At 37.2% G+C, this 144,179-nt stretch overlaps 3 protein-coding genes and 1 long non-coding RNA gene across 5 annotated transcripts in view; all 4 read right to left on the reverse strand.

The window, feature by feature from the left end:
- chico overlaps positions 1-553 on the reverse strand; it is a 15,425-nt gene extending 14,872 nt beyond the window's left edge. Inside the window, exon 1 of one of the 2 annotated variants that reach the window (XM_079876853.1) lies at positions 1-553. This exon is cut by the window's left edge and continues 78 nt beyond it. The gene's annotated coding sequence lies outside the window, so the exon portion shown is untranslated. The other variant, XM_079876852.1, reaches the window with a different exon arrangement.
- A 6,421-nt stretch (positions 554-6,974) lies between these two features.
- On the reverse strand, positions 6,975-62,542 carry gna11b (guanine nucleotide binding protein (G protein), alpha 11b (Gq class)). The gene is made up of 7 exons (XM_079876844.1): positions 61,592-62,542; positions 26,116-26,300; positions 21,366-21,520; positions 13,675-13,803; positions 10,406-10,535; positions 10,117-10,270; positions 6,975-8,751 (listed from the first exon to the last, which is right to left on the reverse strand). The coding sequence occupies exons 1-7, from the start codon at positions 61,725-61,727 to the stop codon at positions 8,561-8,563; spliced, it is 1,080 nt and encodes a 359-aa protein (XP_079732970.1). The 5' UTR covers positions 61,728-62,542; the 3' UTR covers positions 6,975-8,560.
- Positions 62,543-128,437: 65,895 nt separating this feature from the next.
- LOC307161906 overlaps positions 128,438-144,179 on the reverse strand; it is a 642,191-nt gene continuing 626,449 nt past the window's right edge. The window contains exon 3 of the long non-coding RNA XR_013821814.1: positions 128,438-128,541. This is a non-coding gene — a long non-coding RNA (uncharacterized lncRNA). The remainder of the gene's footprint in view (positions 128,542-144,179) is intronic.
- The window catches only part of LOC307161039 (C2 calcium-dependent domain-containing protein 4C), a 4,709-nt gene continuing 4,619 nt past the window's right edge, over positions 144,090-144,179 (reverse strand). Inside the window, exon 2 of the mRNA XM_079875495.1 lies at positions 144,090-144,179. This exon is cut by the window's right edge and continues 2,932 nt beyond it. The gene's annotated coding sequence lies outside the window, so the exon portion shown is untranslated.

Consider the following 144,179-nt stretch of genomic DNA (forward strand, 5'->3'; position numbering starts at 1 on the left):
TATGGATTAAGTTTCTCTTTGTTCGGTCTCGATTAGGTCTAAACTGATCAGTTTGAAGGTAGAAAGGTATTTAGTCTGGTCTCCTGAACAGATTTCCTGGCTATGATCTCCAGTTTTCCTGGATTTTTTGTTCAGCACTGCAAAACCTACATCAACTTCAGACGGCTTTGCCTTTAGAATAACAAAAACAGAAGATTATCTTTACTAAAGTTTGTGACATTGCGGTTTCAAACACGAAAAATGAATCTTCTTTTGGAAAAGGCCAATCTCAGCGATTAATCCACTGCCAGGCTGATCATACTTGCCCAATTTCCAGCTACAAGCTAACTGGCTAAAGCTAACAGATGCGTCTATATTGCAGAAAGTGAGTAGAATGCGTTTGGAAATGAGGTAAAAGCGTCTAAAACTGGTCGTGTGTACACTAGTCTTGCGTATATCTGTCTATAGACGGTGAAATAATAGCCTGTGCTCGAAAAATCATGCCTCTTCCGCCGCTTCTGGACTCGTATGTACGGACTCGTGATGCAAGACGCCAAACAACGGATTCTACTACGGTGAAGGCTTTCCTCATGAATATTAATTACTCCGTGCTCACGTTGCCTGGTAACCTTCCGGGAGCGTATGTTTACATCACCTAATTAATATTCAATGAGTGGTCTGGTTTACTGCTGGGTCTCCGATACAAAATCTAAATCTAATATTTAACCTTCCAGTATTGCAAAAAGTTTCTTTTTTTTTGCAGTTCTATGTTTTATTTTTGTCACAAAAATACAAGTATGATGTGACGTGGTGTTTTACAGTAACTGTACAATAAAAATGTCCTTAAAATGGTTTATATTTTGTAGTATTATTTATTTGAGGAAGGTGTACTTGGAAGATTTTTAAAATCTATTTGTATTCATTATTTTTATACCGAACATTTTAGAAGAACCGAGAACTGTTTGGCACTATTAAAATTTAAATAATAAATTCAAGCGTTCGCTTTCCAGCCAATCCGACAGGCCTACCAGGCGAACGTCATGTTGCGTCATTAATATTCATAAGATAAGCCTTTATCGTAGTAGGATTTGTACCTTGGTGCGTTCGCATGCGGGATTTAAGGTGGCGCTCAGTAGGCCCATTTTAAGATGTCAAATGGATGAAATAACAGTAACACCGGAAGTGTCTGTCGGTGGAAGGTGTTGGAATTGCGCTGCTTTTGTTCCCGGTCAATGCACAGCGACTCCAACCTGTAATACAGGCAACTGCACCCATGGGACCATTTCCACTGTGGTGAACATATTATTTATTAATATCACCAGACATATTCCTGGAGTATTAAAGACGCCATCCTGTGATTTATAATATAATATAATATAATATGCAAATAACAAAATTAGGATGTAAAGTCTATAAAATGCATTTTTGGCTATCATAATTTTGGGTATCATGGGGTTATTACATAGACATTTTCGCCATTGGGTTTATTTTCAGCATTATAAATAACGAATTAGCCTATACTACTGTTTAAAACAATTGTAAATGCATGTAATTCCCCCTAGGCTACAAGGTGATCTTAAAGGGATAGTTCACCCAAAAATGAAAATTCTTTCATCAATTACTCACCCTCAAATCGTTCCAAAACCGTAAGACTTTCGTTCCTCTTCAGAACACAAATGAAGATCTTTTTCTAATGAAATCTGAGAGATTTCTGTCCCTAATTTGACAGCTACACAACTACCACTTTGACGTTTTGATAAAACTAATCCATATGAATTGAGCAGTTCAGTCAGAAATCTCTGAAGAGACGCAATCGCTTTATATGATGAACAGATTGAATTTAGACTTTTATTTATACATTGAAATAATACAGTAAATATAAACAGAAGCTCAACCGAACCTGCTTGATGCACGAGAACAAACCTCTTGCTGAAGCTCAAACGTGCTGTGTAACGCGAGAATGAACCTCATTGGTTCTTGCTGAAGCTCAAACGTGCTGCGTAACACGAGAATGAACCTCATTGGTTCTTGCTGAAGCTCAAACGTGCTGTGTAACGCGAGAATGAACCTCATTGGTTCTTGCTGAAGCTCAAACGTGCTGCGTAACACGAGAATGAACCTCATTGGTTCTTGCTGAAGCTCAAACGTGCTGCGTAACACAAGAATGAACCTCATTGGTTCTTGCTGAAGCTCAAACGTGCTGCGTAACACGAGAATGAACCTCATTGGTTCTTGCTGAAGCTCAAACGTGCTGTGTAACGCGAGAATGAACCTCATTGGTTCTTGCTGAAGCTCAAACGTGCTGTGTAACGCGAGAATGAACCTCATTGGTTCTTGCTGAAGCTCAAACGTGTTGCGTAACGTGAAAATGAACCTCATTGGTTCTTGTTGAAGCTCAAACGTGATGTGTAACACGAGAATGAACCTCATTGGTTCTTGCTGAAGCTCAAACGTGATGCGTAACTCGAGAATGAACCTCATTGGTTCTTGCTGAAGCTCAAACGTGCTGCGAAACACGAGAATGAACCTCATTGGTTCTTGCTGAAGCTCAAACGTGCTGCGTAACGTGAAAATGAACCTCATTGGTTCTTGTTGAAGCTCAAACGTGATGCGTAACGTGAAAATGAACCTCATTGGTTCTTGTTGAAGCTCAAACGTGATGTGTAACACGAGAACGAACCTCATTGGTTCTTGCTGAAGCTCAAACGTGATGCGTAACGTGAAAATGAACCTCATTGGTTCTTGTTGAAGCTCAAACGTGATGTGTAACACGAGAACGAACCTCATTGGTTCTTGCTGAAGCTCAAACGTGCTGCGTAACACGAGAACGAACCTCATTGGTTCTTGCTGAAGCTCAAACGTGATGCGTAACTCGAGAATGAACCTCATTGGTTCTTGCTGAAGCTCAAACGTGCTGCGAAACACGAGAACGAACCTCATTGGTTCTTGCTGAAGCTCAAACGTGCTGCGAAACACGAGAATGAACCTCATTGGTTCTTGCTGAAGCTCAAACGTGCTGCGAAACACGAGAATGAACCTCATTGGTTCTTGCTGAAGCTCAAACGTGCTGCGTAACACGAGAATGAACCTCATTGGTTTTCGCACGTCAAGCGAACATGCTTGAGCTTCCGTTTATATGTTTTATAAATCTAAGTTTAATTTAGCTGGTAGGGAATTTTTATGTGTGCCCCTTCTGGACAAAAAAACACAACCATATTTGGCAAACAATTTAAAATAAAGGCCATAATAGACTTCTGTGCTAAATTTATAATGTAGATAAAACAAAAACAAAATACTTCCACTTCAAACATTTTGAAAAGAAGCAATGTGCAGATTTTTAACACTTCAACATTGCAGGCACTGCAAAGAAAACAAGTTACAAGACAATCAGCAAGTATAGGAACAAATTTATTTAAATTTAAAACAGATACTTTATAATTTTTCTTTTTTTAGAAGGCGGTTATGAAAATCATTTCCATGTTTGAATGAGGTTCAGGCAACAGTGGTTGAAATGAAACAAATACAAATAAAAACAACAACAAAAAAAATATGGCGAGAATGTCGTAAAATAAATTTCCACTATGTTTCCTCGTCTCGAGGATTTCGATGTTTGTCTGAGCCCAAAACTCCCACCTGGACAAAGAGCACATGCTTTAATAATTACAATTCCTTAAAAAGAAGAAAAAGAAAAGAAAAGAGAAAAACAGCAGTTTATCTTCTAACTTAAATACAAAGTAAATCCGTTTACTCTCTTATTTAGTGTTTTACTCATTTTTAAAAAGAGACCGCGTCTTATTTCACGGCCCGCATGTGATTTGGACAACAATTGGCACTTGTTACGAGTCAGTCTCAGAGAAGGGGATTGGCACGCACAATATTATACAACATTTACATTTGGTATAATTACAAAATAAAAGGGTAAAAAGAAGCAGAGAACGAATGAGAGAGAAAACCCAAATAAAATGGACATGATCGTCCTGTCATAATAAGAGAAAATATTAAAGTGGTCCTGGACATAACAGCTTTCAGGTAATGTATTACAATAGAAGAACAGGGGATGAAATCAAATTTGAATGGGTCAGAACTTCAACCATTTGACCATCCATCACACAGATGCATCTAACCGTACCAGTAAACATACTTACATGGAAATAACATAACTGTCTTGTCTGCAAAGGGGCAGCAAATCCAAAAGGAGCATCCGAAAAGATTCATGTTCATTCCATCACAATGAATCATTGAATCAAATTGCAACCATCAAGGATTCATCTTTAGGTGCCTACACACTAGAGAAAGCTCTTACAGGAATGCGGAAGATTCATTTTTGAGTCTCTGAAATGAAGCGAATACTGAGAATTTGGTTTGAACAATAGCAACCAGCCAAATTTCCTTTTCAGGAATAATAACATCTGGTTTAATGGCACAGACATTTGAAGGAAACTCTGGCGCCCTCTTGAGTACTGAGTGTTGCCACTTCCAGAGCAATGCCGTTTCAACAAGACGACATGTTTGCAATGCATTGGTCAAGCATCTGCGTTTCTGTGTTTGTGTACAGTATTGTTGCCCAGATGCCTTTGAGAACAGCCAAAGCCTTCATTACTGATGTTTATTTACCTGTCCACTTCAGAACCGAAATAGCAAGCCGCAGGCGAACAATTATCTTGCCAACAGCGGGACGGATACTATTTTCAATTTACCACTCACTGGACAATTAAGAAGTTGGCCAATGAAAAATATTTGCCCTGAGGAAGGCTGTGATTTACTGCTGTGTTCAATGTACGAAGCATACAAAATATATGCAGGTCATTGGCAAGATCCAATAAACGAACAAAGTTTTGCCTCCAAACCTCATCGACTGTGCCCTACTGACAAAAGAAGTGTGCTTGTCACGTGACTACCAATCCTAAAATGCCCAAAAAACATCACACGGTTCACAGAGGTAGAGGTTCTTGAGGGAACGTCAAAACTGGCACAGTTATAGATATGTGTAGCTCAAACGGTCGCGCTGCGGCTCGAAGCGTTTCTAGGCATTTGCCTTGTGGCACAAAAAAAAAAAAAAAAAAGAAAAAAAGTGCATGAAGAATAATCAAAGCTATGCCGAATAACATGCCCTTCTTACAATCGAAGGCCTTCGAACCGCAGATATAACAAAGCAACACGTTCTCATAGTGAGCAGAGCCATAATTTCGACAGTCGCAGTGAACTAACACCAGATGCGAGCGGTGCGACGTGACAAAAGCAAATAGAACCCATTATAAAAAGTGATGCTGTCTACACTGGATGCGGAACAAGAACATTCCCGACAGTAAACTGGTGCCCCCTTTTATTTCTGACGTTGTGGCAAGCAGGGCGGGGCCGAGAGCTGTGGGAACGGAAGGATAAAAGGAGGCGTGACGACAGAGGAACAGGCCTGGACTATTTATGTTGTGTTTTATTATGTTTACATGCGGCAGTCGTCCATGAGGGGCTGTCGCTTTACTCTCTCTTTGTTGTTAAACTTTACGTTGATCGTACGCTAGTTCCCGCCTACTTCTTCCCTTATCAACAAACTTTGTTACAGACATAGTTCAAGTGCTTGCGCAACTTCTGACACGAAGAACAAATGGATTTGCAACGGTCGCTTTGTCGCGTCTAGTGTAGACAGCCTCAAGCTGTTGCGGCGTGACGACTGTCGCGATCCATTTGACCACTTTAGAGTAAGACATGGTATTTTAGATGATTAAGTGCTCAATGGCCATGATTTGCTTCAGTGTCTTCAAATCTAACTTACTACAACAACACTGCAGGATTTACAAAATGGTGTGACATTTCCAAACCCCACTTAAACACTGACTCACACGGGTCGAGTTCACAAATATCACGTCAGGTTTTATATCCATCAAGAAAGCGCTTGGGAATGCTTCTCTAGTATGACCGTGGTAAGTGATGAACTCAAAAGTGATAAAATAATGAATAATGCATGAGCATTTGGTGGAATGGGTGTAAAACTGTTCACGTACAACAGAAGAGACGTTTCTCTTGGTACCGAATCACACTTTGAGCTGTGACCAATTGCTTCTGGCATGGTTTATCGTAGCCCTTGATGAAAATGAATGAAACATCACCAGTATAAAATATCAACTGTAAAAGAACCATAGAACACTTTTTTTTCTATCTGTGCATCACATACACGATGAAGGAAACAAGCTGTGAATTTAGAAAGAAATTCAAATAAAATCAGAATCGAAAGAAAAAGTCACTACTTGCAAGCGTCGACCAAATAGATCTTCAATCACAAATAAAAAGCTGTCTATTTTCATATGGTACATTTCCTATGTTTGTTTTTAAGCACTTCACCTAAACATCATTTGGAAATTTAACAATAAAAAAAAAAGAAGATCTGTAGGAAAGTGAAAAGTGTGGTAAGGGAAATATATTTATAGTACAATATATTGTGTGCTTCGGGAAAAAAATTAAAATAGAAAAAAAAATAAAATAAAAATTATAATTTTTATCCATAACGGAGGTTTATACAGCAGTACAGACACTAGTCTCCTATTTCTGTCTCATAACATGGGAGTGCTTCAAACAGGAAACAATAGCATTCAAATTATCAACAACTTCAGATCTGGTCCATAAATTATATAAATAAAATGTTCTTTATTTAATTAATCTTTTCTTTTGCTTAAAAATCATATTTTTTATTTTTCATATATCTCATATAACATTCACACCGCAGAGAAGGCCGTTTCGCTATGCCTCTCTGATGTTTCCAAACGCTCTAGGTTTTCTCAGACTATTGCTCATCATAACCGTGCGCGTTGATTTTTAAAACCACATTCGTCCTCCACACGTTACCAGCTATGTGTATATCATTTGACGTATTCATAGTGACCAAAAAAAGAAAAATCTAAAATTAAAACGAAGAATCACAGTATCAATAATATTGTAATTCATAAGAAAACCAACAGAACCATATACAATTACGAAAAAGTGATTTTTTTTCTCTTTTTTTTGCCAAAGATAGTGTACCACAGACGTTTTGTACATAAGCAATAATGTGTATACGTATTTACAAATATAAATATACACAATCAATTAAGATCAGCGCATAAATGCTTTCCTGTCCCCCCCACCCTCGTCCTCCCACGTTCCCACCGGAATTTCGTTCAGAAATTCTTGAAATTGTTGAGCGAAAAAATGTATGTTATGACAATAAAAAAAACAAAAACTGCATAAACAAATAATGGATTGTGTGCATCTGGGCCGCTGGATGACGACTATACCCGCGAGTCTACGGCCCGGATTCTGAATTGATAAAGTATCTGTTCATGAGCGAAAAAAAAACAAAAAAAACAAAAAGATAACCGCGCACTAATTTATTAGATCGCGAAGTTAAAACGAAACCGGGAAGAAAGATAAAAGATAACAACCATGGGGGAAGGAAGCAATGCAATAATTTTCAACTCTAAATGTGGAAATCTGCAGAACAATACCTATCGTATGTGTATAATCCTGTTTCGCGCACATTTAAAAATCCTTAACGCTGTCTCTTACCCATCATTAATTCGACTGCTCTTATAATTTACTTTATATTCTGTTGCAGTAGAAGAAGCTATAGTTACTTATCATTAAAACGTTTTTAAAATGATCATCTCAGCAATATACACAGATTTATTTATTTTCATCTCTCCCTCACGTGCTTTTTGCTTATATAGGCATTCTTACACTATTTTCGTTCATTATCATTTTTTTTCTGATTTTTTGTTGATTTTTTTTTTTGCATTTGCGATGCTCTCACATGAAGTTTACATTCATCGATGCGAGTTGAAGACTAGCCTCGTCGAGAGAATCATCTCTGCGAGTGAAAAGGTTCTCCACACCATCAGTGGAACCCGCTGGATTTCTAGAATCCGCCGGAATCCTCAGAATTCTAGAAGGATCCAATGGATCCGTTTCGGAACTTCTGGCACCACAGCACTAGTCCTTGTGTCCATGTACAAGTATGTAAATATGTTATTATTATTTTTTTTTTAGTCATTTGTCTTTTTGCAGGGCTGTGAACACCACATTTTTCCATTCATCCAGGCAGAATTCCCGAGAAACACTCGGAGCAGATGACGTGATTGGAGCGAGTGATAGTACAGGAAGAGGAAGGAACGTCACATCCAGTTTTTCAGGCCAGCGCATCACAGATCATTCTCATCGTAGCTCCGCCAATCCAACATTTCCTTGAAATACGCACGGCGAGTCGGAGTCTAACGCCCTTTGTCAAATCCAAGCCACGTTTCGGTGGTCAAATTTGATAAAAGGGAAAGAGGCCTTTGACGAGAGCTGCCGGGGCTGAGAGGACAGACTTTGGCAAACAAATAAAAAAAAAAAACGATGAGCAGGACACGTCCGTTACGATTCCGCTGGACAGAAAGAGAACAACTCTGGAAGCTGGGAAAGAGAAATGAAAAGAACGGTGTGTTTTGAAGGTGTACATGATGCCTGTGTGTGTATGTGTGAGTGTGTGTGTGTTGTGGACGTAGGTGTGTGCACGCTCTGTGGGTGCCTGTTCTATGCTGATTCGTGAGAGCGGTGTCGGACACGCCACGTCTCACACCAGGTTGTACTCCTTCAGGTTTAGCTGCAGGATGGTGTCTTTCACCGCCGCGAACACAAAGCGGATGTTCTCCGTGTCGGTGGCGCAGGTGAAATGCGAGTAGATGATCTTGTCGCTGTCGGGGTTCAGATCCACGAACATCTTCAGGATGAACTCCCGTGCGGCCTGGGCGTCCCTCTGGGGCCCTACAAAACAATGTGGACATGGAGTTAAAGACTTCAGGAGACCTGGAGGAGTTTATTTACCCCACAATTAAGAGTTCTTCACCTTGATCCAAACCAACTGGCAACAAGATGAATGATTAAAAATACGTTATAATGCTTGTTTTGGAGCAAAACAGTATTTATAGAGTGCAAAAGCTAACTGATCAGTGAATTCCCATGCTTTTTCCATCATTTGTGATACTGAAAATGGATGTAAAAAACAACTTTGTAGACTAGAGATATCATTCACAGTCATTTCTTGCTGAAGATACAAAAGTTTGGGGCCAGTACGACTTTTTCATGTTTTTGAAAGTCTTTTTTGCTCACTAAGGCTGCATTTATTTGATCGAAAAATAATAGTATTGTGAAATATTATTAGAATTTAAAATGTTTTCTACATGAATTTACTTGTTTCAAAGCTGAATTACTCCAGTTTTCAGTGTCACATGATCCTTCTGAAACAATTCTAATACGATGATTTGCAGCTCAAGAAACATTTATTAATATTAATGACAATGTTGAAAACAGTTGCTGCTTCTTGTTTTGTTTTTTACATTATTTTTATTGATGATTTTTCAAGAAAATGTCTTCTATAGCATTATGGAGAACAGGAAAAAAGAGGAAAAACAACAACAATAGAACAAGGGGAATACATTCTGTTTTGGGGCAAGTATAGATTCAGATATACAGTCATTGATTTTTTTTACATTACAGTACTCAATCCTGCTTAATATTTTCATGGAAAATGTGTTTCAGGATTCTTTGATGAAAAAAGTAATAAAAAAACAGCTTTTTATTTTAAATACGTTGTTTTATAACATTATAAATGTTTTAATGTCACTTTTGATCAATTCAATGTGTCCTTGCTGAATGAAAGTATTAATTTATTTAAAAACTCTCTGTATAGTTTAGATAATGTGCTGACAATAGAAATTTCCATGACCTTTTAAGATTTACATGATTATTTTTATGCCTGGAAATCTGAAATGTCCTGATGTTTACCCACATAAAAATGATTTCTGTGATTAGCAATTTTGCAAGGTTATAAGTAGTGTAGTATTTCATCCAATATCTGGCTATTAAGAACAATTTTCTTAAAAAAGTTGAAATTACACTGCTTTATTCTGTCAATTAACTCTAAGAACTCATGGCAGATCTGTTTTGAAAGGTTAATTAATTAATTCTGAGATTTTGAATAGCATTTGTACTGCTGTTACGCTCTACACGCCTTCAAACATGTCAACGAAAAGCTAATAATATCATCAGCTACTAAAACACATGCATGCTTTGGTACTGTCTGCATTAAACCAGTCTACGTGAAAAACACTGTACGACGGGAAGACGTACCATCAAACTCTGGGAAATAGTCGACCAGGTGTGAGTAAGAGATCTTCTCCTCCAGCAGGTCCTTCTTGTTGAGGAAGAGGATGACAGAGGAGTTTTGGAACCATGGATATGTGATTATCGTCCTGAACAGAGCCTTGCTCTCCTCCATACGATTCTGAACACAGACACAAAGAATGGATCATAATATATGTCAAAATGCACAGTGAAAAAAACACCCACCCACACACACACACACACACACAACCACAGGTAATGGTAAACACGTCTATAGTCAAATAAAGCTGCTCACCTCATTGTCCGATTCTACCAGAACCTGATCGTACTCGCTCAGAGCCACCAGGAACATGATGGATGTCACATTCTCAAAACAGTGGATCCACTTCCTGCGCTCTGACCTCTGACCCCCTACATCAACCATCCTGAGAAACAAAGAGAGCGAGCGTTTGCATTATTGATTGGTTAAAGACATTACATGCATCAATAATTCATGACTATACTGTGCACAGTATGCAAATATTCTGTATGCATGGAAGGACCTTGTCAGCATGCTAAAATGCACAGCACACAACCAGAACACGCTGCATATGTATCCCAAAATGCAATGCGCTCAACTTGAATTTACAGTTTCAAGTGTGCCGAATTCACCGACAGCGACATCTTAACTCCTTTATCTCCTCCTTGACTTATTTTTATTATTTACAAATGAATACATTTCGGATTTAAAAAGCAAGATTAAGTATATTTTGTTGCTGAAATGACAGCTGGATGTACTGAATCTACAACATAGCATAGAACTGTTGGTTTATCACTGCATAATGCACATTTTTCAGTTTTACATACTCTTTAAAAAAAATTGTAGCCAGTATATAGTATATTAGTTACTTAGTTATATTATATATTAGTATATATAGTATATTCACGCATATACTGCATATATTGTAGTATGTAGTATGCATGCAAAACAACAAAATACCTTATGCATTCCATGTAATATATAGTTTACTAGCACTATTTAAAAAAAAAATAATAATAATTTGAACAAGGAAGTCAAACTGTAGTATGCTACATTGTTGTCACTTGACCCTTATTTTGTTGAATGTTAAATCCAGCAAGTCCAAGGATCATCTTGCAAATAAAAATATTTTTACATAGTAAAAGCATAGTACTGTTGTTTATCACTGCATAATGCACACTTTTCAGTTTTACATACTCTTTAAAAAATAGTAGGCAGTATACAGCATATGTGTGCATATATTGTACTGGATACATTGGAGTATGGAGTATGCAGTATGCATGCAGCAACAAAACACATAACAAAATACCTTATGCATACCATGCAATATATACTGTATAGCTACTATTTAAAGAAAGTCAAACTGTAGTATGCTACATTGTTGTCACTTGACCCTTATTATGTTGCATGTTAAATCCAGCAACATGTGAACATTTGAGTCCAATCGCCTAATTAGTCAATAAAGATAAACATTGTGCATATGCATAATGCACAAACAATAAAAGTAGTATGCTAGCCTGCTATTCCGAACATACCCATAGCCCTAGATTTCAGTAACATGGTAAATGTGTGAAGCCAGCACTGATTTCGGGGTTCACGCGGCGCCCCCTAGTGGAGTCAGAGCTCCAGTCCTGAGCCAGCAGTTCACAGAGGGGCCTTTGATAAATGAAGCCCTCTAGGATTGGCTGCCCAAAATAAAGCTCCTTCAGATAGAAGCGTCCTCATTTCCTTCAGCCAGGGGCTCGGTGACCTACTTCTGAACATACACACGCTCTTTAATGTAGGACGAGTCTCCACATTCACTCCGCACTTAGCGAACTTTGGCAGGAGGACAGACAGAGAGAGAGAGAGATGTGAAAAGATAGAGAGATGGCCGTGCGCACTCGTTTTTTTTCTCTTCCGGGAAGCTCGACATGAGGTGCGTGTGGGTTTAAGACAGTTTTACAGAGATTAACAACCACAGAGCCGATGGTAATCATTTATGGAGTCAATATGGCAAAGAGGGCAGAAATAATCTGGTGTGTGTTTTGATGAATTTTCATATCACGTACATAGGAACGATTCAAAAACACGCTGTGAATCTCATCAGCGTCTTTCATAAGCATGACAGATTTTAAATGTGTGGGTGAACTAGATACGAAAACTTTCCATAAAACTTATAGCAATTTTGTCATGAAAGTTCAATTAATTAGGCCTAAAACGCTGTTGCAAAAACTATGATCAATGAAAGTTACTGTAATTCAGAAAAAAAAAAATTTTTCTTGTTCAAATTTTGGTTCACATTCTTTTGAAAACACTCATTTTGGTTTAAACTGTAGTTTTATTTAGCTAGCTTTTGTCTACATAGGCCACACCCTTGGGTCATGAATATTAATTACATTATATGATGTTAGCCCTCACTAATTTACATTCCTATTATTCATTTAGCAGATGCTTTTATCCAAAGAGATGTACAAATGAGGACAACAACTAAGTGATTCATCCTAAGGAGGAAATAACATGAGAAGTCTACAATACAAAGTTTCAGATGTTGTCTAGAAATTAGATTTGCGGAAGTTGTTAAGTGCTAATCATGGTTGGATTACAATTGACCACTTGTGCATTCGTTTAACCACAGCGACCGGATGGCAGAGTCCTTTTAACTGGCAACACACACTGCGGCCATGCAAAATAAACCTCTTTAAAATATAATGGTCATCTTTCAAAAGCGAAGCGTTGCTACGCCCCTGCATGCACTACCGATCAAATGTTTGTTTTTTATTATTAAAGAAATTAATACTTTAATTCAGCAAGGATGCATTAAATTGATCAAAAGTGACACTGGAGACATTTATAATGTTCCAAAAGATATAAATGCTGTTCTTTTGAACTTTCTATTCATCTAATAAACCTGGAAAAAAAAATGTATCACGGTTTCCACAAAAATATTGAGCAGCACAACTGTTTGCAACATTGATAATAATCAGAAATGTTTCTTGAGCATCAAATCATCATATTAGAGTGATTTCTGAAGGATCATGTGACACTGAAGACTGGAGTAATGATGCTGAAAATCAGCTTTGTATCACAGGAATAAATTACATTTTACAATATATTCAAATAGAAAACAGTTATTTTCATTTGAAATATTATTTCACAATATTACTGTATTTTTGACCAACTAAATGCATGCTTGGTGAGCATAAAAGACTTCCTTTAAAAACATAAAACTAACTTTATAGTACTCATTTAAATTTGAGCTTCAGCCGACGACAGTGTGTCTCTCTCAAGAGAAAACTGGAAATTGTTTCATGGGTTTTGATTGTTTCTCAATAAAGACAAACAAATCAATTGAAAAATACAACCAAGACAACTTTAACTGATGTGGGGTGTGACTGGATCTTTGTAGGTCACACACTAGAAAGTCGTCTTCAGCTCAAGAAAATATTAATAACTCTCCAGCGGTGGATGTATTCTCGATGCTAACCTACATTCAGTGGGACAAAAAAAATCATTTCCTAAATTTCAAAATGAAAGCTGATTAATAATTGCCCTGTTTCCTCTACCTGAAAATGATGCTTTGAAGGTCGAAGGGGTATTCAATAATCCCTGTGGTCGGGATTCGAACCCTCAGAACATCCTGCTGGGTGGGAAGGTAGGAGGACTCGGAGATACGATCCAGATCAGTTAGATAGCTACAGAAAGAGAAGGAGAGAGATAAAAACATCATTAACCCCTTTATATCACAAGCGGGTGGTTTGGTAAAGGATGTTTCCAGACGTCCCAGTCAGCAGATCTCAGAGGATGCTTATTATGGTGTCTTGTGAGACAACCTAAAGAACACGACGGCTAAATAAGGAAGACAAATGTTTTTTTTGTGTGTGTGTGTGTGTGGTCAAACTAAGGTTCTTTTATTTGTCTAATATTCCTGACGAATAGAGATCTCTTTATTGACTTATTTGATTTGAATGAAGAATGAAGAGAATAAAAACACTATTCGCTCCAGAGGAACATTTTCATAGTTTCTATAACTATTGGCGGATGTACCTGATTTTTGTGTGTGTTTGCTCCACGGGAATTGGGAATGATTTTAGTTTATGGGGAACTAAATTAGCTCTGACTTCTAAACCAGCGCTATAGGAACTACCAGTGACGCAAGTGTACATTGATTGGCCGAACGCATGCAATACAAAACAACGGCACCCGACATTTTTAAAAAGCTGTGTAAACACACAGTATACATATACTTACTCCACGGACATGGAAAACAGCGATAAGACATAAACATACAGCGATAAACAAAATCTTTCCTTTTCCTTTAAATCCTTGCTTATCGGGCTTATGCTACTCTGAACAATGCCTGAACTTCGCATTTTGAGCACTTCTTGCGTTGTTTTTTGCCTCTTCACGATGACTCGCTTAATTTAGTCCGAATTTGTAAGTCGCTTTGGACAAAAGCGTCTACTAAATGACTAAATGTAAATGTAAATACAGAAAGCTAATGTTAAAGTCTATTGCGATCTCAAAATTCCGGCCAGTTGATAATCAATATCAAAATCGACTGCTGGCGGTGGATCCTTTTCCTATTTAGCACCAAAACTTTGGAACAGTCTTTCTAAAATTGTCCGGGAAGAAGACACACTCTGTCAGTTCAAATCTAGACTAAGGACACATCTCTTTAACCTGGCATACACATAACACATTATAAACTTCTATAATTCAATGTTAGGCTGCATAGATTAGGTCAGCGGGAACCGGGAACACTTCCCATAAATCCTGATGTACTTGTTACATCATAAGAAGAATGGCATCTATGCTAATATTAGTCTCTCTGTTTATCCCGATGTTTACCGCAGTCCGCCGGATCCAGGCCGTATCCAGATCTGATGAAGGACCTGCGCCTGGACACGACGAGAACGCAGTCCTGAAGTGTCAACTAGTCTCTCCCTATGGAGGATCCCTTTACCACTCTACAGACTAAGCGTTGTCGGGATAATTCCGGTTCGCGTGGCTACGCGGAAGTGATAAAAAATTCTGTATTATACATTTTAAGGCTAGACAAGTAGTTTGTTGAGGGTTGGTTTGTAGGGAAGTACTACATGCCTAAGCACATATATATTCAAACACACATACCTATAGACCTTATGCGCCAGAGAAACGAGGGCGCCGCCATCTTTTGAATATCGTCTTTTAACTTCCGTTTTTGCGGTCGCTCTGTATATTTCTATGGCATTGCTGTCCAGGAGTAATTAGCTTTTGAAGTGGATTTACTTAATGTAAAGTTAACGAAAGTTATCATGAGGACTGTGATGTTTAAAGCAGATGACTTAACAAATGTCAGTCGACCGGGAAGATTTTAAAACGAGCCGTTTATTAATAAACACGCAGAATCGCTGTGAAAATACAGACCGGAAGTCAAAAGACAATGAGCGCAGCGCTGAAAAGGGGCGGGGCTACATAAGGTCTATAGACTGAACTCATAATACGCATGTGCACACCATCGGCGTTCTCACAGGTTTGCGTTTTTAAAATTTGCGTAGAGAGAACTTAAGAGTTTTCTGTTAGAACGTCGTCGTGTTAGCGGCCCCTAAGTTAACAACTAATGATCGTTGCGACGGAAGTGAATCAATCAAAACTAACTTTAGCTGGACAGTAACTTTATTCTAGAGCTGCTGTAAAGCCTAAACAATCTCTGTTACTTTAATTTCCTATTATCACTGTATAGCCCCTTTGGAACAATCTATATAGTTAAAAGCGCTATATAAATGAAGATGAATTGACTTGGCTCGACTTAAAGGCTGTCGCCATTGTCTGCAGCGTTGTGGTCTATTCTCAGCCTTGATAATATGTAGCACTTTACTCTTTAAATCGCATAAAGCCCAGAACACACCGAGCCGACATCAAAGAACTAGAGACGATAAAAGTTGACTGTGTTGTCGCCTCTTGTTGGCTGCGTCTCGGACAAAAAGCTGCGCTTGAACACACCGAAAGGACTAAAGGCGACTGTCAACTAGCATGTGTGTTCTGCGCAGTAAACATCTGTTTATATCGGCAGGCATCAATAGTCTATTTTCGTCATTCAAAAAGGGAAACCGAAACTAGAACTGCAGAAACAAACCGTAAAACAAAGCAGCGCTTGCTTACTATTTTGAATATCAATCACTATCAAAATATCAGAATGTAAATGTATCTCTTTTAATTCCTTTTATAACTGTTTTAATTTCCCTTGCTTTTATTTTGTGCTTATTTTCTATGCAAAGCACTTTGAATTGCCATAGTGTGATATTTTAATTCCTTTCTATGTAAAGCATTTTGAATTGCCATAGTGTATGAAATGTGCTATATAAATAAACTTGCCTTGCCTTGCCAAATGAGATGTAGCCATCTGCATCCCGTTTTACCAATTAAACTACAATGTACTTGTTTTGAAAAATACAGGCCCTTTCCAAAAAATTAGAATATCATGGAAAAGTTTATTTATTTCCATAATTCCATTCAAAACGTTAAACTTCCATAGATTATAGATTCAGGGCCCACAACTTAAACGATTTCAAGTATTTAGTTGTTTATTTGTACATAATTTGGGCTTCCAGCTCATAAAACCCACGAAAACAGGATTTCAAAAAATTAGAATATTACATGAACTCACACAGTAATTACACAGTGATACCATGGTCATTGAACCAGGTTTTGGTTCTTTTGGCAGTGTGGACAGGTGCAAATCCTGCTGGAAAATGAAGTCAGCATCTCCATAAAGCTTGTCTGCTGAAGGAAGCATGAAGTGCTCTGGAAATGTCCTGGTGGACGGCTGCGTTGAGTGGACAGCACAGTGGACCAACACCAGCCGATGACATGGCTCCCCAAACCAACACAGACTGTGGAAACTTCACACTGGACTTCAAGCATCTTGGATTGTGTGCCTCTCCATTCTTCCTCCAGACTCTGGGACCTTGGTTTCCAAATGAGATGCAAAATTTGCTCTCATCAGAAAAGAGGACTTTGGTCCACTGTGCTTTATTAAATCCAGAGTCAACGCAGCCGTCTACCAGGACATTTTCAGAGCACTTCATGCTTCCCTCATTCTCCAGCAGGATTTGCACCTGCCCACACTGCCAAAAGAACCAAAACCTGGTTCAATGACCATGGTATCACTGTGTAATTACTGTGTGATTTCATGTAATATTCTAATTTTTTGAAATCCTGTTTTCGTGGGTTTTATGAGCTGGAAGCCCAAATTAATATGTACAACTAAATACTTGAAATCGTTTAAGTTGTGGGCCCTGAATCTATAATCTATGGAAGTTTAACGTTTTGAATGGAATTATGGGAATAAATAAACTTTTCCATGATATTCTAATTTTTTGGAAAGGGTCTGTAATTGAACTATTAAAGATGATATCAACAGAACTGAAGAAATAAACTATTGAAACTATCAAATCAATGATCAAACATGCTTTCGTAGAACAGGTCTGATTCATTTGTGTGAACTGGTTCATTAAAAAAAAAGATCCACTGATTAATTTTGATTCCTTTGCATTTTGAAGCAAAATATTTAGTAAAACGCTGTAGTTTGTCACGGTTGACGACTCAGAACAAGATCAGAAACGTATTGAAATATTATATAAACGAGTATGTTTCTAGTTTTGTGTAAATACCACATAGTTCTACTGTACTGATGTGACCTGTATTACCCCAACAAACCAGCAGGGGGTGTGATTCACATGATGCCAACGACTCCAAGCTTCATACATTTGTGTGTATTAATGTGGTGAAATATGCACTGCCTCCTTATTTTATTGGGCCAGTAAAAGAAATAGGACAAGACTGACTGCCGCCAAACTGTTCAATTAGATCATCAGAGAGACACGGACACAAACCCATTCAGAAAAAGGACCACGAAACACTGAAGCACGTTCTTTGAGAGATTACTTGATTTGTGTGTGTTGTACAAGCTGGAAGACATGTTATTTCTAAGTACAAATTGATTTGTTCCCCTTCTTTTTCCAGATTTAATAACATCTTGGATATTGGCTAGCATTAAAGAAATAGTTCACCCAAAAATGGCAATCCATTTTTACTTCAACTATCGGTTGTTTCTTTCTTTTACGGAACAACTGAGGAGAATTTTTTTCTTTCGAAACTGTATTGGTCATTTTTCCACACAATTACAATGAATAGGAATGCAGGTTTTCAAGCTCTAAACAGGACACACCATAAAAGTTGTCCATGTGACTCGTGTGCTGTATTGTAAATCTTCTGAAGTCACATGATTGCTTTGCTTTGTGGGAGTTATTTACTAAAAAATCATTCTCATTCATCGGAGTTCATGAGCAATAGCGATGCAAGGAAGTATAATTCAAACTGACCTTTTAAATCAAATCTTTTCACAGAATCAGTTGATTTAGCTCACAAAATCAGTCTGAATCACCGGTTGATGAATCAGACAGATTCTCATAGATTCAGTGATCAGTTCAAGATCATCAGTGATTAAAGATTTCCCCACATAAGAGTTTATGTCCTGAATGATGACAGATTTCCAGATGAACAAACATTTCTCAATGGAATAACATGCACCAATGATCATTTACAATATGACCAGGAATGTGTTAAGAAAGTATGTTGACTTTTTTTTTTAATTGTTAGGGGATTTGACATGGTTTAAACACAAACATGACTATGAATAATTAGGGCTGTCACTTTTGTGAAAAAATCTTGTTCGATTTTTGAGACTTAAAGGAGAACTCCGGTCAGTTTTAACATTGAGCTAATTTTTTTGTACATTTGGAGTGCTGTCAGTACAGAGAACAAGGACAAAAATCGGTGTTGCCTACACCGTGTTATCCTCTTTTTAAAATTTGCACCCTGTTGACTTCAATGGGGCAAGTTTTAAACCTGCTTTTAGCCTCTTAACATCCTTGATGTGTCATTACAAGTGCACAGGTCATGTGAGTGATTCCTTCGGAGTGAACACGGGTGAATCTGACTGCAGTAGATGTGAAAGATATGAATAAAAATGATGTTATTTAAGCCAGCGCACATACCTGTATTTACATCCTGTTTTCGGTTGAAGTCCACAGTAGTCGATTGTCGAGTTCGGGCGCATGATCGTACGTACTAAACCTATGCGCGTGAACTCGACAATCGACTACTGTGGACTTCGACCGAAAACAGGATGTAAATACAGGTATGAGCGCTGGCTGAATAAACATAATTTTTATTCATATCTTTCACATCTACTGCAGTCAGATTCACCCGTGTTCACTCAGAAGGAATCACTCACATGACCTGTGCACTTGCAATGACACATCAAGGATGTTAAGAGGCTAAAAGCAGGTTTAAAACTTGCCCCATTGAAGTCAACAGGGTGCAAATTTTAAAAAGAGGATAACACGGTGTAGGCAACACCGATTTTTGTCGTTGTTCTCTGTACTGACAGCACTCCAAATGTACAAAAAAATGAGCTCAATGTTAAAATTGACCGGAGTTCTCCTTTAAGTGTTCATTGAATCGATTTTCCATGTCTAAAGACGTTTCCATTTTAAACGCCAAATATAGGCAAATCCACGGACAACTAACAGGCATTAGGACGAACGTAAAGAGGGCGCTTGAGCACAATTCAGCAATATTTCTGATGATTTATTGGGGTGAAGTTTCGTGCACAATGACAAATATTTGAGCACAATTCAGCAATATTTGAGCACAAATATTTGAGCACAATTCAGCAATATTTGAGCACAATTCAGCAATATTTGAGCACAATTCAGCAATATTTCTGATGATTTATTGGGGTGAAGTTTCGTGCACAATGACAAACAGGAGTGCAACATTCTCGAACAACAATAAGCAGAGTGGACTGCCATTACATCAATGAAAAACATCACTGCAGTCTTCAACATGTCTGTGTTTCCGATTAGAAATGTCAAACAAATTTCGCCTACGTAGGCGATTGTAGACCGTAGCCTGAATCTGTATCTGTATGCATGAGACTGTCTGAATACCGGCAGAATTCACATTTTTGTATTAAAAAGAGACACATTATGCAGAAGTATAATTTGCCGTTCGCTGCGAGCGTATCGTGACGAGCTGGACGTGCCCTGAGAGAAGGCCGTTAAAATCGATTCCCTATTTTCGTTTGTGAAACTTGTGTTGGTTGGTCCGATCGATTGTGCAATCGATTTTCGAACGTAAAGTGACAGCCCTATGAATAATCATACTGTATTCAATACAGAGATGATACTAGGGCTGTAGTACTCGAGTCCGGTCTTGGACTCGAGACCGGTTTTCTATGGTCTCGGACTCGCTGGTATTCGGACTCGGACTTGTCTCGGTCTCGGCCAATGGTCTTGCCAAATATGGGTTTTGGTCTCGACCGAGTTCAGGTGTCTTTATTATGTTCCCAGTAATCACACATATGTCGCCGCGATATTAAAACAAAATATCAAAATATATGACTCACAAACGGCTCTTTAAAAATTAAATGTTTAAATAAACTCGCTGAAAGTCCACCGCTAGTGCAACGTGAATATTCACATTTTTAATAGTCCATAACACCCCGAAAACTAGGCTGCTTGCCTTGCACATCTAATTAATGGGCAAAGTTTTCCGACTTTTTTTCTTACCTTTCTTTCTTTGCCTATTCCACGAGTGGTAGGCTCCAATGACTGGCTGTTTTAAAATATAGCTAATATCGAAACAAAATAACCCAGCTCATAAACTTGCAGGTTTGCTTAGTGGCAAACTTTTTTCATTTGATTGCTTCAGCCGCCACCCGCCCGAATTAAATTAAAATATTATTTTTCGTCAAGTCATCCGCCCTATCCGCGGTTTATCCGCATCTCTTGTGTGTGTGTGTGTGTGTGTGTGTGTGTCTGTGAGTTGGCTCGGCCCTCCCTCATGCAGTTTAATTGGTTGACATCGCGTGTATGATTGACAGGAACAGAATGTAAGGCTGATCAGACAGTCGAAACGAATGTGTGTGCTCCTTTAGGCCTATATAATTATTTTTATTTTTTTGTTGTTCTTTGAATTAGTCAATTATTTTAAATAAAATAAAAATTATTCATTATTTCATTATTACATAATGATTTAATTTCTATAGGCTAGCCTATATTTTTTTAGCAGACTTTTTTTTCCTGTCCTGGACTCGGTCTTGACTCGGACTCGAACCTCTTTGGACTCGGTCTTGACTTGGACTCGACTAGTCCTGGTCTTGGACTCGACAAAGGTGGTCTTGACTACAACCCTAGATGATACTCACTATTTGGTGGAGTCTGACAGCTGGTACTCTCGGCGTCTGTCGTAGGCCTCTTGAATGCCTGGATCTGACCAGAGCATCTTTATGGCATTAATGTAGGGGTGGTCAAATGACATCACCTTCTCAATGTCCACCTCCTTCACCAGCATAGCGTTCGCCTGCGGTCCAAACAGATCAAAAGTGTAAGACAAAAACAATGGAAGAAAATATAGATAATCAACAGCAATGCAATAGGGCAGTTGACATTCCATGTGAAAATGAAGTGCACTTAATTGTACTGAAAGTGCACTTCAAATATTAGAAGTATATTTAAAAATAAAAATTAAAACGTACTTGAAGATTATAGAATATTAATGAAATAAAAGGCCAATTAAGTGTACTTAAAATGTACACGTTCATGACTGTTTCTCAACTTTTAAAAAGTGCACTTTGTAATAATGTCAAATTAAAAGATTTATTTTAAAGTGCATTTTAAATCATTGTTTAAATCCATAATCCTTTTGTCATACACACTTATTTTGATGTGTTGACTAATATTAAAGCACATGTTAAGTAGATGATAATTTTAACTGTAGTGTGTTACTTCAAATAACATTTGAATTTAATATATTTTCAAAGTACTAAACTGCAACTTCATATATTTAAATACATGACATAGAAGTTTTACCATACAGTTTAACCATATTTCAAAGACAACAGAAGTAATTATGAAATGCAGGGCTCCAGACTGTGACCAAATGTTTGCATTTTGCGACCTTTTTTCTTCAAAGTTACTTTGCAAGTAAATTTTGTTGGAGGTCGCACTGCCATCATCACGTTGCCCAACTGATAAGAGCTGCCATTTCTGTTGCATATGAAAAACAGCAAACGAAACGAAAGCAGAACAAAACCTTCTCTTTGAGCTGCGCTGAGAGTTTATTATCTCGGACCAATATTAGACAGCGCGGCACGAGTTCGATCACGCGACACCGTTACTACACAGCGCCAGGAGATCAAGTGAGAAAGCGTTTGAATTCGCTGGAAAATCACATTATGAAATAAAAGTTTTTCTCTAATTCACGTTGGCTACAATTATTGGTGCCCCTAGAAATTTTAATGAGTAAAAGATATCTGACGCATATTTCCCTTTATATTTACAATTTTCAGCACACCAGGGTGACTAGGAACATGCAATTTCCGGCCATGACTTAAATATGAGGAAACACAAAGGCTAAATTCCCTTAATCATCCATCACAATGAGTAAAACCAAAGAATATTGTTCTGATGTGCAGCAAAAGATTGTTGAGCTTCACAAAATAGAAAGTGGCTGTAAGAAAATTTCCCATTTCCACCATCAGGGCAATAATTAAGAAGATGTTACAAAATTGCCTGAAAGAGAACGTGTGTCTTGATTGTCTTAGCGAGGAGACATCTTTAATGTTGTGGGCCGGTTTTTCTGCTGGAGGTCCTGGACATCTTCACACATACATGGATTCTATCAAATACCAACATACCAACAAAACAAAAAACAACCACACATAAAGCTTCTGCCATGGCCCCCCAGTTCCTCGACCTGAACCCTTTAGAAAACTGAAGAGGAGAGTGTATCAACATGGATCTGGGAAACTGAAGGATCTGGAGAGGTTCTGTATGGAGGAATGATCTCTGATCTCTTGTCAGGTGTTCTCCAAACTCATCCGGCATTATAGGAGAAAACTCTTATCTTGGCAAAAGATTGCAAAAAGTATTAATTGTGGCCAACGTGTATTAGAGAAATTTTTTTATTTCATAATGGGATTTCTCCCCCGTTGTACTTCAATGAAAGGTTAGATTTTTGTGATTTTTTTTAATAAAAGGTCAATAGGATAAACACTGCAGATTTATTTTCACAGGGTGCCATATTTACCAAGGGTGCCAATAATTCTGACTAGGACTGTATATTCTTTTAAAGTATATTATTTTCATAATAATAAGTACTCTTTTTAAAAGCATGTACTTCTTTTACTCAAGGGCTGAAATGCCACAGAAGTCTGACGTGTGCAATACTCCTATAAAAACCTATTTTAAACATGCTCTAATGTTTCTGTAATTATTATAGATAGATCTTCTATTATGCATGACGTCTTATTAATAGTAAGACCACATGGAATATTTGTCGTTTTTTATTTATTTTATTTGCCACACTAAAGCACATTTTAAGAGAATGACAAAAAAATATGAATGGTGAAAAACCAATTCATGGTTGAAATAAGTGGTTAAAAGCAAAAGGTGACCAGTTACAGCAGCTAAAAAATAAACTTCCTCATACATCAGGGTTCGTACACCTTTTCCAAGGTCAAATTCAAGCACTTTCAAGGTCCATTTTAAAGCTTTTTCCAGCACCTTACACCACCGTAAATTACATACCAATGCATAGTCAAAATTATAATTTAGTGTTTTTATCACATTAAAAGAGATAATGCTATAAACAGCCAAAATTGTGTTTCGTAATAGCAGAAGGATCAGATATTTAAGTTTTATTTTTCAAAATGTTTCACTAAGTAGATAATGCCTATGAATAATACTTTTCATTATATTAATGTCCAAATATTGCTTCCCAGATAATGTGATTTTCAGGCTGTAAAACTGAAGTAATTTCAAGGGCTGAAAATATGAAGACATAGGATTTGAACAGAAATATTTTACAGGCCTTGGTTTTGGGACACATTCTTGATATAGACAAGGTTTGAACAAAATCTGAGACAGTGCAATAACAACCTGTAATTCCATTTGAACCCAGAAGACTCTGACAGTGCACAGGCACCTGCCTGATAAATAGCCTATATTAATTGAAAGAAAAAAAAAATGATTTCATTGCCAAGACATATATGTATGACACTCCATCTGACACAATTTCTGTTCAGCAATCAATGATTGTTGTTATGCACTGGGCTGACGTTTGCAGGTTTTAAGTTGCGGGTAGTTAACGTTACAGTTATGGTGCTGTAACTTTGGCTATGTTCACTGCATATTCCACAAATGAACGTGCCATTACGGACATGCAATACTAACATTACATTATCACACCAAGTACTCTCAGTCACTAATGGCCCTTTCAGACAGGATGCGGAATGCGCTGCGCTATGAAACCCATTTATTTCAATGGCTTGCGCCATTATTATTCAGTCAGATAGGTATTTGTTGTGAAAGAAATACAGTTACAACTTCAAGCATTTTATCCAAAATGTAAGCACTTTTCAAACCTTGAAAACACAACATCAAAATTCAAGCATTTTCAAGGATTTCAAGCACCCGTACAAACCCTGATACATACATATACATTTGAACCTAAAATCTTTTTAATGAAAAAGGTTGAAGGTGCTGTTTTTATATTTTCACAAAACTTTTTGCAATTGCATTTGGTGATACTAGTGGAGCATAAAATACACACTTCACCTTTTTGCCTATTTCTGTTAATTTACACCCATTAAAAAAAATCAGTAGATTAACATTATTTCACATTTGAACTGCTGATTATATGAAAATTGCAACACTCTATTTGAGTACAGTAATTCTGGAAATTAAAATGTTGCCCCAGTCAAATAAATGTAAAAATAATATTCTGAATCAAATTGTATTAAATGGTGTATTTTACACAAAAATATTTTCAGCTAGAAACTTTTTATGCGTTTTGGCTGTTCATTTACATGACAATGGTGTTTTGGGGGTCTGAAAACACAAACTTTTGAAAACGGGTTTCAAATTTCACATTTATGAAAACAATACCGTTATCGTCTCTGTGTAAACTACAAAAACACAAATTTATGTAAATGGTGGCATCATGCGCATGCGTATTACGTGTTCAGTCTATAGGCACGTAGTGTTTCTTTACAAAGTGACATTGCCAACTACTGGCCAGGCAGCAGAATACAGCGTTTTTAAAGGGATAGTTCACTTTGAAATTAAATTTTGGTATGTTTTAGCTTACCTGAAGGGCATCCAAGATGTAGGTGTCTTTTTCCGCAGTAGTTTCAATTTTGATATTTTTAGGTCAAACCGTTCTTGTCTGTCAGTCATATAATGCAGGTCTGTGGTCACTGTCTCAAAGAGCATGCACAGAGTCCAAATTAAACAATTCCCCATCGTCCAAATTAAACAATTCCCCATCGTCCAAATTAAACAATTCCCCATCGTCCAAATTAAACAATTCCCCATCGTAAGTACACATTGATGGCCTAAGACACGAAACGAGCGGTTTGTGAGAGAAAACGAACAGTATTTATATCGTTTTTTAACTCTTATACACAGCCACGTCCAAGTGATCTGAGGGCGCTCGCGCATCCTGGTGTGTGACGTGTACGCAGACTGGTGCATAGAAATATACACTAGAATAGATGCCCTTGAGGTAAGCTAAAACATACCAAAATTTAATTTCAAAGTGAACTATCCCTTTAATCATTTTCAAACGGGATCGTTTTGACAATGTCGTCTGTACGTGAAAAATGCAACAACAAAAAAACGCTGTCATGTAAACGTACCCTTATACTACCACATGAACCCTGAAGTTTCTTCTCCCCAATGGCTGGATATGAAAATAAATATTTTTTATTTTCAAAATCAAAAGAAAGAAACAAGAAATTTTATTCTGCATAAAGAATTTGGCAGGAAATGTATAATGCAAAAAAGGCTTTAAAAAAAAAGTCTTGATTCAGGGGTGAAACATGACCTAGATGTTTTAATCAGATTAACCCACAAATGCTTTAAAATGGTCTGAAAATACTCAACGATTCTAACCTTGTTCTGCTCGTACTTGTAGCCGATTTTCAGGTTCTCGGTGGCGCGGATCATGGCCTGCATGGAGGTGAAGATGTTCTGGTACACCAGCTTGGTGAAGCCACGTTTGTCCTCGTCTGTGTATCCAGTGCCATGGATGATACGCATCTGTTTGATGAACGTACTCTTGCCACTCTCACCCGTGCCTAGAGCAGAGAGAAGGGTCAGAGGTCAGGTTTATGTTGAAAGACTAGATAAAGACCACAGGTACGGCATCCTTCATTCATGATCATCCGTTCAGATGGTTTGGTCACAATCTGGCAGCACATCAGGACACTTAATTGTTCAAGTGAGAAAAAAAAAAAAAGTCAATGAGAGCAAATATGTACCTTTGCCATGTTGGCTGCTGCTCCTTACAATAACATCAGTCTATTTTAGAAAAAATAACTGCACGACTCACATTAATGTAATTTATTTTGCCCGTTTAATTGTCCTTTAATTTATATATATTTGTATTTAATATATATACACTGAACAAAATTATAAACGCCAGATACTAACTGGTTTTCAGACCAGAAACTGCACATTTTAGAGTGGCCTTTTATTGTGGCCAGCCTAAGACACACCTGTGCAATAATCACACTGTCTAATCAGCATCTTGATATGCCACACCTGTGAGGTGGATGGATTATCTCGGCAAAGGAGAAGTGCTCACTAACACAGATTTAGACAGATTTGTGAACAATATTTGAGAGAAATAGGCCTTTTGTGTACATAGAAAAAGTCTTAGATCTTTGAGTTCAGCTCATGAAAAATGGTGGAAAAAACAAAAGTGTTTCCTGCATTTCACCATGAACCAACATTACAATATATGCACATGTTGTTAAATTATTGAAATGCTCATGGGGTATTTTACATCTAAGGAATTTGACTAACAAAAACGTTTGGGAGCCTCTAGGTTTCATTAATGCAATGTGTTTTAATCTAAAAAATCTAAAAAATAAAATAAATCTCAACAATGTTGAATGCCTGTGAAGCCCAGTGTACAGTCTGAACTTCAAAAGGGTTGGTATGATCTGTCACACATGTGAACTCGCCCACACACACAGACCCTCATACTCAGACAGAGATTAAAGTCAACATGGAATGACACACACACACTTTAATTCTGCAACATTTCCAAATGAAACAGGGTATTCAATGAGAAAAAGGGAGCTTCTTTTAAAGGAAGTCCCTTAAAATAGCATGCATTAATTAAACGACCTGGAACACAAAGGAAGATATTTTGAAGAATGTTTGTAACCAAAGTATTTTGTATTATGTTTCCCCGATACTACGGAAGTCAATGGTGGCCCACAACTGTTTGGTTACAAACTTTCTTTAAAATATATGTTCCTTTGTGTTCAGCAGAACAAAGAAACTCATACAGGTTTGGAACAACATGAGGGTGAGTAAATTATGACAGAATTTTCATTTTTGGGTGAACTATCCCTTTAAGAGTGTAAAGCATCATCGCTCAAACTGTAGCCACAGTAGAAGGAGGAGAAAACTTTGTGTAGGTTTTGGTTGGAAAACCACAAACCTATTGAGAGACACTGACAATACCAAAAGATACAGTTTTTTTGTTTCTGTTGTCCCCACTCGCCTCGAACAACAAACCTCTCAAACAAAACGTCACCCCTGGCTTCCTCTCTTTTACACACAGTTAAAAGCTCTTTCTCCTTCCCTGTCTCTCGTTACGTAACACTCCTGTTCTGCTTCTCGGTTCAGCTGAGTGAGGATTTCAAATGAAGGCCGCTTTTTCAGAATGAGAAAAATCCTTCATCCCCTCTGTGACTGACAGAAGTGAACCGATCAGCGAAGGGGCACGAGCATATCTGCACAAATAAAGCCAAATCCTACTCAGTTTTTGAAAAATTGTTGAGAGTTGAAAAATTGTCAACTCTACATGCAGCACAAAATCTACCGCACACTTTCATTGTCCATAAGGTGTTACAATATCATAATACAAAAATGCAACAATATGCAGAGCCGGCTCTCCCTATAAGCGAACTAAGCGGCTGCTTAGGGCCCCGCCGCCACTAGGGGGCCCCCTAACTACAGATGGTACTCGCCGGTGTCGCCGCGGTTTAACAGTCAACCAACCGTGTAAAATCGTTTTCTTCCCTGGACTTGGAAATTTGACCGCAAAAATGAAATCGGGTGCAGAAAAAAGGAGAAAAAAAACCCATTATAGCAGAGCTACTACTCTAACAAAATCCACATTTTAAGAAGTTTTTACTGTATAATTATTTTTGCATGAATTTTTGAACTTGGCACATTACACAATGCACAAAGAGCTGCCTATTGCATTTTCTGCACAATTCGCGGCGCTGTTTTTCGGCAGCTTCGGAGGGTGCGTTAAATTGGACATTATCCCATTATAGCAGAGCTACTACTCTAACGAAATCCAAATTTTAATAAGTTTTTACTGTATAATTATTTTTGCATTCATTTTTGAACTTGGCACATTACACAATGCACAAAGAGCTGCCTATTGCATTTTCTGCACAATTCGCGGCGCTGTTTCTCGGCAACCAGACGGTGCGTTAAAGTGGACATTATCCCATTATAGTAGAGGCACTTCAACGAAATCCACATTTTAAGCAGTTTTAACTGTAGAATTATTTTTGTATGAACTACATGTAATGTGCAACAATGACTCTGTAAAATGTAAAAAGTGTTACCTAGAGTTTTTATTAGATTTATGTAGCCTATATATTTTATAACTAAACATTTTATATACACATTTGGCTAATGATTGTTCGCTGAAGTAGTGTTTTTGTAGTTGGAATATATATAAAAATAAATACCACCTCAAACTAGAATATTTTGCAGAATTTTTAATCTCTTTGATACATCAATATAGAAGAATATGTTTAAATCACTTTAGAAGGAAGCAAAGAAATTAGCCTACTGGTCCAACTTCTCCCTCTTTTTAAAGTGTGGAAAAGGGAAAAGAAGTTAAAAAATCGAGACTCCAGCAACACCTGTATTAGGCCTATATGCAACAACTTTATTGAAGATTTTTTAATACTAAAGGTTTAAATCTGTAATCTTTACTTTTACTGTTTCAGTGAGTGTACTTCAATAAGCAGTAAAGTAATTGTGGGCAATCATGTTAAACGAGTTACAGATGAAATGTGTAAGGGTTAGATTGTATACAGGCAATACTCCATTATTCACTGCAAGGCAGGGCCCCAAAATTATCCTGCTTAGGGCCCCCAGATTTACAAAGCCGGCCCTGAATATGTATCGTGGATAGTTCACCCAAAAATTCAAGCTTTCAGAGTTTTAGTGTCAGTACTACATTAAACGGTTGAATATAATGTATAATAATACAATGGGGGAATATTTGTGGGTCCTGATAATGCCAAATGTCTGATGTTACCAGTAAAAAGTGGCCCACATTATTTTAAAGTAGTCAGTGACAGAGTGCAAGCATATTTGTCTAAAATAATTGTCCTGTACATTGGGTTATCAGCACCAAGTCCAAGCCTATTCATTTCCACCCACAATGTAATATCAAATTGAGCATTCTAATCAACAGTCAATTTTTTATTAACCTTTTAACATACGTGTTGGAGTATCGCAATAATATCGTATCGTGAGTTCAGTATCGTGATCGACGCATCGAATTGTGACATGAGGGTATCGTGTTACACCCCTACCATCAGGTTTATACTTTATACACTATAACTGCATTTACTGTGCAGGGTCAACATATTACAAGCTGACATTTTCTTGGTCTAATATTTGTTACTTTTAGTAAAAATAAATAAATAAATAAATAAAAACCTTATATGAACAATATTTTAAATATATTTTAAGATTTTTTTCTAATAAGCCTCTGGAATTTATATGGCATTGAGAAAGGGGCTTGTATTGACAAATTATACTATAAAACAGTCAAGCCTAATATTAGGGGTGCAACGGATCGTAGTTGATCCCTGATCCATACGGACAAGACCCACGGTTCGGCACGCATGTGATTTGCGGATTAATTGCAAAGTTTAATCATCTTAGAGTGAATGTTTATCATTTGCAAGTGTTTTGTCTGGGCCAATTTACACATTCAAGCAATTTTAAACCATTCAAGCGCAAGAAGAGGCCAAAGAGAATTGATTTCGTGTCTCCTTGCGCTTGAACAGACACATACACACAAAATTATGTCAAAATACCCATCTTGGCAAGTATTCTCGTAAACACAGTCGATGTCTTAAGTGTATATAAACAGTTCAGAAAGAAATCAGATGTGTATCATTATACTGGATCCGTGCACTCGCTCTTAAAGTGACAGCAGCCTATAAATACTTGCTGCAGTCCAAGTCATTAATGTTAATCAAACAACAAAACAAAGATTAAAATATATTTAATTTATACAGTAACACTATAATGTTTTTATACATTTAGTGATTAAATTTCTACATTTGAATACTACTGTTAGACTATACTTTATTAGTAACTTTGTATTATTTGTAATATTGTATCTATGCTTGTAATTAGTGTATTTGTGACTGTTCACTTGTCTTTAATAATGTTTGAACTTTATTAGTTAGGCTAGTAGTTTTTGCTGTGGTATCAAAGTACTTAAAGTGTAAGTAATTAATGGAAAGCAAAGTTACATTTGCCCCTGTCCCATTTTTTATTTTTTTTTGTGGCTGATCTGAAAAATGACGATCCAAAAATAATAATAAAAACGTAATATGATTCGAACCGTAAGATGATTTGTGAGTTTTGTGATCCACTGCACCACTACCCAATATACATTCAAATTTAATAATAGTATTAAAATATTTTAATTAAATTATATAATATACTTTATTTAATTAATATAATCAATTTAATTATAATTATAACAAAGATATTTTGATTTTGATTAAATGGTGCCATTAAATTAAATAGCACAATGCCATTAACATTAGACTATTTGTGTAATATTTGGCAACTAAAAATCATAGATTGCCGCATGTGTCAAAAAATATGCATTTGCAGTGTAAACGCAGCCAAATGACATTTCTACAATGGCGTATTTAAAAAAACTACAAATACAAAAATGTTGTTTGATAAAAGCAAACATAATAGTGCAGTTAATCTGCACTTCACACACACACATACAAGTCACATTTAACCTTCTCTCTGCAGATATTACAAGTACCAAATAAAAAAACTATAGAAATAAAGCTTAGGCCTACTGGTCTTTTAGAAGAAGCACAAGTAATGCTATTTTTCTCTTTTCTCTCAGTGGATTCATGCTAATGGAGATCACCATTAAACACACTGATTGTGTAGCAGGTCCAAAATGGAAACACATTAAGACGTGATGCATTAGACAACTGAAGTAGCAACACCCGAGGTTTAAACAAGAGAGAGACAGAGACCATAGAAGTCTACACTGCTTTTCCAAAGCAAAAAGAAGAGTTGGTTTTTAATGGGTCAGTGCTGATTATGTTATGACAGGGCTGGATCCCTGGAGAGTCAATGTGCTTCATATCAAACAGGTCAAACAGCGTTTGCTTCCCATGTTAAACAGATGCAAATCTAACTGCATCAAATTACAGTATCTGTGCATCATTTAAAACTCACGTGCAACCCGCAAAACATGCGTCAGGTCTAATTGTTTTATCTTTCAGCCGAGCAACATGCCACAATGTAATTGCATCTTAGAACAAAAGCAGAAAAGATGGTTTTGTTGCTCACAGACCCAGGAAACGTCCTGAACGGGATTTTCCCGATCACCAAAAAAACTAAAAACAAAACAACAACATATTTTCCAAATATAGGGATGCATTAATGCCAAGAGATACCTAGCTTATAGGATGGTCATCAACACAAAACCTAAGCTTATTTGGGCAAAAGATTTGTCTCTAATGACCCATGATTCATTTCAGGAAGCAGGGAATCTTCTAGAAATGTCTGATGTTAAAGGCACATTATGCAAGATTTGTAACAGCTTCGAAATCATTTTGATGGTAAACGAACTTGTAGTAGGTCGAATCATGCCGATAGCAAAGCGGGGCAGGGGGGGGGGGACGCCGATGGCAAAACCAGCAATACAAGTTTGAGAGGTGGCGCCCCGCCAAATCTCGCCAGAATCACGACTTGCTTCACGGCACGACGTCACATACATCAACAACATATGAAGCGGCCTCTGTGGAAGACACTAGCACGCATTTCAGACGTGAATCATGGCAGTGTCGACGAAGAAAACGAAGAAAGCGTGGTCGGAAGAGTGCAGAGACGGCTCTGCGTGAATGGTATTTACTAGGGGTGTAAATTGGACAGTTAATCACGATACGATATCGATTCTCTCAGCCAGCGATACGATATTTGCCGATACCTCAAAAAATTCTACGATACGATTACGATTCGATTCAATTCAGGGCTATATCGATCGATTAATCGATATTTAGATATTATGTGCCAAGTGTACACAGTTACGTTTATTAACTCACACTAATACATGCAAAAATATATAACATGAAAGTTTAATTAAACTCTTTGAAAATTGCACACCCTCTCCCAATTGGGACATTTGCAAGTTGTTTGTTACAAGTAAAAAAAAAAAAAAAATGATATATGAAAATGAACAAGAACGGAGTTATCTGTTTTTGCAAATGACCTCTATAACAGAAGTTTTTTTTATATATTGTGCATCTGAATATCAATCAAACTGCAGCTGGGTTGTTTTGATTAAGTAAAAATAACACAAAATACAGGTAACTTATAAAATTAAAGTTCATTGAAAGTATTTTTTATATATATATTTTTGTGGCAAAAGCAGATAACTCCACATTTCATGTTTCAGAGTTAAACAAAGCCAAGTAATTGCTATGATACATAATAAAACACTTGGTTAATCTTCTCAGCTGACAGACGCCTGTCAAACTTTGTTGTTGTGATTAACGTACACGCAATACAGAGAGCTTTTCCCTCACCACTAACGTGCTGTTTTAGCAAGATTCCGTGAGAAAGTTTCAGCTTTTATTTTCCTTTTAAGCCCCGAAGAAGATATCACGGGTTCATCAAGTTCGCTGAAATCCATCCTCGATCACTTTTAGTCAGCTTTGACGAAACTCCTCTCAGCTAGCGCGTCTTTTCTAAGTGACAAGCAAGCAGCCTTGTCACCTGACCTGAATACTGCGCACTGATTCGCTAAAACAGACTTTTCGGGGCTTGTCGTTCCTTGACCTTGACAGTGGAAAATACCGGCTTTTGTGACAAAGGGTCCAGTCAATCTTGTCAGGCGTCTATTTCAGCGGAGAAAAGTTACGTGACGATGTGGAGTGTGTCAAAATAAAGGTACCGTATATAGATATTTTATGTGTGGTATCGATGAATCGTATAGTTAGACTCTAGGGGGCGCTGTTTGAGAAAAATGGAAACTGCATAGTGTGCCTTTAAATAGATCTCTAGTATCTAATGAGTATGTGACTCATTCTTATCTCTGAATGTGCCAGTCTTGTACAGCAAACCTAAAAGACAGAAAAATAAAAAATGTAACTTGTTTCTCTGAGACAACGATGAGATTAAATGAAGACTGAAGCAATACAGTGGGTAAAGACTGAAGGCCATTCCTAACTCTGTACACACCTTTTAACCCAAACGGACCCAGGTTCACAATGCTTTCAATGAGGTGGAAAATATTTTTTAAAGACGCACATCCGGCATTATTACACAAACTCTTCTATACCTCTATGAACTATTACTACAAAGTGAATGAAAGACTTATAACAAATATTTGCAGTGCTTTAAAGGAAAAAGAATCTGCATTCAAGGTTCAAAGTGCCAGTCATTTGGTTGCTATAGTAACAATGCTTCCCTTTTGTTTGTTTTAGTGCATTCAGTTTCCTTCAGAGAAATACTACACGCATCAGCATCTCTCCTGAATGAGCTCTTACAGTCATATAATGCAGTATAATGTGAACTTTGGCACGTCACATTTGACTTTTTTAGTCAATCAGTTGACTACCTGCCTGAAAAAAAAAAAGGTCTGTCAGAATCTCGATTTCTGGACACAGTACAAATGCGTATTAGTGCTGGTTGAAAATCTGTGTGTTTTTACATTTGGACCCTGATCTCATACCAAGCCACTAAATGCAGACAATGTTAATGTCTGTGTAAAATATTACAAGCCAGTAGTAGGTAATATAGCCTTCTCTACAACAACATGACATGTGCCGTTCTACACTGGTGCATTTTGCAGCACTGCATTCACTCTTGTTGTTGGTAATTCCTGAATGTGCACAATCAGTTTTTGTTTTTTTTGATATTGCATTAATAAAGAAGCCAGAATAAACAAACTTGTGAGGAATAGAAGTACAGACTCTTCAATAGGTTGAATAACATTGAAAATATATATTTCCAAATCTCCACCAGACAAAAAAAGACGAAACAAGGACTTGTTGCCCTTTGATGATCAGGGTTGAGCTCCATTCAGAAATGAATATAAAATGTCTTAAATTCCAATTCAGTTCTGGAAATCAGGCAGAATGATACGATAGGCAGAAAGATACAACGCTAGATAGAAAAATAGGCAGAATGATAGGCAGAACGATATAACGCTTGACAGAACAATACAACGATATGCAGAATGATACAAAGATAGACAGAACGATACAACGATAGGCAGAACTATACAACGATAGACAGAACGATACAACGATAGACAGAACGATACAACGATAGGCAGAACGATACAACGATAGGCAGAACGATACAACGATCGGCAGAACAAACGATACAATGATAGACAGAACGATACAACGATAGACAGAACAATACAAAGATAGGCAGAACTATACAACGATAGACAGAACGATACAACGATAGACAGAACTATACAACGATAGACAGAACGATACAACGATAGACAGAACGATACAACGATAGACAGAACTATACAACGATAGACAGAACGATACAACGATAGACAGAACGATACAACGATCGGCAGAACGATACAACGATCGGCAGAACAAACGATACAACGATAGACAGAACAATACAAAGATAGACAGAACGATACAACGATCGGCAGAACGAACGATACAACGATAGACAGAACGATACAAAGATAGACAGAACGATACAACGATAGGCAGAACGATACAACGATAGACAGAAAGATACAACGATAGACAGAACGATACAACGATAGGCAGAACGATACAACGATAGACAGAACGATACAAAGATAGACAGAACGATACAACGATAGACAGAACGATACAACGATAGGCAGAACTATACAACGATAGACAGAACGATACAACGATAGACAGATACAACGATTTGCAGAACGATACAACGATAGACAGAACGATACAACGATAGACAGAAGATACAAAGATAGACAGAACGATACAACGATAGACAGAACGATACAACGATAGGCAGAACTATACAACGATAGACAGAACGATACAACGATAGACAGATACAACGATTTGCAGAACGATATAACGATAGGCAGAACGATACAAAGATAGACAGAACGATACAAAGATAGACAGAACGATACAATGATAGACAGAACGATACAAAGATAGACAGAACGATACAATGATAGACAGAACGATACAAAGATAGACAGAACGATACAACGATAGACAGAACGATACAACGATAGACAGAACGATACAACGATTTGCAGAACGATATAACGATAGACAGAACGATACAAAGATAGACATAACAATACAACGATTTGCAGAACGATATAACGATAGGCAGAACGATACAAAGATAGACAGAACGATACAATGATAGACAGAACGATACAAAGATAGACAGAACGATACAATGATAGACAAAACGATACAAAGATAGACAGAACGATACAACGATAGACAGAACGATACAAAGATAGACAGAACTATACAACGATAGACAGAACGATACAACGATAGGCAGATACAACGATTTGCAGAACGATACAATGATAGACAGAACGATACAATGATAGACAGAACGATACAACGATAGACAGAACAATACAACGATAGACAGATACAACGATTTGCAGAACGATATAACGATAGGCAGAACGATACAATGATAGACAGAACGATACAACGATAGACAGAACGATACAGCGATAGACAGAACGATACAACGATAGACAGAACAATACAACGATAGACAGAAAGATACGATAGACAGAACGATACAAGATAGACAGAACAATACAACGATAGACAGATACAACGATTTGCAGAACGATATAACGATAGGCAGAACGATACAATGATAGACAGAACGATACAACGATAGACAGATACAACGATTTGCAGAACGATATAACGATAGGCAGAACGATACAATGATAGACAGAACGATACAACGATAGGCAGAACTATACAACGATAGACAGAACGATACAACGATAGACAGATACAACGATTTGCAGAACGATATAACGATAGGCAGAACGATACAATGATAGACAGAACGATACAACGATAGACAGAACGATACAAAGATAGACAGAACGATACAAAGATAGACAGAACGATACAAAGATAGACAGAACTATACAACGATAGACAGAACGATACAAAGATAGACAGAACGATACAAAGATAGACAGAACGATACAAAGATAGACAGAACGATACAAAGATAGACAGAACTATACAACGATAGACAGAACGATACAAAGATAGACAGAACGATACAACGATAGGCAGAACGATACAGCGATAGGCAGATACAATGATAGACAGAACGATACAATGATAGACAGAACGATACAAGATAGACAGAACGATATAACGTTAGGCAGAACGATACAGCGATAGACAGAACGATACAACGATAGACAGAACGATACAAGATAGACAGAACGATATAACGTTAGGCAGAACGATACAGCGATAGACAGAACGATACAACGATAGACAGAACGATACAGCGATAGACAGAACGATACAATGATAGACAGAACGATACAACAATTGACAGAACGATACAGCGATAGACAGAACGATACAATGATAGACAGAACGATACAACAATTGACAGAACGATACAACGATAGACAGAACGATACAGCGATAGACAGAACGATACAATGATAGACAGAACGATATAACGTTAGGCAGAACGATACAGCGATAACGATACAACGATAGACAGAACGATACAAAGATAGACAGAACTATACAACGATAGACAGAACGATACAAAGATAGACAGAACGATACAAAGATAGACAGAACGATACAAAGATAGACAGAACGATACAACGATAGACAGAACGATACAAAGATAGACAGAACTATACAACGATAGACAGAACGATACAAAGATAGACAGAACGATACAACGATAGGCAGAACGATACAGCGATAGGCAGATACAATGATAGACAGAACGATACAATGATAGACAGAACGATACAATGATAGACAGAACGATACAAGATAGACAGAACGATATAACGTTAGGCAGAACGATACAGCGATAGACAGAACGATACAACGATAGACAGAACGATACAAGATAGACAGAACGATATAACGTTAGGCAGAACGATACAGCGATAGACAGAACGATACAACGATAGACAGAACGATACAGCGATAGACAGAACGATACAATGATAGACAGAACGATACAACAATTGACAGAACGATACAGCGATAGACAGAACGATACAATGATAGACAGAACGATACAACAATTGACAGAACGATACAACGATAGACAGAACGATACAGCGATAGACAGAACGATACAGCGATAGACAGAACGATACAATGATAGACAGAACGATACAGCGATAGACAGAACGATACAACGATAGGCAGAACGATACAACAATTGACAGAACGATACAACGATAGACAGAACGATACAACGATAGACAGAACGATACAATGATAGACAGAACGATACAACAATTGACAGAACGATACAGCGATAGACAGAACGATACAATGATAGACAGAACGATACAACAATTGACAGAACGATACAACGATAGACAGAACGATACAACGATAGACAGAACGATACAATGATAGACAGAACAATACAACGATAGACAGAACGATACAACGATAGACAGAACGATACAACGATAGACAGAACGATACAACGATAGGCAGAACTATACAATGATAGACAGAACGATACAATGATAGACAGAACAATACAACGATAGACAGAAAGATACGATAGACAGAACGATACAAGATAGACAGAACGATATAACGTTAGGCAGAACGATATAAAGATTGACAGAACGATAGACAGAACAATAATACAACGATAGCCAGATAGATAGATAGATAGATAGATATATAGATAGACAGATAGCCAGATAGATAGATAGATAGATAGATAGATAGATAGATAGATAGATAGATAGATAGATAGAGATAGATAGAGTTAGGATTGCAGGCTTTCTGTCGGACACTAGTGGCGTGACGAGTTCAGACATGACCTCAGGCCAGCACAACACACTGAACGCCTGTACTTCTGTCACTCACAGCGCTGTCTTCATTCACATCATATTAAAGATGGTGCTTCCTCCGACTGAGCTCTAAACACATTCATTCATTCATGAAGCCAACGGATCCGCCTCCAAAACCTTCCCAGACGAGCCCAGCAAAAGAAATAGAATCATTTAAAACGTCTGATTTATTTCTCGTGACCCTGTCACAAGATTACAACAGCCCCCAACATACACTCCACCCTTCCAGTTATCTCTCTCTCTCTCGTTCTGCTTTGTGGACGAGGACAGACAGCCTCTCCTCTTAAATCAGTCATTTAGCTCCTCCGAAACAGCCAGCCCTCCTCCTCGTCCACTATTAGGCATATTCATAACTCAAATGCTTCTTTATTCTATTTTTTGAAATGACCTAGAAATAGGAGGGCAGCTATTATGGTCTCAAGCCGGTACGGTGCAGGCCTGCGGTCACGCTTCGGCTTCAGCTCTCTTACAAAATCAAACTGGACTGGACAACCGGATCTGTCAGAGCTAAGAAGCAAAAGAATACAGAGTACAGGATTGGAAACACATGTGTCTTATCAGTTGGCCGACACAAAATATTGTGCATTTCTTTACAGGAATAGTTCATCTAAAATACAGTAGTCAACATTTGAAGTGGATCAAAACCTTGCATGATTAACTTTGATTAACTTTTTTTGATCCACTTCAAATGTTGACTACTGAATAAGCTTTGTGAAATTTACTTACCAGCAAAGACAGTGAATGGTGAATTACACTTAGCAATAAACTGCACTATAGAAGTCTCATAAAACAAGTTCATATAACTATATTTCAAGTCTTCCGAAGCCATTCAAGTTGAACAACTCCTAAGCAATTTCTAAAACCTGGCAACGGGATTCACGAAAATCTTCTTAAGAAAGAAGTTCTGATCAATTCTAGGAAGTTCGTAAGAGTGTTCCTAAGAGCAATTCGTGGAAAATTCTTAAAGGGGTCCTATTATGCTTTTTCACTTTTTCAACTTTTTCACAGCAAGTTAGTGTGTAATGTTGCAGTTTGAGCATAGAAAAGATCAGCAAGGTTACAAAGCTCAAAGTCCACTCCAAAGGGAGATATTCTGTTGAGCAGGAAACACTTTTCAAGAACTACAACAAACGGCTCATTGGGTCTACAACACACTTCTTCCGGATCTTGTGAAGTCCCACTGTCACTCATTTAAATAATCTAAGGAATATGCAAAAAAGGGGACGAGGCCTTGGTGAACTGCCCTAGAAAAGACAAGAATAAAAAAAGATAAGAATATTTTGTATTCCCAAAAAACTTTTTAAAGGGATAGTTCACCCAAAAATGAAAATTCTGTCATCATTTAATCGCCCTCACGTTGTTCCAAACCTGTTTAAATTTCTTTGTTCTGCTGAACACAAAGAAAGATATTCTGAAGTAGGTTTGGGGCACCATTGACTTCCATAGTAGGGAAAAAAATACTATGGAAGTCAATGGAATCAGAATAAAAATATATTTATACAGCTTTGGAACAACCTGAGTAAATGAAAACAGAATTTTCATTTTTGGGTGAACTATCCCTTTAAGAAATACTCCTGAAATGAATGTTCGATGTTATGGGAAGAAGGAGGCGGGAACCGGCGAACAATCAACAGATTTTAATAAACAAATACAAAACGAAGGTAAAGGCAGCAGTCCCTCACGGACGACGGCTGCCACATAAAACAGCAGCAAAACATCAAATAAAATCCAGGCCTGGCCTCTCTCATCCTTCACTGTCTATGCATTTTACCAGTAATGTGGACAAGTACTCTGAAGTGATCATTAAAACAGTGATAGCACACTCTAGAGAGAGCGCATAGAGACAGGGAAAGAAAGACCGCTGCATCTTCTTGAGACGGGCTCTTTTAAAATAACTATTTTAACTTGACACGGCGCATTAAAAACACGGTGCTGAGAGATTAACTCCCGTCAAGCCAGTCGCAACGAAAATGTTCTGCGTGCTTATTATGATAACTACAGTAATCTACAGATCTACAGCGCAAAAAGACGGGCTTTGAGGTGTTTTCAAATTTAAATCGCCTGCCTTTCAATCAAAGAACATACTTAAGAAAAGATTTTGGGAATACAAAATATTCTACTTTTTTTTTCTTAGGTTAGAAAATAAGAAAATAGCAGTTAAGAAGAATGTTATTCTTAAGAATGATTCGTGAATCCGGTCCCCTGGTCTTAAAGGGGTGGTTGATTATGATTTCACTTTTCTAACTTTAGTTAGTGTGTAATGTTGCTGTTTGAGCATAAACAACATCTGCAAAGTTACAACACTCAAAGTTGTAACATAAATCCCGCCCCCGGGAACACGATTTATAGATTATCATGACAGAATATGCTAATCAATGATTAGAAGATAACTACACATAAGCTACATAAATTCATCAACTAACCATTCAGAAATGTCCTGTTGCTTCTACATGTTGTCACTTCTTCTTGAGTCTCTCCATCATTGACTCCGTTGACATCATCTGACTCCAGTTTGAACATAAAAGGCTAAAAGTTTTTGAAATCTCCAGTGCATGTGTGTGTGAGGTAAAAGGACACAAGCTGTTGTAGCTCCGCCCCCTGTGCTGGGAGCAGCAGCTCATTTGCATTTAAAGGAACAGACACAAAATGGTGTGGTTTTGCTCGCCCTCAAAAAGTGACAATTTTAACATGTTATATAAAAATATCTGTGGGGTATTTTGAACTGAAACTTCACATACACACTGTGGAGACATCAAAGACTTATTTTACATCTTGTGAAAAGGGCATTATACCACCCCTTTAAACCAGAATCCAAAACTGTTATTGTCAGAGGTGAATGGAAAAATTTACTAATCATGTAAAATTTCAAAAACAATGACTCAGTCCAGATAGACTGACTCAAAACAAAACTAGGTCTCAAAAACTGTAGACACTGGAAGCATCCAATGTAGTGCATTACAACGCATATTCGTTTTTCTCAAGCTACTTTATTTTTCCTGTACGACCAAAATAAATGATTTATTTATTTATTTGCTATTTTATAACACTTTACAATTAATTTACAAATATTTATTATATTTACTATTTATTTACAAATATATATAGTATATACACACTACCATTCAAAAATGTTTTTAAAGAAATGAATACTCTTATTCAGCAAAGAGGCATTCAATTGAATAAAAGTAAAAAAGTAAAGTAAAAAACATTTAGTCATTTATAATGTTACAAAAGATTTCTGCTTCAAATAAATGTTCATGTGACACTGAAGATTGGAGTAATGACGCTGAAAACTCAAGATTTGCTTCACAGGAATAAATGACAATTATTTTTTTTTTTATTCAAATAGAACACTGTCATTTTAAATTGCAATAATATTTACAATATTAATATTTTCTTTTACTGTATTTTTGATCAAATAAATGCAGCCTTTGTGAGCATACAAAAAAAACGTATTTTAAAAACATTTCTGACCCAAAACAATTTGAACGGTAGTGCATATAAAGTACAAATTTATATATTCTATATAAAAAAATATAATATATGTGAATTTATTCATATGATTTGTTTATTTTTTAGCAGGTAATTCAGTAACACAGTCAAGTTATGTAATTGTACATCTAATGATTGTCCTCTTCAACAATCCTGATTTTAGATTTAAATTAACCGGTGAAAACGAACCGAATCTGTATCTGGGCTGAACAGCGTCCCAAAACCACTTGGCAATTCTCAGGCTCAATAATTATTCCATGCACAGTGGAAATAGGAGAGCAGTTTGGGATGTAGGATATGGCGGCACCTCGGGCTACAGCCCAGCACGAGTGGCCTGTATAACACGAGAGATGCTGGCAGCAGTTGAGAGCGCGAGCCAGAAAACTCACTCCAATCTAGGCTACAACTGTCCCTCAAGTCCTGCAGGAGTCTCATTCAGAGACCGGCCTGAAACCGTGTGTGTGTGTGTGTGTGTGTGGGGGGGGGGGGGGGGGGGGACCACGTGGGTGGACAGAGCTGAGAAACTGTGTTGTTGCCATAGAGACAGGCCGAACCCCCTCCCCCCGCTACAAACCTCCCCGTCAATTCCTGAGCGTACGTATAAAACGAGCACTTGTATCTTATCACGTCACTGCAGTCAAGCAAGGAAAGGAGATGATGCTGGGAAGAGAGACAGAAATGAAGAGATTTAGTCCAAAAACACTGCACAATGCAAATACGGCTCTGTTTTAATAAAGCATGTCCTGCTTTCAGCAAAATGAATCTGTCTGAGCTGAACCTACTCCTCCATATGTTCTCCTGACCCTTCGGTCAGCGCAGGTTTGAATCACTGCAGACGCCCAGACTGTGAGGGGGAAGCGGCACGGATGCTCCTGGAAAGCATGCAAATATAACCAAGTAGGCCATTTGCAGCGAGCTTTAACCGCAGTGAACTGTTGAGGTGAGCGTATCAGATAAACGACAACCACACAATTAGCATTGAGTGGTGGAGATAAACCTACTGAGGTTTGCATGATTCAAAAAGGAAGTGCTTGGTTATTTTATTTGACTATGTAAACTCCACTAGCACCGGTTGCACTGAACTTTCTCCCAAAGGCCAATAAGTCTTACAAGTTCATGCAAAAACATGCATCAAACCATAGAAGTGATACGGCGACTGCAATGGATCTTAGTCAGGGTGGCTGCAATATTGAATGTCACATGGATCAAATCGTTCAGCCAATAAACCAAACCAATAAACCAATATCAATAAACCAATAAACCAAATGTCTTTTTAGCAAAAACATTTACATGGTCCAAAACTTCAGATATATGGGATGCTGATTTGTCAACAAGATAATGTTATCTAGCATGCTATCTTAAAAAAAAGAGACTCTTGAGCGCATCAGTAAGAATGTGGTAAACTACAAACAAATCAGTAATATTTTGCATCATATGCTATAGTTTGTTTGTTTTTTAGCAAAAGTGAGTTTATGCATATACAGAGTTAGTTACATTATAGATGTATATTTTCCAGCTTGTAGCATAAAAAAAAAAAAAAAACACAAAAGCCAATTTAAAAATACAATGCAAAATTTAAAAAATATACTTTTTTTGTGGCAGGGCAAGTAAAAATACTACTGTAAAACTAACAGTAAAACTACTGGCCAGACTGGACACCAAAAAGAAATTATATTTGTTGAACTCTAAAGAAAAAAAAATGCAAGACAATACAAATGTATGAAAATTCAACAAATACAGAAAATACATTTTAAAGGGTACTAAAATAAGGGTCAAAAGCAGTCAAGTGAGATAATATTTTCTGAGTATAACAACACTATCGTTCAAAAGTTTGAGCTTAGCAAGAAACATTCTATTCATCAAAGCTGTTTTAGTTAAAACTAATAGTACCATTATCTTACAGCTGGTTGCCACAATTATAAACTTCACTTTAAAGGTGTGGTATATTAAAGATGGTCTTTCATCTTAAAGAGACCATAACAGACACATATTGGGGGCAGTCGTAGCCTAATGGTTAGAGAGTCAAGACTGGTAACCCAAAGTTGCGGGTTTGATTCTCAATACCGGCAAGAAACGAACTGAGGTGCACTTGAGCAAGGCACTTTACTCCCAATCGCTCCCTGGGCCCTGCTAATGTGTGTGAAGAGGACAAATTCAGAGTATGGGTTACCATACTTGGCCTTTATGTCATGTCACTTTCAATTACTGAGAATAAAAACAAGACAACTTTTAAAAAGTGACTTGAATCAACACACTTCCGACCTCTGACACTTGATTATGCACTTTAAACTGTAGAACAGAGATAAGACAAACTATAATAAGTACCAACAATGATCTCTAAAACCACATGACCACTGTTAAACTAAAATATATTCACTTAATCAAGAACTGCAAAACAAAAGACATTAAAAGCAAAAGTTGCTCCCACAAGGTGTTCTGAACATACGGCTCAAATGAAACTGAAAGTCTCTATTTCAGCAAAAAATTCAATGTCCAATTATTTAATAATTTGCACATTAATACTTATTTCTAAATGTGATGCTGTCATAATAAGAGCATCATTTCACAGACACACCCTGCCTAACAACATAATGCATAGCCATATTTCTGCAATACATGGCCTTTTATGATCCCATAAATCAATAGAATTTTCTAAAACATAAAGCTCTCAGGAGGCCAAAATGTGTTGGTGAAACTTTGAGAAATTGGTGTAATCAGCCTTTAATGTATACAAGCACAGCTGCACAACAGCGTCTCGGCTGCTTTTTAAAAGGTTATTAACGGAACCAAAGACTCCATTTTACTGGCCTTAAAAAAGTTCTCATTTTGGAGCCGTCTGTCATCTCTCTGAAGTATGCGGTTCCTCACACTAGTTGCCTTATGATTCCTAGTTAAAGCTGCCGTCTGGATGGAATGTAATGTTAATGAATGGCTACTTGTAGACTGGTAGCGTCGCCTCCCGTTTCTAATGTGCTCTTTATGAGTGACGGAGGGGAATGCTGAAAACCAGGGACACTCCATGTCTCAGCGCTACTACAGGAAAACAGGAAATGCTGCAGGGACAGAGCCAATAACAATTAAAAAGGTCTTTCCCTTCCATAAAGGAGAACAGTAACCAACACATAAACAAGCCTGAACCTCCGCTTAATTCTTTAAGACAACAATGTGAAAGCATTATTAGTCTCGGCTGGTTAAAACTGTTTTGGTGCTGGACCAGCAAAAAATAAAGATAGTGAAGCTGGCAAATGATTATACTTTTTGTAGTGTTAGTGTAGATTTTTTTTTTTTTTTTTTTGGTTTTCCTGTAAACATCCTTAAAACAAGATTAATTTACCTAAGAAGCAAAATGACAAGATATTATGACAAAATTTAGTAAACTTCAATCAAGAAAAAGGGTAAGAAAAATAAACTTAATTCAAAGAGAAAACAAGTTTGTTTTTCTAACCGCACTGGCAAATAGTTTCTGCTTTTTGGTTGTTTTGCTTCTCAAATAAGTGATCTTGTTTAAAATATGTTCATTTTACTGCAAAACAAGATCAAGAATATGATTTTGTGGATTTAAACTGAACGACCCATAGCACACACAAGAAGGGACAGGAAGAGGACTGAATTGTATTTTAAAGAAATTCAATACAGATTGTGTTTTTCAACCTTGGAACACAAAAGGTATTTTATTAAATGTGATCAAACTAAATATAGAAAACTAAACACATTTCTATAGATAGGATTTCAAACATAAGCCCATAAAGCCTATATATTTTCATACTTCAAGGCTTCTTAAACTAAATTGGAATTTAAAAGACATTCCATTCAATTCAATTCTGAATGAAGCACAACCCTGGTAACCAGATGGTTGATAGGCCTTGTCATCAAACCTTTAGATGAACACCAGTTGTCCTTCAAATTACACATGCAATGAGCCAATGATTAACAAAGAGGCAAATCATGCTTAATCTCTGCATGCTATGGACCTCTCTTCCCCTTGATGTTCGCAATAGCGATTGCTTGTTGACTTTTAAAACACGTCTTAAGACATATCTTTTTATACAAGCTTTTTCATAACATGTTGTATTGAGTCTTTAATGCACTTTATCTATATGCGGCTTGTTTGTTGTGTGTATTGTCTTATGCAGTGACCTGTATATTACTTGTGAGGTGACCTTGGGTGTTATGATGAGGCATTAAATAAAATGCATTATTATTATTATTATTATACTAGAATGGTTGAGATGTAGAGTTGGGGAATCAGAATCGGATACTTAAGTTCAGGAATCGAAAACTTTGATTCATTTGTGTGCATTTTAATGACTTTAAACCATTCAAGCGCAAGAAGACCCACATGCTGTTTTGTTTTGCGGACACATCCAAATGCGTGCGTACAGAAAGCCGCCTCTCATACTGTATAGTGTGCGATACTGAGTTGAAGAGTTCTCTTCCGCATATTTTTGAACGGACAAATACACAAAAATATATCAAAATATCCTCGTGAACACAGTCGGTTATGTCTTAGGTGAACGCAAACAGTTGACAAAGAAAATGCATGTGTAACAGTATATTGGATCCGTGCAGCTCTTAAAGTGACAGCAGCCTAAAATTCCTGCTGCCATCTCTATAATAACGTTAATCAATCAACAAAAGACAAAGAGAAAATTCAGTCGCTGTTCTTGACCGACTAACTTTTGTAACTATATTTGTATTTATAGAGTCCTGTGTTATCCTACATTGATTAGTTTCTGTACCTTAATACATGAAAATCTTAAAATTTCAATCGTATCTTTTTTCAGTTGCAATTGCTCATTTGTGCTTTTTAAATTATTGATTGTTTACTTGTCTTTAAAGGGATACTTCACCGATTAGCATTAAGCTTTGTATCGGTAGAAACCCGGTAGTATTTTCGAGTGACCGTGCTTCCCTCCCTCATGTCCCCCTGAGACGAGAGATTTCTGTATTGTGTGTCTGGAAAAAAAACTCTGATGACGCAAAAATCTTCATTTATCATCATCAGAGCAGAGGCTCTTTTGGCCAGAGGCGAGAGACTACAGCCAGTAGGAGGAGCTCGTTCCACATGTGTTCATCCCGCCCATAGGGGGATCTCACGATAAAACGCCGTCTTTTCAGTTTCCAATCGACTAGTAGCCTAGCTGTATCATTTCTTCCGATACTGCCCTCTGTAACCGGTAGGCGTGGCTTGGGAGTGTCCTCGTAGGGCAGCAAAGCAAGTGCATTCTGGGAGTTGTTGTCCACAACTCTGGGAGCCTTTCATCCACATGAGCCAAAAATACATTTTCTGGCTTTTCTCAGTCTAGAAGGCACCAACTTCTAAAATAATTTCACATTTCTCGATAAGCAGAATTGAAATCGTTAAAATTCAAATATGATACCCAACCCTATTGGGATGTGAGTGCGAGTACAGTCAAGCATCTTCGAGTAACTGTCAAGAAAACGAATGTTTGCTACCAATGAGATGGCAAGAAGACTGCCTGTGTTCCACATCTACTCACTAAAAGCTCCCTTTCTGTTCCTTTCCATCAGTGGGCTTGCGTTTCTATGGCCTACTTTGTGAGGAAATTGATCTGTTAAATGTGTCAAGGATAAGAAAAGGAAAAACGTGCATGTGTGCAACAGGAAAGGCCATTCGAGGTTTGCGGTGTATAATTAGATACATGATTACCATACAAAGTCATATTTTTTGGCCACTCCACTTCTGTTCGTTGTATGCTATGACTGAGCCTAACCAGACGAAAAATAATGAAAAGAAAGAATGAAAGACAGGAATAAAGAATGATGTGTGAGTGTGCCATCTATCCTTGCAGGTCTCTGTGGCGTAGCCGGAGAATGGCACCTGTTCTATAAATACTGGCACAGGGGGAGCAGAGGACGAACTCAGAAGTCAGGTCAGTCAATCACCTTGAAGAATTTCATCAAGGATAACAGAGAGAACATCTATAAATACACACATCAGAGAAATATAGATCCTTCACTTAGTAATCTCACTGTAAGAACCCAAACAGCAAGTTTGGGATGAAAATACTCACTATTTTTCTCTGAGCATCGTGAGGGCAAGGCACAACACGCCTGTGTCGCTTCTTTCTCAATTAGCTCTCCTCCGAGACCACCTGGCCCCGTTTGGCGCCGTGTGTGGCAGCATGTGCGGTTCAGACAACAGCGCTCTCTACAGGCTGGTTAAGATGAGGGGCTGCTTATATAAGAGTAACAGCAGGGACTCACGGCCAATTAAAATCCAGCCTCATTAAAGAGGACATCACCTACCGTTAGGGACACTTCAGGATTCCACTTGCCTGCTGTTATGCGAAATTCTGATACTGGCCTTGAAGGAACGATAGGTAGGTGACTGAAGGCATGATGAATATTAGGGCTGCACAATATATCGAAATTATCGAAATATCGCGATATGCATATCGCAACAACTTGCAATAACTGGGGTCATGAATAAAAGACAAAGAGAAATCACTCACTGCTCTTGGCTGAATAACTTTTGTAGCTTTAATAAGAATCAGTATATATTTAATTCATACAGTGAAAACTAAGAAGTGTTTTATTTTTACATTTGATTATTCAGTTTCTGTTGTTAAATAAACCTAATGTAGGCCTTCCTGAAACACTAAACCCTGTGGTTTACACTGATGTTAAAATAACATTTCTTATGCTACAGTAAAACACTGCAGCAAAAATAATGTGAAACAAGTATGTAGGTTATATAATTTTTAAATATATTTTAAAGATAATTTAAGTTTATTTTACACACTTTAAGCATTATCGTATCACATTTCGAATATCGCATTATTTAATGAGTTATCGCATATCGCACAAAATTCAAGAAAAATTCTTTTGAACAAGACCTCAAATGCACCCTCACAGGTACACGAACACTTCTGAAGTCATTCTTAAGATCTTGCATACTGAGTCCGAATTTTTTTTATGCGTTTTTTGTATTCGTCATTCGGTGGCTCTGAATTGACAAAACACCTCTCAAAATACTTACTACGGATGCGAAAAATGCAGAAAATCGAACCCGATCCGAATTTTTATGATGGACGAGAATTTCGGACTCAGTGTGGGAAAGAAGTATTTATGTACATGTGGACCATCAATGTTATAGCAAATCTCTTTTTCCATATGACAATACAATAATGCTTTAAGACGTTCCCAATAAATTGGTGATAACATTTTTCCTGACAACAAACAGCCGATAAAAAACACTTGTAAGCATGCAATCAAATCTACAACACCAGACCACAACCAAATACCCAGCTTCCACCATCATTATCAAAAAAACGGACCGATCTCGTTGCACAGCATCTGAAATGCTGAAATGTCTGAACAAAGTCTGTCGTCAAAGTGGTTGAGTATAATTACCTTCCAGACCTGTATTACACGATTCGGCATTCGTCTGCGTGCTCTGAGGCACTCATTTTTCTTAAGAGATATTTAGCGCTTGTTTATCAGGAAGTGACGATTTTGTTCTCTTCGGCTCACTGGATGGAAATGGTGCTTTATTCGCAAATGTTTTATGCGATATTCCAATTTTGCACACAAGTCAAATTCGCAACTTTGGATGGAAACATAGCTTGAGAATAAATGATGACAGGATTTTCATTTTCAAGTGAACAATCCCGTTTATTTCCCAGAATGCCATTGCCTGTTGAGACTCTTTGAACTGTAATTCAGTAAATTCCACTTCCAATTCAAATTTCACCTATGTGTTGTGGCCAATTCGATTTAAACTCACACTTTATATTTGGTGGATCTTTGGTGGATGGGAGGCCAAAATGCAGAGAAAACTCTTTGTTTTAGAAATATCAGATTTTGTGTGGATGGGGCCTGAGAAGGTAAAACACCAGCTGATAAAAAAATCATAATGCTGTAATGCATTTTGGTATCCTAGACTACATTCACACTGCGAGCCTTAGCGTTCAATTCCGATTTGTTGCTAAGATCCGATTTTTTTTGTATAGCTGTTCACATTGTTGTTTTAAATGTGGCCAATATCAGATTCCAGTGCAAACAGATCATAGTCCTGAACTGACTTGCATGTGCAAAAGAATGATAAAAAGACGTCACGCAGCACGCAGTCATACAGAAGTAAACACGGAGGACATTAAAGTAAGCTATAATGCATTTATTTATAGTGTGATCTGCCGCGGAAGCCAGCGAATTTATGCGCAGGCAATATAAAGAAACTTTAGTCAGTGTCAGTATTTCCCGAAACCATAGTTCTAACGAACATTCGCAAACAGCATCGCAAAGTAGTGTGGTTGGAACGACAGCTCTCGACCTGTGGTTAGAAGCAGGTTCTTGTTTGCATGATATGTGGACTTAATAAAACCTTGTCTTTTCGCAAAATAAGCAAGCTGACATTCAGTGCAATCTGTGTCTTTTATTTAGAATACATACAAATGTCATTTACGTCGTTTTGTTTGTTTGTTTGCTCTAGTACATAAGAACGAGCCTATGATTGAATCTGGAAATAAAACAAAATAATTGAGAAAAATAGTCCTCAGATGCCATGTATTTATACGTAATTTATAGCAAAACATCTAGCGTTAATTCGATCTCCACCACGTGCGTGACATCATTAACCAGCGTGGTTGAACGATTTATTTGCGACAGTACGGTTTTGGGAAACACTATGGTAGTTAAGCAGCGAGTTGTGTCGTTTGTAAGGGAAACACACCCCTGTTCAGATTTAGGACCACATATGGAAGTGGCCCAAATCAGAATTGGAAAGATCAGATCCCATGCGGTTTGTGCTGTTCACACTGTAATGAGAAAAAACAGATCTGAGTCACATATGAACAACAACAAAATCTGAGCCCTAGTTCTGGTAGTGATTTGGTGGAAAATCATCTGGCAGGAACATCATCCACAGAGATCCACTGTTCTCTAAGCAGAGAAAGCGAGTGGTTTTATGATGAACTCAGTCTATTAGCTCTCCTAACATGGACAGGAGCGACAGGAAATATCCCGCCAGCTCTAGACTGGGCTGTCATAGCGTCTTGTCACAGAGGCACAGTCATGACTTCACTGCCTTATTTGATCAAGACGGATGTCTCAGCATGTTCATATATCCATTATGCTCTGCGACGGTGGGTCGCAATCAAACAAAAGCCCAGCGCAGACACCTGATGCACACGCCGGCCAAGAGTTTCGACGCCTGCTAGGTGGAAGTCCAAAGTGCAAATCCTCTTGTTTGCACTGGACGTGGAAACCACCGTGAAGCCTTGCTTGGGAGGGAGCAGAGAAAGAGACAGCGACTGACTGGAGAACAGTTGTTGCTCTGAAAACAAAGTAAAGGACTTCTTATGAAAAAAAAAAAAAAACAAGACGGATGTGTCCTGGGAGCACTACAATTGAAAATGAAAGTGTGTGCAGAAGCCAAGGCCCTTACTGAAACATGATGTGGCCGTTAAAACCAAAGTTTAATCTTCAGTAGGGCAGCCAGGAACACAGCACTCCAAAACAACTGCTGCCAATGCTAACAGATTGTCAACAAAATAAACTCACACACATCACCAGGCCATTTTGGTGCATAAAAAGCTGAAATAAAATTGTCTGGTTTTGTTGTTCACAATGACACTGGCCCACCCACCATTAACATAAAAGCTTCCGTGTAAAGACTAGACATTGTAAACGCAAGAGACCGGAAATGGCAACTTATGCAAAGAAACTCGGTGCGTTCCACTGAGTATGAAAGTGTAATTTTAAATGCTGACCTGTAAGTTTGAATGATGAGAAGACACGTGACTGACAGAGAATCTAAAAGTCACAGATTGACCACTTGGCTACTTTAGTTTACAACTTCATTAAACAAGGCAATTACAAGAAAGACTACAAAGGTTCTTCTACACAGAAGAAAAACACATGAAAAAACAATGATAAAAGGTACTGAAAAAGAAAAGAGACAATATCTAAATTACAGTAAATGGACCCAAAAAAAAAGCTAATAAATACAATAGTAAGTAAATCATATTTTAGTCATTACATTGGTAAATAGCCTCAAGCTCAGTCTCAAACTTGTAGTACAAAACTAAAATACAAATCATTGTTACAAAAAAAGTGGAGATTATATATTTTCTTATTTTAAATTTATTATTTGTGATATATTTACTAGAGTGTGACATCCTATTTGTTGCTGTGTAGTGCTGTTATTGTTAACTAAAAGTGGAAATATACTAAAATATTATAAGAACGTATACGTACACAACGTAAATGAAAATTAGAAATGTTGCCTTGGCACCCTGGCAACTAACTGAAATAATTTTAATACTTCAACTTATTTTTCTAGAACTCCAACTGAAATTAAAATAAATTACAGCTGAATAGAAAATTAACAAGCTGAACATATAAAAATTAAAGCTTAATAAATATATAAATAATACTAAAATAACACTGTTGCGGTGTTGCATGCTTAAAGGGATAGTTCACTTTGAAATTAAATTTTGGTATGTTTTAGCTTATCTCAAGGGCATCCAAGATGTAGGTGTCTTTTTTTCCGCAGTAGTTTCAATTTTGATATTTTTAGGTCAAACCGTTCTTGTCTGTCAGTCCAAATTAAACAATTCCCCATCGTAAGTACACATTGATGGCCTAAGACACGAAACGAGCGGTTTGTGTGAGAAAACGAACAGTATTTATATCGTTTTTACCTTTTGTACACAGCCACGTCCAAGTGATCTGAAGGCGCGCGCGCTTCCTATTGTGTGACGTGTGCGCAGACTGGTGCATAGATATATACAATAGATGCTGCCTTGTCTACGGCAGTTCATTGGAACGAGGCGACATCTATTGTATATATCTATGTATATTTCGTGTCTTAGGCCATCAATGTGTACTTACGATGGGGAATTGTTTAATTTGGACGATGGGGAATTGTTTTAATTTGGACTCTGTGCATGCTCTTTGAGACAGTGACCACAGACCTGCATTATATGACTGTCAGACAAGAACGGTTTGACCTAAAAATATCAAAATTGAAACTACTGCGGAAAAAAAGACACCTACATCTTGGATGCCCTTGAGGTAAGCTAAAACATACCAAAATTTAATTTCAAAGTGAACTATCCCTTTAAAGTCTAGAGTTGGGGATCATGTTTACAACGCTAGTTTCTGCTAGTGCGTCAACACCTGAAACTATTGACTAGCAAGAATGTAGCAAGAAAAAACATCCCAGCATCAGTTCCACAATTCTGTCTATTCCAACAGAGGACACTTAATTTTGGGGGACAATTTCTAGCTTTAATCTGTTTTGACCAAGTACAGAGAGACACAAGGCCCAGTGCGCCTGGCCCTTCCATAGCCTGATAAGGGCTTCAGGGCAGACCAGGGGCAGCACAAACCGCATGGACGGGGGAAAGGGTGGAGAAGAGCAGTGAAGCGAGCAGCAAAATGAATGGCACTGGCAGGAAGTCCTGGCCCTGTCAAACTAAGCCAGCGAGAAGCTGAATAAAATTAACTCTTTACCATTTCAAACACCCGAGTTGGGTTCAAACGGGTAAAGAAGAAGTATGATAAGCTAAAATATAATGACTATGACCATTAAGACTTCTGAATGAAATTTGAACTGGGCCAAACATCATATGTTCAAATGGGATAGCAATATACAAAACAAATGAACAGTCCATTAAACCCATTACAACACGCATGTTAAAGGGATAGTTCACCCAGACATGAAAATTCTGTCATTAATTACTCACCCGCATCTCGTTCCAAACCCGTAAGACTTTCGGAACTCAAATGAAGATCTTTTTGATGAAATCTGAGAGATTTCTGTCCCTCCATATAGACAGCTACGCAACTAACATTTTGACGCTTCAAAAAGAGCTTCTGCAAGAACCAATGAGGTTCATTCTCATGTTACGCAGCACGTTTGAGCTTCCTCAAGAACCAATGAGGTTCATTCTCGTGTTACGCAACACGTTTGAGCTTCAGCAAGAGCCAATGAGGTTCATTCTTGTGTTTCGCAACACATTTGAGCTTCAGCAAGAGCCAATGAGGTTCATTCTTGTGTTACGGAACACGTTTGAGCTTCAGCAAGAGCCAATGAGGTTCATTCTTGTGTTACGGAACACGTTTGAGCTTCAGCAAGAGCCAATGAGGTTTATTCTCGTGTTACGCAGCACGTTTGAGCTTCAGCAAGAGCCAATGAGGTTTATTCTCGTGTTACGGAACACGTTTGAGCTTCAGCAAGAGCCAATGAGGTTTATTCTCGTGTTACGGAACACGTTTGAGCTTCAGCAAGAGCCAATGAGGTTCATTCTTGTGTTACGCAGCACGTTTGAGCTTCAGCAAGAGCCAATGAGGTTCATTCTCGTGTTTCGCAACACGTTTGAGCTTCCTCAAGAACCAATGAGGTTCATTCTCATGTTACGCAGCACGTTTGAGCTTCCTCAAGAACCAATGAGGTTCATTCTCGTGTTACGCAACACGTTTGAGCTTCAGCAAGAGCCAATGAGGTTCATTCTTGTGTTTCGCAACACATTTGAGCTTCAGCAAGAGCCAATGAGGTTCATTCTTGTGTTACGGAACACGTTTGAGCTTCAGCAAGAGCCAATGAGGTTTATTCTCGTGTTACGCAGCACGTTTGAGCTTCAGCAAGAGCCAATGAGGTTTATTCTCGTGTTACGGAACACGTTTGAGCTTCAGCAAGAGCCAATGAGGTTTATTCTCGTGTTACGCAGCACGTTTGAGCTTCAGCAAGAGCCAATGAGGTTTATTCTCGTGTTACGGAACACGTTTGAGCTTCAGCAAGAGCCAATGAGGTTCATTCTTGTGTTACGGAACACGTTTGAGCTTCAGCAAGAGCCAATGAGGTTTATTCTCGTGTTACGCAGCACGTTTGAGCTTCAGCAAGAGCCAATGAGGTTCATTCTCGTGTTTCGCAACACGTTTGAGCTTCCTCAAGAACCAATGAGGTTCATTCTCGTGTTTCGCAGCACGTTTGAGCTTCAGCAAGAGCCAATGAGGTTCATTCTCGTGTTTCGCAGCACGTTTGAGCTTCAGCAAGAGCCAATGAGGTTTATTCTCGTGTTACGGAACACATTTGAGCTTCAGCAAGAGCCAATGAGGTTCATTCTTGTGTTACGCAGCACGTTTGAGCTTCCTCAAGAACCAATGAGGTTTATTCTCGTGTTACGCAGCACGTTTGAGCTTCAGCAAGAGCCAATGAGGTTCATTCTCGTGTTTCGCAACACGTTTGAGCTTCCTCAAGAACCAATGAGGTTCATTCTCGTGTTTCGCAGCACGTTTGAGCTTCAGCAAGAGCCAATGAGGTTCATTCTCGTGTTTCGCAGCACGTTTGAGCTTCAGCAAGAGCCAATGAGGTTCATTCTCGTGTTTCGCAACACGTTTGAGCTTCCTCAAGAACCAATGAGGTTCATTCTCGTGTTTCGCAACACGTTTGAGCTTCTGCAAGAACCAATGAGGTTCATTCTCAAGTTACGCAGCACGTTTGAGCTTCTGCATGAACCAATGAGGTTCATTCTTGTGTTACGCAGCACGTTTGAGCTTCCTCAAGAACCAATGAGGTTCATTCTCGTGTTTCGCAACACGTTTGAGCTTCCTCAAGAACCAATGAGGTTCATTCTCAAGTTACGCAGCACGTTTGAGCTTCTGCATGAACCAATGAGGTTCATTCTCGTGTTTCGCAACACGTTTGAGCTTCCTCAAGAACCAATGAGGTTCATTCTCGTGTTTCGCAACACGTTTGAGCTTCCTCAAGAACCAATGAGGTTCATTCTCGTGTTTCGCAGCACGTTTGAGCTTCAGCAAGAGCCAATGAGGTTCATTCTCGTGTTTCGCAGCACGTTTGAGCTTCAGCAAGAGCCAATGAGGTTCATTCTCGTGTTTCGCAACACGTTTGAGCTTCTGCAAGAACCAATGAGGTTCATTCTCGTGTTTCGCAACACGTTTGAGCTTCCTCAAGAACCAATGAGGTTCATTCTCGTGTTTCGCAGCACGTTTGAGCTTCAGCAAGAGCCAATGAGGTTCATTCTCGTGTTTCGCAGCACGTTTGAGCTTCAGCAAGAGCCAATGAGGTTCATTCTCGTGTTTCGCAGCACGTTTGAGCTTCCTCAAGAACCAATGAGGTTCATTCTTGTGTTACGCAGCACGTTTGAGCTTCAGTAAGAGCCAATGAGGTTCATTCTCGTGTTACGCAGCACGTTTGAGCTTCCTCAAGAACCAATGAGGTTCATTCTCGTGTTACGCAGCACGTTTGAGCTTCTGCAAGAACCAATGACAGTTGTTCTCGCACGTCAATGCTTTTATGTGAATAAAAGACTAAATTAAATCTGTTCATCATATAAAGCGATCGAGTCTCTTCAGAAAATTTGGACTAAACCTCTCAATTAATTTGGATTAGTTTTACGATCTCTTTATAAACTTTTTGACGAGTCAAAATAGTAGTTGCGTAGCTTTCAATTGCGGGACAGAAATCTCTCAGATTTCATCAAATACTTAGATCTTAATTTTGGGAGAACTAACCCTTTAAATGTATGTAAAAGTTGCCAGACTGAAAGCATTTCTGTGGTCCATAAAACACGCTGTTAAAATTAAGAGTATAATTACATCATCAGGGAGAACATCTTAATTAGGAGCATGCATGAGATTACAACTTGGTGAAGATCTCATACTTGGATCCCATAAGATGACAGAAAGGCACAGCATATTTTGTGAATGCTTCTTGATTGCATAATTAGGAATCTCTAGGAATTTCTTAAATGAGCATTGAGCAATCATGGAATAGTCACTACTTTTGGAAATCCAACTTCACACTTAATGTTCCACTCACACGCAAATGAGGGAGAGTGAGTGCACATATAGGCTATGCATAGATGTTTTCTTCTAAAAGAAAACATGAATTTCTTTCGTGTATTTCTTCTCAATTACTTTTCAGCAGATCAGAGGATCCATACAACACAGACTAACCTCTTAACACAACAAATAAAACTTAAAAAAGATGCATGGATGAGGGTCGCTAGTGTCTCATCGAGTGTCACTGCATGAGTGTCGCTAGTGATCAAGCATTTTTTAACACCTCCAATTTATTATTACTTTTAAAAAAACAGAAACCCTAGAGCATGGAATAATATCCTGTTTCTTTACAAACACTACATTGTTTCAGAAGTCATACAGAAAATATAAGGTTTACAGTTCAAATTCTCTGTGCATTGGAAAATGAATTCATGAATGACATAACATATCAAGATTTCATTTCAAGATGTGACAGCTTCACAATAACTCTGAGATCTCAAAGGACAAAAAAATCTGTACAACAATACATGCCACATTACTTCAGCGCTAAGCACAGACAGCAGATATTCATAAACATTATTTTAAAATAATAATGCATTATTTTCTAATAATGTTGTAGTGCAACGGCATTAATATAAATAATTATTTTTAAAAGTCACCTCAGAAGAAAAAAAGAATCAATACAAATGTTAAATCCTGTTCATTTGAACATCCAGAACACTTGCTTTTCCATTTTGCGGCACAGTAAAAACGGGACACCATCCCAGTATGTTTCCGCGTGAAAGTGCAATTAATGTCAATTAAAAATAGGACAAATTCTACATTTCACAAAATGTAACAGTGAATCTGCATTACCTGTGGCCCAAACAAACTGTAAAGCCAGAAATAATCTTAATAATACAGGCATTAGGATTACATATTCATTCAATTTGTGACTATATGGGATCTTAATATAAGGTTGTCAAAACAGCCCTGCCCAAAAGCACGAGAAAGATTATTTTCTGGAATAAAATAAAATAAAAATAAATTATTTTAAAGGTTTCTGAGACAATATCAGAAGATGTTCTACATTAGTTTGAAAAAAGTAGATCACTCACAGCATTAGCAATTACAAGGTCATGGGTTTGATTCGGAATTAATTAACTAAGAAAAACATATAACATTTTACATATATTTCAGACTATTATCTTCATGTATTTGGTTTAAAATGGCTTTAAAGATTAATTTTTCAGAGACAACCTAAAGAGCAACTGTAGCCAATTAAATGTATAATGAACTATATTTAATGCAAAATGTCAAAAATGACTAAAATACAGTAAAAATCTTGTGCCAAGGCTTGGCTGTGTTAGGCTGCAATATTTACCAGCAAATTTTTTTTTTTTTTTTTTTTCCAAAACATGAATAATACCACAGTCACACAGAGACTTAATCCTCTAATACATGTAAGATATACGACAAGGATCCCAAAATGTGTGACCAAATAAAGTGCAGCAAAATCATCACAAATACATTGTGAATATCTGAAATAGCGGCCAGCCCTACTAATAACCACAATTTGTCAAAGCTTAACTAGCCTAAGCTGTTTTAACAGAGTGAGAAGCTGGTTAACACAAAAGCAGCTATGGTATCAGCAATGGAAGCAAATATGTGTTCGCAAAGCCTATTAAGGTCCTGGCTAATCCAGACTAGCCAAGACTTATCCAGAGTTAGGCTGACAGTTTTAACTTATTTAGGATGGGCCATTAATAGGATGACTGAGCACCAACAAGCTGCTTTTTTATATACTTCCTTTGGTGGCATGGGGATAGGGATAGGGAATGAGACAGGGAGAGAACTTTTACTTATTAATTCTCTCATAGCGGTAAAGGTCGAACTCTTGTATTTTCACAGAGGTCACGGAAGCCACATAGGAGCCACTGTCCTCACAATCATTCACTGTTACAGAACTGCTCCTGTTCTCGCTTAACTAGAGTTCAGAGTGGTGGGCAACTTCAAATAATGGGTACTACAATCTTGAATACTGGTTCGCCAATGTATCAAGTAGACTCCAAATAATAAAGATGCAAATTTCAAGTCAACTGACCCTTTCCTAAGCTCCGCCCCCTTGGATAATGTAGCTAACAAGCTAACAACTTCTTTTAACATTTTCAGTGAAACACGCTGATGAACGACACAGTAAAATCTAAAAATGCTTTAAGTCTCATTTGAAAATGATATCAGCAGATAGTCTAATATTAAGTTTAATTGAACATAACGCTTCTTTAAATGTTTCTACAGGTACTGTATCAGGTATCAAACGTGTTCATCCTCGTTGGGACGCCTGTAGACCTGTAGCATCAAAAAAGAGCTATAGGTTGATAATATGGCAGATGATATTTGGGGGGAAAATAATAATGAACGAAGAGTAAATTGTGGCATATTTTGCTGAAAAAGCAAATTTCAAGTTCATTCCAATGTTGTGTGAAGCTCGTCAACCGTAACCAAAGTGGGCGGAGTTTAGCGAAGGGTCAATAGGACATCATTTTAACACATGTCGTCACCAAACCTAATTCTTCTGTCCATCTCTCCCTATCTGTCTTTATTATCTGCTCAGTTTCATAGTGTTTTATGATCCATACTAGCAGCTCATTTTGTGGTTTCAAGCGGAAGAACAGTCCTGACTAATAGGAAATGAATGACGGGTTGTCCGTGTCAGATATCACCGCTTACCAATTCACTGAGTCATACACAGAACAGCAACCAAACTTCACAGCTTGATAAAGCATCCAATTCTCCTTCCTTGGGAGTAACCAGAGTCCAGAGCACTCACGCCCTCATAAGGCAATAACCATCCACCATTTTGAGATAATTTGACCCAAGAATTAATGTTAAAAGTGCAACAGCGACCCAAATTTGACAGGTGGCACCAACTGACATGGTAAATTGATTGATGTTTAGCGCTCAAGGCTGATACCTACAAACTAATTGTTTTTTTTTTCTCATTAATTTGAAGATTATCAAGGGAAAAACATCCTTTGCAAGCCACAGAAAAGTGTCTATATATGTAACCACCCAATATACACCATGGTTAATGGAAACATAGAATCAGGCTATTAATTAATTATATACATTGTGCATTCGGAGCTTTTTAAGCACCAAGTTCCCATACGAACTAGCCTAATTACTTGCGCAATATGTAATATTTAATTGTGCATGCGTGGCACGCTAATCACCATTCACTCTGCGCACGTTCACTATCAATGATAAAACGTGAGACCCATTTGAATTCTATTGAGAATTTGCCACTTTAAAATGCTCTGGAGAACAGCCATATCTAAAACAGCCACATAAACTAAAAAAAAGACTGATGAAAAGACGAGAGAATATCATCCTGCACCAACATACATTAGAAAGCTTTTTAAACTACTCATGACCACCTTTACTAGAATTTATCACGTTCTATTGAGGTACATTTTGACTAACTTGTAGAATTACCTGTCAAGGGAATAGGTTTTTCACTAAAGATTTATATCACTGTGGCATTGTTGTAGATGTTTCTATGTGTGGGCTAATATTTTTCATAACAAATGCTATAGATAAAAAGAAAGAAATACGTTAAGATTGGCCTTAGCATGGTAATGAAGCGCCATCAAAGGTCTTACCTGTAATTATATTCTTATTTTAACAAATGGTATAGTTAAACAATCACACTAACTATGTTACTTTTTCATAATGTCCAAGTGCAAGAGCTTTAAAGTCTGGACCTTCAAATATAAAACCTGGATTTCAGATATTCCAAGAATAGTTTAAGTTATTTAAGTAAAATTCGGTCAAACTGAAAACGTTTTCGATGCTTAAATAATATAAAATACATCATATATCCTATGTAAACAAGTAATTGTTACCAGGCTAGTAGGCTACTTTATTGCAGTTATGTTATCAACCATATTTGCATGTGGTTGATAGGCCAACCACAAAAGACCATTTAGCAAAAATAAATAAACTAAATAAATATCCATCTTCAAAGCAAAACTACGCCTATTTCTATACTTCAAATCACTAAAGCTGTAAACGTTCAGCTGACAATCTCCCAAACCTCAGCATAATTTCCCTAAAATTTGAATAGTGTAATCTGACAGGAGTAATGCAGTAACACAAACCACAAAACAGTCTCATATAATTTGCATCTATTGACACCTTGCATCCTTTAGAGCAAACCTGCCATACAGTAAACTCATTATTGATTGCACATATTCTTATAGCTCTTATCAAGCAGCATGCAACATCACACAACAGACCACTTGGGTTGACTCATAACACAAAAGTGACAGCTAGAAAAATGAACTGGCTAATGTGCGATTATATAGGAAGACCTATGATGACAAGCACTATCATGTACATGCACACAACAGAGAGCATGCTGAGATTTGTGTGCTGTTGCATTGCATGCCAGGCCCTGTCCAGCATTCGGCCCACATATGCTAAAGCGCTAACGCCTTAGCACTTTTCGTAACGTTGGTACTGTTCACTTGAATAATAATATATATAAAAAAACATTAACCACAAACACCTCAACCCGCCACCACACTAAAACGGAGGTGGTGTGTTTAGCACCACAAGTCACAGCTGAAAACCACAGCGAAACCTGTCGACTGACTATGAGTGTGTGTGTGTGTGTGTGTGTATGTGTGTGAGTGAGTTAAACGGCGGCGGCGGCAACTGCGGTCTCCGTACCGAGCAGAAGCAGCTTCAACTCCCGTCTCGAGTCGCGTTTGTCTCGACGCAGTTGCTTATCGATTTCTGCGTTGATCCGTTTCGACTCCTTGGCCTCTTCGCTCAGGCAGCAGGCCATCATCGACTCTAAAGTCATCCCCACTGCTTTACTGGCCTCGTCGGGGCTTCAGAAACCAGAAAAAAACAAAAATATCACCTCGCTCAAGTAGCCGTTGGAAAAAGGCGCGAAAAAATTAAATAACCCCTTTATTCTCCTTCTCTGAGGTAAACTATTAAGAAAAAGAAGGGAAAAAATGAGAAGGAGGTGAGGAGATGATCTGAAGGGGGTTTGAGAGTGGGGGAGGGGGCCGGGGGGCCTCGCGCGCTGCGTTCAGTCCTCTCGCGGCGAACGCGAGCCTCTACCCCGCGTACGGACCGCGGTGAAATCACGGAGGTACGTGAGGAAGAAAAACCGGGAGGATAGAGTCGACGAGGAGAAGGAGGTCCGGGAGCCTTATCTCGCAAATGATTGAAAAATCCAGGACAAACTATCCCTCGCGTAAGTTACATGCGACACTCCCACAAACGGCTCCGCGGCGGCTCACCACCAACACGGGTCCCGGTGAAAACGGGACAGATCGCAAAGTCGCGACATCCACTTTTCCTGGCTATCCCCCCCCCTCCTCTCCAGCCGTATCCACCCCTTCAAACGGAGGGAAAAAAACCTCCTCTGGAAAGGAGGAATTGCTGTCCGTTCGGGGTGAATGAAGCGTCACTGCTTCACAATGAATAATGTCAAAAACATTCCGTTTTGTGTCGTTTTTATGTAATGAAAGCTCTCAGTCAGTCACAACACTTGTAGAAAATTTTTAAAATCCTGGAAGAAGGGAGGAAAAAGCCCGTTGCCTTTAAAAATGGAATATGCCACTTTTTTTTGAGCGGATGACAGCACGCAGCGTCTCCTCCTACATCGGCGGAGCTGCGTGCGCGCGCACACTAGTGTGATTCCACGGATGATTGACAGGGAAAGGAGAGGCGGGAACTGTGCGCGTGCGGGTAACAGGAACTGTCAAGTTTGGTCGACGGCACAAAGTCAGTCAGGCATTCTGATCTGAAAGCGCTCACTCCGGGGCGTGTCTCTTATTCTGAGGAAATAGTGTGTGCACTTGGCTGAGGCGCTATTACTTTCACAGGAGTCTCGCATTTTAGAACAGATTTCTACACACACACACACACACACACACACACACACACACACGCACACACACACACACACACAAAAGTGGCATTCGCAGTTTTACTTTATTTTAAGGTGTCATTGTTACAGTGTAATTACATATTTAAGTACTGAGTGTACTTTCTATAAGGTTAGGGTAGGATTAGGATTTGGTATTTGCATGTAATTATGCATAATTGCAACTGTTATGTCTATGGTAAGTACATGTAACATATGTAAAATAAAGTGTTACCTAGATATATACTTTAATTGTAAATAGACTATGCTACTATTAATAAAACTAATAATAATATCTGCTTATTCCCCTTATGGGATGAGTATTTTTAATCACATCAAAATAGAAGTTATAGTCAAAATAGAAAATTAAACAATTTTCAACTTTTTATTAGGCTATATGATTCAAATACATTTTTAAAATCGGTTTATTGTAATTTGAGCTGAAATGACTTGGACAAACATCCAAGTTGATTGAAAAAGCATGGGAAATCTCTTGATACCATATAGGATAATATTTGTACCATATTGACATAAAAAATCAATATATATAAAATAAGAAAAAGAAAATATATTTTATTCTCTGTTATCAACAACATATATACATCTGTTATCGTACATCTGTTATCGTACAGCTATATGTATGTATGTGTGTAGCTGTACAGTGTTGCTGTTACTAGGCTGTTAATAATTTAACTGTGCTGTAATTAAACATCACAATTGTGGAACTCTGCCTACATCTAGTGGACATATATGGTAGTGCATGTTGAATAATTGACTTCATGACGTCTTGATAAAGTCCCGATGGGTGGGTATGTTAAACATTTGCTTTAAGATTTATAGCGAAGTGTAAAACAGCATAACATTAATGTAAATCAATCAACAAATCTATACAAAAGCCAGTGCCTCTGAAGAAGTATTTTTATAGATCACTGAAAAATTCCCATACCTCCATTTGTGTTATTTTATTGTTTTAATGACTCTACTATTTTAAACTGTACTATTTTAAATTGTAGAAAATAGTCATATGATTTAAGATATCTGACTGTAAGTATTGTTATGTTAATGTTAATTGTTGGTCAATGCTCATGTAATATGAGTGGGTACATGACAAACATGTGGGACGTCACATGATTTTCTCTCTTTAAGGGATGGTTCACCCAGAATTGAAAATTCTACATTTATTATTCATTATTAAATAATTCAAATGTATTATAAACGATAAAAATAAACTCTCGTTGAGTTGTGACAGTGACAGAAAGACAAAGTCCTGCCTTCTTTGATTTGATTGGTCATCTCAATCATTTGGACATTGACAAGCACATTTAGACCACTGAGGCATGCGCAGCCTAAAAATTGAATCATCATAAAAATGTAACTTTTAAAACTTTTTTTGTCATCCTAACAACAAACAGCTTTACTCATTCTACGCTAAAAGCATAAGATGATGCAAATAAAATAAGAAAATATTAATTATTATTATTATTATTATTATTTTTAAATTCATAGCTCAGACAAAATCATTAGCTCTGGTTTGGGAGGGGCAGTGCCCCCCTGGTCCCCCCCCCCCCCCCCCCCCCCCAAACTCCGCCTATACATGTTTGCTTGACGTGTGAGAACCAATGAGGTTCATTCTCGCACGACTGAGCTTCAGCAAGAACCAATGAGGTTCATATGGATTCATTTTAGAATCTCTTTATGAATTTTTTGAAGCGTCAAAGTGGTAGTTGCGTAGCTGTCAGTGAAGGGACAGAAATATCTCAGATTTCATTAAAAAGATCTTCATTTGTGTTCCGAAGATGAACGAAAGTCTTATGGGTTTGGAACGACATGAGGGTGATACGGCTAAATTAATGACAAAATTTTCAATTTTTGGTGAACTAACACTTTAAATCCCTAACTCTATGAGCATAGTGATGCTTGACTTGGCAGTAATGCTGACAATGTCCTCACTGTGATTTAGTTTGATGTGGTAGCAATGTCTGCTATTTCACCAATTCATAAAAACAATAAATTTGCATGCTAATCTGTTCGCAAATGCAGTCGCTTGCAGAATAAAATAACTATCCTGACAGCAGAGGGCAACAGATATTCGTGATCAACAATCCTGATCCAATTGTTTATTCAGGCAAAAGAGGGCACTGTTCGACTACAAATGCTCTCAGCCGTGCATACTTATTCATTTCAACCGTGCACAGATCCCGTTCAAGGGGAAAGTTATCACAATTAGCCTATTAAACCTCGAGAACAATCTCTTGCACACACGTATCATAGCCTAACTAGGCCTCGCCTAATCTGCTATCCTTCATAGTGCATGTTTATTTTCATGAAGAACTAAAAAACACGTCTGCAGTTTTCTTAGATCACATTGCTAATTTCAAAGCCAATGTTTCTTACAGTCTCAATTTATATTTTCTCGTTTCGAGCAAATTTCAAAATGGACATATAGCTCCCAACACGCAAAGACAAGCTGTCACATGACAGCACGAGACACCATGGTATAGGCCTATATATATATATATTTTTAAAAAGTTCTCGATGGCTTCGAACTTCTTTTAATTTCACAATTTACAATAAGCACAAACCCTCTGCAACGTATAAACACAGAAAAATTGCCTTTCACAGGGTTCTCAAGTCTCACGCATTGGCCGTGAGACACACGCAATTCAACCAGTTCACACGCTCACACGCCACACCGTGTATTTCTCACGCTGAAAAGGCAATGCCAACCGAGTTGTCCTACAAGCTTTATGTATAACGTTGTATACGAGGTGCAGGCACACAAAGTGAAGTTTCCTGCCGCCAGCACGTATCTCGGCCAGATTGCGTTCGTTAATAGGCAACATAGATCCGCGAACACACGGAACTTGACAGAACATTCTCGGCCACCGTACGTTCGTTACTAGGTAACCAACAACATCGCGCGAACACACGTCGTGATGATGGAGAACGTAAGTTGTAAGATAGCTCGTCTAACATTTTAAGGCTAGAACATTTAATATATAGATCGTATACATTATTATTGATGCAGTCAAAAACTCTACAACTACTTTGCAACCAGGCCAGAAGCTTTGGCTTAGTTTGGCTAGCTTACGTTATCTGAAACTAAGGGAAATGTTAGTGGGTATGGGAAGGAATGAAGATGTATTTCTTCATTTTATTTTAAATACATTTAAATGTATTTATTTTATTTTAAATTATATTGTATATTATACTGTATTAATAGTATTTCTAGTTACATTAAGGCTACATACGTATTAAAGCAGAGTGCTCTGGGTAATATTTTATATCCTGTCAAAACATAACGTTACATTAATCATTGATTGCCATTGCATTTGTATTTTTCAAACACTTGCAACACAAAACACATTTCATAAGATGGAGTGTGTACTCTTGTGTACACACACACACACACAAACACACACACATACCTTAATAATACTCTAATATGTCATTTGTTCTCAATGTCCCACCACACAATAAATCATTATACCATTTCGACTAGACACATTCAAAATGCAAAAATATTTGTTTTTCCAAACTGTTTGGAGCAATTTGTTAATTTTTTGTAACTTAATTTTTGAAATATAACATTAAAGAGTATATTTGATGTGATTAATTGCTCTGTCATTTATCAGATTTACCAATTGTTATAATTTCAGTTTGTGCTGGTTAATTATGAACAATGGGTAAAATTGGGGGGCGGGGCCAGGTGGGGGCGGGGCTCCATTAGGGCTCCTCCCCCAACCGCATGTGATCTCACTCCAAGATTTTGATAAAACTTGAGAACCCTGCTTTCATATAGTGGTTTAGAATAAATGCGGTATTGATTTTTGTTTTGATGTTTGATAGTGAAGGTCTCGCCTTGGATTTACGTGCTTTAAACTGGACCTGATCTGGGAGCGGTCGAGATCACTTTATTCCCGCCAGAGCTCCAAGCCTGTTTCCAATGGCAACCATATATGTGCAGCTCAGCGCAGCGACCCACTAGAGAGAGTTCCATGTGGAACGCAGAACGTTCTCTCGTCATCTGATTGCACCGCGGGATGTTTGCGATCTCTCCAGTCATGGAACGTTCCGATGCCAGAACTCTCTGCACGCCTCCAGGGTTGCCAAATCTGTGATCGTGTGAAAGGTTTGGCACATTGCATTAGTAGTTTTTGTCTGAAATACTTACAGTTTTTCTCGATTGCTTAAACACATTTCTTGAAACTATTCTCAAAATAGTAAACACAAATCCTGGTTACACTTTATTTGAAGGTGTCATTGTTACAGTGTAATTATATATTTACTGAGTAATACTAAGCAACTACACAGCTACTTATAGGATTAGGATTTGGTTGAGGGTTAGTTGCATGTAATTATGCATAATTTACTGTCATTACTATGGTAAGTACAAGGACACTGTAAAATAAAGTGTTACCCAAATCCATAACGTCTCACCCAATTCCCCAAACATATTTTCAGGTCAAAATGAAACTCTACACTCAAAACCATTCACTCTTGCTGAAAAAACTAACTTTGCCCTTCAGACATCACACACAAGCCCTCAAAATCACACACACTACAACATAGTCTTACACACTGGTGCAATAAATTTAAAACAACATTTCCAAAACTGGTAAGTTATGTTGCTTGTTCTTATGATTGAGGCGACGGTAAAGCGACTCCAATTTGGCCTTACTTGTAGCCCAGCCTCCCTCATAGTCATACCATGGACAAAGACATGGGCAACTAGAGTGTCTTGTCTCCTTGCCCTTGCCCTTGACCTTCCTCCTCCTCCTCCTCCTCCTCCTCCTCCTCCTCCTCCTCCTCCTCCTCCACTTCACAGTCTTTCCGGATCCATTGTTCCAAAACCCAATGAACTGACTCTGGCCCTTTTATCTATCAATGATACAGTTTTTTCCAATTGCTAACACACAATTTTGCAAAGCTGGTAGGTTTTATCAAAATACTTAACACAATTCACAAAACCACACACACAAACTGCAAAATACCTAATATATCCTGCAAAATCAAACTTGCACGAAATGGCACACACTTCATATTACCAGATTTTTGTCTAACCAACTACACACTGATGGGCATAATGAAAAGCACTCTCATCTTTAGTATGCTTTGCCATAATACTAAAATAGTTCAAATTGTAGAAAATTCTTCAGATTGTTCACATGCACATAAATATTTGCAGAGACACACACATGCTGTTGAAACATTTTATTTTTTTATTTTTCACCAAACAAGTCAGTGCAACATATGCACAGCAGATATACAGTATTTACATTGGACTGAACAAAAATATGCTCACAAAAAACAGTAAACTGAAAAAGATTGAAGTGTTAACAATTAGGCATTGAGGTGTTTGGTCAGGTGACACATGTATCGACCAATCAGCTCATTGAGTGTCATTTTGAATGGTAGTGTTTTGAAATGGCAAACATGTGACTTTATGTCAGATTGTTGTGTCTTATGCAGAGAACTGTGTTCAGTGCATTTAAAAAGTGCCATTTTGAATTGCGAAATGTGTTAAGACTTTTTGAGAATTGAGAAGAGGTTTTGCTCTCTGTGTGTCAGTTTAAATAATTGTGCTGTGCATGTCATTTTAGTGTGTTAGCAATTGGAAAAAAAACTGTAATATCAATAGAAGGTTCTGATTGGTTTGCAATCAATTTTGACTTTTAGTGTTTCCACTTGGGTAATTGTATGCTAATTTAGCTGAAGCTGTGCTGACTTGAGTGAACAATATTGAATGCTAGTGCTTTATACATGACAACATGGTGAGAAATGAAGGGATTTGTGTGTAGAGTTTTGCAGTGACAGTTCAACAAATCTGACTCATGTGTCAAAACAGGGGAATAGTGTTTATAGTTTAGGGAAATGGGTGTGCTTTTTGATAAATGGCATTATGGTTTTGAAATTTTAGTTCAAAAGCCTGGTTATAGTATTTAAGCAATCAAGAAAAACTGTAATAGCATTATACCAATGATAAAACTGTGCTAGATGAGTTTTGTGTGGGAGGGCCTTTGAGGTCCTTGATGAAAAGTGACTATGACTAACTATAGGCTATAGTGCGTATAATGCCAGACTGTAAAATATGTATTTTAGGTATGGCATATGTTGAGTTTTGATATTTGGAAAGGGCCACTGGGTTAATTCGGGCTATTTATGATTGGGCTTTGGCAGGGGTGTCCAAACACTGTCCAAGCACAGTTTAGCTCCAGTTTGCCTCAACACACCTGCCTGGAAGTAGTAATGAATGGGAGAAACAAAGCTTTTCAAAGCTTTGAATCAATTGAACCAATTGCTTCGCAGAATGATTGCAATTATTAAACAAAAATGATGAAACTAAGCGTTCGAAAGCTGGGAGTTCTGCTGGTCAGAACAGTGTAAATGCAACAAAACACCTTTTACAAACCCATTACAAATGTTTTATTGAAAGTAAAACCTATCAAATGCAATTAACTAATCATCTGATAAGATTAAATATCAAGTGTCTGTATAATAGGCTATGTTCTTTTATCAATTTTCAGGGCTTGTTTTGTTTGTTCGATGGATTGCCTCAACTAAACAGGCCAATAAGAGATAACTACTGTATTATTCCTTTTAATTATACTAATGTCTAATTAAAACATCTACAAATATAAAAATTATTCAATGGTTCACATAGATCTTACCCTCGATTTTGACCAATGGAGCGAGTCTCTGATGTACATCTCAAGCAGCAATATCCCACAATTCAACTTGATTGTGACGTCACAGCAGATCTCGCTTAACTATATATGATATATTAATTATTTTGAGAATTAATCGCATAATTGTATAATATATTAATTATGTTGAGATTTAATCGCATATTACTTAGCTACCTTATGTTCACAGTCAAAGTTTATACTATTGATAGTTTTTTATTTATTTAATTTTCTCCAACAGCTCATAGGATTTTATATATTTTCTCCAACAACTTATATGCATATATAATGGTGTAAAAAAGGGGGTTTAAATAATAAATCAGCATATTGACTTGGATCATGTGTGCCTTGATAACAATCACATTACAGCCTTGACATCATTGAATTTCGTTCAGAGTTGTGCAACAGGCAATCACTGTTTGCAGATACCATAGAAATGAATGAGAAGTGCCGTAAACTGAAACCTGTCACACAATTGTCCCTGAGTTCTCATATAAAACAGCATTTTTTCAATGTAAACTCTAAAAATAGAATAATCCAAAACGAATGTCCAAGAGCAAACATGTTGAAGATTAGCCAATGGGCTGTCAATTCATTAAATGATAAGCCGTTTTCCCACAAAAGCAGTTTATTCAGTGTAATGAAGCCTTTCCTCCATTGACATCCATTAAAAAAACGGCCTCTGTTCTCCTCAATGCGTGCCGCAGCGTTAGCAGGCTTTACACTTTGTATTTTTGCTAACATTGCAGGCTTGCTTGCAAGTGGTTTTGTTTCTAGTATGCCTTCATGGGATCCAGTATTTGGAAATACTGGATTCTAAACAACAAAGAAATTCCACAATTTATCAAGACCTTGAAGCAGATATGAGGGAGAAACACCAGCTCCCAGTATAAGGGGTTTTCCTTGCCATTAATGTTTGGATACACGCCTACGTCTCCTTCCATTAAAAATAATGGCTAGTGCGGTGGCTGCGATATACATAAACCTACTAACATCCATCGCCATTATTTTTTAAATGAATCAATTACATGTTAGTCATAGCCTATAACATCGGTTAATAGAAACGCCGTCATTTCGCAATAGTTTTTTAATCAACATTTAGAAATATCGCAAAAGTTTTGCGAAGATCTGTAATGGATATGCGGCTGTAACAAGGTATGATGTTATGGGAAGAAGGAGGCGGGAACCGGCGAACACTTAAACATTTTAATAACCAAATAAACAAATACAAAAATGAAAGTAAAAGCCAGCAGCCCCTCACGGACGACTGCTGGCAACACACAAAACAGAAACAACACATCCAAATAAAAATCAGGCCTGTCCTCTCTCGCTCTTCACTGTCGTCGCTCCTCCTTTATGCCTCCGCTCCTCCGTGAGAGATCCGAGACCGGTGCGTCTCGCAGGTGTAGCTCATCACTGATCACGCCACCGGCCTCGCGCCCCTCCCACGGCCCTCGGCCTCGTCCTGCTCGCCACATACCCCCATCGCCCCTCGCAGGCCGGGGGGTACCTCCGAGGCTGCGCCTACTCCCCCCCTCCCCGGGGGGACCGATCACGGCGGCTGCGGTAACTGGGGGTATGGATAGACGAGGCGAGAGAAAAGGAGGCGGAAGCATGAGGAGCAACAGAGACGAGAGAGGGGAGAGAGGAAGAAAAAAAAAAAAAAAAAATTCCTGGTCCGGTCCCCAGACACACTGCCGCTCGGTCCTCAACCAGCTGAGACTCACTCGCGGTGCCATGCGATGGTACTGGACATCCGTTGGGGGACGGCTCGACACTCGTCCGCCTCCTGGCGGACGGCGATGGCTCCTCCTTCCGAGGGCAGCCGGCAGCGAGCCTCCCGTCCCCTGCTCCGCCCCCATCATGGCCGACGGCAACAGGCTCCGGCCCACGGCGAACGGGAGCGACTCCTCCGCTCCCTCGCGGACGGCAGCCACCCCTCCTCGGCCCAGGAGTACGGCAGCGAAGCGTCCGTCCCTCCTGATCTTCTATCGCTCCAGCACCATCGCCTCGGGCAGCAATCGGCGGCCACGGCTCCCTCGTGCTGCCCGACCTCCTCAGCACCGCGATCTCTCCCAGCAGCGAGGGCTCTCTGACAGTGCGTCCCTCCTTCCTCCCGGGTTTCGGCACCAATGTAACAAGGTATGATGTTATGGGAAGAAGGAGGCGGGAACCGGCGAACACTTAAACATTTTAATAACCAAATAAACAAATACAAAAATGAAAGTAAAAGCCAGCAGCCCCTCACGGACGACTGCTGGCAACACACAAAACAGAAACAACACATCCAAATAAAAATCAGGCCTGTCCTCTCTCGCTCTTCACTGTCGTCGCTCCTCCTTTATGCCTCCGCTCCTCCGTGAGAGATCCGAGACCGGTGCGTCTCGCAGGTGTAGCTCATCACTGATCACGCCACCGGCCTCGCGCCCCTCCCACGGCCCTCGGCCTCGTCCTGCTCGCCACAGCGGCTAGTGGCCCTCCAGGAGCAGGATTGGACACCCCTGGCACTTGGGCTGGTTTTATTACACAGACCCGGCAACACCCTGCTGTACACAGAAATGAGAACTCTGTCATCCTCAAGTCGTGCAAAATGCATTTGCTGTGTGAAATTTATGCTGTGATTCGCTGAAAATCTTCCTCTCTGCTGCAGCTCTCAAATCTCATTCTGCCTTCCTCATTTTCAGGTGTTTATCTGTACTTTTGGGAGCTTGACAAACATGGGCTCTGAATAGTTTCTGTTGTGCTGCATAGAGAAAACAACAGTAACATTTGGAATAACAAGAGCGTGATCAAATAAGGACAGAAATTTCATTTGTTGATTTAGCTTGTAATTTGTGCCAAACATCTCAACCTTGGCTTGTCTTTACCTCATAGTGATTGAATGGCATCTGGTTTTCCCCCTTACCACTTGATCCTCTCTACTGTCAACCCCACAATCCCTACCGTCCGATTTGGAAAGCCGCGCTCTTTGTACATCTGTGGAAGTATACGATAATGGTTTAGGATTAGTGCTTCTGCTATAAAGGGTCACGGGATCATTTGTGAAAAGGGGTGACCCATGAAACTGAAGTATTATTAAGTCGTCAATCCTGCTTTCTAGCCATTATACACTTGATTAGGGCACTTAACCCCGGCTCTTCCCCAAGGACTTCCCCTGCGATTAATGCTATTAGTCAGTGACGCAATAATATCGGCTAATTGAGTACACCATTGGAATCAGGGCCTTAGTAACAATAAGGATTGTTTTTTGTTTGCCCAGAAGTTATTTCTTTGCATTATCACTAGGCTCACCAACATAAAAAAATAGCAACAGTGTCAGAAAACTATATTTAAACAACATTGAAAAGGCACTTAACATCAAATAATTTATGTTCTATTTCCAATAATAGCAGGAAATGTAAAGTTATAATGAAACTCTGTGACAGCTATAAACTTCAACCTTTTTGCTGGAAAATGATGGCATAGCCTATGGTGCAAAACATAGTCATTTATCAATCGTGACTCCAAGACTGTCAGACTTCGACAGAACAACAAAACCTCATCTATGTCGGCCAGCTTGATAGATTTACCTTGGCTACAGAATTGGCAAAACAACAATGCCCAAGCTGCACAGCATTAAAAACACATGTATGATCAACAAATGTTGTTGGAATATGAGCATAAACACTTTACCAGGGTTCAACAATAAGGATGGCCTGCTGTGTAAGAGTTTTAGACCATCATTACTAGTGAATTTATGTCTCGCAAACTATGTTGTGTGTATGATCTTACGTTTTTCTAATGAGCCTAGGCTGGATCTATGTGACGTTGCAAATTTTGATTTGAGAATATGCTGTTTTGGTATAGCAAATCAGTATCATAATGTTTTGCATTTATCATCATAATTATGATGTTAAAACCCTAATATTTCTAACAAATATGAAAATACTTTGCTAAAATAAATACTTTGCTTTCTCATTTTTGTTGTGGGGCCTGTTAAGTGAAATTAAATGTAAAAATAAATAAATAATAATACAAAGTACACATTTATCAAACGTGACAGTAAAACCATTCATAATGTTCCAAAAGTTAATCACATTACATTTCTATTTCAAAATAAATGCTGTTTTTTTTTTACTTTTCATTCACCAAAGAATCCTGAAAAAAAAGTATCATGGTTTTCACCAAAGATTTAAGCAGCTCAACAGTTTTCAACATTTTCAATAATCAGAAATGTTTCTTGAGCATCAAATCATCATATTAGAGTGATTTCTGAAGGATCATGTGACACTGAAGACTGTAGGAATGATGCTGAAAATTCAGCTTTGATCACAGGAATAAATTACATTTTAATATATTTTCATATATGCACTAATATTTCTCAATATTGCTGTTTTTTTAATCAAATAAATGCAGCCTTGGTGAGCATAGGAGATTAAAAGCCCACTAGTTGCATAATAAAGAGTATGTCTATGCTGTTGCAGTGCAAGCATTAGCAGCTCAGTGTTTTGCCAGGCCATAGCATTCATCAGGATTAGGAATATTCCCAAATGCTTCTGCATGAAATGGCCACATAAATACTCAACATCTTCAGTTCCTGATATTAAGATTGCTAAGACGGTTCCCACATCAGGGACAGTCTCTGCACAAACTCTTCTATTTTCATAGCATAAATCACTTGCCAAACAACTTTTCATCCCTGTAGTTCTGCAGAAAAACAGTCGGTAGCGCACGCTTACAAAACACGCTTCCAAGAAATCCCTGACTGCGTCTTTTTGACAAGTTCCCAGTTATCTATCACAGAGAGCGCAGGGTAGCCGGGGTCCTGCGGTGAAGGGAAACAGTGTGTTGTCTCTGGTATCTTGCCTTTTGCAAACCCAAGTCATTAATTAAAACATCCTTCCTTCGACATCAGAGACAAAAATTGAAACTAACCAAGAGGCCTTTTGCAATTAAGATGCACAGATCCAATTAAGAGAGTGATTAATTGCCAGGGAGGGAATTTAAATAGGAACGGCTGCAAACTAAGGCACAGTGGTCGGTCCTGAAACAGGTTCGCCGTCGGCGAGGATGAGAAATCAAGGAAATAATTGTCCAGCAACAGGAGGCTGAAAGGTTACCGTTTGAATCAGAGCTATAAAGGACGACCACGTAAAACAATTCAGTCCGCTAAAATGATTTAATCTTCCTTTTTGAGTAAAATCTTGTAGCCTTACAGGAATGAACACAAGCATTTCTCATCAAATTCTTCCAAGAACAAATGTTCTGAGCTATGCCACATTAACTTTATAGCTCTGTACTCTTTAATGTATGTCAACTATTGTCTCATTTGTGTCTATTTTTAATTCTGCCCATGTATTTTAGGAGAAGCATCCAACACAAAGCTGATACTGCAAATGAGTCTCCTGAGCTTCCAAAAAATATAAATATACTTATTGTAGGAGGCTATTTTAGACACACAGAACACTTCTGTTTTTGTACATACTGACTGATACTTTATTATTTGCATGAATTTAATATATAAATGAGAGAAAATACTGACCTGTTCTAAGCATTTATTATATAAAATAGTATGATCTTCTATTTTTATTATTTTTTACCGTTTTATATTCATAATATTGTGGAAAAAGGTACAGTAAATGTAGAAACTGGATTTGAACCTGTATCAGCCATATGAGCACCACAGCTCAATATGTCTAAGAATGTGCGTTTCCCTAAATCTTTTTCTTCAAAGTCGCCATGAAATCAAAACGCCATGACAATTCTTGTTTTTTTTTTATGGAATATTGCAGTGTTTATTATAAATGATTTATCTGTGCACATCATTATTGTTTTAAATTAATGTGCCTCGTAATCTTTAATCCAAATATCTTCCCTTCTCTGATGACGAGGGCGGGGCAACCTGTCACTCACATCAGATCCACCAATAGCAAACCACAACCATTCAATTAATTCCTCATGGACAAAATCAAGTCTCATCCAACATTTGTTCTCTATTTCCAGAAGCTGTTTCACTCGGATATATGTCACAATAGAGAAGAAAATACTATTTCAAATTCTGTTCCATGCCGACTTTAAACCTTATACGCTGTGTTGTTCCCGGGTCAAAAATGACCGGCCTTTTTTTTTTTTTATTGCTTGTAAATCACTTGTTATGTTATATTATCACCAAATATTGGATTGAATCTTTTTGTCAACTTGTTTTCTTTCAATTAGGGCAGGTTTTGTATTTCTTTTTCATCATAGGCCTCATTGATCTGAGCTTATGCACCTCAGATTTTAAGTGAAAAAAAGCAGTATTTGTGGATAATTTTGTCAATATTCAACAAAATATTGGAAAAATTTGCACTGTTTTATCACTCTATTGTGGTTTAATGTTTAATCAGGAAGTTTGTTTTTAAATGCTTTTGTCTTAAACTTCCGGGTCAAAAATGACTGGCCTACAAAAAAATTGCTTCTAAATCTCATTATTCTATATTATCACCAAATATTGGAATCAATCTTTTTGTTTTCAATTAGGACAGGTTTTGTATTTATTTTTTAAACTGATTGATCATAGGCCACAGGAGCATGTTTATCATGTAGATAAAGGCCTCAGACCTGTGCATGCATGGATACACACACACACACACACACACACACACACACACACACACACACACACACACACACACACACACACACACGTTCATGTATACACAAACAAACTATTTTGAGTATTACAGGCTTTCTTTGTCACAGAGATAAATATGTGAACATGATAAACATGCTCCTGTTAACTAAATGTTTCTCTTATTTTCGATCTCCCATTCATTTTCAATAGCTGGTCATTTTTGACCTATATATGCTCAGATCAATGAGACCGACTATCAGACAGTTTGAAAAATAAACACAAAACCTGCCCTAATTGAAAGAAAACAAGTTGACAAAAGATTGAATCCAATATTTGATAATAAAAATATAGCATACAGAGAGATTTTTAAGCTTTTTTGTTTGTTTGTTTGTTTGTTTGTTTGTTAGTTTTTTTGTAGGCCGGTCATTTTTGAACACCGGAAACACCACAAGTGTAACAAAGTGGGAAAAAATCCCCAAAAAGTACAAAAATCATCCAAAACAGTTTGGGAAGTATTTAAATACTGTGTGAGTGAAGTCAGTAAGTTTTAGTCCAATGCGATAACATTAACATTTTCGGGAAAAAGAAAATCCTCTCTGGGTCAAAATGACCCTAACATAACATGTTAAAGGAGAACTCCGGTCAATTTTAACATTGAGTTAATTTTTTTGTACATTTGGAGTGCTGTCAGTACAGAGAACAACGACAAAAATCGGTGTTGCCTACACCGTGTTATCCTCTTTTTAAAATTTGCACCCTGTTGACTTCAATGGGGCAAGTTTTAAACCTGCTTTTAGCCTCTTAACATCCTTGATGTGTCATTACAAGTGCACAGGTCATGTGAGTGATTCCTTCGGAGTGAACGCGGGTGAATCTGACTGCAGTAGATGTGAAAGATATGAATAAAAATTATATTTATTTAGCCAGCGCTCATACCTGTATTTACATCCTGTTTTCGGTCGAAGTCCATAGTAATCGATTGTCGAGTTCAAGCGCATGATCATAGGTACTAAACCAATGCGCGTGAACTCGACAATCGATTACTATGGACTTCGACCGAAAACAGGATGTAAATACAGGTATGTGCGCTGGCTGAAATAACATCATTTTTATTCATATCTTTCACATCTACTGCAGTCAGATTCACCCGCGTTCACTCCGAAGGAATCACTCACATGACCTGTGCACTTGTAATGACACATCAAGGATGTTAAGAGGCTAAAAGCAGGTTTAGTACTTGCCCCATTTAAGTCAACAGGGTGCAAATTTTAAAAAGAGGATAACACGGTGTAGGCAACACCGATTTTTGTCGTTGTTCTCTGTATTGACAGCACTCCAAATGTACAAAAAAATGAGCTCAATGTTAAAATTGACCGGAGTTCTCCTTTAAAATAAAGTTGTTCTCCACCTCATCTTCAGCTTGTGTTCATTTATTCTGATAATGAGAATAAGTTGTGACTCGATGTACCATTAAACTGGAAGAGGTTTGTCATACTGGGTGACTGAATGAAAGACAGATCTTCCAGTGTTCTTGTTCATAATAAAAATTTAGGGGGCAAATCACTGACTCCAAGTATAAGCAATTGTAATAATGATGCTAGCCTTAGCAAACAAACAAGCGTATAATCGGTTATGTTAGAAATCAGGATGTGAGATGTAATGTCAAAGTTCTGTGTCACCATCACCATGGAGTTGATTATCCAGACAGACAAGTCATACCTGCAAATAGAAACACCATAATTACATAGCGATCAGGGCAAAGCAAGAGAGAGAGGGTGAATAAAAGAAAGAGTGAACTAAAAAACAAGTACATGGCTTACTCAAAAGAAAGAGAACAAATACTCATCATGCTTACCTTTAAAATGCTATCCTGTTTTTTTACCCCATGTTTTTTTTCCTGGAGATTCTTCTATGCTTGATGGTTTCTCTGTGATTAAATAAGCAAAACAAATACAATTGCTGAAACTGTACTGGTTGTTTTCACAAACAATGTCCAAATATGTCTCAGTTGTGTTTACTTTTATGTACCATGGTATTACCATGTTTTTTGGGGGGGCATGGCAACACATCCATATAAAACTAATGTAGACAGCAGCTCAGATTATTTGGTTTTGGGAAAATTTGATAAGAATATTTGAATTCACACTGAGATCTCAAGACGATTTATTGCAGACTTGGTATTTGTATGTATTTATAAAGTATATAGAGATTTGTATCTCAAAACAACAAAAACAAACTTTAGGCTACAAAAAATGTAAGTTACTGAGGTGAAATAGAGCTGCCAATAGTTTATTGATTTTTTAAAAAATCTGTGCTTATCCGTGAACTAATCTGAGCACAATTTGAGATCTCTTCTGAAACTAGACAGTTTTAGTGGCATTACTGGCGTCTTTTTCAACAACAACAAAAATCTAAACAGGAGATTTAAAGTCGGCATGAAACAGAAGTCTTTTCCCCATATGCGAGTGAATGTAGGGCGGGGCTTGATTTTGTCCCAGGGGAATTGATTGGCTGATTGTGGTTTGCTATTGGTGGATCTCATGTGAGTGACAGGTTGCCCCGCCCTCTTCATCAGAGAAGAGATGTCACTGCGAGAGGGGAAGTGATTTTGATAAAAAATTATGAGGCACATGAATTTAAAACAATAATGATGTGCACAGATCAATTATTTATAATAAATACTCCAATATTCTAGCCTGGTTGACACCAGACCCTTCGTAACTGAGATTGGGTCATTCACATCCCATTTCCAAAGGGGCGTCACCAATGGACGTCACTCAAATGCCTCTAGGCGCAATTGGATAGACCTAAAACCAATCAGAGCGATCGTCATCGTGTAAAGCCCGCCTCAGCGTTAGTGATTGGTGCCAAGATTTGGAAAGATTGGAAATGGGCTTGAATGGGCTTTTGGCCAGACTGACTTGCAGAGCAAATCTAAATTTGCCGGAAGTTCGTCTGGGTTTTCCCAGGCTACCAATATTCCATAAGAAAACAAAAACAAGATTTGTCAATTTTGTTTTTATGGTGCTTTAGGTAAAAGTCTCCATTCGCTCTGCAGAACCAACAGTTGAGATATTAAAGTGAAAGTGTTTTCTCTCTCCTGTAGGTGTTGTTGACTGGAGTGTGGGAGTTCACCTACCGTGTGAGATGTTGAAGGTGATGCGATGAGCCATGTCAAGCCCTTGGCGTTCAGGACTGCACCTCCAAAACACATTATTGTTCGCTGTCCACCTCCATACTGCCATCCCAAATTGCAAACTGCAAGCTATTTTTTATGTTTTTGCAGGAAACAGCATTCAACCATTATGGCTGGTAATAACCTGTAAACGTTCAGCTTTTTTCACCGGCTGATTCGAGAGACTGAAAAGAAACTTTACAGCCACCTCCCATCGTAAATAACCATTACTGCAAATGACTCCGTGAGCAAATTGTACTGTGTGAGTTTGAGAAATGTGATATATTTTGTTATTTTCCATTCATTCGCACACTGAGCAGTAAAATTGAATGTTTCCCCAGCGGCTGATTCTGCAGCTCAAACCGCTGGGGTTGACTCTTCTCGACCGTACGCCTGTAAATGGGAACGCAACAGCTGTGCTCTGTACGCTCTGAGTGAATCAGTCATGGCATTTCAGAGTGGCTTTTGTTCCCGTAATTGACTTCAATGCTGGAGAGCAGCGTCACCTGCCGTCTCCGGTACCGGGGTCAGTATTAGATAATCAATGCGCCATTGACCAACCAGAACTTATCAAAGAGGAGGAAATATCGATTACGCGCTGCAGCCTCACAGAGCCAAGTGCATTGGTTTTAACTAGTGCTATTCCTTTGTGAGGTGGCATTTAGATGGATTGATGCCTCTGCAAGTCGGGTGTGAAAGAAAGAGCCACATTATTGAGATGGTATTATATAAGAGAGTCCCATGAGCTGAAGAAATCCATCGCAGAGGTTTTAATCATGTGCAACATGTGCACCGACACCCGTGTGGAGAGCCGGTACACACGCGCCACATGTTCCAGCACCGCCGCTGGTTGGGTTTCCTGATGATGTTTAGGTGAACCGGGCTGGGGTGATGTTGAGTAAATCTGTTCATTAATCCGAGCTTTGTGGAAAGAGTTTGTTAACTGCGGAGGCACCCTTTGATCATGAAATGCTCATTGCTGAGAGAGAGAGAAGTGGGAGGAAAGGTAATGAGAGCGTGCCTGAATCAACGGGACTTTGAATCAACTCACTCTAAAGACCTTTCACACTTCTGCCAAATATTCTAATTAAAAAATATTGTTAGAGCCAAAAAGCTAAGATTTCTTGGCTTTATCAAGGGCGCTGACAACCATTTCCAGATGGCATTAAAGTCACACCGAAACAGTAGGAAGAATCATTTGTTTGCTCCATTATGAAATGCAGCCAGAATGTGCAATAAACTTTATAAATATGATTTGTTTTAGATGTTAAAATGCTTTCATAAATCCCAGTTTAACTGAATAATCATAGATGAGGGGAATTCAAAATAATAAAAAAAAAAAACATGTTCCAATCAGCCAAGCGAAGTCAACATCATAACATTTTCAGTTGGATTCCTGAATATATAAATCATGCATTTTTTGCATTTAATGTGTTTTTGTATATATATATATATATATATATATATATATATATATATATATATATATATATACATTATATATATATATATATATGCATACATATACAGGTGCTGGTCATAAAATTAGAATATCATCAAAAAGTTGATTTATTTCAAGAATTCAACTTAACAGGTTAAACTAATATATTATATAGACTCATTACATGCAAAGTGAGATATTTCAAGGCTTTATTTGTTATAATTTTGATGATTATGGCTTACAGCTTATGAAACCCACAAAATCAAAATCCCAGAAAATTAGAATATTACATGAAATCACACAGTAATTACACAGTGATACCATGGTCATTGAACCAGGTTTTGGTTCTTTTGGCAGTGTGGGCAGGTGCAAATCCTGCTGGAAAATGAAGTCAGCATGAAGTGCTCTGGAAATGTCCTGGTAGACGGCTGCGTTGACTCTGGATTTAATAAAGCACAGTGGACCAAAGTCCTCTTTTCTGATGAGAGCAAATTTTGCATCTCATTTGGAAACCAAGGTCCCAGAGTCTGGAGGAAGAATGGAGAGGCACACAATCCAAGATGCTTGAAGTCCAGTGTGAAGTTTCCACAGTCTGTGTTGGTTTGGGGAGCCATGTCATCGGCTGGTGTTGGTCCACTGTGCTGTCCACTCAATGCAGCCGTCCAACAGGACATTTCCAGAGCACTTCATGCTTCCTTCAGCAGACAAGCTTTATGGAGATGCTGACTTCATTTTCCAGCAGGATTTGCACCTGTCCACACTGCCAAAAGAACCAAAACCTGGTTCAATGACCATGGTATCACTGTGTAATTACTGTGTGATTTCATGTAATATTCTAATTTTCTGAGATTTTGATTTTGTAGGTTTCATAAGCTGTAAGCCATAATCATCAAAATTATAACAAATAAAGGCTTGAAATATCTCACTTTACATGTAATGAGTCTATATAATATATTAGTTTCACCTGTTAAGTTGAATTCTTGAAATAAATAAACTTTTTGATGATATTCTAATTTTATGACCAGCACCTGTATATGTGTGACACACACACAGTATATTACAGGTGAAACTCGAAAAATTAGAATATCGTGCAAAAGTTCATTTATTTCAGTAATTCAACTTAAAAGGAGAAACTAATTTATTATATAGACTCAATACATGCAAAATGTGATATTTCAAGCCTTTATTTGTTATAATTTTGATGATGACTAACAGCTTATGAAAATTTTCAAAATCTCTGAGATTTTGAATTCAGGGTTTGCATCAAAATTCTAACAAATAAAGGCTTGAAATATCTCACTTTGCATGTAATGAGTCTATATAATATATTAGTTTCACATTTTAAGTTGAATTACTGAAATAAATGAAATTTTGCACGATATTCTAATTTTTCGAGTTTCAACTGTATATAAACAAACTTTTGCTAGATGTGATTAATCAATATACAAGTACATACTGTATATACAAACTGTGGTGGATTTTTAATAGATAAAATAGTAAACTGTATATTAAACTAACCATGTTTCTAACATCTAACCTTACTTCTCTTTTTAGGCCTAACATGCTAACACTTTGAAACACAATGTACTAAAACGTTCTGTCCTGTGTTTTTGAATGTTGTATGTTGTGTTGCCATACCCCTTTGACTTTGGTAGTGTGAGTGTAAAAATAACAAATATGGGAATTGAAACTAGACAGATGACTAAAATTGAACCTTGTGATTAACAATGAAGTAATCATTAAAACAAAGTTTGCTTTACCTGGTAACAGAAGGGTTTGTCTATGAAAACCAATCAAATTGTGGGGAAATGATGTAATGCAGCATGACATTTTTGCCATACCTCCTTATTCTATAAAAACTGTTGTATTCTTTTAGCTGGTGGGATTCTCAATGGAATTTGTCTGAGATCCTCCGGCCTTGCTTCTTGGGAGATTCCCTGAGAACTGCTCGGGAAGATCTCCTGGCCGTGATTAAAGCATTTAAAGGACATTTGCTGAAGTCTGTTTGTCGATTATTCCTGCGCAGGAAGAAAGCTAGTTAGGGAAGCAAGTTAGTTAGGTAGACTATATATTAAATGTCGATTGGAGACGTTGGGGAACGTCGACTGGAGATGACCCAGGGAACGTCGATTGCAGACGTTAGGGAACGTTGATTGGAGACGACCCAGGGAACGTCGATTGGAGACGACCCAATAGATTTAGAGTAGGAAGGGAACGTCTATTGGAGACGACCCAGGAAACGTCGATTGGAGACGACCCAGATAGTTAGGTTTAGGGAAAAATCTACGACAATACACACACCTAAACACACAAAATGCATGATTTTCTTTGCCAACTTTTTAAAATGTATCTTTAAAAATTGTGTTACAGTTAATTGACAGAAATAAAGGTCCATCCACTCCAGTATCATTCTCTTTATTCTAAGCAAGCACTGCATCTGTCTCTTTAAATGCTCAAGCTCTTTAAAGCAGGATGGATTCTGATTGGCTGTCAGTGTTTTATCATTCATCAGCTGCAAAAAATCCTTATGAAACTGATTCTAACAATATAATTTCCCTGTACCTTTATCGTTAAAGTTGTGGTGTGGGCTATTCTTTTATATTTAGAACGATTTTAGAGCTATATCGTCATTGGTGTGAACGGTCAGATGGGCAGCATAAAAGTCAGTGGGTCATAACCCAGTTACCCAACATACATCTGTTAAATATGAGAGATATCATCATACTCAAAACCCCTCATTTGCTCACTTCAAGTGTTGTCTGCGTGTGATGACGTGGCAGTCAACACTGTGTAGGGACCCTGTGAATTGGAACACAGCAATTACCTTTGCAAATCCATTTGATGAGTTTATGGCCGAGAAATTACACACTTCACATTTAATTCGCCACCACCAAGGGGGAAAATTGGATTTCCAAAGGGAAATCTTAAAGAGGAAATAAAATAATAGAGTAATACTAATTCTTATAATAGTCTATTGACCTTTTGAACACGTTGTTCTTCCTGACATTATGTGATGATGAAACCAGCGTCAAGTGCCACTTCAACATTTGCAAAAAGGGCTACATGTCATCATAAAAGTGGCTCAAAGTCAGATACAAGGAAATCAGAATGATACAAGTTAACATTAGTAATATGTACAGTATATGTCAGAGTGTAATTCTAGGAAATGTTTTAATTTACAGATCATCCGAGAATAATGGGAAAAAGGCACGGAAAATGATCACATCAGAAAAACGTTTAAAAGCCAAACTGATGAAGGTAATAAAGATGGGCAGCAAAACAAGTGAAAGAATCGAGATCTCTTTAATATCTCAATTGTTTCTCCCAGACAGCATGAGTTTGAATGATTTTCCTCCTGATGATGTTTCTACTTTGTCTCAATCTATACGCTCACACATACCAAGTTTGCAAATACGGGTCAGAGATCTCAATATGAACTCAAATATTTCTCACCAAATAATATAATGCTATCCGCAACAATTGTCAACAATTGCCTCATTTATTTCTATTTCTTCAAAGGCATTTTAGAAGAAAGATATTAGGTAAAATAATAAGCAAAAATATTCCCTATTTAACTACTATTTAACACTGTAACAATGTAAAGACTGGACATTTGTATCCTCCCCTTAATGATAGCATGGGTCATTTTTTATTTTGTTTTGCTACTAATCAGACTCTGACTAGTTGATGCATCTGAGCTATTTTCATAATCAGCGCTGAGAAATATGGCTACATGCACACAGCAGCCAATTAGAGCGGGTACGGACTGGAGAGACGAGCCCCCCCGCCGAGAACAGTGTCTTAGCGTGTGTGTAGCGCTCACATGCACTAGTACAACAGCCGTAAAACCAAAAGAATACATTGCAACAACACATCTGAACTCCAGAGAGGGGTCTTAAAGCAAGGGATTAGCTTTCTGCACCGATACGCTTTCATCATATGTACAGTACATGTGCAAGTTTAATGACGTTTCTGAATATAGAAGGCTAACGAAGACCATTTAAACCAGGACTGTGACTCACTCTCTTTACAATAGCACAATGCATGGAGACTTTAGGCCATTTAGATAGGGGCCAGAATTGAAAAGGCTTCAATGATCAATGCATGTTCAGTAGCCTAGGTGATGTATCATTACATTTCAAGACAATGACGTGCATTTCTGTTACATTTTACATAACAAATGAAATATTTACTAAAAAAAATAGTTACTTTTTAGAATTTGATGTCAGCCAACATCATTAAAGGTGCATTATTTAGTTCAGGGTCCAATTCTCACTATTAACTATAGTGCTTATTAGCTTGCATAGGATATTGGCTGTTTATTAATACTTATAAAGCACAGCACATATTAATGCCTTTTTCTGCATGATCATATTCTACATCCCTTACTCTTACCCAATACCTAAACTTAACAACTACCTTACTAACTATTAATAAGCAGTGATTAGGAGTTTATTGAGGCAAAAGTCGAAGTTAATAATGAGTTAATATTGAGAATTGGACCCTAATCTAAAGTGTGACCGTAACTTTTTTTGTTCAATATTAACAAAAAATAAATTAGTCAATACACCATCAATCCTTCCTCCAAAAGATGTTTTTTTTTTTTAACCCTGATTCACTATGGTAAGCCCGTTATAAGTGTTTATATTTTAGCGAGATGTTTTTACAGACTTCGTAATAAAACAAGAATCAACATTGGCTTGGCTTTTCGGAGATGGTGAGAACTGAGGGATTTGAAATGTTGTAAAAGTGATGGAGATGGTGTTTTTATTACTCAACAGGTGAGTACGGTGTGTTATTGAACAGATAAATTGCCATATGTCGCTCTAACAGAGTTCATTGTAAAGCATTATCTCATTATGGTTTCATTATGGTTGTTGTAGTGCAGTTCTGGAATTTATTTTCAAAGAAGTACCGTGTCTATTAATGGGTAAAGCTACAGTAACGTCTTTAGTCAGATCCTTTCCGTCGAAATTGGTTATATCTCTGAAGCCTGGCAGTGAATGTTTTATGAGCAGTAGGAATTCATCCGCACAGTCATGCAGATCCGAAGCACAACCAAAACAATGTTCTTCCACAACATGCATGCAGTTTTGTTCTTTAACCTCTAGTCTAGAGGGTCAAAAGTTGCACAGTATACCTTTAAAGAAAAGATGTAAAAAAACAGTTATGATGTGCAGATCCCTGCATAATATACTATTTTTCAATAGTAAAACATCTTAAACCAACCTTAGTTGTTAGCTGGTTTTCCCTGACCAGCTCAGATTGGTCTAGTTTGATGATTTAGAGAGGTTTTAAGACCAACTAAACCATCTAAAACCACCTAAGACTGGTCTTTTCAGTATAAAACTATCCACTTTATTTTTCACGTATAAGCGCGGGTACGGGCATTTGTAATTTTAATGTGTCTGGCTTCCGGAGTCATTCCCTTCCACTTATTTTTAGCTGTACAAAACTGCTCGTTATGGTGCTTGATATTGCAAACTGGTATTTCTTACCATGTTATTTTAAAGGGGTGGTATAATGCCCTTTTCACAAGATGTAAAATAAGTCTCCAGAGTGTGTGTGAAGTTTTAGCTCAAAATACCCCACAGATATTTTTATATAGCATGTTAAAGTTGTCACTTTTTGAGGGTGAGCAAAAACGCACCGTTTTTGTGTCTGTTCCTTTAAATGCAAATGAGCTGCTGATCCCGGCACAGGGGGCGGAGCTTCAAGAGCTTGTATTCACACAGACATGCACTGAAAATTTCAAAAACTTTTAGCCTTTTATGTTCAAACCGGAGTCAGATAATGATGGAGAGACTCAAGAAGAAGTGACAACATGTAGACAACATTTCTGAATGGTTGTTTGGTGAATTTATGTAGCTTATGTGTAGTTATCTTCTAGTCATTGATTAGCATATTCTGTCTTTATAATCTATAAATCGTGTTCCCGGGGGCGGGGTTTATGTAAATTTTGGAGGAATGTTGTGTAGTCCCTACCAGCCGTTTGTTGTAGTCCTTAAAAAGCGATTTCTTTAAAAGCAAATATCTCCCTTTGCTTTGAGCGTTGTAACTTTGCAGATGCTGTTTATGCTCAAATAGCAACATTACACACTAACTAAAGTTAATATAGTGTCTTAATTATAAACAAACACGCTTGTTTGTAGCGTTTTACAGTTTACTGCACTTTTGATATATTCTTCTCGTTATTTCCCTGTAGCGGCTAATAAATCGGAAGTCACACACATTCACAGAAAACACCTTACTTCCATATTGAAAATAAGGTGGATAGTATCTATGGCACTTTGGCAGAAACTATTGTTACCATAGGGATTTCTGTGTAACCATGGCGAATATTTTGGTAGCAAAGAGACTGACAAAGAATATACAGAAAGAAAATGTAATTATGAGATCGCCGTAATTTTATCTTTCTTAATTACTTGCATCACCGATATTGTAAAACCGCTTCTTACTCTCATTATGTCTTGTTATTGTGTGATTTCTGCTCCAAACAACATTGTGCACCATACATTGGGCGACAGGGGCACGATTTCAAATGTAACACTAAAATCAATGACTTAAAACTACTATTAACTTTAAGAAAACATTACTTTGATTGAGGGGAAGCGTGTGGGTGTGGAGTTATTGTCTCAGCGGGTCTGACTGCTGTTCCTGCACCCCGACACCTCTTTCTGTTTCACTTCCTCATCACAGCTGGTGTCTGTTTCACACCTGTCTGAGCAATTAAAGCACGCACACATCTGCCTCACTATCTAAAAGAAGACGTATTGATTTAATAAGGCAAATTATAATTACTAGACACTAACCTTTCCCCCTGATGGATGGATTGTCTTGTGAATTGGGGGGGGGGGGGGGGGGGGGATTTCTTGACTTTTGGTGAGGTCACCCTCTGTTTAAACTGGATTTTGGATCGAGGTACTAATACTATATACATTACTATACTGTATTTATTGGAATTGTTTGAAATGTTTGTATTTACTGCCCATCTACTGGACAACATAAAGTATAGGAGCCCGTTTGACACCCCTTAATATGAAGTAGAAATGTTTAGTCAAAACTACAACACTGTAATTGAGTGATATCATCACCAAATAATGCTAAAGTACTGTACATAAAATAAATAAAGAAACAATTGCAATCACACGAATGAATATGCAATGTGTTTAATCATTTTCAATGGTACACATTGTAAAAAATGATCATGATTTTAACAGTAAAAGACAGTGAACAAAATCTCTGTGACAGTGTATAAACAAAATAACAGTGAAAAACTGTTAATTGGTTAACAGAAAGTTTCCTTATATACAGTAAATAACTGATAAATCTAATGGTACATTTAATGTAATTTTACTGTAAAATAGCGTTAAATTTACAGTTTTTGGAAGTGAACACGAACAAGTCATTGTATAATTTACAGTGAAAAAACGTAAATTGACATTCCCACAATTCCCTGCGTGACACTTCACATTTGATGTATTTTTGTTGAAATAACTGTTTCGTCATAGTTTTCTTAGTTTTTTTCTAATCAGTTTATTGTATTTTTACCATGATGGTGTTTAATGTCTGTGTGAATGACACTGTGCAGCTTCTATAAATATTAGTATTAACTTTCTTGTGGAAGAACTGCTTTGATTGATCATGTGAGACTCATTATTGCTGTGATTGATCATGTGACTCTCATTACTGCTGTAATTGATCATGTGATTCTCATCACTGCTGTGATTGTTGGATGTCAGTGTATTACAATGGTACAAAACAGATATTAATACTTCAGCAGGTCGGTAAATTAACATTATATCAGATAATGAAATACAGTTTATTACTGTCAATTTTAAGTTAAGTCTGTAAAACCTAAAATGTTGCTACCGTATTTTTTACGGTAAATTTCTGGTAACCACAGCTGCCAGTTTTTTACCGTAAATTAAACTAAATTAAATTAAAGCTAAAGTAATCCCACACACACAAAGCAAACAACTAGAATTCAGTATGGAGTCATTTGGCATTGTTTTATGACTCCCATGCCCCTGCTTTATTTTGAAAATCTTTGACAAAATCACATCCTGAGTTCTAGTTTCATATTTCTCATTGGTGCAGTAATGGATTCTCACAGTAATTGTCGAGTTCACAAGTTGCATTAGGATTTTGATTTCACACACATGCATTTATGTCCCAGCTCAGATGTCTGACAGCAGACGGAGATCATAAAGTCAAGTTCATTTGAAAAGAATTTTTATCCCTAGAAAAAGTTGCTCAACTCCCACAAGTGGCTGTGATATCTCATTAAAGCTGAAAGGCCTTTTTGCTCTTCCTAATACCTGTGACTTCAAGAGAGAGAGAGAGAGAGAGTTATAATGACAGTATGAGAAGGTCTGGTGATATCGAGCAGGTCGTTTCAAGTCATTGCTCACATTTTCACAGGCCCGCATGTTTCCATTAATCTGTCATTATAAAAAATACTACCTCTCCAACAATATCTCTTGAGCTCCTGGGGTTTTGCAGTCTGGTTGGGATGATAATTTCTCAGAAGAAAGCATCAGACTATTTCACCTTTTTCCGAGAGGTTGCATTTCAAAATGAATCCAAACGGATGGCTTTGTTTGGGTGTCTAGTCAAAATTTGGTGCTTGATGAAGCAATCATCACTTTTATTATTGCTCACACTGAGCACCAGAAATTTTCATAACTATCGCATTTTGGCAAAAACTATGTACCATACAAGACAAAAGAACTGTACAGTAAGAAAATAAACAGAATGGAGAAAGAGAGAATGAAAGTGAGAAAAACAGAAAAGGGATGGAGAACAAGAACATGTGAAACATGCGATGTGTGTGGGCGAACGCGATTCATCATCTTTAATGCCTACAAGATCTATTTTTTCCACACTGATGACAGCAAATGTGTTTGGGAGGAGTGTCTAAGACACCCCATCTGTCTTTATCATAACAAGACCACAATAAATAAAACCACTGACCATCAAGGGCGGGAGAAAAAGGTACACAAACTTTGTTTGGTTGCAAATAAATATCCAATTAAAACCATCGAAATCACATGATGAATGAGTTATGCAACAAAGTTTAACCCTTTAAAGCCTAATGTATGGACTCTAAATTATCAACATGATCAAAACTTTGATGAAAAACCACTGAGTGATACTTTTTTAGCAAGTAAAAGGCCTTTTAGTATAACTGTAAAAACGTCCACTTTCAGCTCGTGGTTCACGTGTCTTTGAGCAGTGAAATCTGCACTGATTTTTATCAAGTAAACAAATAACATTAACAATAAATATACATTTACTGGACTGAAGCAACAATTATCAAGACATAATTCTTTAGGAAAATAATGTTAAAAAGTGGGTGTCAACTGATAGAGGAAGGTTTATTTGTTCATCTCTCAATATTCATTGTATTACAGTGCATTATGTTTTTAAAACTACAGAGCTTTGATAAAAACTAAGCATTTAAATATCATCTTACTAAGACATATTATTCTGAAATATAGAGCGACAACTGATATTTAAATGCATTTTAAGTCAGTAGTCTGCTATACTTATACAGATCTCATTGATTTACATCACAAACATCAGAATTGCATCTTACTTTTTTGGCCACATATTCAGTTTCAGCCTCTGAATAAAATTATTTAGAAGTATGAGCTCCATATTATCATATCATATACTCATCCTGATGTATCAAATATGACATAGTAAAATCAGATCAAAAGCACACACATCCAAAGCAATATGTTGCTCAAATTGGGTGCTCGACAAGAAAATTAATAAAAAAGGAAAAAAAAGTCGCCACACCATGGCTCCAAAAATGTGAACATTTAACCCTCAGACGGTCCTCGGCCATTTCTGACCGAACAATTTTCTGTTTTGAATTTCTAAAAATCACAGCTTCATCGGAATGTTATGAAACTTGGTGACTTTTATGGCATTAGGTATGTGAACACACAAAAAAATTGAGGTCATGATCCGAGCATGCTAAGTGGTCGTAAAAAAAATAGTCACACTAATGGTCTTTCGGTCAGAAATGACCGACCATAGGAAATGAATGGGAAATTGACAAAAACACAAAAATTCTCCACATTTTTGTGTGTACAATCTACAAATCGGCCACAATACTAAAAAAAAGTACACCGCAGTAAAGGGGTGACACTCTACAACATCAAGAGTGCAAAACAGACACACCCACCCACACACACACACATACAAACACACTTTTATACACATACACATCAATAAATTTAGATTACAAAAATCTGTTTAGAATTTTTAAAAATCACAGCTTCATCGGAATGTTACGAAACTTGATGACGTTTATGGCATTAGGTATGTGCACACACAAAAAAATTGAGGTCATGATCCGAGCATGCTAAGTGGTCGTAAAAAAAATAGTCACACTTGTGGTCTTCGGTCAAAAATGACCCCCATAGGAAATGAATGGGAAATTGACAAAAACACCAAAATTCGGTGTGTACAATCTACAAATCGGCCACAATGCTAAAAAAAAATACACAGCAGTAAAGGGGTGACACTCTACAACATCAAGAGTGCAAAACAGACACACCCACCCACACACACACACATACAAACACACTTTTATACACATACACCAATAAATTTTGATTACAAAAAAATCTGTTTTGAATTTTTAAAAATCACAGTTTCATCGGAATATTACGAAACTTGGTGACTTTTATGGCATTATGCCATAAAAAGTCACTTTTATGGTATGTGCACACACACAAAAATTGAGGTCATGATCCGAGCATGCTAAGTGGTCGTAAAAAAAAATAGTCACACTTGTGGTCTTCGGTCAAAAATGACCCCCATAGGAAATGAATGGGAAATTGACAAAAACACTCTTTTTTTGCCAATTTCTTTTTTTTTTTTTTTCAATATTATTTTATATAAATTGTTAGAATTGAATGAATTACACTTTTTTGTTACAAATTCTGAATAAAAAAAAAAAAATGGGGATAAAATTTGCTTCTCTTTCTAACACAATGCTTAGGTTTGACTGTAATCATAATGCAAAAACTAACATTTTAAATCACTATTTCTAAAAAAATATATATCTAAAACTTGATAATAGTTTTTGAGATTGTTTAAATTATATTCAAATCCACAAAAAAAAATATTTTTTTTTAAATATGTTCATAAACAGCTGGGGAATTCACATGCCTCTCCATAGAGAGTTGTAGATGCCATCTAGTGGTTACATCATGGTTCTGCGCTTTCTCTCCATACTCTCACCAGGTGGTGCTAATCTGCTTAAAACATTTTTTTTAAGGCCTAGACTCTATATTAAACTAAAATACTGCATTAAAAAAAAAATATATATATATATATATATAATTTTTTTTTTTTCAATGGCAAAAATAGACCATAAATATAGCATAAATATTAATAAATTCAATAAAATTCTCTCAAAATACAAAAGAAAAAATATTATAGAACAAAAATAAATTGCATTGGTCTTACTGGGATGGAGGAAGTTTCATTTTTAGGCCTCCGGTCACTTCTGACCGGGGAGGCCCAGTGTGACTCCGAAAGGAAGACCTTCAGAGGGTTAATAATAGACTCACACACAGGTGGTAACGTTTTGAGCATGTAGGCTCTTCGTCAGACATGTATCAAATATGATACATACATGATATGATACATGCAACAACAACAAAAAAAAAATGTAGATTGCTTTTTATATTTTGTCTAATGCTCAATTACAGTAACTGTTCTATTTTTAAACTATGTCAGGCTTTACAGGGTTGATACTTAGTGGTGTTTGCCAAGTCTAATTAATAATTACTATTAGTGATATGAACACTCCTACAACTAAATATAAAACATGACTCAACAAGCAATGCATCTCTCCAAAGTAATGGAAAGTGCTAAATAAACCTCTGCGGGTAAAGTGTGCCAGTTTAATTGATCTAGTTGAACTTCAAATGACACGGCCTCATCTTCCTCTATAAGAAAACAGAAAACCAGCATAAATGCTCTGGTAAGCTGAAGTGGTCTTTTGAGTGCTCACGCTGTCACCTCGATGACAAGAGGAGCGATTCCCAGATGAGAATTAGGAGATCATCATCTCTATCTGAAATCCTCCAGCTCAGTGGGCCGTCACCTGTGGCGTGTGAGGGGGTGTCGCTCCTTAATTACGCTGATAATAGGACGATCATGCCCCCCTCCGCTCTACAAAAATGCAGAAATCCCTGGACTTTTGAATCAGAATCGTGTGGCGCCAGAGCGTGGCAAGCAGACTGCAAACTCAGAAATCACACTCACACCTTCAAGCTCCAGTGCTTTTCCTGATTATTCAGTTCATTTCTTATCTATATTTTTACATTTTATGAAAATGTTTTGGTCTTTTCAATGCAAACCTCGCCACCAAGATGTGTTCTGTGTAGTTGCAAGGGCAAATCTACGGGGTTAGTATGGTATTGGGTGGCCGGTTGCATAAACTGCTTAGACTAGTCTTAGACAGTCTTAGAAATTAATGTGAAAATATTAAAATTCCAAATTTATGCAGTTGAGATTAACACGCAAAAAAAAAAAAAAAAAAGTTAAATTAAAAAGATGCACGAGGGTTAAATACTATCCGTTACACTAAAAACAGCTTAAATGGTTTTTGATTAAATGTAAAACACAATAATAACATTGGGTTAAAGTATTACCAATGTATTTTTTATAAAGAAAAATTAAAACGATTTTCTTTCCACTTTAAGATTTTTCATGCACCCGCATTTAGAGTGCATCTATGCTAAAGTATATCAATTTGCCCAGCTGTTTTCATTTATTTTATGGAAATCATCTTCAAATCAACAAAGCATCAGTGTCAGTATCCCATAATTTCATAACACGCTCAAGCGATCGCATCAGGTGGTCACAGCACTCCGTGAGAGCATCTTTCTCCAGAAGCTGCACTCTTTTAGCTGTGGAATATGAGAAAAGAGCCACCGATGATAGACATTTCCTCCAATTATTCTATGGAGGTGAACGAGCAGTGAATATGAGGAAGAGTGTGAGGATAGTCACCAGCTCTGCATCTGATATCAGCTGATGGTGATTTGACCTGCTACTGAGTTCACTTTCCCTGCGTTAGAAAGAAGTCACTTCTTCCTCTCCATTGGGCTTGGTGAGCGATCGCTGTGCCGTCTTAATTGCACCCAGACCAACAAACAATAAAGCCTGCTCGCTTTGGACTGGCCCAGTCTGCGCACTCCCAGATCTGCCCTCCTCGTACTCTCAACTTTCTCTTTTACCTCAAATCTGCATTTCTTTCTGTCGATCCTCCTTTGATCTTCCCGTCCGCCTGCCCTCTTCCTTTCAGCACAGCTTGTCAGATGTGCAGATGTTTCACAGTTCTGTTCCTCTGTTCTGAGACGTGGCACGGCTGGTCAAGCTGCCTGAAACAGAGCGTAATTGACAGGCTTCTCCTTGTTCGGAATGCAATTAGCAGCGGAGAACCAAACCCACCATCACAGGCCACACACACACACAGACACACACACCCACACACACTACACCTGGCAGTTTTCACGAAGAAAGACGATTTTTGGTAGAGCATTAGAAACAAAAATGCTAAGTTTCTGTTGTGACAACTATAGATTACCCATTAAACATTATCAACTCAATTTGTGGAAAATTATTATTATTAAAATATAATAATAATAATAATACTTATTATTATTAAAATATAATAATAATAATACTTATTATTATTAATAATACTTATTATTACTTATTATTATTATTTATTAATAATATTATTATTAATAAATCTTATTATTATTAGGCCTGTCAATGAAAATTTCAAAAACTTTAAGCCTTTTATGTTCAAACCGGATTCAAACAATGATGGAGAGACTCAAGAAGAAGTGACGACATGTAGAAGCAACAGGACATTTCTGAATGGTTAGTTGGTGAATTTATGTAGCTGATGTGTAGTTACCTTCTAGTCATTGATTAGCATATTCTGTCTTGATAATCTATAAATCGTGTTCCGGGGGCGGGGTTTATGCAAATTTTAGGGTTGGTGATGTCACTAACCCGGGAGGAATGTCGTGTAGTCTCTACCAGCCGTTTGTTGTAGTCCTTAAAAAGCGATTTCTTTAAAAGCAAATATCTCCCTTTGCTTTGAACTTTGAGTGTTGTAACTTTGCAGATGTTGTTTCTGCTCAAACAGCAACATTACACACTAACTAAAGTTAGAAAAGTGAAATCATAATCAACCACCCCTTTAATAATATACATAATAATAACCAGTATTGGTCGTGAAACACAACATCAGTTGACCTGATGAGAGCAGTTAAAAAAACTAGATCTAAAATAAAAATAACCTAGTATGAAAGTAAAAGCTCCCCAAAGCTTCACAGTCCTGTACCTCTTCCTGGGTCGACATTTCATCCGGTAACGTTAGGCAGTTTTGAAATATATGCTGTTTAATGTTTGATGATCGCATTATTTTACAATGCTTCTATCGCTTGATTCTGCGTAATAGCGCCACCTATCTTATTAACAGTGAAAACATGGATTGTCAGAAATTTGTCAACGGCGTTGTGTCATAAATAAATGATGGAAATTTCTGGCAATGGGGGGCGGGAATTAAGTAGTTAACAAAAATGACTGGACACCATTGACCGCACCACTAGCATTCTAATGTAATATTAATGCTTCAGCTGTTTATGTAGAGCTGGAACATCGTCCTGACCAGCCTGCATCCTAATGTTCAAGTTTCCCTCTTGGCAGCACATCTTGACTCATTAGGCTCGAAGCCACAGGTAAATGCATTCTCATTAGCCTCTTTTCTAGCTCACCAACAAATCCAACAAACCCAAAAAACATTGTGAGAGACATATTTGTCTGTACAAAACATTTGTTAGTGTTAGGTTATTTATACATGCTGTGTGTGCTTTCATTGCCTAGAACGGAAGATCCTGATGCTTGTAAGTAAGGTAAACACTTCATTATTAGGACACATTAATGAGACATCCTGTTCTATCAGGCTTAACTCGAAATGGTCATGTTGGACTTCATGAAAACTGCTGTATTTGTATGATTAAACAGAGTGATTCTCAGCGCACGCAATCTCCTAAAACTTCTGGACCTTCAAACGTGATGAAAAGTGGATTGGTACCCAACATGCAACAGTTCAATTGAACCAATTAAGACATTCAAGTTTTGGTTTCTCCTGGTTCTGCCGCTTTTGTTAGATGGATTTTCAGTTTGCCAGAACCACAGTTTAGCAGTAAGCACATGAATTATAAATAATTGCATTTGTCTATGATGTCAAATATGCACATGCATGCAAATGAGACTGTCAGTGAATGATTTACATTTCAGTGTGTTCCTCGCACAAAACCATCGTACAGCTTCAGAAGACGAAGAACACAAATCATTTGGACTAAATCACTAAATGGGGATTTTGGTCCTTAGCTATACGTTTATATGGACACCTCATGTTTCAATCGGAATGAAATCAATCCGATTGATGAATCCGAACACAGTGTTTACATGAACGATAAATAAAGTAATCGGGTTGATGTGCGCGTTTATATTATATACAGAGTTTCCCCGCTGTTTGCGCATAATTCTGCTACATTGGTTCTTTATTTGTTTTAAACAGCAGACTTAATATGTATCCATCTCTGGTCATGATTTGGAGAATGAGCATATGAACAGTTTTGCTGTGCTGCTTATCATCACGCAGTAAAAATGGCCAAACCAGCCGTCTGTGGATGAGAATCCCAAACAAGGACTGGTGGGACGTTGTCCTGCTCCACTTCACAGTGAAAGGAGAAGTTTATAATGACAGGACAGTCATTTATATGACACTTTATTCAACAGGAAGAACAGCTCGTTCCGCACGTCATGCATCATTACGCTATTTCAACGTCATTGCACATGCGCAGTGCTTTCAGTGTCGGTTTTCAATCCGATCAAGCGTTTACATGTTCTCTCGATCGGATTACAAAAGGAAAAAACCACCCCTTTCAATACGATCGAAATTTCATTCGGATCGAGCTCAATCGGATCGATTAAGGTGTTTACATGAAGGTTTTTCAGTCCAATTGAGCCGTCAATCCGATTATAAGGGTCCATGTGACAGAATTGTTAGTTGGTTAGTTTTATTTATTTATTTTTTAATAATTTCTTAAAGCTACCTATGCATTTACATGTTTTCAGTTCATCATCGAGACTATTCCACAGTTGTCACTATGCATTTGTTGTCTGGGAAAGAAAATTGTTAATATTCTTAATAATACCCTTTGTGTTGGCAGAAAGAATGTCATATGGGTTTGTAAACACATGAGAGTAAGTAAAATGACAATTGTAGTTTTATTGGGTGAATTTATTCTTTCCTAATGCTTCTATACTGAAAGCATTCATTTTTCTCCCAGTCACTGTCCTTTTAAATACAAAGTGGCAACAAGCCACGAGAAAGACTGATCCTCTCATCTGACAGCACTTAAAACAAAAATATATATATTTTTAATCTATCAGGATGACAACTTTATGTGTAGAATTGTTTCAAACTGGACAAAACAGAGTCAGAATCAATGTCTTATGGTTGGCATTTGCATTGTTCTTTTTGACTGAGAAAACCTGACACATCTAGCAAATCATTAAACAAACCAGTATCACTCTTAAAAATAAAGGTTCTTTCTTGCATCAATGGTTCCATAAAGAACCTTTAAGATCCATGGAACTTTTCCATTGCACAAAAGGCTCTTTATATTGAAAAAAGGTTCTTTAGATGATTAAAATGTTCTCTTTTTTTTAGAACCATTGACTGAAAGGTACTTTGGGGAACCAATAATGGTTCTTCTATAGCCGCTTTCCGACCGGAGGAACCTTTTCACAGTTCCTAGAACTATTGGCTAAAGTACCCGGATGTTGGCGTGTTCGCACCGCAGGAACTAGGAACGATTTTAGTTCTAGGAACTCCATTTGTAGGAACTAATTTAGGCCCTACTTCAGAGTAGGGTCTAAACCAGCACTATAGGAACTATCCGTGACGTTAGTGTACGCTGATTGACCATAGACAGTAAAAGAAATGGACACAGCGACCCCATTGGAACTCAATTGAGACAAGTGAAGCCCATTTTTAGCGATTTCTTAGCACTTCCTTTCCTGACGCGCAGACTCAAACCGAGCAAAGCGTTACACGGACCACGTGAGCAACCCGTCTGTCTTCTAGTAGCTGTGCCAAGAGAAATCTGAATCATTCCCTTCCGAATCTTGCAGAGACGGAGAGTGTGAGTAGGAATTGTCCATGAGCTGGAGCAGGATCAACTTTTGCTAGGTATTCTGATTAATTATATTGTCATTTTGCCTCCACGTCCCCCCGATTGCCAGCGAGCTTCTCCTCCTGTCCATACGGTAATCTCTCTAATGTGCGACAAAGAGTCGCGTGGTTATGACGCAATCGTTAGCCTACTTTTACAAAAACTGCTTCTACGGGGCCATAACATAAGCTACAAGGTAATGGAGCATTTTATACATTGTCGTGTTTCTTTAGAAATAAAAAATGGACAAATGGAGTCTTCAAACGCCTCAGATGTAAAGTTATTCGCTGTCAAAGTGACGCCAAAATGAATGGAAGTCAATGGGATTGCTAACGCAAGTGAAGTTCCGCTCAAGATGGCGGCACCCGGCCGACTTCAACTTCCGGTCGACTTCCTTCCCGCTTGTGATTGACCGAACGCATGCGGAACACCAGCACCCGCCATTTTTAAAACAGCTAGAATGTAAACACACAGATTATAGCCTATATATTTACTCCATAAACTAACTATACAAAGTTTAAACATGGAAAACAGTGATAGATGGGTCTCTAAACCTTTATGCTGAAGAGAAAATCCAACGCAACTTTGAGGGGACCAAGCCAAACATGATTATGTTTATCTGCCCAGCTAGCAACACTGGACATCAACCACACGGCATAGGCTAATAAACTTTTTTCACATAATGTCTACTTTTTATAACAGTTCTATCTGATAAGATATTAAACAGTACTGTTAGACAGATCGCTAACAAATAAACACAGAGAATGCGAGCATTGTTTGCTCTGGCGGTCTCAGCGCCGCCAAAATAAAGGTCTGTCGCGCCGTCAAAATAAAAGTCACCGTGCTTGAGTCACTCCCTTACCCCTCCTACCAGTTCCTATGGCCACTTGGCCAGTGCGAACGCAAACAGCAAACCCGAGTTTGGGGGAGAGTAGTTCTTAGAACTGTTTAGAAGTGGACAGTTCCTAGAACTAAGTTCCTGTAACTACTTGGTCGGAAAGCGGCTTATGTTGTGCTGTGAACATTTTTGGAACCTTTCTAGATGCACTTTTGAGTTGGTTTTGCATCTTTTCCCCACTACGAACTCACTGAAGTCACGGCAGCTTCTCTGCCAGAACGAGAGACTCTAAAATCAAAGATGCTTGTAAAATATCCAGCACAAATACCAAAGCGCCAAGAATAGAAAGCATTTGACCTCACCCACACACCGTAGGGTTCAGGTGACCTCTGACCTTCAGCCTCAGGATGAAAATATTGTTTACTGCCAATAGAACAAGAAAAGTTTACTCCAGTGTTCAGCTAACAGCTGACTGATCTTGTGCAATTGATTAATACTGTATCAAGCTCTTGGTATCAAGCAGTTAATATTATTTATCAATATTCATGCTGTTATTTATACTGTGGTATGATGAACATTGTTTCGCCTTTTCAAGTCAGAAACTCTGGGTCAGCCGGCATCTCCAGAAAGTGGATAAAAATCTATTTCAAACTGCAAAAAGATATTATGGAAAACGGCCTGAAATTGTTCATGAAGTGATTTTCAATAAAGCTGAAGCTATTTATTGCCAAATAATAATATGACTAAAGGAGATCACTATGTATTTCAAAGCTTTGACTGCTTAGTTGTCCGCACACAACACTGAAGCTTCTGTTGTTGCTTTCTTTATATAACTTCCTTTGCTTTTTGGATATAACCCATTCATAATTTGAATAAAGTTTTATTTTTCATGCTTCTATGTACACACTGCAAAGTTTTGGAAGTGACAAGCATATTAAAATGTGGGACTGATCTGAAATTTCAATGTTTGACATTGTTATAACCACGGTAATGGACGGGACAAAACATTCTGGTATGCCAAAATAGATTTGTGAATTAAGTTTTGCATTGTACGTTTGTTTCTTTATTTTTCATTGTATTACCAACTGTTAATTTGATCCTTTTAATGTAATATTTACATAAATGAACGATATCTGAAGGCTACATTTATTTCATATTTTTAATTTTCAAATAGTTCAAATAAAACAGCTACAATAGTGTTTGCTATAGTAAATTTAACCGTATAATAAAATAACAAAACAAAATAAAACTGTAAAGGTTTGGTATCGTTACCAACTACTGAACTTTTGTTATCATATAACAGTTATTAATTATAAAACAAATAAAACAGTTACACTTTTTTTGAGGTGACGTAGTTACATTGTACTCAAATAAGTACTGAGTAATATTAACTAACTACATGTACTTACTATAAAGTTATGGTTAAGTTTAGTTTAGGGTTAGTCACTAGTAAGTATGCATAATTTACTGTTATTACTATAGTAACTATAAGTGTAACTAAGTCACCTTAAAATAAAGTGTTACCAATGAAACTAGTAAGAATGTGAAAGTGTGCTTTAGGCAAGTTTAAATTCAAAAAGTGCACATAGTTGAAGAAACTCCCACATGTGATCTTGACCTGTTTGTGAATGTTTCACATTTTTGAATCTTTACCCGTTTCCTCGCGGCACATCCCACCGTAGGCAAGAGTTTTCTAACACCATACTGTGCCGCACCACTGGCGTCCAGTGTAGACAGGTTATTACTACTGCAGAAATACAGAAGTATAAGTATATACTATAGGCTAATTAATGGTGTTTGCCCACTCACATTTCTGTTCAGTAAACGTGTAGTTTGACTTTTACGTTGAATTTACCACCAGCAGCTTTTTTACAGACAGAACACCCACTGTAAGCCAATAAATGTCCTGTTTCTGCTCCACGTTCTCCTGAAATCCTCATGTGTGTCCTCCCCAGTGGACATCCCCTCAGGAACAGCTGTTAGTGTGGAGGACAGGTCTCCCTGCGGACCGAACCTTCTGCAGAGTGAGAGACAGCGAGACAGCTTTCATCTGAGAGCCGTTAACCCGCGTCTAGAGGTCTAGAGGTCAGAAACCAGACAGATCTCGTAAAAAACACACACATACCATCAGCATCCAATTCAAACTGCTTTAACCATCAACAACCAGATTATCGTTAACTAAAACGAAAACCATAAAAAATGTAATCAACTGAAATAAAATACATTAACTGGAATGTGTATGTATATATATATAGCCTATATACAGGTGCTGGTCATAAAATTAGAATATCATCAAAAAGTGGATTTATTTCAAGAATTCAACTTAACAGGTGAAACTAATATAGACTCATTACATGCAAAGTGAGATATTTCAAGCCATTATTTGTTATAATTTTGATGATTATGGCTTACAGCTTATGAAACCCACGAAATCAAAATCCCAGAAAATTTGAATATTACATGAAATCACACAGTAATTACACAGTGATACCATGGTCATTGAACCAGGTTTTGGTTCTTTTGGCAGTGTGGGCAGGTGCAAATCCTGCTGGAAAATGAAGGAAGCATGAAGAATTATTCTTGAAATAAATCAACTTTTTGATGATATTCTAATTTTATGACCAGCACCTGTATATAAAAACGTAAATTTGTGGTAATGTACTGAAAATGACAACCACAACAAAATGATTAAGTTACTAAAACTTTAACTAAAATAAAATACAGAAACAGAATCCATTTAATAAAAAATCTAATTCAAAATATTAACAAAATCTATAATAGTAGTATTTCACTAAACAGTCAACAAGTCTGTTGCAATTGCAAACAATTAAAGCATTAATTTTTCAGATTTAAAGGGATAGTTCACTTTGAAATTAAAGTTTGGTATGTTTTAGCTTACCTCAAGGGCATCCAAGATGTAGGTGTCTTTTTTTCCACAGTAGTTTCAATTTTGATATTTTTAGGTCAAACCGTTCTTGTCTGTCAGTCATTTAATGCAGGTCTGTGGTCACTGTCTCAAAGAGCATGCACAGAGTCCAAATTAAAACAATTCCCCATCGTCCAAATTAAACAATTCCCCATCGTAAGTACACGTTGATGGCCTAAGACACGAAACGAGTGGTTTGTGTGAGAAAACGAACAGTATTTATATCGTTTTTACCTCTTATAACACCACCACGTCCAAGTGATCTGAGGGCGCGGGCGCTTCCTGGTGTGTGTCATGTGCGCAGACTGGTACATAGATATTTACACTAGATGTCGCCTTGGCTACGGCAGTTCATTGGAACGAATGTCTTTAATGCGAAATCTAGTGTATATATTTCTATGCACCAGTCTGCGCACACGTCACACACCAGGATGCGCCCGCGCCCTCAGATCACTTGGACGTGGTTGTGTTGTAAGAGGTAAAAATGATATAAATACTGTTCGTTTTCTCACACAAACCGCTCGTTTCGTGTCTTAGGCCATCAATGTGTACTTACAATGGGGAATTGTTTAATTTGGACAATGGGGAATTGTTTTAATTTGGACTCTGTGCATGCTCTTTGAGACAGTGACCACAGACCTGCATTAAATGACTGACAGACAAGAACGGTTTGACCTAAAAATATCAAAATTGAAACTACTGCGGAAAAAAAGACACCTACATCTTGGATGCCCTTCAGGTAAGCTAAAACATACCAAAATTTAATTTCAAAGTGAACTATCCCTTTAAAACCGATTATTATTAAAGCCGATGTCACGTTTGGTTTTGGCTTTTGGTTCACGTTTATATTTTATGTCTTTTATTTTGAAATTCTCAGTCAAGTTTCCTAGTTTCTAGTCATGTGACTTCCTTGCCCTCATGTGATCTTCCCTGTCTTATGTGTCATGTTATGATTGGTTGGTCGTCTTTATTGTTCACAGGTGTTTCTTGTCACTCAATGGTCTTGTTGTCTAAATAGCCCTAATGTTTCCATTGTATCTTGTCTAGCTTCGTCAAAGTAACCTGCTGTTAATGAGTTTCTTATTTCATGGTTTTTGATCAAGTTAATGTCAAGTCAAGTTCACGTTTTTGGTAATAAAGAAACTGCACTTGGGTTCAGTAATACTCGCCTCCAGTGTACCCATGTTATAGCCGGCATGAAACAGAAGTTGCGATAGTCTTTTCTTTATTGTGATGTATATCAGAGTGAAACGGCTTCTAGAACAAGGAAAAAAAAGGTGGGGCTTGATTTTGTCCATGAGGAATTTACTGCATGGTTATTGGTCAATCTCATGTGAGTGACAGGTTGTCCCGTCGCATGCAAATAAAGCATAACAATTGCCATATGTTTCCACCCTTAATGCAATAAACCATTATGCAGAATGGTTTAGAAGTGCTCTGATCTGGCAGGCATTCGGCTCGGCTCGTGTCCGATCATCTAGCGCTGAGGCCCCAGCAGATTTTCCGTGATGGATGACTATAAATACTGGAGCTCCATCATAAACACCCTTCAGCAGCAGCGCGGCTCTCTTCTGACTCACTGAGATCTTTTAATAGCGTTAGCCTGCTGTCGAGGGCTGGTGGCTTCAGAACCACACTCGTTTGATTAGCCACTTCACCCTGGGCTGTTTCTTCACTCTTGATTCATACTGCGGTAATTCTGGTCAATCTGCAAATGATTTTTAGTCAGTTTAAGTCAGTGGGTATACTGTATGTTGGCCTTACTTATGGCTTGCGATATTGCTCTGCTAAAAGACCAAATTTAAACTGCTTGAACTGGTCACCAGTTATATTGCTGGATTCAATATAAGGCACTTTCTTGCTGGTCTACTTGGCTTGAGCAATAACCAGCTTAACCAGCTTCACCAGCCTGTACTAACAGACCATGCAGCACTGCTCTTCTTTTTTTTTTTTTTAGTTAAGACCATCTTGCAATTTAAAGCCAACATGAAATCAAAAGCAACCCTACTTGAACGTCATGTTAGAAATTAGTTAGAAATACCAAATAGGACACAGAAATTAAATGAGTTGTGAATACTGACTTGTTTGTAAGTCCAATGGATAAAAGTGTCAGCTAAATGAATAAATGTTAATGTAAATAAATATGTAATGTTGATTTTAAGCTTCTCCAAACTGATCTAACCTGTCTAAACTGTGAATGTTGTTGTCTTCAAAGTCATCAGTCATCCGGATTTAGAATAAATAAAGTATTTTAATAGTGAAGCCAATTATTGTTTTCATGCAGCTAACTTGTACCAACAGCACTCAACAGCTAATTAGATAGTTAGCTGAAATGGAAAATAATATGGCTCCCATTCTATCGTCATAGCAACAAGAACATTGTTTCAAGGTACATGTCAGCTTAACTAAAATCAACAAATGCATTTTTTTCTCTATAATAAACACTAATTGTTCACCTGTAGAATATCTATCTATCTATCTGCCTGTCTGTCTATCTATCTATCTATCTATCTATCTATCTATCTATCTATCTATCTATCTATCTATCTATCTATCTATCTATCTATCTATCTATCTATCTATCTATCTATCCAACCATCCATCCATCCATCCATCCATCCATCCATCCATCCATCCATCCATCTATCTATCTATCTATCTATCTATCTATCTATCTATCTATCAAATATATATATTTGCCCATGCACATAATGAGTCAATGGGTTTGATCTTCAACATTCTTCAAATATTCTTTGTGAATCAACACATGATGTGCAAGTCAAAGAGAATAAATGCATCTACACCAGTGCAAATTATCCACAAAAAACATGAAATGGTCATTTGCATGATTCATTCATGTAGCATCAGGCAAATGTTTCCATTTACCGCCTCCATTGCCCTGCTCCGCAATAATGGTATACAGTATGAGAAAGTACATTTGGTATCTTAGTACCACCACAGTTTTAATTTCAAATAATTTTCAAATCTGAGATAATTTCTTATTTAGTTTTTTGCTTTTTAGCATTGCAATGCTATGATCCAAAATAATTTTTGCTATTAAAAAAGCAATTATCTTGTGACAGTTCGAGTAATTTTCAATATTTTGTTCAGAATAAACACCCTCACAAAAGTTGTGATTTTGAGGCAGATATCTCCTAGTTAAAAGGGGATGATTATTTATAGTGCTTTAGCACACATGAGTGAAGAGTCACATTCCTCTGTTTGATGCTGAGTACCGTTAGCAAGAAGCTAACCGATCGAAAAGCCTCTTGATGCCAAGTGTAATTATAACACTCCATTGAACCTGGAAAACACACTGAATATCCCTCCACAGACAAACAGCCTGGGCGCATAAAAACCGCCACTTAAGGCAAGTCACTACAGACAAACCATTGTTTTGGGGCTTTTTTGGACTACTGGAAAGAAAACATCCAAAATACACATTTATTATTTGTGTCTGTAGATTTCAATTAGGCTTACTTGCATATCTTTAAAGGCTGTTTTCTCAAATTGAGAAGAACTGAGTCAGTAATCTCCATTTCAGCATCACTTACATATACCGAACTTTACAGTTTTATTCCCATCTATATTCTGAAGGTTTTTTGCCTTTGCCTCAATTATTGAGGTTCAATGGCTTTAAGGCCTTTAAGCACATTGGTGAAAAGGTATTATGTTTTATTTAGCAAGCATGTAACCACCTAGATCATCGATGGAAAAAATGAGGAGGTCCACCATGTGGCATGAGTGTCGTGGGCATGAGCGAAAAATCGTGTGATATACAATCCTTTACATATGTGAAAACACGAAGGCGCCGCCCGGTGGCTGATTTCTTTCTAATTTCTCACAGGCTGTGAGAAACACAGTCCCAGCCTTGTCTGACAACCTCTCAAATTTCATTGGCCAATGACGGCCGTGTTTTTCGAGATATGCGAATGTCCTCGTAAACAATCACAGCACCTTGGACAAAGATACATCATGCCAGTTTTCAAGTCAATCGGACTGACTGTTGTGTAGCTGTAGCCGTTTTCGTGTTTTTATTTTATAGCGCCACCAAGTGGTCAGTCGCTGTGTACTTTTTCACGCAACCACAGGCTGAGTCCATATATAAGTGTGCCAAGTTTGTCGAAATGATCTCATTCTATTCAAGAGGGATAGTCGTTTTAGTAAAAGTGACGTCCAGTCGTTGGCGTCAATCGAAATTTTGACTTTTTTTGTGATAATTATTGACACCAGAGAATCATTCTGCACTGGTTTGGTTCTGATCGGGTGAAAAACCTAGGACTAGTTTGCAAAAGTATGTTAAAAAAAAAACAAAAAAAAAAAAATACCTGAAAATCTTAACAAATGGTTTAGGAGTTATGAGCCATTACAGACTTTTGATCGCTGTAGCGCCACCATCAGGCCGATTGGGGCGAGACTTGGTGACGTTGTAGACAGGGTGGGTACTACCATCCCTCAAAGTTTCAAGTCTCTACGCCTAACGGTTTGGTCTGTCTGATCACTTTTAGGGGAGAATGCGGATCCTTGGAAATTATAACAATTACAATAGGTTTTTAGCGATACGTCCTTGAATCCCTAATCACAGCCAATCATCAGAGTTTATATGTGCGCTCACAACCAAAGGGATACATAATCAAATTCATAAATATCCATTTACCATTTTAACATTCATACTGAGTGACTGATATAATCTTTGTCATAGAATACACTTGTTTATTCACATGAGTCGACAGTTTGAACTTTCATTCATTTTCAAGATCTGAGGTGAATTATCCATTGACGCTTTCAGTGTGGCTTTAAAGGCCAATATGATATTCAAACTTACATTAGACTCTTTTAGTAATAAAGCACATAAACAGTACCTGGGATTATCATACTTTGTATGTTGTTGTTCTAGCCGTGACGTCGCAGAAATAGAAACGGTTGTACTAGAGTAACAGTCGGGTTACAGAAGTAAAAACTCCATTCATTTTCTCCATACGGAAATTGTTAACGCTAACTTATAAACCTTTCAAGACAGCCTTACTGTGAGCTACGAGGTTGTTAATTGATAGTATTTCCTTGTATTGAAGCTGTCAGCCCACATTATTTCAACGTAGTTTTAAAATAATTGCGTTTCACAGCTGAATTCATGGTGAAAAACTACATTACCCATGATGCTGTGCAGAAAATTCCACCAAAATTCCAAGCAAAATGCACCAAAAGCTCTCTTTAGCTCCGCCCACTCCCATGAAGCATTGCGAATGGCATAATCGAGTCGATCTCTCTACACTCTCAAAATACTTAAATATTTGAATATACACGCATATTTTGCAATAAAATTAAACATATTGTTTTTTTTATATATATAATCAACATTTTAAGTGAGTAGTTTTTTATTTCTCTATCGTTTTTAATTTGATTATGCTGTTCTCAATGCTTTGTGGGATTGTAGTTCTTTCCCTAAAGCCATTCAGTACACAGTCTTGTCTCTTTGCATTTTTGTCAGATTTTGAAATACTTATTTGCTTCAGATCTGTAGTTTGTATTGTTGTAATTCACCTCGTAGCTGCTTATCTTGATTTACTTATAACTCTTTAACAAAGACTTCCTGAAAATCCCAGAACTAACTTACTTCCAGATCTAACGCCGCTGAAAAAGTTGGCGGGTACTAAAGGACTCTATAGTAATGGCAAATAATGTTAACAAAATGAAATGCATATTTTGAACCTAGCTTTATCCAATGTTCAGATTTCAATTAGTGCATATTTGATTCTGATATATTTACATACATAAACATAACAATTTCAGAATACAAAACAATTGTCTTAATGTACTGTGATTGATCAACTGGGAAATTATAACTATTAGTTAAAACATTTAACCTTTTCACCATTACTTATAAGTCATAAATCTTGTCTTAAATACTCGCTTTTTTTAGAATTGTTTTTATTATGCAAGTACAAAGAAAAAACAGAGAGGCAAGGCAACAAACAACCTGGTCAACCTGGTTTTCCATCCAAGTCCATCCAAGTATTAACCAGTACTAAACAATATCCTCTGTGTGCACACACACACACACACACACACACACACTCATCTTTCAGCAGTGCACGTTTGTCAAAGGTGGCAGGTTGAGGAAATGTGTTTTTGGATACCGACATCCCTAACTTTAATGTGACAAAGGCAAAAGAACGAAGAGGAAGAAACAAAGGGGTTGTGATGAAAAAGAGGCTTGTGACAGCAGGAGAAAAAAAGGAGCTTGTGATGGTGCACAGATGAAAGAAAACAAAGCCAAAGCTTTGACGAGACAAGACCGTTCAAGGCTGCTTCAATCACAGCTGTACGTTATAACCTTCCAGGACACATTTAAGGGCACTTTACAACCACACGCCAACAAACTTCTCTATTTCAGCCCATCGACTTCAATTTAACTTGTTAAAGCTAAACCGAAAGGCCTTGATTCGGTCCAGTACACTGGGATTTTAAACGATTGTCTTGATATAGGAATAAATAAATATTATGTCTCTGTGCTTTTGTGACAAATCAATCAGTTCGTCACGTCCTCCTCGTATTGTTATTAAAGCTTGTCCTGAGTGGCTGCCAGTGGGGAGACATGAAAGAGAAATTATGAATCTGACAAACACCGTCACAATGTTCTCAATACTCCGCCATCACGCGCTTCAAAGGAAATGTCAGTGTGAGAGCAGGAGAGCGTGGAGAGTGACAGCGTCTTACAGCGCCACGACTCAATCTACTCTGGCAGTTTGACTCGTTCACAACGTGAGGAGAAATAAAAAGAGGTTGATGCAAAATTACTTATTCTGCTTCTGTTGCGGCATACGGATTCAATCGGACAGAAGAGCATTACAATAAGAGATCTGTATGGAAGTAAAATAATGCCAAATGTTTTTGAAACAAAAAAAGCCTGTTGAACTGCACTACTTGAAAAAAATATGCATTGCATTAACCATGCTTGCATTGTATTTTTCGGGCTTGCATTTTTATGGGCTGATTTCTATTTCAATTCAAAACATTTCAAACACATTTTCATTAATAGAAATTATTCACCTTTCATATTTCACTTGCAAAAATATTCAAATTGTTTAAAAACACAACCTATAATATTCAACGGGCAATTTTCGGTCCATTTTATTTCGCTTTGCAAATTCGCTTCCACAAATTCAGTGGTTCAAATTCGACAGTAAATTCAACATTGACATTCAGGAACTGCAGGAAAAGCAGTAGATTACCGAGCATAATCTCCATCTGCTGTTAGTCGACCTCACCAGCGCAAGCGCGTGTTGTTGACGAAGACCAGAGCAACAGTTAGAGCAAGCCATTCATTCATAAAAACTGATTTAAGTAAGTGTATTTGTGATTATTATGACGGCTGTTTTTATGTTTAATTCAGTGTCTTCACGGTCCCTGTGTAGCCTACATGCGTCTCTCTCACCGTAAACGAGATTATAATGTTGTTCCCCGATGCTGATGTACAGATCAAATGTCACATTTGAGGTAGACATATATTTCTCTCGGTTGCTTAGTTTCCTTAACTTTATATCGCTGCGATGTGCTGCAGTACTAGGGTTTCCCTCAATACTTCAGGATTGCTTTTTGTTTCAGAAACATTTGGCATTATTTTACTTCCATAGATCTGACTGGAGAAGTTGAAAGATAGCTGAAGATATGTATGCAATGTATACATAGCCTATGCAATTTTAGTTTTTTTTCCCTTTTTTAAAGTGCATCCTAATATTGTACAACCATTTTCACAAATGTATTGCTTAGTTGGGGACACTTAATATTCAACATTATTATTGATCTGCCTGCATTGACACCATTATATGAGAACTGAACTGAGCTGGACGATGACATCACTGTTTTCTCCAGAGCGGCTGTATAGATAAATTAACTAAATTAATAACTTTTTTACAACAAAAATGAACCATCACTGAACTTACTTAACCCCTTAACGCCTGAATTTATATAGCTGTATATAAAAAAAAAATGTATGTGTGTTTTTGCCTTTAAGTAGATGGTAAATAATGTTGAGATTATCAATTTCACTTTTGCACAACAAATAAATAGAAATTTTGGTATGTTGCAAATTTGCGACAACAGGCATTTAGGGTAATTTTTTTTACAAAATGGTAAAATTAATAAAACACATTTTCCCATCTCAGGTATGTAGATTTTATTCATGGCACAAAGTTGTTAGAACTTATCAACTTTAATTGACAAATTAATGAAGCTTGACAACAGCAAGAAACAAAACACTCTCCTACTCCCTAACATTGACAGTAGTTTTCATACATTCCATGTTACACTCTGTTTAACTCTTTCCTTGTTTCTCCAGTGCATACATTATATATTCTTATAGTGTTATATCCTAACATGCTATTTTTTGTGAAAAAAAAAAAAAAAAAAAAAATTTTTTTTTGGCTGAAACCATCTAAATACAGCATTATTATAATATGTAGCCATTAGCCCAATCCAGCTGTTATGGACCAATGTCGCAAATTTGCTACAAACAGAAATCTACAAAGTACGTAAAAAAATATTCGTCACATGAAGTCTATATGAATAGCATAGCTATAGAAGCAATCAATAAGCTGGTACATATTTTTATCTTAGCACAACTTAACTCATTTTGGGCAATTTCTCCACATTTGCGCCCTTGATATGCGGATTTTGCTAACCAAAATATTAGCTTCGGTGAACCGGATGTAGTTCCCGCTCCTACGAGAAACCAGTGCGTGCAAAATGTTCCTAGGTATGTATCGAATATGCACAAACAGGCATTGGGGGAAAACACACGCTATCTCGCCTGCAGTCTGAATGGAAGGGGTTTGTTGCAAATTCGCGACAGTGGGCGTTAAGGGGTTTAAGATGGACTATGACACTATTTTCTTCTAGATAAGCGGTACGGCTTTGAAACGATCTATTGTAAAAAGTGCTTTATAAATAAAGGTGACTTGACGACTAAGAAAGAAGGAATTTCTCAATAGACTATTTCAGATGTTGAAAATGGCAAGGATTGCAAAGAGTGCCAGAGCAATTTATCAATGTAACATGAACCTAAATTAACCTAAAAGTTAATTAACATTCTAAAACAGACAGTTCCAACTGCAGATGAATGCACATTCAATATTAATTCATTCCTGTAGATTTAAAGTTAAGTTGAGCAAAAGTCATGGGTTCGATTCCCAGGGAATTTGTGAATTAATCAAATATATACCCAGAATGCACTGCAGGCCTAAGCTATTTGGATAAAAAAAGTATAACTGTACATTAATAATTGTATGTTCCTAACTGACCACAGTTAGTCTAATTACTGTATAAAAAATAATAATAATAAAAAAAAAAAAATTATATATATATATATATATATATATATATATATATATATATATATATATATATATAGAATAAAAAATAATCATTTCTAATTAAAATAATTAATAAAATAAAATAAAAATCAAAAACGTAAAAATAATACAATTAAATAAAAAATAAATAAATCAACTTTACCTTGTTTAGTAAATTTTTAGGCTTTTTCCCACAAGAGCTATCCATCCACCCTACTAGAGCGCTCCTTGATAAATAAAATAAATAAAAAATAAATCAAATAATGAATTTTACCATGGTTAATTAAGGAGCTTTTTAGGCTTTTTTCCCATTAGAGTTACCCATGCACCCTTGTCTAAAATAAAAATAGGAATAACAGTTGTTATCGGTAATTCAAAAATATTAAAATGGACATTTACAGTGAAAACAAATAATATCCACTAGAGCACTATTTGATTAATAAAATAAAACACTGAACAAGCATTTCTCCAACTTAGCCAGCTAGCTAAAAGTAACTTGCAAAGGCAAAGAAACAGCTTTTCCCTGTTGAGAACCAGAAACGATAACACAGCCACACGGGATGCAGCGTGACAGGAGCTCCAGCTCGCAGCCATCATTTTCTTAATATGATAATAAATACACTATATTATACATCTTATTGTCTGGAATTGTTTATCTCTGGATTACTCTCAAATATGAATATATGAAAACCTTTGAGCCTCGCATAATTTGATATTCAACCTTCATTCACTTCTTATGCAAACAGAAACAATCCCAAGGCAAACCCTTCATATTCTCTGACGGATCTTGATTTATCCCTATATTCATAACACAAAGTTCAACTTAGAAAATAAAGCACCAGTCAAACAGATCTTTTGACTATGAAATGTTGATTTATTTATATGCAGTTTGAAAGCTAAGGAGGAATATGCTCATTTCTTTCCATCAAACGTGTGTATAAAGAGCTTCCCTGTTTTAATATTTCTCCCAGCATGCCTCCACCACCCAAAACCCGGAGCGTGTATGATTCGACAAGTGTGGGGACACATTCGACACAGGGGTTTTGATTATCTGCACAAAAATGAGGGCGGTAAATTGTCTAGTGTTAATGCTTAGCCTATACGCCTCTGCATCTTCATTTTCATTATTGTGTTGAATCTTGTGTAAAATCTCCTGCACTGAGAACAGCAAGTCAACGTGATTCTCTCACTTTATACAGAACCTTTCAAACGTTTGGGGTCGGGAAGATTTTTAAATGTTTTTGAATGAAGTCTCTTCTAGGGCTGCATTTATTTGATTAAAAATATTTTGTAAAATGTAATTTATTCCTGTGATCAAAGCTAAATTTCAGCATCATTACTCCAGTCTTCAGTGTCACATGATCCTTCAGAAATCATTCTAATATGATGATTTTCTGCTCAAGAAAACATTTATGATTATTATCAATGTTGAAAACAGTTGTACTGATTCATATTTTTGGAAACCATCATGCATTTTTCAGGATTGTTTGATGAATAGAAAGTTCAAAATAACAGCATTTAATTTTAAATAGAAATCTTTTGTTACATTATAAGCGTCTTTATTGTTACTTTTGATCCATTTAACGCATCCTTGCTTAATTACATATTAATTTCTTTAAAAATATCATACCCCAAACTTACAGCAGTATATTTCCTTGCTACAAAAACAAGTTTCCATGTGACATAAAATAAAAATATATATTACTGTGAGTGATTATTTGATGCATATTATTTAAAAAAATACAACTTGCAACACTAAAATAACTTTCTTTTTCTGCTGACATCACAAATCACAATTTCCAGATAGATAAAGTCAAGTGCCACCCTACATTTTATTGTTAAATATCCTGTTAAATACCCCCCCCCCCCCCGAAAAAACGATCCAAAAAACGATCCAAAAATTGAATACATTAAAATTTACATTTACAATGAAAACATAATATTCACTGTAGCACCCATTCACAAATAAAATAAAATGAAACATACTAATATTAATAATAATGCAATTTTTTTTTTTTTTTTTTTTAAAAAGATGTGTTAGAGATTGTTAGGCTTGAGAGTTACTCATCCACCCTTGTCTAAAATAAAAACAGGAATAACAGTAGTGCATTTTAAAAAATAATATTATAAATGAAAATCTCCATTTACAGTGAAAACAAAAAACCACTATAGTGCTCCTTGATATTTTATCATGTAAGTGAAGTTGTCAATGCATTATCACGTGCACACATACATAATGTTGCATAGTCTCGATTGTGTCTGTATTATTCACACCACAGGATATCATTCCTTATTAATCTGCAGTTTGCTTCCTCAAAAGCTGTGGTCGTATGAACAGAAAAAGTAAATATTAAACAGGAAGCTGAAGAACAAACTAAATGAGTTTGCTTGTTTATAAATCACATTCAGATTGTATCAGTTGCTATGTTTGATTGAAATAAAATACAAGAGCACTATTCCTCCAGCCTGGATCTGGATCTAAACATAGCATGTGTCCTGACGCAATTTCCCAACCACTTTCCTTAAATTTCCAAGCATTCTTGCAGGAAAGGGAGTGAAACGTAAAATAAGACAACAATTTTCCTTTCTGTCATCTTTTATCTCTATTTTCCTGGAAAACATTAGCTATATAGTTTGATGGTCGATTTACCAGACGCGGCTCTAACGTTCTGTTCTCCCTCCGAGCAATAACAGTCTGATTATTCATAACTCCAATTCGCATCTCTGGGAAAAGATCTCCACATGTAGAAGGAGACGGAGGTGTTTTGATGTGCCACACACGCTCATTAAAAAGGGCTGGAAAGGTTAGTGACAGTCGCAGCAAATGGGCCACTCGTCTTCTGCACGAGTGTGTAAACGACATTCACGCGTCTCCTAATGAAGAGGACAAAACATTCCCGGAATGATTATTTGAGCAATTTCAGTGAACACAGGAAATTCAGAGAGCAACTTAATTGCGTTGGGGGGAAAGAGATTGATTGATAAGAGAGCGTTTATGAAGTGTGATTGTTACAGGGAAAAATCTGTGGAATTCTGCATAATGCATTTAAAGGGTCACCAGGGTAGGTGATTTGTTCCTTAAACAGTTTTTGTCATGCTGGTTGAAAGTCTCTTCACATCCTGATAGCAATTTTAAGTTAAAGGGATATTTCACCTCTGGAAAGATGAATGTGTATTTAAATTGGGTCATTTATGTAGTAGAAATGTGGAATTATTTTAGAAGTTGGTGACTTCTAGACTGAGAAAAGCCAGAAAATGTATTTTTGGCTCATGTGGATGAAAGACAACAACTCCCAGAATGCACTTGCTTCGCTGCCCTACGAGGACACTCCCAAGCCACGCCTACCGGTTACAGAGGGCAGTATCGGGAGAAATGATACAGCTAGGCTACTAGTCGACTCGAAACTGAAAAGACGCTGTTTTATCGCGGGATGAACACATGCGGGACGAGCTCCTCCTACTGGCTGGAGTCTCTCGCCTCTGGACAAAAGAGCCTCTGATGAGCTAAATGACGATTTTTGCGTCATCTGAGGTTTTTTTCCAGACACACAATACAGAAATCTCTCGTCTCAGGGGGACATGAGGGAGGGAAGCACGGTCACTCGAAAATACTACTGGGTTTCTACTGAATACAAAGCTTAATGCTAATCGGTGAAGTATCCCTTTAAGTGGTCTAAATGTATTTCGGTCCGAATGCAATGATACAATGTCCTCCCTGCCTGTCAACATATGCATTTCCATACCTTGCGCAAACATCACACTCCATCATCGCATTTCAAGCTCAGAGTTAAGCCGGGTGCACACTGCGATTTTGGCCACGATTGGGCAGTCTGAGACAAAATTAGCAAATCCTAAAAGATTCCTCTGATCCTAGGCTAAAATCTGAAGTCTTTGAAATAGGGGTGTGAGGCCGATGGTTATAGTTGAACACCGTCATTAGAACTCTATAACCGCCAAAACAGTGTTATTAAAATATTTTTTACAAAAAAATGTTATTATAGAGAATGTTTAAATACTAATTAAAAACAATTGTTAACAGTCTGTGTTATTAATGGTCTACGTCGTTTCCAACTGTATTTGATTCTTTGCCAAGTACCCCTTGACCGACCGCCAATCATTTGAGACAGAAATAAAAGCTATGACTATGATATAGTGATGTGCCATCATTATGAGATTTATTAAACAAATGAAAAACATTTGCAATAATAAACATTAGCAATAAACATTTGCAATAATAAACAACGTATCATTACCGATAACTGATCGTGTAGTTTAATTACCCCTTGACTGGCCCCAAACATGTTTGATAAAAGAAACATATACAGTGTGTATATAACCTATATGATGTGTAGCATTACATTTTAGCTCAAAAACAATTGTAATAAAAGATAGGATCATAAGATGCGCAATAGGGAGACATTGTTTTTATCACTTAATGAAGTTTTGTTTTGTAAATCGTCAGACATGATTTTTACCACTTCATTAAGTTTTGCTTTGTAGAAAGCCTTTCTTTAAAGCGAATTTCGTTTTGTACAAATTGTATCTTAATTTTAATAAATGTTTCATCAACCAATTGCATGTATTTAATAAATAAAAAGCAGACAATATAATAACCGTGACATGGAGGCGCCGGCGCGCCGCGTTCACTTGCATTGCATTGTGAACTAGAGCGCATCTCATCGTAAATGAATGAAGCTCAGCGTAGGCCTATGCCTCATACATTAGCATTAAATATCTTTGCTGCATCCTTTCTAGAACAGACAAGGGCTTTCTTGCGGCTCGCATCAGCAGAGCATTGCATCGTCTATAGACCGCAAAACAATCAGCGGATGGCGGGCGGGTGCGGCTTTGAAATTTGGTCAAAAAAAGTTGGTGCGGATGATGAGTTTTGTGATGCGGTTGCGGATGAAATAATACCCCATCCGCATATCTCTATCGATAACAACATTGAACACTACACAAATATTAATTTTATTTTTTTAATTTAGGCGATCAAGTAGCTAATCTGCTCGTTTATTCAAACTAAGTGTAAGAAGATTTGACTCGGAGTCCTGCAGTGTGACTTCTCCTACGACGACCGTCAGATTTTCTTTGTTTTTTCAAGACAAGCCATGACCAATATAAACGTTTGAGATGTCTTTGTAGCCATCATTCCAATCCCGCGTGTACTGCATCTCACTGTAAACGTACGTGTCATTGATTGATGATGTAAAACTCCGGACAAGATTTCCATTTTTATCGCGTCTTGACTGTCATACAGTCTGACATTAATGACAACTGAGATCTTACAGTGTGACATGACTTAAAGTGATGATCATGTTCGTACAGTCTGACAAGCAACAATCATAAAGGACGATAATAAATTGCACACTGTGCACCCGGCTTTAGACAGACATCAGTCACAGAGCACCACAACAGAAACAGCAGCAACTTTTACAGTTCCTCCTGAACCAAAACAACCAGCTTATGCTGCGTTCACGCCATAACTACTGTCATTTGCAAGAGATTGGAAACATTGTGATGATATAATCAGAGCGTTTTATGACTCAGATTTATGCGTTTCAGTGGCAACACCATCAACACTGAAATGAATCTGCAGCAGTCAGGTGGTACAGGTCAGCGCTCTTTAAGTTGTTTATGTTCATTATTATTGTAATGTTATGTGCTTTGAGACATGAGGTAGTTTAATGCCGTCTCTCGTGACTCTTTTGTTCGCTCTCTGCTGTGTGTGTTCATGTGTTTTGAAGGAGGCGTGGCTTTGTAGACTTTGCTCTAAAGGGAGGGCGGGATCTCATGCTTTCAAAGCTAGCTCGCTATTGCTAACCTCTCTGAAAATTGCCTATCTTACCTTTAAACACGGTGAAATGGAGTTGAAAGTACTAAGTTATTATTGTAAATTAAAAGAAAAACTCTTTTGTAAATTAAAATGATGAAATAAAATAAAGTTTAAATATCCGGTTAAAAACCTAATCTAATAAAAAATGTGAAATGTTGTCTTGGCAGCTAACTGAAACAAGCTGAAATTAAAGCAGAATTAAAAATAAATTAAACCCTAATATAAATATTTTTTATATTGACAAAAGCACAAAAAAAAAAACTAAAATATAAAAAAAACTACACAATAAGATAAATAAAAAAATCTAATTAAAAATATCAATAAAGAACTATAACAGTATATGAATAATACTAGAATAACAGGAGATTAGTCTTACTGATAACTGAAAGCATAATCGAATAAAACTAAAACCAAAATTAACAAATTAAACCTTTAATAGTAATATTAAAAAAAATTAATATAAAAAGCACATAATAAATAATAAAAGCACATAAAATGACTAAAAATTTCAAATGAAAAATGAAAATATAAAAATAAAAGCTAATTCAAAATATGAATGAAAATTGTAATAGTAAAAATAATAAAAAAATTACACATTGAAATACTACACTTTTATTGACAGTTGAAAGCATAATCAAATTAACTATAAATAAGTGAACACTCAGATAGTGTTGATATACAGGTGTTTAAAGGATTTGTAAAATAGAAAATAATGTAAGCTGCAAAAATAAATCATTACAACTCTTAATTTGTAGCAAATGAATGCATTAAACCAGTGGTTCTCAACTCCAGTCCTCGGGACCCGTTGCTCTGCACATTTTGTATGTCTCTCTTATCTGACACACTCAGTTCAGTTCATGGAGTCTCTCTTAACGAGCTGATGATCTGATTCAGGTGTGTTAAATAAGGGAGACATACAAAATGTGCAGAGCAGTGGGTCCCGAGGACTGGAGTTGAGAACCACTGCATTAAACCAAAACATTAAACAAACCATTTCATATTAACTTGGATGACTAGTCAATTGGTAAGGCTGACTAATATTTGTAGACTTTTTTCAAACCCACAGTTCCTGTGGAAGAGCAGCAAAGAGCAAGAAAACAGTGTTTACAAAAATAGCCTGTTTAATTCTGAGGGTCAGAGAGAAGGTGGAAAATGGTCATGAAAACTCAACTCTTTTGGCACAAGAAACCTTGATTAACATTAAAATGATATGATAAAAACATGATATTATACTTTCTATGCAATTTACAGATCATTCCTGTTCACGCCACCAAAATAAGACCTGAATAAACATTAAGGATAAGGAGAAAGTCTCCACATGGCTTCAAAAAAATAAAAAATAAAATCTGTACCTTGATGCCAAACTGCGCACACACACACACACATGCACTAGAGCAATTACTGCTGTCTGTGTGGGTTAATTTGGTGCTTTTGACACAACACAGATGGCCATCAGTCACCGGTTCAGCAACCATAGGGAGTTCATTTGGGAGGATCTAGTGCCTATGACCGGAATAAAACATTCCCTTGTAAACACTGGACACTGGTTCGGAATAGAATATTAGCTTAAAACTTACTGTGCAATAAAAAACTTATTGCACTGCTCTGTGATGCGTTTCCCGTACAACGACGTAACTCTTAACTACTGCTGCTTAACTACCGTAGTACGATGCATCGTTGAAGAAATCAGCTAGCTAGCGACGACTGCTTCCCGAAACTGTACTGTCGCAAATTGGTCGTTCAACCACGTTGTCATGGTCACGCAGGTGGTGGAGTAATAACTTATTTTATTTAACTTATTTTTGCTTTTTTTCCAGATTTTGAGAAAAAAATTCTTCATGCCTTAAAATATATTGAATGTAACTCGACACTCTTGCCTCATTTAGTATACGCGGTTCTATGAATATGCAAATGAGCCCCGCCTCCACTCACTCACAGCAGCTCAGAGATCCACTGGTTGACGATCACACGTTGATCTGATATAAGGTTATAAGGTAGTGTGTGACGTCAGAAACACCAGCGATTTCAAAGCGTGTTTTTGAGACTGTCTTTGGTTCACCGCAGTTTTAAAGGAGAACTCCGGTCAATTTTAACATTGAGCTAATTTTTTTGTACATTTGGAGTGCTGTCAATACAGAGAACAACGACAAAAATCGGTGTTGCCTACACCGAGTTATTCTATTTTTAAAATTTGCATAGCACGCGCGTGAACTCGGCAATCGACTACTTTGGACTTCACCCGAAAACAGGATGTAAATACAGGTATTTGCGCTGGCTTAAATAACATCATTTTTATTCATATCTTTCACATCTACTGCAGTCAGATTCACCCGCGTTCACTCTGAAGGAATCACTCACATGACCTGGGCACTTGTAATGACACATCAAGGATGTTAAGAGGCTAAAAGCAGGTTTAAAACTTGCCCCATTGAAGTCAACAGGGTGCAAATTTTAAAAAGAGGATAACACGGTGTAGGCAACACCGATTTTTGTCGTTGTTCTCTGTACTGACAGCACTCCAAATTTACAAAAAAATGAGCTCAATGTTAAAATTGACCGGAGTTCTCCTTTAAGGAGAAAATACTCAGCAATGGTGCTGACTTATGCTGGGTACACACCAAAAGATTTTTTACATCTTATAAGATTTTCAAAATGTGATAGACCACAAACATGAGGACAAAAAATCCTAGATTTAAGCATTTTGCTCCTATAGTGTGTGGTGTGCCATGATGTGACAAAGACAGCACACCACACACAAACAGATTTTCAACCAGATTCTCGACTGTGAACACAGGAAATCTCACAAAAGCTCGCGAGACTTCAGAATAAGCATGTCGGATGATATGCAGGAAGAAATTATGATGATAGTGTTTGATGAATGATTTTCACAGAAAATTCACATAAAAAAAAAAAAAAAAAAAAACATTGTACCCACCATTATATATAACCTTTTATACAGAAATATATTCATTCTTTATTGTCTTAATTTATTCTTTATTGTATTTATTTTCTCTTTAGAAAAAGTTAGCCTATTTAATCCCTCACTGAACCCTTAGCCTATAACACTCAGCTTCCTGCGTGTGTGTGAGAATGACCGTCTTCCATCATCTCACTTTCTGATTGGATATTGTTTCGCTTCACGTGATAATCTCCAGAACGTTCGCACGTTTGTCCTCGGGGTTCCCCCCACACATCAGGATTTCTGATCGTAAATATTAAACATGTTTAATATTTACGATTCGCGATCGGGGCGGCTCCGACGTTCTTCCGAGCAGGTTCGGACACTCTTAACACACCTCACACCAAGGGAAAATCTGATAAGATAATCTGTTGAACCATCAAGATAATCGGGACATAGCTAGGATTGTCGGAAGGGGGGAAATCGGCCCAAAATCAGCCCGATTATCTTTTGGTGTGTACCCAGCATAATGAATTTGCACATGATTTGTCTTAAAGCATATTAAAAACCCCACATAGACATATGAACAACATTAAAAGCTTGATTTCCACCACAGGGGGACTTTAAGATCATATTCGTCATCCAGGGTTGTGATGTTAAGTTGACATCACACCTTGTTAAGTTTTCAAATACTCATATTCAGATTACAGCTAAAATATCTGGGGAATCCTTGCAGTTGGGCTAGGTTTGTTGTGCAGACCTGGCAACCAATGGGTGTCCCAATTGTCATTTTAGGTTTCAAAGGAGGGCTCACGAGCGCACCTTTGCTCCCCCTTTTACTAGTGCGGTCCCATTCAGAAGAAAATGACTATTATGAGTCGGTTTCGTTTAGTGAATTAAAAAGCATATGGTGCAAATACGTTTCCGATTCGTGAACAAATGACTCTTGTGAGCCAGTTCTTTTTAGTGATCCATGAACAAATATTATGAACCGGTTCTTTTAGTGAATTACAAACATAGGCTACTTCATAATTAGTGTAGTCCGATTCATCAAAATTTACTCTTATCATGAGCCAGTTCCTTTTAGAGAATTACAAGGCATACAGAGCAAATATGATTCTGATTTGCGAACAAACGACTCTTATGAACCGGTTCTTTTAAGTGTATCAAAAACATACCGCATAACTATAGTGTAGTCTGATTCACAAAAAAATTACTCTTATGAGCCAGTACTTTGAGTCAATCAAAAATACTTCACTGATTCACGAACAAATTTCTGTTATTGTCTGGATCTCATGTATCAGTTTGCCTCAGTTTGACAAATTTTTCAATGAATGAACAAGTGGTTACTGAATCAACATGCGCCTCTTAATGAACTGCAAGTTAACATTATTTTTAGTGATGTCCATTTCGAAGGCAAGTTTTGTGTTCTGGACTCCTCCGGTAAGCTTTGAAAACTTTAACATCTCTAGGCCCAATTTTATTTTTTTATTGTCTTCAACCAGAACACTGTGTTCTGTTGTTTAAATACATACACACATTCAAATTACAACTCAACACTTAAAATATGTGACCCTGGACCACAAAACCAGTCACATGTCGCACGGGTATATTTGTGGCAATAGACAACAATACATTGTATGGGTCAAAATTATCGATTTTTCTTTTATGCAAAAAATCATTAGGATATTAAGTAAAGATCATGATCCATGAAGATATTTTGTAAATATCCTATCTTAAATATATCAAAAATGTATTTTTGTGAGTGGATGCAGCAAAAGCGCGAACATAAATGAACAACTTTAAAGGCGATTTTCCCAATATTTAGATTTTTTTGCACCCTCAGATTCCAGATTTTCAAATAGTTGTATCTCGGCCAAATATTGTCCTATCCTAAAAGACCATACATCAATGGAAAGCTTATGTATTCAGATGATGTATAAATCTCAATTTTTAAAAAATTGACCCATAAGACTGGTTTTGTGGTCCAGGGTCACATATTTCAAATTACAAAGCAAAATAAGATAATAGTGACATATTAAGCAGAATTCTTCCCATGCATTGTGCCTTCATAAATATGTGGACATTTTGTAAGAGAAACATCTAAAATTCAATTTAGTCTCATTGCTTTGCAGGAGAAACATTTTTTTTTTCTGTATCCGTCTTTTCTAAATTTCCAATTATAAGTACAGACGACATGTGCAGATATCAGAGCTGAGGTGCTGTAAGGACGGATGGACATGTGTTTATTTGCCTGTCTAAGTGAAACAGTCGCATTCAGCACAGCATGCTCATTAGGAGACACTTCTGCGCTGAAGCCACACAGAACATTTTCATTTTTATAATACGTTCTGTCACTACACAAGTATGACTCTTGCAGAAAGACAAACTCTGATTTCAAACTCAGAGTGATTTAGATCAGAGTTGTAGGCCACTTTCACATCTTTTTGTGGTCAGTTAGGCCCTGTTTACAGCTGGTATTAAGATGCGTATTGGTCGACCGGATCACAAGTAGACGAGGGAGACATTCCCGTTTACACCTGGTGTTTTAATCCGTCTCTTTTATCCACTTTCAACCACTTCTGTTCCGATTTCTTCTAGGGGAGGGTCTATGGACGGGTAAATATGGGTTTTTTTCAGATCTTTCGATCTAATGAACAAAATAAGCTCACGCAATTTACACATGAACGCACCCGGAGACAACAGAAAAACACACGGAGAGCATCAGCTTTAGTTTCTGCTCTGACAGCCGAAAGACCTGCCGAACGCTGTGAGTGTGTGTTAGAAATCAGGAATGATGAGAGAACATTGTGATTGGGACGTTTTTCATCTTCAAACTAAACTTGGGTCTTCAGTCGACAGTTAAAATCCCGTCTGGCTAGAGCGCTTCCTATAATGGTTACATATTAGTTCAGTAGACAGTTTTCTGTGGCTGTTTAAACACATTCGACCACATGAGTGTTTACACTATGAAAGCAATCCGGTCAATGCGCTTTGAACTACCTCTGGAAGTGGTCGAAAGTGGACAATCCTAAAGCGTTTTAGACCCCGTTCACTCCTGTATTTAGTGTCGTCCACTTGTGATCCGATCGACCGAAGCGCATCTTAATGCCAGGTGTAAACATGGCCTTAGACGTCATGGATTTGTTTGGTTAGTGCGAAAGCTGAAAAGTTTCAAAAGCTTCAGTTCATGTGAACTCTGGTACAGTTCGCGATAAGTATGAAAGCAATCCATTTAAACTCATGGAGGTGAACCATAATTTGCAGCAATGCATATTCCTGGTCACACTCATTATAGTATAGTGCATATCTCACAGCCGCTTACATTTCTTTTCCAATGCACCTGTGTTTTTGGTGGTTAATCCAAAGAGACAAAGATTCAAAGGAGTCATATAAGGAATCCAATTTCCCTTGATATTTTGAGATAAACAGTTGAGTTCAGGACTGTGAAAACATTTGCACGACTTCTTCACCAGTCCAAAAACATAATTAATTGATAGTAGGCTGCAAAAATGACTCGTTCTGCACTTTTGTCACTTTGTAAAATAATTAAAATTAATGACCGCCCCCACATTGACACATCCATGCCTACATAATATACACAAGTTCAGTTTAAACTTCATGCCAGATTCATGACATGTCTACTGCCTATTAAAAGTTTAGAATAATTTTTCATGTTTTTGAAAGAAGTCTCTTCGTTTCATTCATGAAAGGCTGCATTCAGTTATTTTATAGTAAAATTAGTAATATTGTGAAATATTATTACAATTTAAAAGAACTGTCTTCTATGTCTATGTCTTTTAAAAATGTATTCCTGTTATGCAAATCTGAATTTTCAGGATCATTACTGTAGCAACATAAATTTTCACCTTCAGAATAGCTTCCTCTCTGATGTTGTGACGTCAATAAAGGTTCTTAATTTATCCTTGTCTATTGTCTGTTCATAGCATAACCCATAATACTGTTTACTCTCTTTCCTAGTCAATCTGCTGTGAACTCCGATCCCATCAAGAAGTACATCTGCATCTGCAGAGAAACCCATAATCAAGAGAAAGAGAGTTAATAGAGACTCTGCCTTAGAAAAGACGAGTTTTGATAGGAATCTTAAGCATAGTTTCCCAGCACGAGTCAGAATTGTTGAGCGGAGAACTAATTCTATGTGATTTGATAGAAGGCTTGTGTTAATTGATGGTTTGAAGAAACAAAGCGCATTGTCCTCTCCGCTCTCCTGTTCTGGCTCTCATTAACCGAGCACTTCTAATTCACAGGTGTTTGCGTCTGTGGGTTGCCGTGACAACCTGGCGGAATCCCATTCCATCCCATGAATGTTAACATTGTATCATTTACTATGTCATTTTCCCTTCTGAAAAAGAAAGACACACAATCGCAAAGTATTTTTTCAATTTCCTGCATGTCTCAGTTACAATACATGCAAAGGCTGCATAATGAATATGAATGCCATTTGTTGAGTGATTCTATATTTTTATATAGAGTACTGGAAAAAGTGGCTTCCATAAACAATAATTTCATAAAGCCATAATTCATAACCATGGCTATTATGATAAACTAAAACTGTGACCAAAAAAATGTGTTCACTACTTATAAAATAAACATTAACTGAAATAAATAAAATACAAAAAACTTATTTTCTTATTTCTTATTTAGTTGTAAAGGCAACATTTCTCATTTTTGTTTAGTTTAAGTAAATAAACTAAAAACTAAATTGATAAAAGCTATACAGAAATATTTAAAATAATAATAACATGACAAAATTACAAAAACTTTAACTAAAATGAAAAAATGGAAATAAAATCTTGTTTAAAAATATTAGCAAAATATAATAGTATATCAGTCATACTAGAATAACTGTTCATAACAGAACACAAAACAGAACGATTTCACTCATAACCCTGGTCAACACAGTTTAACACCAGCTGTAAATGTTCTCAGTGCCAGAATGTGGATTATTAGACCCATGCAGAGATGCCACCATTTAACTGTGAGCTATTTATGTCAGAAAAAATGGCAACTTTCAAAGGTCAATAGGAAGAAAATAAAAGTTTGAAAGCTCACAACTGCTCATCCTGGCATCTATTTGCTGGGACTCAAATTTAGACTTTTCCCCACTATCCTATCTTCACTCAAAAAGAAAATTTTACTGACTGGTGTTCACACTGCTTTTTTCCAATCACCAAAAACTACTTCATTTTTTCCCAAAATGTTTTTTTTATATATTTTTATTTGCATAACAATATTTTTTTTTAAACTATTTTGTATGTTATATACTGTTATCTTATTTATTTTTACCATATTCAAATTTGAAAGAAAGAAAGAAAGTGATATACATTTTAAACTGAAGCTTGAGGACAGATACAGTATCACATTTCCAGCACACTGAACAATATCACATAATCATTCACTCATGAACTGTAAGTGCTGTGTTCAACTGCCAAACACCTCTTCATTGCCATGTTGACCGAGCAGAAATGGAATATGCCCACTTTAAATGCAGATGAGTGCTAGTTTTGATAGAAAACACTGTATGCTCACTAAAAATATTGCACAGGCTCTTTTTAGATGGTTATTTCACCTAAACTGCAATTTACTCACCCTTATGTCAGTCCAAAACGAGAACTTGTTTCTTCTGAGATGTTTTGAAGGATGTCCATGCTGTTCTTTTACATACTGAAACAACAAGAGCTGTAAGGTTCAGAAAATTACAGAAAAGTATACATAAACCTACAAACAGTCCAAGACTGAATTATATAAGACATAAGGAACAGAGTGAATTAAATTAAAATGGGCTATATATAATGTAAGAAATTTTATGTATGAATTGCTTTTTTATTGTCAATGTGTGAACAGCTTGTGACAAAACCTAAAAAAAAAAAAAGCCCTTCCCCGATTGTCTATGAAAGTGTGTCGACTGAATTTTGAAGGTCTCGGGTCGTTTTTGCCGGGAAAATCAAAAGGATGTGACGGTTACACATACTCCCGAGAGCATCTCTTCTGTTCAGTGACACATGACACGAAGGCTTAGTTGCTTACAATGTTCAGGGCAATAATGAAAGAGTCATTCTGTACTGTGATGTCAATGTGTCATGCAAAGATTAAATCAAACTATAGTCCCACATGGTCAGATATAGTCTCAAATAGGCTACTTTATAATCAAACCATCATAACAGTGTAATTTTAATTACCTCATCTGTCAAATTGAGGCCGGTGAAAAGCAGAGCTGGTGCAAATATATCTAGACGGTCCGATCAGATGCTCTTGTTATCAGGAGGAAAGTGCGCAGGCGCCTCACATATTTACATAGGCCGATTCATCTGGCGTCTGTATGTTCGTTAACAATACATCGCAGCAAAAGTATTTCCAAGTTCTTTTTACATAAGCAAAAAACGGAATAGAACTTCACCGTGAGTATATTGTGTCCTTAAATCACGTTCAGTCTCTTGTATACGTTACGGGAGCACGTCTAGCTGGCTGCAGTTCACTTAACGGCCACCGGTGTCGCTAATAACAAGAGTTTATGAATTCTACATGTACTGTAGCCCTTCACGTCGTTAAAAAAGACAGCATGAATCAAGTTAACAAACTCTCAATGATGAATATATTATATTTCTTATATTACACTGCATCAGAAGTTGATTGGATAGTAAAAAGAGGGTGGTCTACATATCAATGACGCAAAGATCCGACAATATGAACAGAAATGTATAGTATATGGCTGCTTGCCTTCAAAAGATGCAACTACAAAATGTTAAACAAAAGCATTTTTGTGATTCTTGTTTTATATCAAAACAGACTTTGTCTCCAAGATACAAAAGTTCAGAAAGAATAATTGCTTGCTATTCAAGCTTTACTGATATCTGATGAATGTTTCGCTTGGATCACCATGAATCATGTTAAAGGTGATGTGTGTAATTTTCTCCTTTTTCAGCTTAATATGCAGAAAGAATGTGTAAGTTGATTTCCTGAAAGAAATAAACACTGCGGCACTATCAAAACATTGATCTGTTTAAGCACCCGGCACAGAAACATTGGCTTGATCAACAGTGATGCTAGTTGCAAAGACATCACACACTTCACCTTTAAGCGAGGAGCCTGCCAGCAAAAAGTGTCGTCCCACACATATCTGTGAATTATGAAATATTGTTTACATAGCCGAGATTTAGAAACTCACACACTGAAATGACTGCTCAACTGCTCTGCATCCAAGAGATCCTAAAAACTCAATGTTATTTGTCTAAATTAACCCATTTAAAGGTAAAGTTCAAATATTGACTCCAAAACCATGGTTGCTGCTGCTGTACAATGTAACGTACATGAATTACCCATTGCAGATCTATACAGGTGGAGCTGGGGAAGGTGGAGGGTTTCTGAAAGTGCGCTGCACTGCTAAGGCAAATGCTACCCAAGTATTTGAACACTCTCAGAAAAAAAGGTACAAAAGCTGTCACTGTGGCGGTACCTTTTCAAAAGGTACACCTTTGTACCTAAAGAGTGCATATTAGTCCATCAAAGGTACATACTGGTACCAAAAGTGTACATATTAGTTCCAAAAGTTTACATATTAGTACCTAAATGTTACATATTAGAACCATTTTGAAGGGTACTGTCCCAGTGACAGCTTTTGTACCTTTTTTTCTGAGAGTGAAGGTTGAGCACTTAACTATTCAGTAAAAACCATATGTTATTGCGAATTGTTACTTGTTCATCATTGTGTCAGTGTTTTATTCACTGACTTTAGCTATAGCTTCTTTGCATGAAGAACAACATAGTGACGAAACGCGTTTGTCCGTTTAGGGCCACTGTAGAAACATGTTGCCGCAAAATGGCTATTTCAATGTGGGGACCCACTGTAAAAAATGATTGTGATTTTAACAGTAAAAGACTGTAAAATGCTACAGTGAAAAACTGTTAATTGGTAAACAGAAAGTTTCCTTATATACATTAAATAACTGTGATAGATCTTATGGTACATTTAATGTAATTTTACTGTAAAATACAGTTAAATGTACAGTTTTTGGAAGTGAAAACGAACAAGTCATTGTATAATTTACAGTGAAAAACTGTAAATTGACATTCCCACAATTCCCTGTGTGACACTTCACGTTTTGTATTTTTGTTGAAATAACTATGTTTCGTCATAGTTTTCTTAGTTTTTTTCTAATCAGTTATGTACATTAGTTAATTAAAATGTCATGTGTGTTACCATGATGGTGTTTAATGTTTGTGTGAATGACACTGTGCAGCTTCTATATATATTAGTATTAACTTTCTTGTGGAAGAACTGCTTTGATTGACCATGTGACTCTCATTACTGCTGTGATTGTTGGATGTCAGTGTATTACAGTATTACAGTGGAACAAAACAGATATTAATACTTCAATAGGTCGGCAAATTAACATTATATCTGATAATGAAATACGGTTTATTACTGTACATTTTTAGTTAAGTCTGTAAAACCTAAAATGTTGCTACCGTATTTTTTTACGGTAAATTTCTGGTAACCAAAGCTGCCAGGTTTTTTTTTACAGTGGATGTATAGAAATGGCTTATTCTAAGGTAATAAAAACATAATGGTTTATTAAGTAAGGTCTTTATACACCACTGAAAACATAGTTATGTATATGATATTGCATTTCTGTCAACAGATCCTCCTAAATATCTACACAATGCACCTTTAAGGACCTATTAGCCTGCACCATCTAGAGTTTCATGACAGAACTTTGTATTTCTTCTCATGTTTCTATGGCAGCAACACGATAGGCTTGTTTGGGTGGAATCACATGACCAGAATCCCCCCCTTCCCATGTGCATTCTGATTAATTTTTTGAATACAAATAATCAGTGTGGCAAAATATGTGCAGCTACTGTATGTTTATATGTGTGTGTGCACTTCAGCATATAAAGTGGGTCATAAGTAGCCAGCAAAAGTTGGACACAAAAACTCTAAATCTAGGGGTCGTATCTAAATTGCCATCTAATAAACAACTCAGTGCTGTGCTTTGACCGGAATATCACTGAGCGGCCGGCAGCATTTGATCTTTTATAAATAGCAGTTGAATACACAGTGCTGTGCCTTTTGAGCACATAGCATTCTGCTCATGTTGATTAGGTTGTGATTGGTGTGCGGCAGCGTTTTGGCTCCTTTATTCACCATTGCCTCGCAATCATCAAAACTCACCACGCGAGCTTTCATCTACACACTCAAAGCCGTCTGGGGGGAGGACACCGACCAATCAAACGCAAACTCCCAGTCTCCACCAGTTCCTTCTCCACAGTAGGGTGAGTAAAGGACCCTGCGTTTTACATTAGTGCACAAATTCAGACTAAATGATTGCCTGTTGTTGCTTGTATTGTTAGCTTGGTTTAAATTTGGAAACAAAATAGTCTCCTTTTCAGATTCAGAAAATTTTACTGAGGAAAAATGTCTTTAGTTTGACCACATGTTTTTCAAAAGGATCTCATTATTTATATTACCCCAATGTTATTCCAAACCAGTGTTGTTATTGTTAACTTAAACTTTTTAGGTGGAAAAACAAACTTAATTACAAAAAAACAAACTAGCTGAAATGAGATAAAGCTAAAGTAAAATTACTGAAACTAAAAATAAATTAAAGCTCATTGGAAATATTTAGCTTTAAAAAAACGAATTAAAATGACAAAAGCACATCAAATGACTAAAAATTAAACTGAAAATATGAAAATACAAATAAAAGCTAATTTAAAATATTAATAAATACTATATAAATAAATAACAAAAATGTTCAGGATAATGCCGAAAGAGCCATTCTGTGCAGTAATGTCAATGTGTCATGCAAAGAAAAAGGATTAATTTAAATAGTCTCACATAGCTAGATCTATATAGTCTATGGTTTCAAATATACTATGTAATCATATCATAACAGTGTAATTTTAATGACCTCATCTGTCGACATGATTCTGGTGAATCGCAGAGCTGGTGCAAACATCACATCGCATACTCATTTACATACTCATCTCAACGTGGCTTTCAGCAGCGTGGATGGCATCTGGATGATCGTTAACAGTGTATCTGCAAAGATGTTTCCTAATTCTAAGCGAAGAACAAAAAAGAAATTCACTGTTAGTTTATCTAGGCCATGAATCACATTCAGTGTAGGCCCTACGTTAGTGAGCACGAGCCGTTAAGAGCTGCTGCAGTTCACTTAACGGCCACCGGTGTCGCTAATAACAAGAGTTTCTGAATTCTACATATAGCCCCTTAAATGAAAAAGGCTGTTTTTATTAGCACATATTTTACCTTAGAAACATATTTTGATGGTTTATTTTTACTGAAGCGCATTCAAATGTTATCGAAAGAGAGTACCCAAATGGATAGCTATGCCTGGATATGTCATCTGTTATTCATATAATATGCATATATCATGTGCACAAACCCACTCACATACATTTACATTTATGCTTTTGGCAGATGCTTTTATCCAAAGCGACTTACATTGCATTCCAAGGTACACATTTACATTGTTATCAGTTCTTGCTTTCCCTGGGAATCGAACCCATGACCTTGGCGTTGCAAGCGCAATTCAAAAAAATTGAATTTACGAGGGTGAAGGTTACAGATGTCAAGACTGCTCGACACAAAAACGAGGGTGAAGGTTACAGATGTCAAGACTGCTCGACACAAAAAGACACTTCTGGAAATTGATAGGCATGTCCATAGACATTTAATGCTGCTGGAAATCAGTTGTTCTCAACTGGAGATTGATGGTCTGATGGTCACAGACAGCAGGGGAAAACAATGTTGCATGCTAATAATAAAAAATAAAAAAATAAAAATAAATAAAAAATTGTATCACACCTGAGACCTCTGTGCCCACATTTGTCCATGAACGAACAATTAAGGGGTGTTATGTGAATAGGGCATGAGGGTTAAAAAGATAAACAAATTAGACATGCGACATACATTCATCCTCATAAACCATAATCAAAACTGTGCAAGGTAAAAGAAAATATAACCTAGATTACATTAAATGCGCTTCACTTGCAGCGAGGATAAATCATAGCAGTTGAGAAGATGATTTGTCAAAACATGGAGCAATTTACCTGCCTTCACATTTTATTCAATCATGGTTTAGGTTCAGTTATTTTATGAATGCAATCAAACCCATAAAAAACAGTTGATTTCTCTTTGAAGGCTCCCAAATGAGCTTCATTTTTAGTTTGCTTGTATTAAATGTACCTGGTTTGACATCAAACTGCTGTTTTGCTTCTCTCAGAGCCATTTAATCTGCTTTAATACTCCTTTACTTTGATTCTGAAAGCAACTGCCAGTAAAGAATAACCATGGAATTGTTTACAGTTGTCGAGGAAAACCGGTGAAAGATCACAGCGCCTGTTTTATTACCATAACAAGCCTTAGAGGAAACATTTCCTAAACTTCTGTGAGTTACTCTGAACTTTTATGGCTCATGTGATCTGATGAAATATCGCCACTCTCAGAACATTCACCCTTTGAAATCACGAAACAATGGTTCCTTTGTTGCCATAGCAACATTTTCTACTTGGTATTCTTGCTTCTATATAAAGTTGATATACTATGTTTCCTAACAGAGACTATGGAGGACAGGTAAAATGCATTTGCAAAATGCATTATAATATTCATGATCATATTTTAAATTATTTCTGAAACAGCCTTATGTAAAAATAGCTAAACATATCCCACACTAACTTAAGATATTAAGCCCTGTTCTCTGAAAAAATAATCAAAATGAAGTGAGGTCAAAGGGGGGAAAAAATGTTTTTTACCCTATTGTCAGATAAAAAAATTGGGGGTGATATTTGATACTAATTTAACATTTGCTCCTCATGTTCAGAGCACTGTCATTTTTTCATCTAAGAAATATAGCCAGATTGCGTCCCATGTTGTCACTCCCGGTGGCTGAAAAGTGAATTAACATCTTTGTATTTTCTCGCATTGATTACTGCAATGCTTTGCTGGCCGGGGTCTCAAAAGCTACCCTTAACAAATTACAGTTGGTTCAAAATTCTGCCGCTCGCTCCCTGTCAGATGCCGTGTTGATTTTAAAATCCTTATGCTTACCTATAAGGCTTTGCATGGACTGGCACCTCATTATCTCTCTGAGCTTTTAACCCTTTACACACCAGCACGTGATCTCCGCTCCTCGGAAGCTGGCCTAATTGTTCCGCTTACTCGTTTAAAGGAGAACTCCGGTCAATTTTAACATTGAGCTCATTTTTTTGTACATTTGGAGTGCTGTCAATACAGAGAACAACGACAAAAATCGGTGTTGCCTACACCGAGTTATTCTATTTTTAAAATTTGCACCCTGTTGACTTCAATGGGGCAAGTACTAAACCTGCTTTTAGCCTCTTAACATCCTTGATGTGTCATTACAAGTGCACAGAAAATGTGAGTGATTCCTTCTGAGTGAACACGAGTGAGTCTGACTGCAGTAGATGTGAAAGAAATGTATAAAAATGATGTTATTTAAGCCAGCGCAAATACCTTTGTTTACATCCTGTTTTTCGGTTGAAGTCCAAAGTAGTCGATTGCCGAGTTCACGCGCGTGATCATAGGTATTAAACCTATGCGTGTGAACTCTGCAATCAACACATTTTCTGTGCACTTGTAATGACACGTCAAGGATGTTAAGAGGCTAAAAGCAGGTTTAAAACTTGCCCCATTGAAGTCAACAGGGTGCAAATTTTAAAAATAGAATAACTCTGTGTAGGCAACACCGATTTTTGTCGTTGTTCTCTGTATTGACAGCACTCCAAATGTACAAAAAAATGAGCTCAATGTTAAAATTGACCGGAGTTCTCCTTTAAAATCCATGGTTGTTAGGGCTTTTTCTTCGAATGCTCCGAAACTTTGGAATTCCCTGCCTGCTGAGATTAGGCATGCTGAATCCCTTAGTGTTTTTAAATCATCCCTTAAAACGTATTTGTTTAGGGTAGCTTTTACATGATTGTTCATAATTGCCATATTATTATTATTATTAATTGAACATTTGACAATATGTTTTTATTTGTTTTTTCATCTGTTTTTTCTTCCATTAATGCATTGTTTGTAAAATTGTATGTTTTATCTTGTTTCTATTCTTGTGAAGTGCTTTGAGATACTACTTTTAAAGGCGCTATAGAAAATAAAGTTTATTATTATTATTATTATTATTATTATATTTTGTCTTGTTTTAAGCAAAAACTCAATTTATTTGTTAATTTTTCAGAAAATAATTGCTTGTCAAGAAATGTATCTTGATTGAAGAATGTTGAGATAATAACAAGACGAAAACAATAGAGTAAAAAAATTTTTTTTTGCAGTGTATAACAAAAAGATTAAACAGTTTTTCAAAGGCCCTGTTTACAGCTGGTATTAAGATGCGTATTGGTCGATTGGATCACAAGTAGACGAGGGAGACACTTTCCCGTTTACACCTGCTTTTTTAATCCGTCTCTTTTGTCCACTTTCAACCACTTCTGTCCTAATTTCTTCGAGGAGAGGGTTTATGGACGGGTAAATATATGCTTGTTTTTTTCAGATCTTTCGATCAAATGAACAAAATAAGCTCATGCAATTTACAATGGACCGGAGAAGACACACGGAGAGCATCAGCTTTAGTTTCTGCTCTGACAGCCTTAAGACCAGCCGAACGCTGTGAGTGTGTGTTAGAAATCAGGAATGTTGAGAGAACATTGTGCTTGGCATAGGAATGCACCGATATGAAAATTTTGACCGATACCAATAACTCTTTATATTTGAAAGCCGATAACCGATATATTGGCCGATAAATCTAAATCCAAATTTTTACATAATTTTTGAGTGCCTGATTACAAAAATAAAAGTTCTCACCATGTCCCAAGCCCACAATTATTATGATGTTCTCATTGTAATTTTATGTGTCCTATATGACAGGCTTGCTCTGCACATGTTGCACTGAACTGGATTTTGATTTTGAAGTGATTCCAATCATATTTCAAGCAATTCAAAACAATCATGTCTAACAGTGCACATCTGAAGTGTCTCAGCTGAAGGAAATAATCTATCATTTATCGGCTTTAATATATCAGCCTAATTTTTTTTATCGGGTCGATAATGATAACATTAAATATGAACATACTGTACTGTATAGCGGCCGATACCGATATGGTGGCCGATATATCGTGCATCCCTACCTTGGTACATTTTTCATCTTCAGACTAAACTTGGGTCTTCAGCTGATAAAGTTTAAATCTCGTCTGGCTAGAGCTCTTCCTATAATGTTTACACATTAGTTCAGTAGACGGTCTTTTGTAGCTGTTCGAACACATTCAATCACATGAGCGTTTACACTATGAAAGCAATCCGGTTACAAGCTTAAAACATTTTAGACCCCGTTTACACCAGTACTTAGTGTAGTCCACTTGTGATCCGATCGACCGAAACGCATCTTAAAACCAGGTGTAAACAGGGCCAAAGAAACAGTGCCTTTAACCTTGATTTTGTTTCATTTCCTATAGTCTGTCAGCTATAACAAAATCTTCAAACTTTCCACGGACCTTTCATATTATAGCTGAGGCAATTTTAACACTGACTTCAACTGAGAAGCTTTGGTAAAAAGTCAGACTTGCCCTGCATGCATTCAGGTTAAAATGTATGTTGGAAGTATATGAACAGAATACAATTGAAAAAGTAAAGACAAAACTACAGAAGTTCAGGCTAACCTTGCCTAAACTCTGCAGTCAGTTTGCGGTCTTTATCTGTCACTCCAGAAGCTTCTCTAAAAATATTTTTCAAAGCAGATGCACAGAACATTCTGATCAACTTGGATTCCAAACCGGACGGTAAATGTTCTGCATAGTTGCCATAGAAACCCTCGGCCAAACCCACAATCCATAACACAATATGGGAGACTTTTTGCAGTTGGCTGTTATTCTGCCGAAAAGCCACTTGAAAGACTGACAAATGATTTCTTCAGTCAGGCATGAAAGCTATAATTAGCATAAATATAAGTTATGTCTATGAGCATCCATAAGGCAAAACAATGTTATTACGTCTTCCTGCAATTTTAGTGCATTGTTGAAATGAAGTCATTTTCGGTCTATGTAATCCTTTTCGCAATATGTATTGATTCTTGACTTGTTGACCCTTGTAGAGTTTTCCACATCTGTCTGAACTGATTTGATCTTTGTGAAGCCTGTTGAATTGAATGGAAAAACAAATTATGGATACATAATTCATTACGGCTTATTTATTTCAATGGTCCACTTTAAACATTCTACTGACTGAAAGTGACTTTGAAAGTACATGTCAACTAGCAGTCATTCGAGTATTAGTAGACTATATTTAGGGTTAGATGTTAGGGTTCAGGATATATAATGTAACGACTGAGACAATCAAACACATAACTATTTGTTACATTTAACAAATATGCTTTAAAGCCCACTCTTAGGAATGAAACATCCCCCCTCCAAAAGAGACAAGAGAGCAGGAAAGGTTTTAGTCGCCAGGGCGACGATCAGATAAGATGGCTTTATTGCTATGAAAAATGTGGTCATGTGGTCAAGACAGAAACAGACCTTAAAACAGGCTTTCCTGCATTCATTTATAGATGAGCTGATCTATAGTTAACTGATCTATATCGACGAGCTGATCTATAAATGAACATGCATCCCAGGAAACTGTGTGAATGATTTACTGTCTTGTGTAGTGTCATTTGATACTATTATTTCTTTGATGCTATGTATTTTACTATAGAACCAACGGTCAATGTAACCTCAACTATACCATGTCTGGTCTCTATAAACTCCAGTCTCCCATTTGTTAATTTACATTTCATTTTGCTAACTTTGTGACGCATTAATATAATAAGAATCTTGAAGATTCTTCTGGCAATCAAATGGAGGCATAAAACATTGATTTAATTCATCTTTTGAACATATGACATTTTTTGTTGCACAACAGCTTTACTGTTAAAATTAAAACATGGAAACATATAATTAAAGTTTTAATTATAATTTATTATTATTATTAGGTGTATTATATATTTCTGTCACAATTTCTTCATGTTAAACTGGACTTTTATTTTGACGGGTTGCCGTGAAGCCCTTTGAGTTTATTTTTTCTCAAATGAAACGGTGAAATGTTCATGAAGTGACTCTCAGAGCGGCTCTGGAGATGAAGTTCATGCATTCATGTCCTCATAGAGTGAGGCGGCAGAGGCTGAAAACACAGCGAGCGTCACGCGTAAATAATACCATGAGTCTGCACCATTCATTCACACAGAACATGCAGGACTCATATTTAAATAGTCTTTTGTGTTTTAATATTCACAGACACCATCTGTTTTGATTCAAGATATACTCTTTATTTAGCCTATTCATCAATAATTTGAAAGATTTGAAAGAGCCCTACAGAAGAATGTCTGTTGAGGGAGCATCAAAATAAAATGTTAGCAGATATTAGACAGTCACTCTAATGAGAGTTAGATGATATGTAGTTGCAAAGAAAAATACTTAGTTGAAACTTTCTTGTCAGAAGTAGCGAAAGCACTTGGAGTACATCAGAATAGGACATCAGTTTATCATCGGGGATTTGTCAAGTCGTTTTCAGTTTAGACAGATTCTCTCATTATACTGGGTTCTATTGGCTTTTGTCGCAGAATCTCCATCTCCAACAGAAGAAAGTAAGTGGTTTGAAATGACATGAGGGTGAATCAATTTTGACAGAATGTTCCTTTTTTGGGGAAACAATCCCTTTAACTATTTTAAATGTTTTCTTTTGTTGTCTTACAAAGGCTGCTTACTGTTTTGTGCAGTTCTTTAGCAGCACATTTAAACACTTCAAACTCACTCACTCTAGTAGAGAGAGCTCCCAAATCTAATCCAAAAACTCATTATGGGTTTATAACTGTCTTGAGTTTCATAACTGTCAAGGTTTCTGTATCCTAGTACTATTGCTGCTAATAGCACATCATTCTTTACATTTTTTTGTTTTTTTTGTTGGAGTGGCTGTAATTGACTTAAAAGAACAATATAGCCTAAGCACCATCTTATAAATGACTACCAATGAAATATGGCCAAAATGCATCTGTCCAAAACATTAAACATCTGTGGAAACACAGAATCCTTACACAAATAATAATAAAAACTAATCTCCCGATCAATTTATGCAGTGGCTAATGTTAGCACAGCATTGTTATATATGTGGTCATTAATGAATAAGAAAGAAGAAAAATGCTATTGTTTCAGGCTGTACAATTTGGAGTTCCTCTTTGCAAAATGGCAAAAATGAAATATCACTTGTGACAAACCGAATGCAGTCGAATTAAAGTGGGAAAGTTCCTGTACTGCAATTTCACAAAAATAACTTGACCTTGCTAACCAGAGATACTCGCACAAGAAGATAACACAACTTAAATCTTTGTTCAGCTTGCCGAAGACTCGCTCTGGAAAAGTAAACACTTTTCATTTAGCAAAGCATAAAACAATTCTGTAGTAAATCAGAACTCTATAAACGTATATAGATACAGCAACTCCAAAAAGTTAAACATGCAGTAGCAGGAATTGAGTCTTTTGTGTCTAATGCAATGACATTGGTATATTTTAAGTGGTGTCCATATGATATGAAGTATATGAATTACTACAGCACAAATGTTTAGTTTAAAGGGGACCTATTTACAAAATTTACTTTTACATGATGTTTGAACATAAATGTGTGTTTGCAGTGTGTGTACACAACCTTATAATGGCAAAAACTCACCCACTCCTCTTTTTTAACCCTCAAAAATCATAAGCAGTGTCTAAGAAGATCCTATAGATATTTCTCCTCGCCAGAGCATTTAAAAGGTCATTATAAGCCTTCTCTTTAAATAATTTTATTATGCTTTATTAGTGACACATTTGGGAAGAGAATATATTCCAAATCTGAAAATACAGTATGAGAACAATTAACTGCACAATTACTAGAAATGTTTACCTTGGATATTGTACAATTTGCAAGCAAAATTTGTGGAAAAAAACAACAAACCAGTTATATATTGTCCTTGCATTCTTGTGGCTCAGTCACACACCTGAATGAAAGGCTCATTACGTATGCAGCCTCATTATGCGGGCCCCATTGTCTCCGCAGGTGTGAATCACGCCCACCCGCATATGGCCTTTCCAAACAAAAAGTGTTTTACAAGATTTAAATCAATGTATTGTGTTATGTGAATGATTAGGCAGGTTGATTTTCACATAATTTTGAAGAAAAAATTCTAGGCAACGTCATCCATTAGTCAAAAGTCTTATTTACATATATTTAGAATGTGTTTTATGGCCTTATTTCAGAAACTTTAGTTTTTTGTTTTTGAAAAAACCATGCATAAACATTATTCTATCAAAAATACAAACATGTACATGCAAGTTGTTCACATATTATGGTAGCCCTGTTTGTGCTAAATAGAGTGAATTTACACCTTTGCCATTAATATGTTTATAAGCAACTGAAAAAAGCACAAATGTCAGGGCATGTCAGAACATCTCAAGGACCCCAAAAACCCCTCAGACCCCAGAGGGTTAACAGCTAGCCTGGAAATCCAGACCCAAATCCGAAAGATTAATGGTCTGGCATCGACTAATGAAAATCGGCCAGCTCGAGGGGCGGCACCAAGCATGCATTTGAAAATCTCACTGCACGCAATTGGATAACACTACGACCAATCACAACAAGCCCCATACGCTTAGCTACCAGCGGAGCTAACTGGTAGGTTAGACTCTTGCCGTATCCGGTCGGCAAAACAGCAAAAACTCCCTTCTTGCAAAGGAACGATTCGAGCGCCGTCTTCTGTTCCTCTTTTAGAGAAAAAGTCTAACTCGTTCATTGTAGCGGCCAAAGCCTTTTCAAACAACTGGTGTTCATCCATAGCCATCTTGCAATGTTTACTAATGACTTCGACGTCACAGCGCTGTCGTCTTCTGTTCAGCTCGCCTCTGGCCCGCCTATATCAGATAACCCGATGTGATTGGTGCAGCTCGGATACAAGGGCATATTTAATAAACATCATTACTCGACGCCAGAGTAACTCGCTGAGCAAATTCAACTTGTGCTCTCGCGAGAACTCTGGATTACCAGAGCATTTAACAGCAGCATTCAAGTAAGAAATCTATTCTTATTAAATTTATAAACTTATGAATTACTAAATTTATTCAGTCAAGAGGCGTGAGTGATTTTCTTTTATGGTTTGATTCATATCAACAGCATATGCAGCAGTAGGTACTGTATATTACGCTGCTTTCACTTTAATACACAGATCTAATACACACATGTGATTTCTTTCCCTGCTGTTTAGGTTCACATACATAACAGACTGTGTTTGTGAACTTTGTTTGATATAACCTTGACCGTTTAAGCGCAATAACACGTGAAAAAGAACTTTAATAGAGTTTAATACTCACTGGACACGTCATCTGACATCAAGCTTTCTCTGTGTGTGCTTTGGATGTGTTGCGCTCAGAAAACCATATATCTGAAGTTTAGACTGATATGCAGAAAATGGGCCTTAACAACATAGTAATAAATGATCTGTGGGGTATTTTGAGCTGAAACTTCAGACGGATTCTGGGGAGACCTGAGACTTGTATGACATTTTGTATAAAAGGGCATAATAGGTCATCTTTAATAACATGCTCAGAATCCAGCAAAACCTGTTTATTGGAGTCAGCATTGTGGCAGAAATTACCATGAGAATAGTCAAAAGCAGAAAAGTAACTGAAAAACAAGAAAAGTAAGGAACGCAACTGTAAATGTACCTAGAGCATGCATGTAGGTCATCTTCAAAACCGGACCATGCGTGAAAATTATGGAGGCCACTACAGACAACTGTGAAGGAGCTTCAGCAGGCCGACATTGGAGAGACAGCAGCTGTTGCTCGGGTGCTTCACCAGTCACTGTATTGGACAGCAGAAACGAGAAGCTACTGCCATTAAACGCCAAATGACATCTCAGATTTACCAGAAAGCCTGTGGGAGAGTCTGAAGCAGCTGGACGAAGGTTTTTCAGTCTGGTGAGAGACTAAAAGGCTTTTTGCCATCAGACTAAACACCATGTTTGTTTGGCATCAGTATCATGCTGTTAAGATGCTTTCAAATATCCAAGCATTTAATGATGCAACCTGGCCATGTGAAACTACACTAATGATCCTCATTAAAACGTTTAATGTAAAGTGCTCCATTGCAGCTTCATGTAAATAATAATTTACTGTTACAAATTGACGTCACTTATAAGTTTGTGGAAAGCACAAAAACTAATGAACTTTATCAAATATAAATATTACTGATTATCTGCAGCCCTACATTTCACTGCAAGCTGTAACTTTGGCACCACTTTTTTACAGTGCAAACCTTTTCTTTTTTTAACATGAAGAACACACTGTTGTCATTTTGCCATTTACTGAATCTTCAGATGTTTCGACAGAACACCTGGAGAAACACGAACAACAAATCTGCCATTTGGACACCAAGTGTCTCCAATTATGATTTCTCAGGCTCAGACAGAACGTACTGATATTCTAAACATTTTCTTATTTTCTTAGACTACAATGAAATAAGAACGGTTACTGACAACGGTTACCGCATTTCATGATCTCATCCTTTATTCTGTAGGTTTTTGCACGTAAAGTATAAGCGTACAATTTCATCATATAAGCAGCATCTAAATTGTAAACCTTTTTGCATTGTACAACTTATAAAATGCATAGAAATACAGAAAATGTACTAGCAGAAAATTACTAATCATTTTAAAATACCTTAAATGAAATACAGATGGGTCCAATAAAAGTGTAATGACATTTGCACTCTTTTTCTTGAGCTTTGAATTCTCTATGACTTCAATATTGTATGAAGCTCAAATCCTTTTTGTTTTGTATGTTTCTAAAGTTTTAGATGCTGCTATATGTTGATATTGTACGTTTTAGTGCCTATGCAAACATGCAAAAATAAATGCAAACACACTTTGTGCATGAGACTGCAAATACAAATAAGACCATGCTTCACATTTCCAGAAACATTCTGGGGTTAAAGGACAGAGAGCAATCTTTGTACACCATCTACACAACCTTTATTGAGCAAGGTAAGAAAACAGACAAAGCAATAGCATGATCCAGTAAAGTTATGAATAGAAAATCAGTCTGGAAAAGAGGAAGAGAAACAAAGAGAGAATCAACCACTGGATAAACAAAATCGACGGCATGACAACAGTGCATCTAATAATAACCACATCCATCTTCGGAATAACAACAAGCCGAAACACCACATCTTTGAGATACACTATTAAAGGAACGTTGATTTCCGGGTTTGAAATGGCACATCACGGGTGACGTGTGTTTATGTACACATGCATAGGAACGCTGCGGCTGGTGACGGGCGTATAGGGAAGGAACGGGAATCAAGTACAGTGGATAGGCACTTTTTTTTCTCCATGACTTATCTGAACACAAGCATGAGACACTTTAATCTCACGTACAGCAATATGGCTACGGAAATAAATGTGATTTAACCCCAACCGCTCTCGTATTGAATCTCTTCTGGAATCCATTCTCTTCTTCTAATTTGAAATCTCTGCCAATCAAAAAGGAATAAGACTTTTTGACTTCTACATGGCTCTGACGGGAAATCTAATACATCGGCGATTTGGTCGCTTTAAAAGAGTGATGAAAATAGAAATAGAAATGATTTAATAAATGAATCATTGTACTCTGGAAGTCTACAGTGAAGAATACGCATGAAGCACATATGGAGTGATTCATATCCGGAGTGTAATTACAGACCGTGTGCTCAAGGTGTTCAGGCTTTTTTTTTTTTTTAAAGTAAAGGTTTTCAGGTTGTCGAAAGTGACATGGAAGTGCTTTTAATGAAGGATGAAAGATGATAACTCAACAGAGCAGAAAATGCCCAAGTATGAATGAATGAATGAAAGAAGGAAAAACAGGAATGTGATTTAGAAAAGGGCAAATTCATCAATTAAGTCATTACATTTAAAAGGAAAGCTTGTTTAGCACTAAAACTAATTATTTAAACTTATGCAGCATGCTATATCATGAAACTTAAAGTGAACACGAAAATATAAGCAGATTTTGATTGAGAGAGAAAGGTGGCAAAATCGAAAATAGCAAGTAAAGTCAAGATGAAATGAAAACTCTTTTTTCAACGCAGTCACATTTACTGTTCTTTGGTGAATTTCTGCTGCCAAAATCCAGTCGTTTCAAATGAAATCCATGAGATTGTGAATTTTGCACGTGAGCGAAAGATTTCCCCATGCAGATTTCGCAGCGGGTTTAAAGGGATGTTCACCCCCAAAATGAAAATGTACTCATCATTTACTCACCCTAAAGTTGTTCCAAACCTGTATGAGTTTTTCACAAAAGAAGATATTTTGAAGAATGTTGGTAACCAGACCAGTTGATGGTAGACATTGACTTCCATAGTAATTTTTCCAACTATGGAAATAAATGGCTACTGTAAACTTACCAACATTCTTCAAAATATCTTATTTTGTGTTAAAAACTCATACAGGTTTGGAACAATTTGAGGGGGAGTAAATGATGACAGAATTTACATTTTTTGGTGAACTATCTCTTTAAGTCACACAGGTTTGCCACATTGACCAAAAAAAAGCTGCTTGATTGCTTCATGCATCACTACACTATTGACAATAAACAATGGACCTTTTTTTGGCGGCAAAATTCTCCCAATGTGACCTCACCTTCATTGCGCATTAGGGATGTGTCCGATGCCTAAATACGAATTCGCAAAGGCACAGAAAATGAATAATGCATTCTATGGTCGGTTACATTACAGTACATCAGATTTATCATGTGAATATAGTAAGGAGAGATGACTGACAGCACGATGATGGAGGACTTTACAAATATCTCATCTGGTAAAATGCGTAGTCAGTACCTCCAATCCCTATAAACAGAGAATGCATGATTGCGAATTGGAAAGTGAAACTAAAAAGCGAGCGTGCATTCAAAAGTGATTTCAATACGCCGCATATCAATAGCGACTCCCTGATGCCAATATAATTATACAATATATAATTGCGAAAGAACGCGAAAGCATGAAATCATTTTATTCTCTCATCACCATGTCCTTTTAGGGGCTCCGTAGAATGTGACATTTCCTTTCCGAACATAATATTCGGCTTCAGGAACATCCCTATTGGGCATGATTCATTCGTCTATATTATTCCAAAGAAAAAAAAAAACAACAACTCTATTTTGAATCATTAAACAAAAGCCTCTGAAACGACTTTCTGGTTGACATCACCAACCCCTCTTATTTTTCACCATTCAATCAACTCTCATGGATAGAACCAAGTGTTTCCCTCCTGACATTTTCCTCATTGAAATCTTGTTTAACACAGTAAAAATGCCAGATTATGGAAGTTGCAAATGGCCTAGCAACCACTCAGAACACCTTAGCAACGAACAACAAGTAAACAGCAACTTTTGCACAGGCAAACATCACTCACATTTCAATGGAAAATGTGAAAACCTAGTTGCAATTCCATTTGGCATATGGCATATAAATTACACACTTCACCCTTAAGGATATGCAAATGATTCATCAAAAACACACAGATGTGTTTCCTTGAACTGAAGCCAGAACTGTGAGACAATCTGTCTCACTTCTAATAGCGGTGTAATTGTGTGAATCCAAGAACCGAGGAGCGCAGTAACCTGATTGAAGAGCTCTCAGGAATATTACCGGACACTCTTTAGGTCATACAAAGAGCTTGAGATGTATGACGCATTACAGTGTCTTATACAACAGTCATTTTAAAGTCCAAATTCATCTTACTCTGCTTTAATCAACAGTATTTGAGTGCAACAGAAGGTTCTGGGGGTGAAAATCCCATACATTTTCTTCATGGAGGATTTTTTTTTTTTAACTATGATATAAAAACCTTTCAAGACAGACTTTTCATTACTATTTAACACCTTTTTTCTCTTGAGATCCCAATGAAGACAATGCATGAGAAAAATACAGGTCAATTGGGTGTCATAAATATTAAAGTACAGTACACAAGATTACGCTAGCGATGTGGATCCAACACAGGGGAATATGTTAAGAAAAGATGTGAGCTTATATCTTACGTTTACAATCTGACTCCATAACATTAGAAATTAAATCGTGAGGGCTTGAACACTTTGCCATGCAACTGCTCCCATTGGTAGACATCTACACACACACATCTACTATAAACATGCCAAAACTCTGTGCACATATTTAATAGAAGAATAATCATCTGAACACTTTATGAACTTAAACAGTGTATGAAAAAACTTCATACTTTCTGGGGG

This window comes from Squalius cephalus (assembly GCF_949319135.1).
Source record: "Squalius cephalus genome assembly, chromosome: 7".
Taxonomy (NCBI): Eukaryota; Metazoa; Chordata; class Actinopteri; order Cypriniformes; family Leuciscidae; genus Squalius; species Squalius cephalus.

Coding starts and splice junctions, on each gene's coding strand:
- gna11b (XM_079876844.1), bottom strand. CDS start 61,727: ATGACTTTAGAGTCGATGATGGCCTGCTGCCTGAGCGAAGAGGCCAAG. Junction 26,301..61,591: donor GTTGAAGCTGCTTCTGCTCG/GTACGGAGACCG, acceptor TCTCTGCTCTAG/GCACGGGTGAGAGTGGCAAG. Junction 8,752..10,116: donor CTATTTCCCAGAGTTTGATG/GTACGTCTTCCC, acceptor ATTGTTTTGTAG/GGCCCCAGAGGGACGCCCAG.